We start from the raw sequence: 144179 nt of genomic DNA, 5'->3' as shown, positions 1-144179 counted from the left end.
CTCCTCTGGTTGTATAGAAGTCTATGCTTCATGTGTTAAGCTGCATTCTCTCTTCTGACCACCAGGGGGCGACTCCTCTGGTTGTATAGAAGTCTATGCTTCATGTGTTAAAGCTGCATTCTCTCTCCTGACCACCAGGGGGCGACTCCTCTGGTTGTATAGAAGTCTATGCTTCATGTGTTAAAGCTGCATTCTCTCTCCTGACCACCAGGGGGCGACTCCTCTGGTTGTATAGAAGTCTATGCTTCATGTGTTAAAGCTGCATTCTCTCTCCTGACCACCAGGGGGCGACTCCTCTGGTTGTATAGAAGTCTATGCTTCATGTGTTAAAGCTGCATTCTCTCTCCTGACCACCAGGGGGCGACTCCTCTGGTTGTATAGAAGTCTATGCTTCATGTGTTAAAGCTGCATTCTCTCTCCTGACCACCAGGGGGCGACTCCTCTGGTTGTATAGAAGTCTATGCTTCATGTGTTAAAGCTGCATTCTCTCTCCTGACCACCAGGGGGCGACTCCTCTGGTTGTATAGAAGTCTATGCTTCATGTGTTAAAGCTGCATTCTCTCTCCTGACCACCAGGGGGCGACTCCTCTGGTTGTATAGAAGTCTATGCTTCATGTGTTTAAGCTGCATTCTCTCTCCTGACCACCAGGGGGCGACTCCTCTGGTTGTATAGAAGTCTATGCTTCATGTGTTAAAGCTGCATTCTCTCTCCTGACCACCAGGGGGCGACTCCTCTGGTTGTATAGAAGTCTATGCTTCATGTGTTAAAGCTGCATTCTCTCTCCTGACCACCAGGGGGCGACTCCTCTGGTTTTATAGAAGTCTATGCTTCATGTGTTAAAGCTGCATTCTCTCTCCTGACCACCAGGGGGCGACTCCTCTGGTTGTATAGAAGTCTATGCTTCATGTGTTAAAGCTGCATTCTCTCTTCTGACCACCAGGGGGCGACTCCTCTGGTTGTATAGAAGTCTATGCTTCATGTGTTAAAGCTGCATTCTCTCTCCTGACCACCAGGGGGCGACTCCTCTGGTTGTATAGAAGTCTATGCTTCATGTGTTAAAGCTGCATTCTCTCTTCCTGACCACCAGGGGGCGACTCCTCTGGTTGTATAGAAGTCTATGCTTCATGTGTTAAAGCTGCATTCTCTCTCCTGACCACCAGGGGGCGACTCCTCTGGTTGTATAGAAGTCTATGCTTCATGTGTTAAAGCTGCATTCTCTCTCCTGACCACCAGGGGGCGACTCCTCTGGTTGTATAGAAGTCTATGCTTCATGTGTTAAAGCTGCATTCTCTCTCCTGACCACCAGGGGCGACTCCTCTGGTTGTATAGAAGTCTATGCTTCATGTGTTTAAAGCTGCATTCTCTCTCCTGACCACCAGGGGGCGACTCCTCTGGTTGTATAGAAGTCTATGCTTCATGTGTTAAAGCTGCATTCTCTCTCCTGACCACCAGGGGGCGACTCCTCTGGTTGTATAGAAGTCTATGCTTCATGTGTTAAAGCTGCATTCTCTCTCCTGACCACCAGGGGGCGACTCCTCTGGTTGTATAGAAGTCTATGCTTCATGTGTTAAAGCTGCATTCTCTCTCCTGACCACCAGGGGGCGACTCCTCTGGTTGTATAGAAGTCTATGCTTCATGTGTTAAAGCTGCATTCTCTCTCTTGACCACCAGGGGGCGACTCCTCTGGTTTTATAGAAGTCTATGCTTCATGTGTTAAAGCTGCATTCTCTCTCCTGACCACCAGGGGGCGACTCCTCTGGTTGTATAGAAGTCTATGCTTCATGTGTTAAAGCTGCATTCTCTCTCCTGACCACCAGGGGGCGACTCCTCTGGTTGTATAGAAGTCTATGCTTCATGTGTTAAAGCTGCATTCTCTCTCCTGACCACCAGGGGGCGACTCCTCTGGTTGTATAGAAGTCCTATGCTTCATGTGTTAAAGCTGCATTCTCTCTCCTGACCACCAGGGGGCGACTCCTCTGGTTGTATAGAAGTCTATGCTTCATGTGTTAAAGCTGCATTCTCTCTCCTGACCACCAGGGGGCGACTCCTCTGGTTGTATAGAAGTCTATGCTTCATGTGTTAAAGCTGCATTCTCTCTCCTGACCACCAGGGGGCGACTCCTCTGGTTGTATAGAAGTCTATGCTTCATGTGTTAAGCTGCATTCTCTCTCCTGACCACCAGGGGGCGACTCCTCTGGTTGTATAGAAGTCTATGCTTCATGTGTTAAAGCTGCATTCTCTCTCCTGACCACCAGGGGGCGACTCCTCTGGTTGTATAGAAGTCTATGCTTCATGTGTTAAAGCTGCATTCTCTCTCCTGACCACCAGGGGGCGACTCCTCTGGTTGTATAGAAGTCTATGCTTCATGTGTTAAAGCTGCATTCTCTCTCCTGACCACCAGGGGGCGACTCCTCTGGTTGTATAGAAGTCTATGCTTCATGTGTTAAAGCTGCATTCTCTCTCCTGACCACCAGGGGGCGACTCCTCTGGTTGTATAGAAGTCTATGCTTCATGTGTTAAAGCTGCATTCTCTCTCCTGACCACCAGGGGGCGACTCCTCTGGTTGTATAGAAGTCTATGCTTCATGTGTTAAAGCTGCATTCTCTCTCCTGACCACCAGGGGGCGACTCCTCTGGTTGTATAGAAGTCTATGCTTCATGTGTTAAAGCTGCATTCTCTCTCCTGACCACCAGGGGGCGACTCCTCTGGTTGTATAGAAGTCTATGCTTCATGTGTTAAAGCTGCATTCTCTCTCCTGACCACCAGGGGGCGACTCCTCTGGTTGTATAGAAGTCTATGCTTCATGTGTTAAAGCTGCATTCTCTCTCCTGACCACCAGGGGGCGACTCCTCTGGTTGTATAGAAGTCTATGCTTCATGTGTTAAAGCTGCATTCTCTCTCCTGACCACCAGGGGGCGACTCCTCTGGTTGTATAGAAGTCTATGCTTCATGTGTTAAAGCTGCATTCTCTCTCCTGACCACCAGGGGGCGACTCCTCTGGTTGTATAGAAGTCTATGCTTCATGTGTTAAAGCTGCATTCTCTCTCCTGACCACCAGGGGGCGACTCCTCTGGTTGTATAGAAGTCTATGCTTCATGTGTTAAAGCTGCATTCTCTCTCCTGACCACCAGGGGGCGACTCCTCTGGTTGTATAGAAGTCTATGCTTCATGTGTTAAAGCTGCATTCTCTCTCCTGACCACCAGGGGGCGACTCCTCTGGTTGTATAGAAGTCTATGCTTCATGTGTTAAAGCTGCATTCTCTCTCCTGACCACCAGGGGGCGACTCCTCTGGTTGTATAGAAGTCTATGCTTCATGTGTTAAAGCTGCATTCTCTCTCCTGACCACCAGGGGGCGACTCCTCTGGTTGTATAGAAGTCTATGCTTCATGTGTTAAAGCTGCATTCTCTCTCCTGACCACCAGGGGGCGACTCCTCTGGTTGTATAGAAGTCTATGCTTCATGTGTTAAAGCTGCATTCTCTCTCCTGACCACCAGGGGGCGACTCCTCTGGTTGTATAGAAGTCTATGCTTCATGTGTTAAAGCTGCATTCTCTCTCCTGACCACCAGGGGGCGACTCCTCTGGTTGTATAGAAGTCTATGCTTCATGTGTTAAAGCTGCATTCTCTCTCCTGACCACCAGGGGGCGACTCCTCTGGTTGTATAGAAGTCTATGCTTCATGTGTTAAAGCTGCATTCTCTCTCCTGACCACCAGGGGGCGACTCCTCTGGTTGTATAGAAGTCTATGCTTCATGTGTTAAAGCTGCATTCTCTCTCCTGACCACCAGGGGGCGACTCCTCTGGTTGTATAGAAGTCTATGCTTCATGTGTTAAAGCTGCATTCTCTCTCCTGACCACCAGGGGGCGACTCCTCTGGTTGTATAGAAGTCTATGCTTCATGTGTTAAAGCTGCATTCTCTCTCCTGACCACCAGGGGGCGACTCCTCTGGTTGTATAGAAGTCTATGCTTCATGTGTTAAAGCTGCATTCTCTCTCCTGACCACCAGGGGGCGACTCCTCTGGTTGTATAGAAGTCTATGCTTCATGTGTTAAAGCTGCATTCTCTCTCCTGACCACCAGGGGGCGACTCCTCTGGTTGTATAGAAGTCTATGCTTCATGTGTTAAAGCTGCATTCTCTCTCCTGACCACCAGGGGGCGACTCCTCTGGTTGTATAGAAGTCTATGCTTCATGTGTTAAAGCTGCATTCTCTCTCCTGACCACCAGGGGGCGACTCCTCTGGTTGTATAGAAGTCTATGCTTCATGTGTTAAAGCTGCATTCTCTCTCCTGACCACCAGGGGGCGACTCCTCTGGTTGTATAGAAGTCTATGCTTCATGTGTTAAAGCTGCATTCTCTCTCCTGACCACCAGGGGGCGACTCCTCTGGTTGTATAGAAGTCTATGCTTCATGTGTTAAAGCTGCATTCTCTCTCCTGACCACCAGGGGGCGACTCCTCTGGTTGTATAGAAGTCTATGCTTCATGTGTTAAAGCTGCATTCTCTCTCCTGACCACCAGGGGGCGACTCCTCTGGTTGTATAGAAGTCTATGCTTCATGTGTTAAAGCTGCATTCTCTCTCCTGACCACCAGGGGGCGACTCCTCTGGTTGTATAGAAGTCTATGCTTCATGTGTTAAAGCTGCATTCTCTCTCCTGACCACCAGGGGGCGACTCCTCTGGTTGTATAGAAGTCTATGCTTCATGTGTTAAAGCTGCATTCTCTCTCCTGACCACCAGGGGGCGACTCCTCTGGTTGTATAGAAGTCTATGCTTCATGTGTTAAAGCTGCATTCTCTCTCCTGACCACCAGGGGGCGACTCCTCTGGTTGTATAGAAGTCTATGCTTCATGTGTTAAAGCTGCATTCTCTCTCCTGACCACCAGGGGGCGACTCCTCTGGTTGTATAGAAGTCTATGCTTCATGTGTTAAAGCTGCATTCTCTCTCCTGACCACCAGGGGGCGACTCCTCTGGTTGTATAGAAGTCTATGCTTCATGTGTTTAAAGCTGCATTCTCTCTCCTGACCACCAGGGGGCGACTCCTCTGGTTGTATAGAAGTCTATGCTTCATGTGTTAAAGCTGCATTCTCTCTCCTGACCACCAGGGGGCGACTCCTCTGGTTGTATAGAAGTCTAATAATCATGTGTAAAAGCTGCATTCTCTCTCCTGACCACCAGGGGGCGACTCCTCTGTTGTATAGAAGTCTATGCTTCATGTGTTAAAGCTGCATTCTCTCTTCTGACCACCAGGGGGCGACTCCTCTGGTTGTATAGAAGTCTATGCTTCATGTGTTAAGCTGCATTCTCTCTCCTGACCACCAGGGGGCGACTCCTCTGGTTTTATAGAAGTCTATGCTGTCATGTGTTAAGCTGCATTCTCTCTCCTGACCACCAGGGGGCGACTCCTCTGGTTTATAGAAGTCTATGCTGTCAATGTGTTAAAGCTGCATTCTCTCTCTTGACCACCAGGGGGCGACTCCTCTTGGTTGTATATGAAGTCTAATGATTTCCATGTGTTAAAGCTGCATTCTCTCTCCTTGACCACCAGGGGGCGGACTCCTCGTGGTTGTATAGAAGTCTATGCTTTCATGTGTTAAAGCTGCATTCTCTCTCCTGACACCAGGGGCGACTCCTCTGGTTTTATAGAAGTCTATGCTTCATGTGTTAAAGCTGCATTCCTCTCTCCTGACCACCAGGGGGCGGACTCCTCTGGTTTTATAGAAGTCTATGCTTCATGTGTTAAAGCTGCATTCTCTCTCTTTGACCACCAGGGGGCGACTCCTCTGGTTGTATAGAAGTCTATGTTTCATGTGTTAAAGCTGCATTCTCTTTCCTGACCACCAGGGGGCGACTCCTCTGGTTGTATAGAAGTCTATGTTTAATGTGTTAAAGCTGCATTCTCTCTCCTGACCACCAGGGGGCGACTCCTCTGGTTGTATAGAAGTCTATGCTTCATGTCTTAAACCTGCATTCTCTCTCCTGACCACCAGGGGGCGACTCCTCTGGTTGTATAGAAGTATATGCTTCATGTCTTAAAGCTGCATTCTCTCTCCTGACCACCAGGGGGCGACTCCTCTGGTTGTATGGAAGTCTATGCTTCATGTGTTAAAGCTGCATTCTCTCTCCTGACCACGAGGGGGCGACTCCTCTGGTTGTATAGAAGTCTATGCTTCATGTGTTAAAGCTGCATTCTCTCTACTGACCACCAGGGGGCGACTCCTCTGGTTGTATAGAAGTCTATGCTTCATGTGTTAAAGCTGCATTCTCTCTCCTTACCACCAGGGGGCGACTCCTCTGGTTTTATAGAAGTCTATGCTTCATGTGTTAAAGCTGCATTCTCTCTTTTGACCACAAGGGGGCGACTCCTCTGGTTTTATAGAAGTCTATGCTTCATGTTTTATAGCTGCATTCTCTTTTTTGACCAGCAGGGGGCGACTCTTCTGGTTTTATTGAAGTCTATGCGTCATGTGTCTATAAGCTGCATTCTATCTTCCTGACCACCAGGGGGCGACTCCTTCTGGTTTTAAAGAAGTCTATGCTTTCATGTGTTAAGCTGCATTCTCTTCTCCTGACCACCAGGGGGCGAACTCCTCTGGTTTTATTAGAAGGTCTATGCTTCATGTGTTAAAGCTGCATTCTCTCTTTTGACCACCAGGGGGTGACAACTCTGGTTGTATAGAAGTCTATGCTTGATGTGTTAAAGCTGCATTCTCTCTTTTGACCACCAGGGGGCGACTCCTCTGGTTGTATAGAAGTCTATGTTTCATGTGTTAAAGCTGCATTCTCTCTCCTGACCACCAGGGGGCGACTCCTCTGGTTTTATAGAAGTCTATGCGTCATGTGTTAAAGCTGCATCATCTCTCCTGACCACCAGGGGGCGACTCCTCTGGTTTTATAGAAGTCCATGCGTCATGTGTTAAAGCTGCATTCTCTCTCCTGACCACCAGGGGGCGACTCCTCTGGTTTTATAGAAGTCTATGCTTCATGTGTTAAAGCTGCATTCTCTCTCCTGACCACCAGGGGGCGACTCCTCTGGTTGTATAGAAGTCTATGCTTCATGTGTTAAAGCTGCATTCTCTCTCTGACCACCAGGGGGCGACTCCTCTGGTTTTATAGAAGTCTATGCTTCATGTGTTAAAGCTGCATTCTCTCTCCTGACCACCAGGGGGCGACTCCTCTGGTTGTATAGAAGTCTATGCTTCATGTGTTAAAGCTGCATTCTCTCTCCTGACCACCAGGGGGCGACTCCTCTGGTTGTATAGAAGTCTATGCTTCATGTGTTAAAGCTGCATTCTCTCTCCTGACCACCAGGGGGCGACTCCTCTGGTTGTATAGAAGTCTATGCTTCATGTGTTAAAGCTGCATTCTCTCTACTGACCACCAGGGGGCGACTCCTCTGGTTGTATAGAAGTCTATGCTTCATGTGTTAAACGCTGCATTCTCTGTCTGACCACCAGGGGGGCGACTCCTCTGGTTGTATAGAAGTCTATGCTTCATGTGTTAAAGCTGCATTCTCTCTCCTGACCACCAGGGGGCGACTCCTCTGGTTGTATAGAAGTCTATGCTTCATGTGTTAAAGCTGCATTCTCTCTCCTGACCACCAGGGGGCGACTCCTCTGGTTGTATAGAAGTCTATGCTTCATGTGTTAAAAGCTGCATTCTCTCTCCTGACCACCAGGGGGCGACTCCTCTGGTTGTATAGAAGTCTATGCTTCATGTTGTTAAAGCTGCATTCTCTCTACTGACCACCAGGGGGCGACTCCTCTGTTGTATAGAAGTCTATGCTTCATGTGTTAAAGCTGCATTCTCTCTCCTGACCACCAGGGGGCGACTCCTCTGGTTGTATAGAAGTCTATGCTTCATGTGTTAAAGCTGCATTCTCTCTCCTGACCACCAGGGGGCGACTCCTCTGGTTGTATAGAAGTCTATGCTTCATGTGTTAAAGCTGCATTCTCTCTCCTGACCACCAGGGGGCGAACTCCTCTGGTTGTATAGAAGTCTAGGCGTCATGTGTTAAGCTGCATTCTCTCTCTGACCACCAGGGGGCGACTCCTCTGGTTGTATAGAAGTCTATGCTTCATGTGTTAAAGCTGCATTCTCTCTACTGACCACACAGGGGGCGACTCCTCTGGTTGTATAGAAGTCTAATGCTTCATGTGTTAAAGCTGCATTCTCTCTCCTGACCACCAGGGGGCGACCTCTCTGGTTGATAAAGAAGTCTATGCTTCATGTGTTAAAGCTGCATTCTCTCTTTTGACCACAAGGGGGCGACTCCTCTGGTTTTATAGAAGTCTATGCTTCATGTTTTATAGCTGCATTCTCTTTTTTGACCAGCAGGAGGCGACTCTTCTGGTTTTATTGAAGTCTATGCGTCATGTGTTAAAGCTGCATTCTCTCTTTTGACCACCAGGGGGCGACTCCTATGATTGTATTGAAGTCAATGCTCCATGTCTTAAAGCTGCATTCTCTCTTTTGACCACCAGGGGGCGACTCCTCTGGTTGTATAGAAGTCTATGCTTCATGTGTTAAAGCTGCATTCTCTCTTCTTGACCACCAGGGGGCTGACTCCTCTGGTTGTATAGAAGTCTATGCTTCATGTGTTTAAGCTGCATTCTCTCTCCTGACCACCAGGGGGCGACTCCTCTGGTTTTATAGAAGTCTATGCGTCATGTGTTAAGCTGCATTCTCTCTCTGACCACCAGGGGCGACTCCTCTCGGTTATATAGAAGTCTATGCGTCATGTGCTAAAGCTGCATTCTCTCTTTTGACCACCAGGGGGCGACTCCTCTGGTTGTATAGAAGTCTATGTTTCATGTGTTAAAGCTGCATTCTCTCTCCTGACCACCAGGGGGCGAATTCTCTGGTTTTATAGAAGTCTATGCTTCATGTGTTAAACCTGCATTCTCTCTCCTGACCACCAGGGGGCGACTCCTCTGGTTGTATAGAAGTCCATTGCGTCATGTGTTAAAGCTGCATTCTCTCTCTTGAACACCAGGGGGCGACTCCTCTGGTTTTATAGAAGTCTATGCTTTCATGTGTTAAAGCTGCATTCTCTCTCCTGACCACCAGGGGGCGACTCCTCTGGTTTTCTAGAAGTCTATGCTTCATGTGCTAAAGCTGCATTCTCTCTCCTGACCACCAGGGGGCGAATTCTCTGGTTTTATAGAAGTCCATGCGTCATGTTTTATAGCTGCATTCTCTCTCCTGACCACCAGGGGGCGACTCCTCTGGTTTTATAGAAGTCCATGTGTTAAGCTGCATTCTCTCTCTGACCACCAGGGGCGACTCCTTGGTTTATAGAAGTCTATGCTTCATGTGTTAAGCTGCATTCTCTCTCCTGACCACCAGGGGGCGACTCCTCTGGTTGTATAGAAGTCTATGTTCATGTGTTAAAGCTGCATTCTTCTCCTTGACCACCAGGGGGCGACTCCTCTGGTTTTATAGAAGTCTATGCTTCATGTGTTAAAGCTGCATTCTCTCTCCTTGACACCAGGGGCGACTCCTCTGGTTGTATAGAAGTCTATGCTTCATGTGTTAAAGCTGCATTCTCTCTCCTGACCACCAGGGGGCGACTCCTCTGGTTTTAATAGAAGTCTATGCTTCATGTGTTAAAGCTGCATTCTCTCTCCTGACCACCAGGGGGCGACTCCTCTGGTTTGTATAGAAGTCTATGCTTCATGTGTTAAAGCTGCATTCTCTCTTCCTGACCACCAGGGGGCGACTCTCTGGTTTTATAGAAGTCTATGCGTCATGTTGTTAAAGCTGCATTCTCTCTTCCTGACCACCAGGGGGCGACTCCTCTGGTTTAAAGAAGTCTATGCTTCATGTGTTAAAGCTGCATTCTCTCTACTGACCACCAAGGGGGCGACTCCTCTGGTTTTATAGAAGTCTATGCTTCATGTTTATAAGCTGCATTCTCTCTCTTCTGACCACCAGTGGAGGCGACCCTCTGGTTTTATAGAAGTCTATGCTTCATGTGTAAAGCTGCATCTCTCTCCTTTGACCACCAGGGGCGACTCCTCTGTTGTATTGAAGTCTATGCTTCATGTTTAAAGCTTGCATTCTCTTCTTTCTGACCACAGGGGGTTGACTCCTCATGATTGTACTTGGAAGTCAATTGGGCTCATGTCTTAAAGCTGCATTCTCTACTTTTGACCACCAGGGGTGGTGACTCCTCTGATTGTATTAGAAGTCCATGCTTCCATGTCGGTAAAGCTGCATTTCTCTCTTTTGCCACCAAGGGGGCTGACTCCTCTGTTTGTATAGAATTCTATGCTTCATGTGTTAAAGCTGCATTCTCTCTACTGACCACCAGGGGGCGACTCCTCTGGTTGTATAGAAGTCTATGCTTCATGTGTTAAAGCTGCATTCTTTCTCCTGACCAGCAGGGGACGACTCCTCTGGCTGTATAGAAGTCTATGCTTCATGTGTTAAAGCTGCATTCTGTCTCCTGACCACCAGGGGGCGACTCCTCTGGTTGTATAGAAGTCTATGCTTCATGTGTTAAAGCTGCATTCTCTCTCCTGACCACCAGGGGGCGACTCCTCTGTTTGTATAGAATTCTATGCTTCATGTGTTAAAGCTGCATTCTCTCTCCTGACCACGCAGGGGCGACTCCTCTGGTTGTATAGAAGTCTATGCTTCATGTGTTAAAGCTGCATTCTCTCTCCTGACCACCAGGGGGCGACTCCTCTGTTTGTATAGAAGTCTATGCTTCATGTGTTAAAGCTGCATTCTCTTTCCTGACCACCAGGGGGCGACTCCTCTGGCTGTATAGAAGTCTATGCTTCATGTTTTAAAGCTGCATTCTCCCTACTGTCCACCAGGGGGCGACTCCTCTGGTTGTATAGAAGTCTATGCTTCATGTGTTAAAGCTGCATTCTCTCTCCTGACCACGCAGGGGCGACTCCTCTGGTTGTATAGAAGTCAATGCTTCATGTGTTAAAGCTGCATTCTCTCCTGACCACCAGGGGGCGACTCCTCTGGTTGTATAGAAGTCTATGTTTCATGTGTTAAAGCTGCATTCTCTCTCCTGACCACCAGGGGGCGACTCCTCTGGTTGTATAGAAGTCTGTGCTTCATGTCTTAAAGCTGCATTCTCTCTCCTGACCACCAGGGGGCTACTCCTCTGGTTGTATAGAAGTCTATGTTTAATGTGTTATAGCTGCATTCTCTCTCCTGACCACCAGGGGGCGACTCCTCTGGTTGTATAGAAGTCTATGCTTCATGTGTTAAAGCTGCATTCTCTCTCCTGACCACCAGGGGGCGACTCCTCTGGTTGTATAGAAGTATATGCTTCATGTCTTAAAGCTGCATTCTCTCTCCTGACCACCAGGGGGCGACTCCTCTGGTTGTATAGAAGTCTATGCTTCATGTGTTAAAGCTGCATTCTCTCTCCTGACCACCAGGGGGCGACTCCTCTGGTTGTATAGAAGTCTATGCTTCATGTGTTAAAGCTGCATTCTCTCTACTGACCACCAGGGGGCGACTCCTCTGGTTGTATAGAAGTCTATGCTTCATGTGTTAAAGCTGCATTCTCTCTCCTTACCACCAGGGGGCGACTCCTTTGGTTGTATAGAAGTCTATGCTTCATGTGTTAAAGCTGCATTCTCTCTCCTGACCACCAGGGGGCGACTCCTCTGGTTGTATAGAAGTCTATGCTTCATGTGTTAAAGCTGCATTCTCTCTACTGACCACCAGGGGGCGACTCCTCTGGTTGTATAGAAGTCTATGCTTCATGTCTTAAAGCTGCATTCACTCTCCTGACCACCAGGGGGCGACTCCTCTGGTTGTATAGAAGTCTATGCTTCATGTGTTAAAGCTGCATTCTCTCTCCTGACCACGTGGGGTCGACTCCTCTGGTTGTATAGAAGTCTATGCTTCATGTGTTAAAGCTGCATTCTCTCTCCTGACCACCAGGGGGCGACTCCTCTGGTTGTATAGAAGTCTATGTTTCATGTGTTAAAGCTGCATTCTCTCTCCTGACCACCAGGGGGCGACTCCTCTGGTTGTATAGAAGTCTATGCTTCATGTCTTAAAGCTGCATTCTCTCTCCTGACCACCAGGGGGCGACTCCTCTGGTTGTATAGAAGTCTATGCTTCATGTGTTAAAGCTGCATTCTCTCTACTGACCACCAGGGGGCGACTCCTCTGGTTGTATAGAAGTCTATGCTTCATGTGTTAAAGCTGCATTCTCTCTCCTTACCACCAGGGGGCGACTCCTCTGGTTGTATAGAAGTCTATGCTTCATGTGTTAAAGCTGCATTCTCTCTCCTGACCACCAGGGGGCGACTCCTCTGGTTGTATAGAAGTCTATGCTTCATGTGTTAAAGCTGCATTCTCTCTACTGACCACCAGGGGGCGACTCCTCTGGTTGTATAGAAGTCTATGCTTCATGTGTTAAAGCTGCATTCTCTCTCCTGACCACCAGGGGGCGACTCCTCTGGTTGTATAGAAGTCTATGAGTTTATGGTCTCAATCTCTAATTTCAAGTTTTCTTCTATACAGCATGATGTGTATTTAGTACATTATGGTCCATTTAATTTTCAATTAAATTCAATTCAGTTTATTTTGTATAGCACAATATCACAAATTACAAATTTGCCTCAGAGGGCTTTACAATCTGTACACATACGACATCCCTGACCTTTGACCTCACATCGGATCAGGAAAAACTCCCCAAAAATAACCTTTGACAGGGAAAAAAGGGAAGAAACCTTCAGGAGAGCAACAGAGGAGGATCCCTCTCCCTGATGGACAGAAGCAATAGATGTCATGTGTACAGATGAACAGCATTTACAAAGTTACATAAACACATTACATGAATATGACAATGTATGAATGGAACTCCAATCATCTATTTAAAATAGACCACAAAGCAAGGTGTGCTTTAGGGCGGGGCTACTGTGATCAACTGGTTATTACCACAATGTTGTTGCCTAAAATTGTTTTATTAACATGTCCATTTACAATTTGTTGGTTGGACAACAAAGCGAATGGAAAGATCACAATGCTTGACTCGCCGTCAAGACTGTAAAGTTAGGGTGTGGAGTGTGTCGGCAAGCAAAGAATGGCTCTCAGAAAGGCGACTCCATGTATACCTCGTGAAAGAGTGGAATTAGTGGCACAGATTCAAGGAGGACAAAAAAAGAAACACAGGGACAGCCGACCCACACAAGGTCAATAGAAAAAGCCACAGTGACAGCTTCACTTTTTTATTTCTTACTTACTTACAGAAAACAAGAATATCCTTTAGAACCACGTACACAGTGGCAAAGGAAAGGCCATCAAATAAATAGCCTAAGCCGCTCATGTAAATGCAGGAGAAATATATACAAAATATACACAAATCAGACCATGTCTGCACAGTATTAACTGGCCAAAGTATCCCAAAGGATGAGAGCCCGGCTCACTGGTGTCCCTATCTAATTATGTATGCTATATGGGATGTAGATGTTTTCCTGGATATAGTGGAGCCTACTAATGGGGTTCAATGATGGATCTATTTATAGCTCTATGGAGGGGAATCTACATAATGCAGGAAGGGATGAAGGGCTCAAAAGCAGCGTCACCGATGGAGCTCACCAGGAAAACCAGTGGACTAATTGACTCACGACTTTTGGAACATGCAGTCTGTGCACTGGCAATCAGAGAGGTGTCTGGCTGTAATCACTTTGTCCTTTATTTCAAAGTTATACTCATTCCATCACCAGTCAACCAGAAATGAGCTTCAGGAAGCAGCGGCTGAGCTCAACGTGCAAATATTAAAAGATGTGATCATATTTTCACCATCAGATGGGACTCCAGTAGCTATGATAAGAAAGACGATGAATGGAGAGATTTCGCTGCTCTGATTTCAAGAGGCAAACATACAAAGGGCTTCGTAAACGCCAAACCAACTCAAGAGTTTTGGAAGATTTGGCTGTCAAGCAAAAAGACATCCTGTGTGAACTTCACGGTCCGTCTCTCAAGCTGCAGACACGAGACACGACACTCAGAATCAAGTCTCCACTTCCACCAAAGCATCGATGTTTTGACAGTCAAAAAGACAGCTGGTTGGAAATGTTTGGAGAAGGCTGAACCTTTTAAAGATGTGAAGCTGTCAGAAAGTAGGGGCAAAATAAACCTTGCTTGTACGACTTTTATAACCAAGCGTCCAACTTTCTACAAAAGCTGAAGGCTCGAGATAAGCGCTTTTTGCCAGGAGAGCCTTGACTTTGTATCACTCATTGATGTTAAGATGTTAAGAAGTACAGCCAAGCTAAACCGCTCAGGGAACCATCCATGGAGGCTGTGGGGAAGTTTAGAGACTGGAAACAGGGCACGTCACTGAGAAACACTGGCAAGACTGAGCTCCCGCATTAAAGCAGGACATTGTCTGTAGTCTTCTGGGACACCAGCACGGCTTAGGAAAGAAGCCTAGTGTGGTGGCAGGGCGTGGTTAGGCTCAGCTGCAGAGGGGAATGGGGGAGTGCACCTCGGTACCAGGTGGAGGCCTAATTGGCCTCAGCCGGGGCTAATGATGATTTGCTCTAACACGCACCTGTTCCACTTAGCCAAGACCATTGTGGTCCATTCTAATTCAAGGTGAGGTCAAAGTTGTCTAGCCAGTTCCCTGTGTGTTGGGTAAGATAGAGCAAGGCGGGTGGACCCGGCTTCGTATTGCATGGCATACTTGTTATGTAGTTATTGTGCGAGCGGCCTCACTGTTATGGCCGATGTGGGTGCTGTGCAGCGTGTGTTTAGCCTATTTGTGTCATCTTGAATTGCATCCTTGGCATCTGGTATTGCGTTTACAGTCTCTGTAGGTATTCAGCGTAACACTGGAGCAATATAGGGGACGCACCCCTCTTGGTTGTTTCAACCCGGCGCTCTCCAAGGTGCTGATCCAGCTGTTGAGAGCTGCTGCAGTGTGGGGAGCTGTCCAGAGTGCTGTCTTTCTTTCACAGTAGTGAGGAGATCAAGGTATTGTGGCCTACAGAAACAAAGAGAAAGCTAGGGGTAATATTGGACTCAGAAATGAACTTTAACAGCCACATTAAATCAATAACATCAACAGCTTTTTACCATCTAAAAACATTGCCAAAATGAAAGGAATAGTGTCCAAACCAGATTTGGAGAGACTAATCCATGTGTTTGTCTCCAGCAGGTTAGACTACTGTAGCGGCCTGCTCACTGGGCTCTAAACGAGCTGTAAGACAGCTGCAGAACATCCAGAACGCTGCTGCTCCAGTCCTGACTAGATCCAGGAAATACCACCATATTAGTCCAGTGCTCAGGTCTTTGCACTGGCTTCCTGTTGCTCAGAGAATAGACTTTAAAACAGCTCTGCTTGTGTACAAATGTCTTCATGGTCTAGCACCAAAGTACATGTGTGACATGTTAGAGCCATATGAACCATCTCGGTCTCTGAGAAGCTCAGGGAGTGGTTCACATGTTAGAGCCATAGGAACCATCTCAGGCTCTGAGAAGCTCATGGAGTGGTTCACATGTTAGAGCCATATGAACCATCTCAGGCTCTGAGAAGCTCAGGGAGTGGTTCACATGTTAGAGCCATATGAACCATCTCAGGCTCTGAGAAGCTCAGGGAGTGGTTCACATGTTAGAGCCATATGAACCATCTCAGGCTCTGAGAAGCTCAGGGAGTGGTCTCCTGCTGGTCCAGAGTCAGGACTCAACATGGTGAGGCTGCGTTTCACTTTTATGCTAAAATCTGGAACGTTCTTCCAGAAGATGTGAGACAGGCCTCAACTCTGACAATGTTTAAATCCAGGATGAAAACAGTTCCATTTGACAACTGAAAGTATTTTATATGCACTCTTCGCTTTTAATATAATTAATGAATGATTATTTTTATGTTTTTATGGAATGATTTTATTTGCCTTTTTGTAATTTGATGTAGCTGTAAAGCACTTTGAATTGCCTTGTGTACGAATTGTGCTCTATAAATAAACTTGCCTTGCCTAAATAAACCAGACTTGTTGAATAGCAGCAAAACAAGTGAGTGTTCATTAATGACATGAACCGTCATTAATGTCTGTCAGACACAAGGGGAGCTTGTGTCTAACAACACCTTTACTGCCCTCTGATTGGTTGATAAATGAGCTGAATGACAGATGATTCTGGATTCTTTGGGCCAGAGTAGTTCCAACACCCACAAAAAAATCATTGAAATCATCATCAATGCTTTTTAAATCGTCCACAGCTGTTTATAAAATAACATGGAAATTCAGATTTGTATCCTTTATTTCGGATAATATGTTATACTTTCCAGGTCTTTTGAATATTATGTTTTACTATCTTCTAGTATTTTATTTTAGTATTCCTTCTTCTGTGCAATGGAAGTCAGTTTATTTTTATAAATCTTATATCGTCCTTCACTTTCATTGGATCTCACTTGTAAATATTTATTGTAAAGTGCACTTTTCTTTTTCCATGCCATTTGCAGACTATTAGTCATCCATGGCTTTATATTTATCCTTTACCCTGCAGCGTCTAATATGCTTATCTTAATATCTTTATTTACAGATAATAAATAAACAATCCAACACATTATTATTGATATTATTATTATTATTATTATTATTAACACTCACATTGTTGCACTACGTGAGAGTAACAGCCAACAATCCCGCTTTAAGTATTAAAACTACACAGAAAATAAAGGATTTTTCTACAACACGTTGTGTTTGTTGTCAAATCTAAGAGCCAATCAGCTCACTTGTTGACTGGCGACAATTGTTTTTAATACAAAAGCACGAACCGCAGATCATGTAAAACCTTTGACCCAAGAGCGGCATCTGAACTACCACTGAGCTGTAGAGAGAATTTAGTATTATGTTAGTATTATTTTAGTGTAGTCATATTAACATTGACATTAGTAGATAAATCACTAACGCAGCATAATAGTCATCATCAATAACTACGTTTCCTTCTGTCACATCGACCTTAATGCAGGTAGCAGGTATTACATACCTAATTTACTCAAGTTCAGGTTTTATTGTTGTGAAGCATTTTCTCATGTAAATTAGAAATGCTTTGTATTCTTGATTGGCTATGACCCTCAATAGCTCAGTGGTAGTTCGGGAGAGATCACCAGGGCACGAGATCGAGATGGAGGTTCGAAACTTTGAGAAAACCGTAACTATTATTTTATTTTGTTGTCGTTCTATATTTTTTTTGTCGCCAGTCAACACGTGATATATTCATCATGACGATGGATCACGTTTCGTTAATGCTGATGAAATCCGAACTGAATGCTGCAGCAAGCCGCTCCACCGTCATGTTTCTAGACACACTAACTCCTGTGTGTAGTTATTCAATGTGGGTCATTATCGGAACACAATGACAGTGACCAGTCATGTTTAATCTGGACGAGTGCGTGCTGCACCGGTAGAATATCGTTACGACGATAGAGATGTTTGTCCGTAGAACATAAAACATAAGCGATGTGAGAAAGCACAGTGTTGTGTCACAAGTTCATCTGAGCGGATCAGTTTCCCACAGCGGCGGAGGAGCTGGGTGTAAACTACGGTCTGCGTGTTTCATTTACACACTGTATGAAGCGGAAAGTGGTCTCAAATCGACTTGACGTCAGATAACGAAGTATGACATACAAATAAGACTGACAACAAGAGCGTTCTGTCAAGTATGTATTGAAGTTGGTCGTATATTGAACAGGCATCAACAGAGCCACCTACTTTGTCCTTTACTCTCGTCCTCGCTCCGTGTCCTCGGCGTATGAACCAACCACAGCCTCCCGAACAGGTCGTGTATTTGACCGCAAAGTCATCCGTGTTTAGTCTTTAACAACATACCATACAAAGAACGTGACAGAGGCTAAACGATGGAAATGTGTATTTCCTAGTTAGTCACCGTGGGTCCTGAGAGGCCGCTCCTACAACACGTCGGCCTCACGGATGTAAACAAAAAAACAGTTAATTCAAAACCAGTTAATCTCGCACACCGACAGGGAGCAGACGGACCCGAGTTTGTCTCGAGGAAACGTTTCCGTGAGTTATTGAAAGTGTCTAAAGTCCAAAAGCTGAGATGTTTAGTCATCCAGCGACTGACTGAAGAGATGTTTGGTCTGTTTGAAGGAACGACAGCAGAGTACGAGGAGGAACCTTCTAGTTTAAAAGATGAGCACGAGCGACACCGGAAACTACTGGACGCTGTTTTCAAACCGGAAGTCCGGTTACAAAGAGCAGGGCCCTATTTCTCGTACCTGGCTAACGTAGTTAGCTGGATAATTTTCAGGATGAGATTACATAAATCAGGCTTTTCGGTTCCACGAAGCAAGTTTGGCAAAATCACCATAGCAACACCTCAAAAAATGTGAACCTGCTCCAGCGCAGGATCATTCGGTCTAGTTGGATAATCTGGCCACGCCCCCTGAAGAAAGTGACAGCTCACTTCCTCATTGATGAAGGAGCGATATTAGTTATATTAACGTTTTATAGGGAGAGAGTTCTTATGACGTGATGATGACTTCCTATACGAGCGCTATCCATTCTGTCATCAAGGAATCATTAAAGACCTTCTGGAGCCGTACATTGAACAGTTGTTTAGTTTGTGGTAAAACATTTAGACAAAAGCAAAATCTAGAACAACACTCAACTGTTCACACAGGGGAGAAACCATTCAGTTGTTTGTGGTTTTATTGTAGTTTTCCATGTTATTAGAGTTGTTGTTCATGATGTTATTATTCTAGTTCTCCATGTTATTAGAGTTGTTGTTCATGATGTTATTATTGTAGTTTTCCATGTTATTAGAGTTGTTGTTCATGATGTTATTATTGTAGTTTTCCATGTTATTAGAGTTGTTGTTCATGATGTTATTATTGTAATTGTCCATGTTATTAGAGTTGTTGTTCATGATGTTATTATTCTAGTTGTTCATGTTATTAGAGTTGTTGTTCATGATGTTATTATTGTAATTGTCCATGTTATTAGAGTTGTTGTTCATGATGTTATTATTCTAGTTGTTCATGTTATTAGAGTTGTTGTTCATGATGTTATTATTGTAATTGTCCATGTTATTAGAGTTGTTGTTCATGATGTTATTATTCTAGTTGTTCATGTTATTAGAGTTGTTGTTCATGATGTTATTATTGTAGTTCTCCATGTTATTAGAGTTGTTGTTCATGATGTTATTATTCTAGTTGTTGTTCATGATGTTATTATTCTAGTTGTTGTTCATGTTATTAAAGTTGTTGTTAATAGACGTTTCCTCACAAGAAAAGCTTCAGCTTGTGTTGCTGCCAGTCTTGAACCTATCTGAGTGAACACTGAGCTCACTTTATGAGGTCACAGTCTGTGACATCACAGTCGATGGTTACAGAGTGAATGAATTGAGAGTAAATGTACACGCATGCAGTGCATAAAGTACAACGTGTACAAGCATGCAATACTTCATACTGACTCTTTCTCAGTCACATGCCTGACTTTCCTACAAACTATATTAAAATGTCCTCAGGTTGTTTTTCATGAATTGTTCCCCTTGAAGCTCATCAGCAAACTTCACATTCAATAAATGAGCTATGAGCAATCAATGTTGTCGTTTTCCTGCTAACTCGTTAGCGTGTTTATTAAAATATGATTCCATTAATCGCCTTCCGAGGCACGTGATTGTACGTATTGACACAGGTCACGAGGAATGCAAAGCCATGTCTATAATGCATTATGAATATATTTCTTTGGTGAGACCTTGAAGGTGAAACAGTCACTCTCGATGTTCCAGTATATTCCCAATGCTCTCTCTAAGGCTGTGTCATTGAATCTGAGATCCTTTGCTTTGATGTCTGTGGCATGTTCTGTTGAGGGGATGCTCTGGAGAACAGCACAGTTGTTGGACACAAATTTGTGAAGCCGTAAACCTCCGTTTGCACACAGCTCACGTGCCTCCTTTGCTATTTGAATGGCCTTTTCATCAGACTCAACACTAATGATGCCGTTGTCTACATAAAAGTCTCTGGCAATGAACTGTGACCCTAATGGGTGTGTGTGACTGTGTTCCTTGGCGAGCTGCTTTAATCCATAATTTGCACACCCTGGTGATGATACGGCTCCAAAGAGATGGACCTTCATCCTGAATTCATGGGGAGGTGTGCTTAGGTCGCCGTTCTTCCACCCTAAGAAGCGTAGGTAGTCACGGTCATTCTCTGAGACATGGAACTGATGGAACATCTTTTCTATGTCACACATCAGAGCAATGTGATGCTGTCGGAAACGAATGAGAACACCTGTCAGGCTGTTTATCATGTCTGGGCCTGGGAGAAGGTGTTCATTGAGGCTACTTCCCTTGTACTTTGACGAGCAGTCGAAAACTACTCTCAGCTTTTCAGGCTTTTTGGGGTGATAAACACCATGGTCACCTCTTTCAATGATGTCCTTCATGTAGTTAATGTGTTTATGTAACTCTGTAACTCTGTTCATCTCTACACATGACATCTGTTCATCTGTCCATCCGGGGAGAGGGATCCTCCTCTGTTGCTCTCCTGAAGGTTTCTTCCCTTTTTTCCCTGTCAAAGGTTATTTTTGGGGAGTTTTTCCTGATCCGATGTGAGGTCAAAGGTCAGGGATGTCGTATGTGTACAGATTGTAAAGCCCTCTGAGGAAAATTTGTAATTTGTGATTTTGGGCTATACAAAATAAACTGAATTGAATTGAATTGAATTGTGTGATAATTTAACACAAAAGCCCATTCTGGATATCATTAGAGTATATGGATCAGATCGGTCCGTATTCATAGACGCATGGATAAAATAATAATAATCACCAGTTTTTCCCCACAAATCCAATACTTTGAAAGCATGAAGTATTTCGAGAGCAATAAGAAAACTCAAAACAGAAATTCAAGAGCTTGAATTGCTCATGTTAGTGAAATCGACTGCTGGTCTCTTGGCAGCAGCTCACACGCCACGATAAGATAATTAGCACAGTTTCAGCGTCAACAATATCAATATCAATATCAATATCTGTCTCAAAGCTGGACGGTGGCCCAGGCTTGAACCTCAGTGGGGCTTTGAGGAGTCGACTCAAAACGCTTGCAGACGTGACTGTGTGGTTCCTGCTCCTCCTCCTCCTCCTCCTCCTCCTGCTCCTCCTCCTCCTCCTGCTCCTCCTCCTGCTCCTCCTCCTCCTCCTGCTCCTCCTCCTCCTCCTCTCAGTCAGTGGAAAGATGAATAGGCAGCTGTTTCTTCTTGTGCTCCAATGAATCAACCGTAATAGAGAGGAGCTGACGGAGGGGCCGGGGAAATGAAACCAAGAACTGGAAGAGGGAGGAGGAGGAGGAGGAGGAGGCGACGACGGTGTAAGCTTAAGGAAGAGAGGGATGGGTGAAGACAGTGAGTGAGTAGAGAGGACTGAGGAGGAATGAAAGGGAATAGGAAATAATGTGAGGGGGTGGGACGACAGGGAGACGGGGGAGACATTAGGGGACTACAAGTGCAGCCAGCGCAGGAAGATGTAAATGTTGGTTACTCATTTACATTTATATTGTCTCCCCCCCACACACACACACCCTCCCTCACACAAACGGGCGTAATGCAAACCGCGTCCAGGGATCTCACGCACAACGATGGTGTCCGTCTTGGCTGAAAGGCTCCGGTTTCATTCACAGTTTAAACCCCAGTAAGGTTTTACACATCATAGTTAGACTGTGTAAAACCTTACAATAAACATGAGCAAATATATTGATGTTATACATCAAATTAAACAAGAGAACTTGGGCTACAATAATCAGTAAGCCATTTCCACACAACTCAAACACCAACTGAAAGAATTATGAAAATATCATAATCATCATTTTGTCAGGAGTCAGCCCACTAAGCGAACCTGGAAATTCAACTTGTGCTGTCTTTCATCTTTATTTACTCTTAACCAGTAACATATATACTAATATGTACAGATCTGAACAGAAGCCCACATGTGTTGCCTTTATTATAACACCAACATTATTCAAATAGCCTTTGTGGTTGCAGAGATACACCCTTTTTAGTTTGGGTATGATATTTCGAGCAGAAACCTAGAAAATAGCTTGGGGCTTAAAAGGTTAAGGATCATTATTGTGAACTGATCTGGTATGCGGTGATGTCATACAGAGGCACTGGCAGCTTCCGTCCAGCAGATGGCACCAGAGGAACAGTCCAGTCTCTCTGACCTCTGCAGCAAGTTAGGTGTGAAGACGTGGTTCCCAACCTTGTCTGTGACCTCACACATTGTGTCAAACTATACGAGGTAGTCATTTATTTCCCCTTTTGAAACCATTTTACTTGGATTCTTTTTCTTCTTAGAATATTAAACTACCATAAATGATCTAATAGTGGTCTTTAGAAATCGTTGTGGTATTTGGGACAGGCTTTTATTAGAGACAGTAAAAACGTTCTCATGTTCACTCTTCTTCTTACATGACACCACGTCTTTGTTCCTCTATCCCCACTTTTCTCCTCGTCTTGCTGCTTCACATGATGCCTCCTCTTGCATGATTATTACGCAAATAGAAAGTCCTGAAATACACCCAGTGGTTTAACTTTGGCTGTGTTGCATTTGTTAGAAAGGCAGATACATTTTTTATTTTTGTGATACAAGATATGATTTTTTAAACGATTCCACTACTCGACTATCATCATTCTCCCATAGACTTCTTAATTTGTCCAATTCCAAAGAAAGGTTATATTATACACAATGAATCGTGTTGTGCTACACACTACTGAGATACATATGGCTAATAATTCAATGCTTTATTGATGTATTTCTGACTATTCTGACTATTCACTGCTCATGTGGAATTAATACAACATAAACATTTTGAGATTTATTTATTTTTTGCTTTGTATGACTTTTGGTGAAGATGTGATACATGTTGTAAATAAAGTGAGTGCAAGAGCTACAGAAAAATAAAATGATTGGGAAACAATGTTGTCATGGTGTCTTTTGTAATATGAGCAAGGTTTTGTAATTCATTGAAACAGCCGAGGTATCATATTATTTATGAAGGAAAGACCCACAGTTTTCCATATTAAATATTAATTATGAGGAATGAATATAGGCCACAGAAAACACGTTGAAATAATACACACGTTGACACATTGACACCCACTACACGGTCATCAAGAATGACAGGGCCAAGCCGTCACGTGATTGGCTGTCGTCAACTGGCAATTAAAACACAGATTACCCGTTTGCGCCTGGAACTTGTTCCCCCTCGTAAAGCTTGTGTTTACCAAACTGAGGGTCAGTGATATCCGGCTCAGTCACCTCCTATGAACCGGAGTGTGTCCCCACGGCGGCCGCAGAGGGTCATGTGGACAATAACTGTGCCCGTTTTCCTCACCGCGTGCGCGTGAACATGTTTTTTGGGGGGGGGGGGCGCACGCGAGGAGAAAAGCGCGCTTTCTGATTGGATGCGAGGTATTGGTACCCAGCTCTCTCCGGCAAAATTATCTCGAGCCCGACCAGAAGAGGAGCCTTCAAAATAAAAGCCTATTTTAAGTCGCACTTGCCTCAATTGATTATGTTTTAGATGCGGCTCATTGTCACTGACGTATGGCACATGTTAGTCATAAGAAATGTGCTTTTAATTACAAAATACCCAACAAAAGAACCCTCAACCTCCTCCACAGCCCACGGCTTTGTAATGACCGGTGTTGTAAGGGACCGGAAACGCGTGTAGTATTGTCGCTAGCTTTCCTGTGGTCCAGAGGATGTGACTACAGCCTCTCTCGCGTGCCTCATCGGCCCCTCTCCTCGGTGCTCCGTTTGTTTTCTTCCTCCTGCTTTTGCCGTCGACATGGAGCTCGGTGGGGATTAGCAGGCGGCGCCGCTTCGAGTCCTCGTCACTACCTTTGGAGAATGATCCACCGGCAGCTTATTTTATCCCAGGTACGTGGTCTCCATTGTCGCCGTGTCCGTGAGGTGATGTCAGCGGCCCATCCATCGCTCCGGAGCCCGCTGTGTGTCGGTCCCTCCCGTGTGGAGCAGACGGCACGCGGACTGGCGTTGCAACACGGAGTGCGTGTCGCTCCGGGGGCCTGTCCGTACGGACAGCAGAGGAAACAGCCAGTGGGGCATTCGGCCGCGTGCACCCCCCCTTCAGCAGGGACCGTGTACCCACACTAACGGGGAGGTGGGTGCTTCCCCTCACGGCCGAACACGGGTCTCCCGGAGCTGCATGTCCTGTCGTTGCTCCTAAGTTGTCCTTACATTGAATAGAGAAGCAGCTGAATGGCGTCGCTGTGAGCCGCTGGCTGTGAGCCGAGTGAAAGCTCGGGCAGGGTTCTGAGGAGGTCTCGAGTCATCTTCCGTGTAAAGGTCCACATTTAGCCGCTAAGCAAAGCAACATTGGAGTCACGCGTCCTGTGACCGGTGCTCGGCGTGATGGATGGCCGCTGCAGATGTCAGGCCGTACAGCGTCGCCCTATCCATGCTCGGGATTCGGGATGTAGGCTACTACGAGCCCCCCCCCCCTCAGAGGGGATTCCCGTCCTCAAAATCCCGGATCATCACCCGACCTGCGTGTCTTCCCTTCAGCTCCCCTCTGCTCTGGTGCCATCAGTCACCGATGAAACATAACAGGGCACACACGAGATGGAGTAGAGAAGAATAAGGGCTAATATGAAATATGAAAACTACAATAAAAACAACAACGAGCAGCAGATGACTTGTTTATACAAGTGCCACCAGTGGTTGTGGTCAAGTTGTCAATGTGAGTCATTTGTCATGTCACAAACCTACATAGAACATCTTTTCATCCCACTTGCTATTATTGTTGCGGCGGTTTTATTATTTGCATTCTGTAGAGCTAAGCATAATTTCACCAATTCTGCAATCAGCACTTTTGGTGGTTTTCTGTTTAACTGATGCCAGTTATTTCACTAGCTATTTTGAACACTTTCATGAATATGCATATATCATAACTGGATGTAGAGTTGATCTTCTTGGTGAAGCCACTGGAGGAAATGCAGCTCTGCAGCGGTTGGCTGAGCTCCCAGAGTTGAACTCAGGTAGACTGTGAGGATCAATAGCCTTCTGAATACTAAAGGCCTGGAGCCAGATCCTCACGTTTCCCCCACGAGCAGGTGGCAGTTATCTCCCATTCGATTTTGCCTTTGTCTGTGCAGAGAGAAAATAAAATGAGTGTCAATTTGACATTTGCAAAAAAGGTTGCTGGGTGACGGACTGAGGGTACGGTAGAGACGTCTCAGTGATGTTCCTGCTCCACGATCAGACCGACAGCTGCACCGCTTCTCCCTTCATCACACACCTGTCTGGCGTCCACACAGAGAGAGAGCAATAAAGCAGCGCATATGTGAGGGACGCTTAGATTCTTAGAGACCACAGGCAGATTAATATCTCAATTCAATGACATAATGCTGAGTCCAACCACATGTTAGTGCAAAGCTGGTGATAACAACAGTGTTATGAAACAACAGTGGAGTTTGACAACTTTTCTCTGTGAGTAAAATCTATAAAAACTATTCATGTAAGGTGGTAACCTTTTGGTGGACAACGCCGCTCTTTGAATACATCACCCTGGGACCAGGTGGATGTATTCCACAGTTTGTTTATGTTGTATGCCCAACAATTAATCAGCGAATAGAGAAAAGGATGATGAAAACTAAGCGAGCACACAATGAAATGTATCGTTTCAGTAATTAAATAACTGAAACGTGGCAACAGAAGTCGGGCCAAAGCCTGCTTTGTTGGTGGTGAGGCGTCACACAGCGCTGTATATGGAACGTGTATTGATTATCAGAACAGTATGCTGCCCTGTGCACAGACGTACAGATGCTCTGAAGCGATTACGTATTATATCAGCGAAGACCTAACGTTGACATTGTAACGCTTGCTTCAGTGTGAATCCTCCAGTGGTGGACATCTGGACATCCACGTGTACGGAGCCCTATGAGCTGTTTAGAGATCATTTGGCGTACTTTTCACGGTGGCAGTTGCCCGACGTGTCAATAAATATATGGCGGCACATGCGTGGGACTGTTTCTTGGCTGAGTGCAGTGACTTCCTGTGGTCTTGTCGTCACAGTGCGTTGCCAGGCAACCAGTGGAGACTCCACAAAGAACTGCACACACTGGAGGCGTTACTTTTGTGTAATTAGTTTGCATTAATATATTACATTTTTCTGAGCGTTCACACCACCAATAAAGGCACATAGAGTATTCAACTTACAGAATGGACACAGTCACAGCTTATGCTATGGAGACGTATACACTGCGTAACCCTTTCCCTCACAGCATTTATTAATTATAAGTGTTGCAACTGTCACACATTGTAAATCGCTGCCGCTGTGAACAGTTCTGAGGGACTATTCCACATTTAGGTGTGTCCTTTATTCGCCACCTCCCTCCTCACATGGTATGTTTGTCGTGTTTTTCTATACAAACGCGCACGCCAGTATGACATCATCAATCACTACACAATAGTCACTATCTTCATGTGATACAATCATCTCAGCAGCATCAGTTCAAGTCATAGAATACTGACAATACAACATATACATCTATTGTGATTGCTTTATTTTGTACCTTTTTCATGAAACACACACACACACACACACCCACAGTGCACGTCAGCTTTCAGTTGGAGTGAAGAGGAGAGGCGCTCCAGAGTCGAGGCTTCATGTGGACAGCAGCGATGAGGTCATATAGCTGTGGTTCCCCATCTTTATGTGAACAATGAGCCGGAGGAGGTCTTCCTCAGAGGAATCATCAGGGAGATCATTACTGGTCATTTCCAGCAGAAGCTTCCCGGTCTCTCTTGTTCGGCCTGCTCTGAAAAAAATGTATGCACAATTAATAATTATGTAGTCTGGAACGCAATTATACTGGCTAATTGTGCAAGTGTCAGAACAAGTAGGAAGGACGGCTAGGGCTGTTTCGCAGGAGATTACTGTGTGTGTGTGTGTGTGTGTGTGTGTGTGTGTACCATACGAAAATAGTACTACATGACTAATGAGGACTAGGGATTTGAACAGGAGTTGGTGAGTTACAGTTACAATGGGGGGGGGGTCATAGGAAAGTATGGACATCAGGTAAAAGATGAGGGGAACTTTAAAACGCTATTCAGCAGCTGGCTCTCAACTCTAGGATGTCAGATTGTCCTTGAAAGCATCAACAACGAAGGAGTTTGTTGTATTCTCTTTGGAGGGATGGAGGGATGAAAAACCATCTCCATCTCTTCACTGGCTGATCGGCTGAAAAGAAAAGTACAGAAAATAACGTCTCCATATGGACCATCAGTCAGCATGCTAGCTAACCCCTATGACGTCACTTCCTGTTGCTTTATATGTGGAAGAATCGCCTTATTAGACAGCACACCGTCCGGGTCCTTGCCCTCTATGTTGTTGGTGAGCTGCGGTGAACACTGGGCTGAAGACGTTTTAATGGTTTAGTCAACAACATAAAACACAAAGTGCACCCCCCTGCCCCCGGGGCTTCTTCGTCATCTGAGAGCCAACTGATATAATGACCCTGCATTGAATGCACACATCCTTTTCCTGTCAATCTCTTGTACTTAGGCAATCCAGTGCAGGGACGGCGGACTCCGACACTCATTAACAACGGCTTCATAGAGAGATTCTTATTGATTGCAAGACAGAAAAACTATAAATAGTTTTTCAAAATGGTGTTTGATTTCTTGAAAATCTTAAAGGGACAGTTCCCCCCCAAACAAACATTAATATCTCTCGTGCTATGAAGGCTATCTATCAATCCAGATTGTTTTGTAAGTGGCTTTGAGCGTCACAAGCTGAGTGTCATAGTCTGTGATATTGAAGGCAGTCATATCTCTCCAGTGGAAACATAGTTTTGATTTTGGGATGGACTATCTATTTAAGGACTATATCTTTTTGATATTCTTTGTTTTTCGGCCACATGAGGACAGCAGACAGTTGTGAACACAGAATGATGCATGACATACCTGTAACACATGACACAGCTACAGAGTAACATCCTTCATTTGGAGCCAATCCCATGAATGGAGTCCCACATTCACTCTCTCAGCTTTGTTTTGGTCGCTTACTCTTTTATTGCCTAACGCTCCGTTAGGTTCACCAGCGTCCTTGTCTCAGACCTCAGTCCTGACCAGGCACTATCCTCTGGTTTGGAAAGGTGAAGCCAATGCTTCATGTCTCAAAGCTGCATTCCCTTTACTGGCCATCAGGGGGAGACTCCTCTGGTTGTCTATTGGAAATGACTCTACTTCTCTCTTAATTGATTCCCTCAGTAAACATTGTAAACAAGAGTTTATGGTCAAATGGACCATAACGCAGGGTATCCTTTAGGGCGGGGCTTACTGTGATTGACAGGTCTTTAGCAGAGACGTATACGGCGTCTGTACGTCACTCCTCAGTCCAGATCTGAACGTTTCCGTTTACTTGTTGCAAAAAGAAAAGAAAAAGATGCCGACGTCCAAAATCCAATATGGCAAACTCAAGGCTTCAAACCTGCAGTCCACGTACCAACGGGTGACGTTACCATGACTACGTTCACTTCTCACATACAGTCTGCGGTTCTGACGCTTGCATCATGCATGAAGCTTAAAAAAAACTAAACGGTGAAGTTGAACTGAAACTAGGATGAGGGGATCCTTCTGTCTAGGTTTGTCACACTACTCTCACATGGTTTATCCAACACCATCAACCACGTTGTGATGAAGACATTGATTATAGCAGCTTCAGATCAACCACGCTGAACGTCCTGTGATGAACACACAGGGGGGTAGTGGTGCTACAGTGAACAGTCTGCATTGGGAAGGAAAGCTCTTCTCCATATTCCTGCTAATACTTCCTTCCCTTGCAGGCTCGCCTCTCCACTGCGGCAATGCCACCCATGTGACTACCTATAGATACGCAAAGTGAGACATCGCTGTGAATGCACATGTTGAATATGTTTCCAGTGTAACATAATTAGCGTCTCCGATGTGCTGTCCTCCTGTTGCTGTTTGTCTCCGTGTGGAGGTCAGCGGCTTTGTCTGTGCTTCTGCTCCTTCTCAATTATTCAGATTTTGATCTGACAAAGATGGAAGTATGATAACGTCTGACAATGCTGTTGTTGTCTGTGTGTGTGTGTGTGTGTGTGTGTGTGTGTGTGTGTTTTCTTCATACTCGAGTCCCACCTGCTACATTCACAGCCTGTACTGGTTGGTTTCTGTGGTTTGTAACACGCCGCCCTTCTCCTCCCACTTCCCCTCAGGTTTTGGTCTGCTTTGGGTTGACTGGTCATTATGCTGATGCAGCTCTGTAGTATCAAGGTCAGTGCCCCCACCCCGATCACGACCACCATCTCCATTTGCCTGCTTACCACCACACAGTTTATCTTAGCATTATGGAATTTTATACCGTTATACCTGTATCAGGAATGCCTCTGAAACAGCTTCAAATGCTGGATCAGGTATCTAGACTCAATCGGTGATCATATCTGTGATCATATCTGTGATGACATCATTGATCAGATCAGTTATCATAGTACTGGACACCTGTAGTTAAACACACCTGTAGTTATACACATCTGTAGTTATTCACACCTGTAGTTATACACACCTGTAGTTATACACATCTGTAGTTATTCACACCTGTAGTTATACACACCTGTAGTTATACACACCTGTAGTTATTCACACCTGTAGTTATACACACCTGTATCCATTTCTCTCTCCATGACGCTCCATTGCGTCCATTTGGCAGTATTTGAGAAATCAATGAAAAGAAAAACACCACATTGGTGCAACCCTCGGCTGTATCGATGATTTTGCTGGCTTCGTCGTCTCATGGGGACACGAGCAGTCACGTGAACGCAGTCACGGGAACGCAGTCACGTGAACGCAGTCACGGGAACGCAGTCACGTGAACGCAGTCACGGGAACGCAGTCACGTGAACGCAGTCACGGGAACGCAGTCACGTGAACGCAGTCACGGGAACGCTGACGACCTTTCCTCGCCGCCAAGCGCACGCGCTGAGCGCCTCAGCATTCAGGACAACCCGTCAAGGCTGGCTGAGTCGCTGACTCGTGCCCCGGAGCGGCTTCCCAACTAGAGCGTTCCCTGATCTGATGGGAAAGCGCTCCCTCACATTCAGACGTAATGATGGCGCGCCACGCCGGGAACACGGCGTCCGTGCTGAACAGACACAGGGCTCTGACGTTCAGAACAAGGTCATTTATTTGCATGCCATTATACTTCACTTCATTACCTGTGAGAACAGGTGATGAAGTGAAGGAAGCATGAGTAATCAAACATGTTGTCTCTGGATTGTGTTATGTGAAGGCTGTTTCTGATATTTTGTCCACTCAAAACAACAGAAATACCTTGTTTCTGCTTGCTTTGAACCACATTATACTGTGAGGTGTTTCTGTTAATGCGGTCCTGATGTGTTTATGTTCATTTGTCCATCATTAAGACAACAGAAGGACTGCAGTCAGACACAATCCAGTGTGCAATGAAACGACTAATGACCGTGGACCTGAATGAGTACCTCTCAGACACAAGACCCGCCCTGTGTAGCATTCAAGACGCAGGTTACTGGCTTTTTGTGTGTGTGTGTGTGTATATATATATATATATGTATACACACACACACGTGTGTGTGCACTGGTCCAATAGATGTGTTGATGCAGCATACACACATTTTTTGTTGTGTTTGTACATTTCATGTCATATTCCAAATGATCCCTCTGCCAGTTGGTTTGAACAGTATGAATCATGGTCCCTGAAGGCAGCTTCAAAAAGCTATATGGCTATAAGACTGTGGTTAGTTCTTTAGCTGATGTTATCACACTTTTCATACCTCAAAATGACCCTCGGTGATCAAATATCAACAGCACCTGTCATTGTGAAGGACTGGAAGTGATACTGCGTTCTGATACTGGATGATTCAATGACGGGAGTTCCTGTCACGCAGCGAATGAGACGTCAAAGTCATGTTGACATATTTTGGGCTTAATATACATTTTAAAAAGCCCAACTCATCAGCAGTGAATGTGAGAGACAAGACGCCGACTCTCTCGAAGGGTTACCGTACTGTCAGCTCTGTCATCACCACGGTGTAAGAGAATTAAAGATAGAACCACTGGTGTGATGTGCTGGTCCACCGAACACTGAAGCAAAGAACACGTCATCAGTGACAAAGGTGGTCCCGGTTACCAGTACCATGAACCATGTGGCGGGTCGTTCTCCCTTTGCAGGCTTGTGTATCGCAAGAGAGACATGGAGGAGGCCAGACGCTGTGGATGTTGAAAGTGACCAAACAAAGAAGCAGACACGTCTATCGTCCGCTCTACGGCTGACTATTGAACAATATGCGTGCAGAAGTCGCGTTTGGCCTTACAGGCGAGGGAGCGAGCTCTAAACGCTGAATTATATTATCAGTGTCCCCAGCATCACAGTGTTGGGTTGTCACCAATGATCTCCCCACAGAGGACTCAAGTTCTACACAAGACAGGACCACGGCAGTTTCAGAGCAACAGGGGTTTCAGTTTAACTGGTGACCATGTTTACTGGCGACCTTTAGCAGAATGAGTTTGTGGTTGCTCGTAGTAACTCTGTAAAACACAGATGATTAATACATTTATGAGGACAGCTGCATGTTCTGTCCGTCTTTTCAACAGCCTTGAAAGTCACCTTCGTTGTTTGTTAATGTCCTTCTATTAGCTCGGCATGCCATTGCACAGTGCCGTACTTCCATCGTCCATGTCGCTCTAACTAGCATGTCGCTATCAACCAATCATCCTCAGCTACCATGCTAAGCTAACTAGCATGCTAAGCGCACCAGCCACCTAATGAAACAAACAATCCTCCTTCAGTCCAGCTAGCTCGTTGGCTGTAGCATTCGTATTAATTAATTAATTAAATATTGGTTATTGTAGTTCAGGGCTCAGGTGTCCTCAATAATCGGTGTTTTCGTATTAAATCAGTGGCACAAGATGACTTAGCAGCTTGCTCTTCAGCTGCTAAGTCATTTAGATTCACACACTGGCTCTGTGCTTCTGAGTAGCGTGAAATACAACATTGTCAAGTACTGCTTAACACAAGCTGCTGTGCTTTTAGCCGGGAAGTCAAGCCCAGGCGATGGGACGGGAATGTCAGAATGGAGTCTTATTGTCGACACTCACAGCCACTCAAACCGGTTCTTCCTCAACACTCTCACAGTATGACATCTTTGGCTCAGACCATGATCCTCTCCCCTTGTTGTGTTCTTAAGGAGCAACATAACACCTTGTTGTTCAGCGGGCCAAAAAGCTTCTTGCTGTGCGTCCTCTTGCAGAACTTGTACCAGAGTCGGTTCCTGGGCCTGGCGGCCATGGCTTCCCCGACCCGCAGCAGCCAGACCCGCCAGCGCTGCAAGGACGCGGCTCGCCACAGCTACGGCCCAGACAGCTACGCCGTCAACCAGGAGGACTTCATGCTGGGGCTGCCGCGGTCCACCAGTGACACCGACCTGGTCTCCCCGGACACTCGCTCCACCCTCGCCCTCAGCTCCTCCCACTACACCATAGGCCAGTCTGAAGACCTGGTGGTCACGTGGGACATCAAGGAGGAAGTGGATGCCGGGGACTGGATTGGCATGTATCTTGTTGGTAAGTGAGATATGACATGAAGACATTAAATGATTGAAGATGAATAATAATAATAATAATAATAATCTTTTAAGAATATTGAAAGTTAACACAACCTTTGGGGAGACTTGTTGTAATAGTTGATCATGTACTGTAAAGAAAGTGGGAACAATGGCTAGATGTCGTAAAGGTTCAAGAAGCGCTCTTGGCTCGTTGACTCCAGTGAAGAAGAGCTCAGTTGTGACGTTATCCAGAAGCCAAAGTGAACTGCAGTCAATGAGCCGCGTCCTATAAAGGTCCTCTGTGGACATGATGTTGGACTCATGATGCGGAAACATTAGTTCATGGTCTCAATCTCTAGTTTCAAGTCTTCTTCAATACAGAATGATGTTCATTTAGTAAATGATGGTCCATTTAGAGTCAAACAGACCATAAAGCAGGGGATGCTTTAGTTCTCGAGATGCACACATACACAGATTCCGTGCTTTACAGGGAGGTATGGTAATATATATAATATGATAAACCAGAAACTAACCTCAGATCAGTGCAGAACAGTAACACCTGTCCTCTACTCCTACCAACTCATTGTCACCGGAGCTGAATCAGATCCTGACGCGTCTCAAAGTCAGTACACTGACCAGAGGACAGAGTGTGTGGGAAGCTCTGCTCTCCCCCGCTGGAGGTTCCCGTCATCAAAGCGCCTCCCCAGAGGAGCCGGGAGCATCGCAACACCCCCCATCAGCCATGGTGTTTCTGCTGTGCGTCGTCACCACACCCTAAATACTGTGACACCTCACGTGTGATTAGTAGGCCTTTCTACATGAGAACACAGCACAGTGTAACGGGAAAGGGCTTCTTTAAAGAATTCTGGATGGTTGGCGTAGCAGTGTGGGTTCAGCTGTTTCACCTCCTTCCAGATGAGGCTTTGTCTGAGAACTTCCTGGACTACAAGAACCGAGGCATCAACGGATCTCACAGGGGACAGATCATCTGGAAAATCGACTCCAGCTCCAACTTCAGGGACTGTAAGTATCAAACACTCACTGTCTTTTTGAGCAGAAGAACACCGTTCTCATTCAAATCAGCTCACTAAACGTTGGGGCGTTAAATCAATTAAACCGCTTTAGCTGCGTTATGGTGAATGTTTTATTCAGTTCCTCGTCTCCAGTTTTAGCTGCAAGTCGTCTTGACTGGTGTTTTAGATTGTGTCTCGAAGAAGTGGAGTGGCTTGATCCTCTAAGCCCAGAGAGTGCTGCACTGTCAGAGGGAGACCGTCACATACGCTGCGTTTAGGGACCGGGTGGAACGGTGCGTCTTTAGACCCAAATGCAACACGCAAGTTTCCATCTACAACCTTTATTTTGAACTTCCCGAAACAGCAGGCGGAGTCAGACAGAGTCGGGACCAAAAGGCTGCTGGGTTTTTACCGGGGGCCAGGCAAGGCGGGTTGAAACGGGGCAGGCGGGGTCGATGACAGGAGATCAGTCTGTGAGAGAGTGCTGGAGAGTCTGGCATGGAAGACCGAGGAGAGAAAGTCTGGCAGGCAGGAGCCTAAATAGGGACTTGATTGGTGATCAGAGGCAGGTGAGTGAACAGGTGAAGGGAGTTAGACTCACGAGGTGGGTGTACTGAACAATAGAGTGAGGAGGGCTCGGAGCTGAACAGAGAGGCTGCCTGGACCAAGACTACAGCCGTCACTGTACCGTCGTCCAGGTGCTTCCCCTCCCTATTCACATACCTTGTGTTTTAGCAGATTATTATTATTATTATTATTATCTCTAAGAGCTGCATTCGAATAACCCTTTATGGATGGGATGTATGACCTGGCTTTGGTTAAACTCTTGATAAACATGAACACATGCATACAGTGAATAAAGGCCAGAGGGTACTTTAACTGAGAACTCAACTGACGACCGAAGAGGAGAGTTGTCAACTAGCAGTCTCTGTGTTTTATCCTCCCCGCCTGGGAGACACGCCTCACACAAGCTGGCGGGCAAACGTGTGCACGTTCAATCCCTGTGTGCTCCCCCTCTTCTCGTCCAATCATCTGAGTGTCGGCCCAAAGGAGCAGAACAACACGCAGCTTTGCTGTGACCTTAATCTCCTCGTGTCCCCCAGGCCTTTTTTAGGGGTTGGCTTTTTAGCTCCACTTCCCCTATGTTTCAGTCCCAAAGAATTATAGATATGACCCATAACTAAGAATTATAATAGATTAGGAGAAGGTTCATTTGTTCTCCTTTCCCCTAATTTCTTCATCACATTTTTGTTTTATTATTATTATTATTAAAGTATTATAAAAGCTGTTGAAAACATGAGGACTATGATTAATATTTCAAAGAAATTTCACCAATGCAATTAAAATGAACATGATTCCATGGGACATCACAAATAAACAATGTAAAATGTAAATGCTGGAAGATGAAGCCATCCCTATCCATTATAAAAGTTTTGGTTTCTGTTTTAATAATTCCAGGAGAAAGTTGTATTCAGTGTCTGTGAAAAGGAAACTAACCCTTGTTCCATTTCTCTCCATCATTGCCACCTCTCCTCTCCCATGTCATGTGTGTGTGTGCGTGTGTGTGTGTGTGTGTGCTCGTCCTCAGCGGAGACCCAGGTCTGCTTCAGGTACTACCACGGCGTCACCGGAGCACTGAGGGCCACCACACCCAGCATCACCATCAAGAAGGGCCCCGCTCATGTGAGTCTCCCCGCGCCACATACTTTTGTTTTGGCGGGGCTCCACTGGGCCACTCGGTATCTGTTGCATCGGGGCGCTGGCCTCTTTAGTTTGTGTCATCCATTGGATCATTTTACAGCCGGGTTTAGCAGAGAAAGGCTCTTGGAGCTAATCCTCCAGCAGCAGGTGAACACAGAGGTAGCCATGTTGCCCTCTCATCCTGCTCCGTGTCTGGAGGCAGATACCCGGCTGAGAGGGGAACCTGTGTGCGCTGCGGAGCCGAGCCCAACTCAACCAGTGCACGGCTTACAGCTCCAGTGGCCGTCAGTCTGATGGTATTTTGGGGTTTGAGTTTTTGATATATTATATATGGTTTAACTGATTTATTGCATTATTACCTGTTAACATCCTGACTGCGAGTTATGATGTGTTTGTAACAGGAAGTAGAATGTTAAACTATCAGGAAACAGCAGCATGCTGTATTTGATCTGATGAAAATACAACATCATTTCAACGTGATTATCATAATAATGATATTAATAAGTACTCTGTCAGTCAAGTCATGTTTGTACTCGGCATGGGAAAGTACTCAAAGTACTCGGTATCGGAGCATTCCTATTGCTGCCGCTACTTGTTATATTTTAAGTGTCTGCCAGCGATGGCAACCAAAGACCAATGCTGCCATATAGTGCCTGGCCATTGGCTAGTGAAGTGAAGAGTGGTCACATGATGGAGATCTTTTGTGCTGTAGTCCCACTCTTACTGACCAGCATGTCCATAGGGGCCCAGCCCTTCTAAAGCCTCCCTCAGCCAGACCCTGGGGTCAGGACGCTGTCCAGCCAGGCGATTGGGTTTCACTGTGTGCCTCCATGCTGCTGCTCTGGGCCCCTGGAAATGCTGATGGGCCCTGAACTTGATCTGCACTTGCTTCCTGAGGACAAATGAATAAAAATAACCGCCATAGGAAGGGAGACAGGGAGGGAGGGAGGAGCAGAGATAGTCGAAGATAGTCCACTCCAGGTGAGTCATTCAGGTTTTCATTCAGGCGAGGGTTGGAAAAGCACCGGGTGAAACAGCTGCAGGGCCGACACAACGAACAGCAGCAGCAGCAGCAGAAGAAGAAGAAGAAGAAGAAGAGAGGATGTGTCTGCTCTGCCTGTTGTTTGCTCTCGACAGAGAGGACACTTGACTTGTGACTTGTGTGATGGACGGCATGTGTCTCCAGCTGGGACTGCTGTCTCGCAGCCATCCTGAGAGGAGGAGCGGGAGGAGGACGAGGCTCAGCTGGATAGCCTGGGTAACCATAAATACTCACTCTTTCTCTTCCAGAGAGGCTGCAGCGTCTTGAGAGGCACAGAGTCCACTGTCTGGTTCTGTAGTAGAACTCCACACAGCTGGAAGCATTTTATTCTGCAGTGTGTGATTTAATGTTTGACCGGTCCGATACATCATTTTGCTGATGTACGCTGCCCTTCAAAGGTCTGGAATCAGCAGTTTTTATATTGACGTAAATCTTTTAACAGAGGTAAATACTGTGTCATTTGACACCAAAAGTATTATTTACATTGCTTTGTTGCCCTTAAATCTTTTTCATTTTAGGATGCCTGAGTTGCATCAAATCTTCACAAGGATTTCCTTTGCTGGAAGAGAACGTCCTTTCATTTCTGAGTGTTCACCGTCGCTACGTAAGCTGTGGGGCTATACGGTCCTCAGAACGGGGCTCACTGTACTTCAGGACTCTTTTTAAGCAACTCATCCTGTACTGGAGTATTTCTATCTTCTGGTAAATTATACTTCTAGTTGGCTATATTTATGTGACAGCTTTGGTTGCTTTGCAGATGTTAGTCAATACATATACATTATATGTTTATATGTATATATATATAAATGTAATGTATATGTAATATATGTATATATATATATATATATATGTAATATATGTATATATAAATATATATACATATATTACATATACATTATATTTATATATATACACATATAAACATATAAATATAATGTGTATGTAATATATGTATATATATACATATATTACATATACATTATATTTATATATATACACATATAAACATATATATATACATATATGTAATATATGTATATATATATACATATATTACATATACATTATATGTATATATATACACATATAAACATATAATGTATATGTATATATATATATATATATATATATATATTTGTATCCACATAAATACAATATATCTCCACTTTTACCAATTCATCAATACTTTTAATCCCATTATATAATATATATATATTATTTAGCAATAAAACTGATTTGTTTAAAACAAAACCTCAAAACACTTCAAAAGGCTTCATTTGTGTATAATCACACATCTGTTCTTGGACCGGCCGCGTGTCAGAGCGCGTCAGCTGTGTGGTGCTACTCCAGCGTAGCTGCAGGTGTGTGAATGTTTCGCTGTTCTTTTCCGTCCCCTCCTGTTCTTGTCATCCACCTTGATCTGGTGTCTGCTCCCTCCATCCTGTGGTGATGACTCAGAACGTTCACTCAATACAGCGGGGCATACACAGATGATAAACACGGGCACACTCAGGCTGTTCCCTCTTCCCCAAGCTCATTATGGCATTACAATCTACAGATGTATTTACATGACAACACGTCTCTGGTGAACAAGTAGGGATGGAACAACACAAATTCAACCGGCTGCTTTGGTTCACACACACACGTGTAGTATGCTCTGCCAACAAATTGACCCTTACACCCTGGAACTGTGATGAAGTCCACACGTTGTACAGCGTAGCTCAGCTCCAGATGGCTTGTTCAGGTACATCATGGTTATCTCCGTTGATGAGAGGCCCAGGACTGCTGCTGACTGATGGACGATAATGCTGACATCTGACTGAGAGGCCCACTAGACCCGCTGGGTCTCCGCTGCCCGTGTCTCTGGTGGCCACCTCTGACTGAGTTCGATGGCTCGGCCTCTCTGTCTTAAAGGGCACTGGGTCGTACTCACACGGGGCCAGAGGCCGGAGCCTTGGTGTATCAGACCCACTTTGTGAATGCAGCGGCCTCTTTTGTAACTCTCAAAGGACGTGCACTCGGGAGTTCTACATACGGTTCCTTTTATTGTCAAAGCGCCTGAGTATTTGGTCCTTCTCCAATTTGCTGCAGTCGGGTGGTAGATTATATAACGTGTGTTGCAGATGGGATGGAGTTGTCATGTGGTTTTGAGAGATTAGAATCATTGAGGAGACTCGCGCTGGCTGACTGTACTCAGAAAGGCAGATTAGCATCTCATTAAAACTAATTGGTCCCAACATCTGTCATCTCCTTTGTCCCTGGTTCTTTGTGTCTCCACTGCCAGTTGCATAAGCATCCAGAGCTCACACAGAATAGTTTGCTGTGTGTTGGAAGACTCAAGCTGTTTATAGATACTTCATGTACTGTTTCTACTCCCCCCCCTCCCCCCGCTTTGCATTGATGGTCAACTGAGTGGACAGTGTTTCTGAGATGACAATACATAGTCGCTATTAGATCAGACATATCTTCTTACTTCACCTCCAACTTGAGCCATATTTTTATTTATGAGAAAATTCTTGCAAAAACGAAAGACATTTTGAGTTGAGCGCTAATTAGCATTTTCTAGCATGCTAACCCGCTAAAGGAAGATGGTGAACACAACATGTGTGCTCAGCGTGTTAGCATCGTCATTGTGGGTATGTTAGCATGTTGACATTAGCGTTAGACTCACGAGGTCCATAAACCAATGAACGGCACGTTGATTAAATAATCCCAACCCATCTGTCTTCATGAGCCTTTCACACCGAATCCAAAACCTTTTAATCATGTAGCTGTCATAATCGCAAATGGCGGTTATACGACAAAAGAGATGGTCCGAGGGCATTAGCTGACGTTGCACTGTGACATAAATTACTCGTAGTTGTGTATTGATTGTGCAGGGCTGGACCCAAAAACAAGAACCCAGAGCTGGAGGTAAACACCAATAATCTTTATTTCGAGAGGCCGGGGCAGTCGTTCTGGGAAAGAGAACTGACGATCTGACGAGTTGTTGAGGGAGAACTGAGGCAGATATAGTGGGGAGCTTGATGAGGGAATGGGCTTCATGTGTGTGGGTTGATTGGCAGCAGGAGGGGGAAAAGAGGCCACGCCCAGGCAGACACAGATAAATAGGGGACCATGACAGGTTGTGAGAATACTGTAAAACCTGACCGTGTAAGATAACCATGTAAGGTTTGAACACGAAAAATCATCAAAGAATGCTCTGCATTTTCATTTTGTCTTTTCGGAAGAAAAATTATAAATTTCATTCAATGTTGTCTAAAACACGTGAATACTCAATAATACTAAATACCCACTGCTCCTTTAAGTCCTATCTTAATTACATCCTAAAATGTGTGTTTTCTAGAGGTTGAATTAATCCAGAGGGACGACCACAGGAAATGTGAAACTCAGGACCGTCCGGCCTGTGTCTTGTAGCTCACCCGGTAACCCCTAAGACAGCTTGGCCATTGTTTCACTTCATTTGCCTGCACACATTCGACTGGGTGTCACTATTGGAGGAACATCACGCAACACCTTTCCACTGCGCTGTAGAGCTGACGCATCACAGCGGTGCTCACGCTCTCCACCATTTCCTCCTCTCTCCATCAGCTCCTCGGCCTCCCTCCATCCCCCATGCTCCTCCTCTTCCTGGCCGTGGGATCAATGTCAGGATAATGAAGACAGAGTATTGATCGCAGGACGCTGTCAGCCTGCCTGTAAGCGGAGCTCTGCTGAAGGCAGTGCTGAGCTGAGATCGGACGTCCTGCCTCGGACTGAACACAAAGCTGTCAGACCTAACATGACTTCAGATGTATCGGACATCTGGAATGAAAACTCATGAATCCATCCTAAATGTATTTGTTTAAATGTATTCATTGCTGGTGGTTTCAGTTTGTAATCTTACTTTACTCGGATTCTGTTATTTATGACTCTTATCTGGCTGCAGTGACCCACTTTCCTCATGGGGCATCATTAAAGTTTCATCTTACGGCAAAAGGAGGAGAGACACAGGCCTAAAAGAGAAGGAAGGACCAAGTGTGTTTCATGTTCTGAAGTCCTCCTGTCTGTCTGTGTCCTCAGGTATTAAAGCCAGTGGTCAGTCCTGAAGTCAACCATGGACTGGGCAACAGGAGGCTCATTAACTTCTCCTTGTCAGGTAGGGTACCAAAGCGTCCGTCCTTTCATCATCTGACCCTGCTTTGACCTGCTGCTCTCTGTAGTCGCGTCTGTTGTCTCTCAAAAGCAAGTCAATGCCAGCCAAACGGACATGTGCTACTTAGACACTGTCAACTCTAAGCCTTAGAGTTGACAGTGTTCTTCTACTTAAGAGTAGAAGAACTCTTCATTCTACCACCAGGCTTGGCGCTGTGTAACAGGAGAGATGAAGCTGTGTAGTGTTAGACTGTGGACTAGAATGTAAGCCCAGTTTGGGATGGAAATGCACGTTTTTTTTAATGAACTGCCAAATTCATTCATTCATTGTCAACACTGTCATAATCATCAGGTTAACACCTTTCAGACGGTCCTTGAACACATCATGTGTGACAAACGCTTCCATCAGAAAACAAACTAAGCTTGAAATTGTGATATTTCATCAAAAACATTGTATTCTCCATGTCTCATTATTAGTATATTATCATATTTCGCCCCTAAACAGATCCAGTAATAAACCTTAAATTGCTCTCATGAAGCTGATGAGACAAACAGTCATGTGACAAAGAATCAGAGAGCATATAGCTCAATATACTGAATATCGCAAGTGGAGCTTCTTTTTTCTATCATTAGGAACACAATGTTGTGGATATTCCATTGTTTGCCATTTTTTGTTAAATAAATGATCAAAGAAATTCTACATTAAAATATGAATAATAAATGATTCAAGGCCTAAAGTGAGTTCTCTCTGCTTCTATTCATCGTTGTTCTGTTTCCATAGAGGAGCAGCTCTTTTATAGTGCTGTGAAAATCCAGAACAGAAAGAGAGAAGAATGTGACGGGAGCCAAAAAGCCCTGAAACTGTTTTGGGGTTAAACATCGACAGACTGGTTCATCTAACCGTGATACTAAATTATAGGAAGAAACGTCCCAAATCCCATGAGAGTGCTGCAGGAATGAGTCCATCAGGCTGTTAATCTGTTTCCTGTCTCCATCATGTAGCCTGACATCACAAATCACCTGAGGTTAGGTGAGAGGAACCCACTCTGGCTCTCTCCACTCCCCAAATGATGCTCAAACCACTTGGAAGTCAATTGAATTCCCAAACAGCCAAAGACAAAAGAACCTTGACACGGTTCAAAAACACATCACAGCGATTTCATCTTCCATTTAAACACTCCCCAACAATGCACTATATATTATACGTGCATATATATAATCTAATATACCGGTGTATATATATACATACATAATAGCAACGTGCCTGTAGTTTCAGGGCGTTGTTCACTCCGGTCACCTTTGACTCTACAGCAGAGACAGAAGTTATGTGTGATTCTGTAACCTCGTCCTCCTCTTCCAGACCTGCAGGCAGTCGGTTTGAAGAAGGGGATGTTCTTCAATCCCGACCCCTACCTGAAGCTTTCAATCCAGCCCGGAAAGCACAGCATCTTCCCCTCACTGCCGCACCACGGCCAGGAGAACCGCTCCGGGGTGGTGTGCAACACGATCAACCCACAGTGGAGCACAGAGGTACACACGCACACACGCACGCACGCACACACACACGCACGCACACACACACACACACACGCACACACACACACATATATACACACGCACGCCAAGAGGCTATTTTTCATCTGTAGTCAAGAGGCAGATGTTATGAAACAAACCTAAAAACATAAGATTACATATACAATGTACGAACAATAAAATAAAATGAGAAAACTATGTTAAAATGGACTGAATAAAAACATCCAGGTCAGAGACACAACATAAAAGCATACAGAGTAAATTAAATATATAACCACAAACAGGTAAACAACAACAAAAGACATACATACAGGTGCAGTGAATGGTTGACCAGCAAAGTCAAGACATACAGACCTAAAAACAGACAGTCAACAACTGACAGACAGACTGAGGACGGGTAGGAGCAGTTACAGTCTAGTGCTGACAGAGCTGCTACTAATGAACCATTTCTTTGTCTCGGCTTTAAAAGAATGATTGTAGATCTGTGATTGATCCTGGAATGGAGTTCCAGTGAACTGCTGCCTGTACGGAGAACGCAGCATGACTAGAAGAACTTTTCCTGAGAGGGACAATACATTATTAATAATAATAATAATAATAATACAATCCCCTCTTGCTGCACCACTTGTGAGACGATATCCAGGTTGTGTGGTGACAGATTGTTTGAGAGGAGGAGAGGTCAAGCCATGTATAATGTTGACCATGAGACAGACATGCACATATTTAATCATGTTATCGCAACTAAGCAAGATATATTTTTTTGTATAGGACAGTGATGAGAGAGAACTTTTTTTGTATCAAGAGTTTTGAGCGTACGCTTATATAATGACTGTAATGGTTTAAGATTAGTGGCACTAGCATGTGACCAGGTTGTTAAACAGTGGGTGATGTGGGAAATAACCATTGAATGCATGAATGTTGTAGCTGCCTCTGTTGACATGTAGTTGCGTGAGAACCGCAAGTTAGATTGAATTTGACCCGATTACAAACTTTTTTCACCTGGGATTTGAAAGACAAATTGGAATCAAAAAGTACTCCTAGATACTTGTATTCAGATACAACCTTTAGCCTTTCCCCAGATACAACAGCATCCGGTTCTACACTACCAGAGTTTATTTTGGTAAAAAACATACATACTGTTTTGGATACATTGAGTTGGAGACAACATTGCGTTAACCAACTAGTCACATTAGCCATGGATTTAGTGAGTTCTTTTGCCACATCTCCCAAATTGCTACCATGCAAGTAAATGACGGTGTCATCAGCATACATTTGAATATTGGTATGAGGACATACTGATGACAGATCATTAATATATAAAGAAAATAGTAATGGTCCCAGGACAGATCCTTGTGGGACGCCTGTGGACAAGTGGAGGGAAGTGGATTGATGGTTCTGAATTTGGACATACTGTGATCTATTTAGCAAATATGATGCAATAATTGGCACCAAATGGTATTCAAATGTCATATACTTTGTTCAGCTACCAACTTCTCTGCAACCTTCAGGATACTGATGGGTCTGTAACTAGAGGTAGAAAGGGAATACTGGAACAACAGCAGCTGACTTCCAAACACTGGGAAACGTGCTCTGAGAGATTGAGAGGTTGATAATATTGCTGATGGGATCTATTAGTGTTTTGGTACTTTGAGCATAACGGCATCCATACCAAATGTATCTATAGTTTTGGATGATTTAAGAGAACTGATTAATCTCGTGACTTCTGAATGAGTGACATTTCTTATGCTGAAAGTCGGCTCCAATGAATTTAGTGTACAGACATGTCTATTCTAAGGGGAGAAACATTTAGCAATGGTCGCTACAGAATCAATGAAATAGTCTCAGACACACACTCACACACACACACACACACACACACACACATGCAGTCACACACACCCACACATGCACTCACACACACTTACACACACACACTCACACACACTCACTCACACACTCACATGCACTCACACACCTACACACACACAACCATCCCAACATCCAGATTAATCACAATGAAAACATAGTTATGAATATTCTCGTCCATTTCTGCTCATAGATCCCCTGAGATGCTCCACACTGGCCCTTTAAAGGAACAGCGTGATAGAATGCTCACGTTTCTAATACAAAGGCAACACAACACAGAAAAAGGCTTCTTTGGTCTCAGCAGCAGCGAGAGGATCAATGTAATCCATGAAAATCATGTTAGCTTTGTGGAAAACAAGATCCGACAATTGATTTTCTCATTTCGAGACTATTTCTTGGAAACAACGCACGTTTCTGAAAAAGGTTCATCGGCGCTCAATCCTGTTGTGGACGGAGCAGTTTAATGGCGTGAGCAAAAAGGCTGAAGGTAATAATAATGTTTCATATACTATATGAGGAATGACTTATGTCTTTAATCCAGAATGTTTAGCAGCCTCGCTGTGTAACAAGCTAACAAGCTAGCAAACAACATAAACAAACACAAGATGCTGACTACACGAACCACTCTGACCAGTATGAATCAAACAGAAGAGTCAACCTCAGTTGTCTGTAACTTAAACTGAAACACTGTTCACGGACAAAGAATGAACATTTTGAGACATTTGGACTTGTTTGAACATGAATATTCAGAATATGTGAGCACTCATAACTAAAGTCATAACTCATTTGACTAACAGACATGGTCCGCCCTCCTGTGAACACTGACATGGTGATTAATCGTCTTGAATGTTCTGCACTCACGGGTCACCGACACTTCATTTCAATCATGTCCACCATTCCTTCAGGATATTTCTGCTTAGAGCTAATGGTTCATAGTTTGAGGCTCAACGTCATGATAATGGCTATCAAGGTGAGTAATATCACAAATAGCTCCTGTCATGTGACCTAATGAAGGGGTTCTCCAGACTTGGCAGAACATCATAGTCAGTGGGATCCAGGCCTTTGAGTTCTGCTTTATATATATTCTTTTTTTTATTTAGAAATGACCAAAACTGGATGGATTTGAGTACGACCAGTGCTCAAGCTGCGTTCTAAGAACTACAATCAATCCCACTTTTCTAAACAAAAAACGCACATTTAAACTTTGCCACGTAGATAATTGCGAATCAGACGGAAATGTTTGCGCTGTAAAATCCTTGACGTGATGTATATTTTGTGAAACAGATGTTGAGAGGGGCCAGATAGGCGGTCCGCATAGTGATGTGCAATTCCCTGATGCGCTCAGTGGTACTGCTCTCTGCCCCAACACCCAACAGCACCGTCTCTACCGGTCATGAGGTGCCCCAGGACACTCCACAGGGGGTGCAGGGTCCTCAGCTCAAAGCCCCTTTCCCTTCCCAAGCCGCTCTCATGTTGAGCAATGTAAATGTACTGTCTGACTCCAGTGGGTCTCCATCGGCAATTGAATTATTAATGGTCTATATTTATCGTAATTTACCTGTATACTAGATCAATGTTGTCGTTGGTGAATGCCAGGTACTATCTGAAATGGTTTGAGTAATTAACTGTTGATGATGACGATCAGTTTAACTCCTAGTCAAGATTTAAAAGAAGCTTTTAATTTTGATATGTAACAGTATGTTATACTAAAACATAATTATATTCCTTTACTAATACTGGGTTCAGCAGTTAATAAAAATAAAAAATGTTTTCCTAATTTGTATTTAGTGTTAGGTTGTAGTGGATTTTATATATTTGCACATGTAGATAAGAGAAGTTTATGTTTTAAATTAATACATAAAGAAAGATATGATAATTAATTTGGAATATTCTGGAGGAATGTATTGTGAAACATAAGAGAGGATCACTGTTTTATTATTCTGTTTTAATGACAATGTAATGATTAACTGTATGATGCATGAGAATGAATGAATGTTTTATTGTTTAGACAATAGGTTAAAATGGATGCCGATTGAAACCTAATGTGTTGCTTTATTCGGAAGGCAGGATAATAGGGTTTTAATTGTGAAGGGGAACTTCCTGTCCTTGACCGGAAGAGTGAGCTTTGACCTCGCCTGTTTACTAATTGGCGTAGCGAACAGAATGGCGGCATCCTTTGAACTGACCATGGAACTAACCTTTAAGGTGTGAATTCATTTGCATGACCAGACTAATAGCCGAGCATTTGTTCTGGGGAGACATGGTTTCTACTGGTCTGGAGACATGGTTCTACTGGTCTGGAGACATGGTTCTACTGGTCTGGAGACATGGGTTCTACTGGTCTGGAGACATGGTTCTACTGGTCTGGAGACTCGAGACAGCCCCGGTCTGTGGCTCCTTGGGAGCTGCACTCCGTCTGTGGAGAGTTCCTCCTTTCTGGCCCCACGATCGTGAACGCTACCTATGAGTATTATCTTTGCCATTAATATTGTTAAACTTTAACTCGAATCCTGAATTTCCTGCGGCCACGGGACCCGGAGCTTTGAACACGAATCTTACAATAGACATGCATGTCATGTGATCACAGGGGTCTATCTAAATGAAATAAGGAAGAAAAAAAAAAAATATATATATATATATATATATAGTGCATCCGGAAAGTATTCACAGCGCTTCACTTTTTCACATTTTGTTATGTTACAGGCCTTATTCCAAAATGGATTAAATTCATTATTTTCCTCAACATTCTACACACAACAACCCATAATGACAAAGTGAAAACTACATTGCTGCATTCATCTTTCCCTCAATCCTGACTAGTCTCCAGTTCCTCCTGCTGAAGAACATCCCACCACCATGCTTCCCTGTAGGGATGGTATTGGCCAGGTGATGAGCAGTGCCTGGTTTCCTCCAGACATGACGCTTGGCATTCAGGCCAAAGAGTTCAATCTTTGTTTCATCAGACCAGAGAATGTTGTTTCTCATGGTCTGAGAGTCCTTCAGGTGCCTTTTGCAAACTCCAGGCGAGCTGTCATGTGCTTTTACTGAGGAGTGGCTTCCGTCTGGCCACTCTACCAAACAGGCCTGATTGTGGAGTGCTGCAGAGATGGTTGTCCTTCTGGAAGGTTCTCCTCTCTTCATCGAACAACACTGGAGCTCTGTCAGAGTGACCATCCGGGTTCCTGGTACCTCCCTGACTAAGGCCCTTCTCCCCCAATCGCTCAGTTCTGGCTGGGCGTCCAACTCTAGGAAGAGTCCTGGTGGTTCCAAACTTCTTCCATTTCCAGATGATGGAGGCCACTGTGCTCATTGGGACTTTCAATGCTGCAGAAATGTTTCTGTACCCTTCCCCAGACCTGTGCCTGCAATACAATTCTGTCTCGGAGGTCTACAGATAATTCCTTGGACTTCATGGCTTGGTTTATGCTCTGATATGCTGTGGTACTTATATCGACAGGTGTGTGTCTTTCTAAATCATGTCCAATCAACTGAATTTAGCACAAGTGGACGCCAATCAAGTAGTAGAAACATCTCAAGGATGATCAGTGGAAACAGGATGCAACCTGAGCTACATGTTGAGTGTCATGGCAAAGCTGTGATACTTGTGTACATGTTATGTTTTCATTCTTTATTTTTAATAGATTTGCAAACATTTGCAAAAAACAGTTTTCACTTTGTCATTATGGGTAGAATGTTGATGAGAAATAATGAATTTAATCCATTTTGGAATAAGGCTGTAACATACAAAATGTGGAAAAAGTGAAGCGCTGTGAATACTTTCCGGATGCACTGTATATATATATATATATTTTGTACATTACCAAATATATATTTGGTAATGTCTGACAACTCCAGTGCATTCAGCGGTTAGGGCAAATACACAGAGCACATATTCACAGTATATGAGTATGTGCATGACCTACATCTTAATAGTATAATTGTAAATCCAGTGTAGCAGGCCCAATAAAAATGAATGACTGTGTGAGGATCAATAGCTTTTAATGGGGAGAGAGGCAGGACCACTGGTGCTGTAGCGTGTGGCGCTGACATGAAGGCCCATTATCTACCTCGTTCCATGTGAGACCAACAGTATCTTCTCTAGCTGCAGCAGTGCAGTGATGAGGTCGCCATTGGTGTACGTGCAGCCGATAATAAATCAGGAGCCAGCTGCCGGAACTGAAGTGGTTTCCTCGTCTCTCCTGGTCCTCTCCTCTACCGCCCTTCTATCTCTCCCTCAGCACTGACATGTTGAATGAAGCCATGTTTCCTGTAACGCCAGCTCAGGAAGGAATCTGGTGTTATTCAGAGCTCTGGTGGGACAGAGAAGAAAACAACAACCATATAGACTTCTTCTAGTTCCATGTCAGCTGCCATGCTAATGCAGTGTGCTCTACCTCCAAGCAGACTGTACAGTCAGAGCAGGCAAGTGACTTGAGCTCTCAGGTCGCTTTAGTGAGCAGTACTACTGCTCCTGTGGCTCTGGGAGGCTTTGTGTGAGAAGATAGCCCTGATGATGTCTAGTGATGCTGTTTGTGTCACTGACACCAGATCAGCCTCCGGTCTGTGCATTCCTGCTGATAACGGTCACCGCTTCACTGTGCTGCAAGTCGCTTCATACATTTGTCTTGTTCTTAATTAGCAAGAGCCTGACTCCTTGACTCCTAAATTGGGTCCTAACAGCATTCTTAAGGGTGAATCTCACGTCTTCCACACAGACTAAACCTCGACTTGTCCTATCCCCCTCTCCTCCCTCCTCTCCTCCCTCTCCTCCTCCCCTCTCCTCCTCCCCTCCTCTCCTCCCTCCTCTCCTCCCTCTCCTCCTCCCCTCTCCTCCTCTCCTCCCTCCTCTCCTCCCCCCTCTCCTCCTCCCTCCTCTTCCTCGAGATTAAACATGGTCCTCTGCTGCTTCCCCTCCCATTTCCTCTCTCTCTCTCCCTCTCACCCTCTTTATTGATTTGTTCCGCATCCTCCACTCACAAACACACACTTTTGCTCCTTCTGCTCCCTCCTGGTGCATCTTGTAAATTATTCACTCCGACTTCCCTTTTCATTGTTCTCCTTCATGCACCCTGCAAGCCTTCTCCTCCTCTTCTTATTTCTTTCTGCCTTTTCTTATTTTATTTCAGTGTGCTCATTTCCTCATCATATTCTCCGTTCTTGGCCTACTGTTTCATTGTTGGTTTTTTTCATCTATCTTTCGGCACTAGGATTTAAACTGAAATATCACAGGACATGGAGGAAACCTTATTTACAGCCAATATGATTGGCTGACTGTCATGCTGGCTGAGGTACAGCTCAAGGACAGCAGATGAAATCTCACACACACACCACACACACACACCACACACACACACACACACACACACACACACACACACACACACAGGTAACAAACTGGAATATACTGTAAGTAAAAACAGAAGCGCAGTGAAGGAGGAGGACCAGAACAAATCTATTGGGGGAATGATCCAATGTTTTTCCTCATTTTCGTGCAAACAAAAAAAATACAAATAAAATGTTGTATCTTAATAAATGCATGTAGAGAAGATATCTTTCAAGGAATCAGAACCTACACATGGTGAGCGATTCATATGTCTTCAGATACTTTTCATCAGGATCAATGATGACTCCAAAACACTTCTGTGGTCCTCTATGAACGTTAACCTCACAGAAGAGACCTCTGTTAAACAAAAGCGTTCTTTATTCTGAAGAAATAACAGATACAGCTTCTTTTTTCTGTGTCCCTGGTGAGTCTTAAAATGTGGCTGTGTGGAGCACCAAGTAGTTCTTTGATGAACGGTGCGAACAGAAGAACACAAGAGAACCCGAATGCGATCAATGGCCGACGAAAATCCCACCCGATGCAGAAAGTGAAGCCAAACACAGGCTGCCTGTCATGAAGTCCTTAGAGATACGTGTGCATAGTAGGTCAACATGGATGTCTCTTTGTTGTGTTGGTCTGCTTCAATGTGTGCACTTTGAAAACAAACTGGAAAAAGTAGTTAAAGTATCAGTTCCAGTGAAGTGCCTGAAAGTACTTTAGTTGTATCTTTCAGTTCATTATGGACACCTGAGCAACAGTCATGTAGTTTGATACCAGTGTTGGTACTTCCCTAAAGCACTGTGCTCTGATGTTTACACATTTATGATGCTGTGAAAATACCCTTTCATAAAGGTCTTTGCAGCGCTACACTCAGAATATCCTTTTCTCTGATCAGGCTAAGTGCTCGAATGTGAGTGTGCACCTCCGCGTCTGTCCACGGCTAATCTCTGCTGCAGCAATCTGCATCATATTTTTGGAGATGGCTTTATGCTCAAGCGCCTCTCGGGTTGCAGCAAAACAACTTTTGCCAGTTTCATACTCCCATTGACTTACAACTCTTCTCGCTCTACTCCTTTTTCCAATATCATAAGCATATCTATTTTGAATCTGACCTTGACATGGGACAGATTGCGGTTGCAAGTGATGCACAATTCAAGGGGCAATCAGCGGCTGTATTCCAATCTTTGTGAAGTCTCCTGACAGGGGCTTTACTGCTATGGTCTAGCTTAGGGTGTCTAATAGTGTATTACAATCTAAATATATATAATGTATCATCTCTATTTGTGCAACTGTAACTAAAGCCTAGTATTTCAGTGAAACACTTACTCAGCATCATCCAATATGTCATTTGTAGCCACAGTGGTCACTGTTCAGGAAAAGTAGCATCATTATTGCACAACAGGATTCAAAACAAACAAAACAGTCTCACACACATGATCTTCAATGATCTAGACAAGACGAACGGACAAAGGGGAATGACATGAACAGGACTTAAATACAGAGGGCTGGTGCAGGTGATTGGACACAGGAGGAAACAATCAGGGACAGGGCAGACAATCACAGGGACAGGAAGTGCAGAGAAACAGAGGACACGAGAGACAAGGACTTCAAAATAAAACAGGAAACACAACACTACAGATCCACTACAGATCCTGACAGAACATAACACACAGCACACCACACTTAGCACATAGCACATAACACATAACACTTAGCACATAACACATAACACATTAAACATAACACATAGCACAAAACACATAACACATAACACTTAGCACATAACACATAACACATAGAACATATCACATAACACATAGTACACCACACATAGTACATAGCACATAGCACATAACACAAAACACATAGAACATAAAACATAACACATGTTAGAACATAACACATAGAACATAGCACATAACACATAGTACACCACACATAGTACATAGCACATAGCACATAACACAAAACACATAGAACATAAAACATAACACATGTTAGAACATAACACATAGAACATAACACATAACACAAAGAACATAACCCATAACACATAGCACATAGAACATAACACATAACACATAGCACATAGAACATAACACAGAACATAACACATAACACATAGCACATAGAACATAACACATAGCACAAAACACATAACACATAACACTTAGCACATAACACATAACACATAGCACATAACACATAACACATAGCACATAACACATAGAACATAACACATAGCACAAAACACATTACACATAACACTTAGCACATAACACATAACACATAGCACATAACACATAACACATAGAACATAACACATAACACATAGAACATAACACATAACACAGAACATAACACATAGCACAAAACACATAACACATAACACTTAGCACATAACACATAACACATAGCACATAACACATAACACATAGCACATAACACATAACACATAGAACATAACACATAACACATAGAACATAACACATAACACAGATCATAACACATAGCACAAAACACATAACACATAACACATAGCACATATAACATAACACATAGCACAAAACACATAACACATAACACTTAGCACATAACACATAACACATAGAACATAGCACATAACACATAGTACACCACACATAGTACATAGCACATAGCACATAACACAAAACACATAGAACATAAAACATAACACATGTTAGAACATAACACATAGAACATAGCACATAACACATAGAACATAGCACATAACACATAACACATAGTACATAGCACATAGCACATAACACATAACACATAGAACATAACACATAACACATAGAACATAACACATAACACATAACCCATTACACATAGCACATAGAACATAACACATAACACATAGAACATAGAACATAACACATAACACATAACACATAACACTTAGCACATAACACATAACACATAGCACATAACACATAACACATAGCACATAACACATAACACATAGAACGTAACACATAGCACAAAACACATAACACATAACACTTAGCACATAACACATAACACATAGCACATAACACATAACACATAGAACATAACACATAACACATAGAACATAACACACAACACAGAACATAACACATAGCACAAAACACATAACACATAACACTTAGCACATAACACATAACACATAGCACATAACACATAACACATAGAACATAACACAGAACATAACACATAACACATAACACATAGCACAAAACACATAACACATAACACATAGCACATAACACATAACACATAGAACATAACACATAACACAGAACATAACACATAGCACAAAACACATAACACATAACACTTAGCACATAACACATAACACATATCACATAACACATAACACATAACACATAACACATAGCACATAACACATAACACTTAGCACACAACACATAACACATAGAACATAACACATAACACATAGAACATAACACATAGCACAAAACACATAACACTTAGCACATAACACATAACACATAGAACATAACACATAACACATAGAACATAACACATATCACAAAACACATAACACATAACACTTAGCACATAACACATAACACATAGAACATAACACATAACACATAGAACATAACACATAACACATAACACATAGCACATAACACATAGAACATAACACATAGCACAAAACACATAACACATAACACTTAACACATAACACATAGAACATAGCACATAACACATAGTACACCACACATAGTACATAGCACATAGCACATAACACAAAACACATAGAACATAAAACATAACACATGTTAGAACATAACACATAGAACATAGCACATAACACATAGTACACCACACATAGTACATAGCACATAGCACATAACACAAAACACATAGAACATAAAACATAACACATGTTAGAACATAACACATAACACATAGAACATAACACATAACACATAGAACATAGCACATAACACATAACACATAGTACATAGCACATAGCACATAACACATAACACATAGAACATAACACATAACACATAGAACATAACACATAACACATAGCACATAGAACATAACACATAACACATAGGACATAGAACATAACACATAACACATAGCACATAACACATAACACATAGAACATAACACATAACACATAACACATAGCACATAGAACATAACACATAACACATAACACATAGAACATAACACATAACACATAGAACATAACACATAACATAACACACAGCACATAACACCTAACACATAGAACATAACACATAACATATAACATAACACACAGCACATAACACCTAACACATAGAACATAACACATAGAACATAACACATAGAACATAACACACAGCACATAACACCTAACACATAGAACATAACACATAACACATAGAACATAACACATAACACAGAACATAACACATAGCACAAAACACATAACACATAACACATAGCACATATAACATAATACATAGCACAAAACACATAACACATAACACTTAGCACATAACACATAACACATAGAACATAGCACATAACACATAGTACACCACACATAGCACATAGCACATAACACATAGCACATAGCACATAACACAAAACACATAGAACATAACACATAACACATAGACCATAGCACATAACACATAACACAGTACATAGCACATAGCACATAACACATAACACATAGAACATAACACATAACACATAGAACATAACACATAGAACATAGAACATAACACATAACACATAGCACATAACACATAACACATAACATAACACATAGAACATAACACATAACACATAGCACATAGAACATAACACCTAACACATAACACATAACACATAACACATAGAACATAACACATACCACATAGAACATAACACATAGAACATAACACATAACACATAACATAACACACAGCACATAACACCTAACACATAGAACATAACACATAACACATAACATAACACACAGCACATAACACCTAACACATAACACATAACACACATAACATAACACATAACACATAACACATATAACATAACACATAGAACATAACACATAACACATAGAACATAACACATAGAACATAACACATAGAACATAACACACAGCACATAACACATAACACATAGAACATAACACATAGAACATAACACATAACACATAGAACATAACACATAGAACATAACACACAGCACATAACACCTAACACATAGAACATAACACATAACACATAGAACATAACACATAACACATAACACATAACCCATAGAACATAACACATAACACATAGAACATAACACACAGCACATAACACCTAACACATAACACATAACTCACATAACATAACACATAACACATAACACATATAACATAACACATAACACATAACATAACACACAGCACATAACACCTAACACATAGAACATAACACATAACACATAGAACATAACACATAAAACATAGCACATAACACATAACACATAGCACATAACACCTAACACATATAACATAACACATAACACATAACATAACACACAGCACACCTAGCCCTGCAGATACATATATATATTTTTCCTTGTCACATAGTCCCGGCTGCAGTATATTTCCTACAAAACTCTCTCCTCTGCTTCTTTCTCCAGAGGTTCAACTTCGTGTCTCTGCCCACTGACGTCCTGGAGATCGAGGTAAAGGACAAGTTTGCCAAGAGTCGGCCAATCATCAAGCGTTTCCTTGGGAAGCTCGCCGTCCCCGTCCAGAGGCTGCTGGAAAAACACGCCATTGGGTAAGCCCAAACACCACAGCACACACAGGAATGCAGCAAAGCTGTAAGAGTCTCGTAGGACCGTGTTCGTCATCAGTCCACATATGACTCCAGTACATGATTTAAGTGGAGCTGTGGAAGCTTTCCCACATCCACGAGCCCACACACACAGAGGATGAGATGGAGGATGCGGGGGCCAATTTCAAACTCACATGGCCATCTGATTTTAGCTCTCATTTCAGTGGCCATGTTTCACTTCTCTGCTCTTTCCGTTGGCACTCTATTCACCGTCCCTCTCTGTCTTCTGTCCACAGGGATCGGGTAGTGAGCTACTCTCTGGGTCGCAGGTTGCCAACGGATCACGTCTGCGGTCAGCTGCAGTTCCGCTTCGAGCTGATCTCCTCTATTCACCCAGGTACATCAGGCAAGAGACCATCCAGCAATCATTTATCTAAATATATATACATGTACACAAACATGCATGTATACATACATACCTGCATGTACACAAACAGATTATTAATAAGAGGGAGAACAATTATAATAATACATACATTATATATGTATATATATATATACAATATATAGACAAATAAAGTACAATTATTAAATAAATGATTAAATATTAAATAAATACAAATAAAATAAACAGACTTTGGCAAAAGTCTCAATTGTTTAAACTCTGAGGTACAATGTCACACAGGTCCTCCTTTGGATAAAAGAGTGCATTTTCAGTTGTACATTTTCAGTAAGATTTTAATAACCATGTCATTTAAAAAGGATAAGCGGTGAGGTGGCAGGTTTCTCATTGTTAGTTTGAAGTCATTGGCTAAAGAATGGTCCTCAGTGGATGACAACAGCTGTAGCTAAATCATATGAAGCATCCAGCATGCACAGATCTCAGATTCATCTTTGAGTTTCACGTACGTCTGACTTAGTTACCCCTTGTACATTGAAGCAGAACCCAGTTGCTGATTAACTTCATTCATTCGGGGGGTTTCTGCAATTAAGTGTGAGTAAATAATCCATGGTTATGAATTCAATTCAGTTAATGACACATGTACAGCCCATAATCACAAAGGGCTTGACAGAAGAGGTCATACAGCATACAACCTCCTCTGTCCCAGGACCCTCACTGGGCTGGAGGAGTTTCTACATATGTGATCGGCTGCTGTTCTCTGAAGATACTTGAGTCTAAAGACTTGAAGTATGAGATGAAAACAAATACGGAGCTCACCACACATCTATATTCCGCTGTGCACCGGAATCCCCGACCAAACTGTCAGCGGTTATGTTGCATTCTGGGTGATGTAGGCACCCGGCTTTGAAAAGTAATATTCCTCGCTCAGCTGCATTGTTTTTGTGTAACACTCAAACTAGTCCATGCTTCAAGTATCAAGAATATGATGGACACCAGCCAATTTAACGGCAACAACCTCTCCATGTGTTCTGTCCTCAGATGATGAGGAGATCTCCCTGGTCATGGAGGCAGCCGGTCCTGAGCGGGGCAATGACAGCCACGCCGCCGATGCACATGACGATGACACACTAAGCGTGGGACCTGACATGCCCGACCTCCCCCTGGACGCCCCCCACGACCCCGAGACCTCAGTGCCGCCAGCCTCCGCAGCGAAAGCCCCCCAACCGGAGGAGCCTCTTCCTGCCGAGACGGCGGAGCCTGAGGCGATGCCGGTGGAGCGAGAAGCTGCAGAGGAGGAGAGCACAGTGAGGGAGGAGCCCCCGTCTGCGGAGCCACAGGTGGAGCAGGAGGAGGCGGCCCTGGCTGAACAGCAGGAGGAGAGCAGTGGAGATTGGGGAGGAGGGGAGGAGGGGCCGCAGAAGGGAGAGGAGGAGGGGTGGGGGGAGCAAGGAGCAGAGTCTGCACCACAAGTTGAGGAGGAGACGACAGTAGAAGAAGAAGATGAGGCTGGGGAGGAAACACAGCCAAAGCCCGACTCTGACATTCCCGCAGTAGAATCAGCAAACAGTGGGGGTGCTTCTATGGAGGCCCCCACCGAGGGAAACGGCACATCCCAGGAGCCCTCTGCAGAGCAAGCTGAAGGGGCCCCACAGGAGGTAACAGAGGGAGAGGACAGAGGTGGCGTCCCCTGCGCCTGCCAATCCATCTTCGTAAACTACAACTCCCATGCTCCCGCCCGCCGCAAGAACCGCCCCTGCTCCCTCCCGGTGTCAGAACTGGAGACGGTGATCGCGTCGGCCTGCGGCGAGCCAGAGACGCCCCGGTCCCACTACATCCGGATCCACCACCTCCTCCACAGTCTCCCCTCGGCCCAGCACAGAACCCTGAGCCAGGAGGAGGAGGAGACCGGGGAGGGAGAGAATACGAGCAACCAAGACACCACCTCCACATCACCAACACTTAAAACCTCCAAAGAGGAGGAGGGGCAGGAGGAGGAGGAAGAGGATGACACAACCCACTCTCCCTCTCAGGTACGGCCAGTTTATGGACAGAGGTGGGTGGTGTCGCCAAACACTGTACTCAAGTTATTGTAGAATAACAAGAAGCTGTGACATGTTTTTAAGATGTAAACTAAATGATAGCACTGTACTGGGGTCACTAAATATTGGGTCTCTAAAAGCCCAATAGTTTATGTGGCATTACCTATCTTTGGTTGTTGAGGACATTGCATACCTTGACAAGCTATAACTTCTGTGTGCACACTTTCAAACGTTCGTTTCAATGCTGCGTCAATGCTGTCGTCAATGGGAAGTGGTGATGTCCTTTGTCCCTTTCAGCATATTTCAGATGGACTCAGACAATCAACCCCGGTGACTTTCCATGACGTCCAGTTGTGAGTTTAAAGGTTTGTGTTTCCTGCAGGTCCCAGAGTGTCCAGGCCCCTGCTGCCGCCGCTCCCTACCGCGCAGCCTCTCCATTGAACGTCTCTCTGAGCTCAACCAGCTCCTGGAGGGTGATGGAGGAGGAGGAGGAGGAGGACACACCGCCGTCAGGAGGATCTCTCCCTCCTGCCTGGAGAGCGAGGAGGGGGATTCCAGCAACGGAGGAGGGAGAAGAGTCGGCGGGAGCACCCACAGACACCCGGGCGAGAACGAGTGTGAGTTTTGCGACACCTCCTGCTACAGCACCTCCTGCTACAGCACCTCCTGCTACAGCACGTCGTGCTACAGCAACTCGGGCTACGAGGGGAGGAGCCGCTTCTGTAGCCACACCCGCCTCTCCTCCGTGGACAGCAACAGGCTCTCCGGCAGCACCGTGTTCTCCTCCCAGGACGAAGACGAGGACGAGGAGAGCGCCTTTGAGTCGGTACCGGACACCGGGCGCATGCCGGAGGGCCAGGAGGTGGGTGGGGCAGGAGGAGAGAGGAGGACGGGGCGGTTGAAGGAGGCCAGGAGACGAGAGGAGGGGGAGCCGGCTGTGGCCGGGCCCAGCGATGGAAACACCGGTGAGATGAAACACAACTTGTAATTGGTTGTCAGCTTCATTCTGGGTTCAGACTGTAACATGAGGGTCTTCATTACGACAGCGGGCCTCTGGGTTTGACTTCATTTCACTTCCTTAAATTAAAGAGCGCTTTCAATTACACACATCGGATCTTTACATTTTAAGGTCGAAACGACTTATTGTGAGATGGTGAGATCAGTGTCAACTATAAAAGTAAGGGAGAAGCATTTGGAAGTTATTAATAATAATTCACAATTTAAATTCTGAATAAGGAAGCATTATTAGCTAGTAAACTAAATAATATATTTGTATTTGTGTGATTAGTCAAGTGCTACACTCCAGGCTCCATAACCATAAAGCATGCAAATAGAAATCACCACTGTTAATATATTAAAGACAGGCTTTTATTCCTTATTTTCACATTATTTTAGTCAGAACACTTCCCATATGTTTACTTGTCGTCTTGATTATGTAATAGGTCCACTTTACTTTACATTTTAAATCTCTGTTAAGCTACATTAATGTCACTCAGCACTTGCTGCTCAGATGTTTCCTATTAAAAGCAATGTAGCAGCTCACGTTCCATCAGGGAGACCCAACGGACTGGTGACAACAGACTGGTGACAACAGACTGGTGACAACAGACTGGTGACAACACACTGGTGACAACGGACTGGTGACAACGGACTGGTGACAACACACTGGTGACAACGGACTGGTGACAACGGACTGGTGACAACACACTGGTGACAACGGACTGGTGACAACGGACTGGTGACAACGGACTGGTGACAACAGACTGGTGACAACAGACTGGTGACAACACACTGGTGACAACGGACTGGTGACAACGGACTGGTGACAACACACTGGTGACAACGGACTGGTGACAACGGACTGGTGACAACGGACTGGTGACAACGGACTGGTGACAACGGACTGGTGACAACGGACTGGTGACAACGGACTGGTGACAACGGACTGGTGACAACGGACTGGTGACAACGGACTGGTGACAACACACTGGTGACAACGGACTGGTGACAACGGACTGGTGACAACAGACTGGTGACAACAGACTGGTGACAACAGACTGGTGACAACAGACTGGTGACAACAGACTGGTGACAACACACTGGTGACAACGGACTGGTGACAACGGACTGGTGACAACGGACTGGTGACAACGGACTGGTGACAACGGACTGGTGACAACGGACTGGTGACAACAGACTGGTGACAACAGACTGGTGACAACAGACTGGTGACAACACACTGGTGACAACGGACTGGTGACAACGGACTGGTGACAACGGACTGGTGACAACAGACTGGTGACAACAGACTGGTGACAACACACTGGTGACAACAGACTGCTGCTGACCACAGCAGACATGAACGAGATGGTGGGGCTCGATGTCTGTAGAGAGATCCGTCGATCTCTCCGGCCCACAGGCCCCTTTTTACTGATGCAATACTAATAAACATACCATGTTGATTTCATTTACACCAGCTATTACCTGGGAAATGCCTATCATGCTTGTACAGATGCTCCATTTCAAACGTAACGATGAAATAGAATAAGTAATAATGGACTGTGAGCAGCTTTGGTCTGAGCAGTTCCGTGTGGTCTCCTCGTTTCACTGGATCGCTCCTCATATTTTTTACTGGATGTGTACATTTTATGACTGTGATAGAAAAGTAGTTCTCACACACCCACAAAGTGAAACCCCCTGCAGTCAGCAGACAGACAACTTTGTTCTTTCATATTTGTTTCCCCTTTCTCTCCCCATCAACACACAACATACTCCACCTGAACGTTTTCTTTCTCACACATTTATTTAGCTCATTTTGTCCGGGTGTCTGCATCCCACAGTTTGAATGAGCATATTGTGTCACACAGACGATAGCTCTGAAATAATGCCGTGTGAAAAACTGTCCCACCTGTGTAAATCCTAAATGCTGATTATTGATCAAAGTGCAGCAGATTAAGTAAGGACGTGAGTGAACTGCTGTGGTGAGTCGTAGCTATTTAAAGATCTGTGTGTGTCATTGTGTGAGTGCTGCTTTAGGGTCAATCTGTTGGATTGAGAGTCCGCTCTGTGGGAGTGAACTGAAAACACAAGTGATTTAAATCAAATGGTCAATGGACCTGTACTTGTGTTTCTCTTTTCTAGTCTTTTAACCACTCAAAGCTCTTCAACACTACATGACATCATTCACGCATTCACTCACTGATGGGAGGAGCTAAGGTTACACCTGCACATCAGCAGTATCTAACATAAACACACATTCACTCCCCGTGGGCACAGCTACAGGAGACATTTGGGGTTGTCTTGCTCAAGGACACATCGACATGGACCAGTGGCTCCAGGGATCGAACTGCCGATCCTCTGATTGAAGAACGACCCTGATCACCACTGAGCCACAGTCACCAATTATTATCAAGTCATTATCACTTTAGAAAGATAATAATCCACTCTTTACTAAGTTTTCACTTCATGTTTCCTTCCCAATACCTGAACTGGCGTATTGACTGATGAATGAATGTGAATGTTAGAATCTTCTTTTATTTTCTAGTTTGACAATATTGCCAGCTATGGTGCTAGCTATGGTGCTAGCTATGATGCTAGCTATGGTGCCAGCTATGATGCTAGCTATGATGCTAGCTATGGTGCCAGCTATGGTGCCAGCTATGATGCTAGCTATGGTGCTAGCTTTGGTGCTAGCTTTGGTGCTAGCTATGATGCTAGCTATGGTGCCAGCTATGATGCTAGCTATGATGCTAGCTATGGTGCCAGCTATGGTGCTAGCTATGATGCTAGCTATGCTATCTATGGCTAACATTACACTCTGCTGGCACCGACCAGCACTGCACATGTGTCACAACTATACATACAACTATGTTGAGTGTGTCCAACCCAAGGAGGTCCTCTTTTCCCAGCCTTGGAGAACAAGAGCTCATAGATAGATCTACAGAGCAGATCATATGTCATGGCTTTGCATTAACACCTGCTGTTATCGATGCATTCAAGGCATCTGTGTTCTTTCCACATACTGATGACTTCTTATTTGTGATATGCGTAGGTATGGATGGTGCTGGTGGTGTTATTGGGGGGGGGGTTGCCTTGCTCAAGGGCACCTCTTCCACTCCCAGTCCATTCACCATACCTGGTCCGTGTGGGGACTTGAACTGGTGACCCTCCAGCTGTATTTTAATTTGTCTTCGTTTTTAACCAGGCAATATCGTTTCAGTATGTTCTTCTTGAAATATATCGTTTTTATTTTCTCATTTGTTTTTACTGCTTATTTCTGTTTTTGGTTTTGGTTGACAATATAAACTGTATTTCCAGTTTCGGAACAGGACACAAATCATGCACTGTAAAACATTATGGCTTTCCCAATAAACAATTTTAGTTATCGGGTTAAATTCAAACCAGATAATATATATATTGATCCATAATATTGCATCCTCAGCATTTCCTAGCCTGCCGGGTGGTTGTGGTGCGCCCCCCCCCGGCCTCATGGTCATTTATCCCGTCCTGTCTCTCTGATGTCCTGTAGGCTCCTCCCCTCCTGTCGGCCACCCTCCAGTGCTGCGACCCAGCCATGACCTAAACCATTTTCCTGCTGCCACTGACCAAGCCTTACCTCCAAGTAAGAAGCAACGCCTCACAGTCTTACTCTGGAGCCACACCCCGACACCTTGGTCTGCCGTCACTGTGGCTGCATGTGCATGTTTCAGTCCAGTGCATGCTGCCACCTGAGTGTGTGTGTGTGTGTGTGTGTGTGAGAGCTGCCCAATCACATTCCATCTCCTGTGTGTTTGCCGCCACCATGTCCCCATGTCACCCCCCCTAGCACGCCTCCTTTAGGTGTATCTGTCCTGCTGATTGGCTCATGGTTGGACCTGTACGCGCTGGTCTACGCTGTCGGGAGGCCAGAGCTACTCTTGTTACATCGTCCAACGGAGAGTCCCCAGCCAGTGGGCTGGTTCCCTTTGTGCGCAACATCTCTCAATACATGAGACTGTTTTCAGTTTGTCCAGATTCATAACATAGATGTATAGTTCATAACCTTCATTATATCAACGCCTCTATTCGTCTGTGTAATCCATGCACGGATAAAAAGCAACCGTTTGTGGTTTTTGGGGAAGTTCGATACTGGAACGGCTGCTTGCCAAACAGCAGCCGTTGTCTTCTTGTTGTTTCACAGCTCAGAAGTGCTGAGTGGATGGATAATAATGGTCAAATAGCGGCAGCACTTAACTCATCTTGAAACAACACCATTACCGGTTTTTAATATCCATTGTTGGCTAGTTTCTGCCTGTGCTGCCGGTCCAAACACCAATATAGATCCTCTTATGTCAGTCTCAAAAATGAAACTATTGTGTTCCAAAAATGTCTGATTTCCCACGAGCCCGTTCACTTCTGTGTATATTAGAACTGTTATATTTGTGTCTTCAATGGGAAATGTTGTGGATCGTCTTCTTAGTGCCACCTCGGTCGAGCTCTGAAGCTGAGCCGGTCTGAATCCTAAAGAGCCAAGCTACCGTCATTAGCAAGTGCAACTTGTTTCATTCGCACAACCCAGATTTTTGTAAATGGCAGCCCACGAAACTGCCTGCAGTGGCAACAGGAACAGAGGAAAGGACCTGGGACCAAGAAGTGAGCCGGGTCAAGCAGAGCCGGGCCATGAAGGGCTCATATGCCTGCTCTTATCCACACCCTCATGCACATGACGGCCACCCCTCGTTTCCTGCTGTCTACTTTGGGTTGTGTGACAAAGAGCGGTGGAAGCAGTGGCTTCGCTTCATTGAGGCAATGACTGTGCTTTAAAACCCTCCTTAGTGGAGTCACAGCGTGACTCATGAAAAAGTCCATAAATCCCATTGGAAATCAAAGTAAAAACAATATGCCTTATAATGCAAGAACTTGAAATATGCATTTGTTTAAATTAGTGAAAACTAATATTACAGGCTACAAAACAACTCCTCTACTCTATGGCACCAATATACTTGCTGTGTACCTCCCCAAAGCATCATGGGAAATGCAGTTCCAGAACTTTGAGGATTGTTGACCCCAACATAAAAGTAAGACAAAGAAAGTGAGTGACATTAATGTTTTTGTTAATGTTAACCCATCAATGTTCATGTGGGGGTGCACATCTCTGTATTTTGTAAAATGGTGCAGGACTACATGTACACCACCCAGACCACCTGAAGGAGCAGGACTACATGTACACCACCCAGACCACCTGAAGGATCAGGACTACATGTACACCACCCAGACCACCTGAAGGATCAGGACTACATGTACACCACCCAGACCACCTGAAGGAGCAGGACTACATGTACACCACCCAGACCACCTGAAGGATCAGGACTACATGTACACCACCCAGACCACCTGAAGGATCAGGACTACATGTACACCACCCAGACCACCTGAAGGATCAGGACTACATGTACACCACCCAGACCACCTGAAGGATCAGGACTACATGTACACCACCCAGACCACCTGAAGGAGCAGGACTACATGTACACCACCCAGACCACCTGAAGGATCAGGACTACATGTACACCACCCAGACCACCTGAAGGATCAGGACTACATGTACACCACCCAGACCACCTGAAGGAGCAGGACTACATGTACACCACCCAGACCACCTGAAGGATCAGGACTACATGTACACCACCCAGACCACCTGAAGGAGCAGGACTACATGTACACCACCCAGACCACCTGAAGGATCAGGACTACATATACACCACCCAGACCACCTGAAGGATCAGGACTACATGTACACCACCCAGACCACCTGAAGGATCAGGACTATATGTACACCACCCAGACCACCTGAAGGAGCAGGACTACATGTACACCACCCAGACCACCTGAAGGATCAGGACTACATGTACACCACCCAGACCACCTGAAGGAGCAGGACTACATGTACACCACCCAGACCACCTGAAGGATCAGGACTACATGTACACCACCCAGACCACCTGAAGGATCAGGACTACATGTACACCACCCAGACCACCTGAAGGAGCAGGACTACATGTACACCACCCAGACCACCTGAAGGATCAGGACTACATGTACACCACCCAGACCACCTGAAGGATCAGGACTACATGTACACCACCCAGACCACCTGAAGGAGCAGGACTACATGTACACCACCCAGACCACCTGAAGGAGCAGGACTACATGTACACCACCCAGACCACCTGAAGGATCAGGACTACATGTACACCACCCAGACCACCTGAAGGATCAGGACTACATGTACACCACCCAGACCACCTGAAGGATCAGGACTACATGTACACCACCCAGACCACCTGAAGGATCAGGACTACATGTACACCACCCAGACCACCTGAAGGATCAGGACTACATGTACACCACCCAGACCACCTGAAGGAGCAGGACTACATGTACACCACCCAGACCACCTGAAGGATCAGGACTACATGTACACCACCCAGACCACCTGAAGGAGCAGGACTACATGTACACCACCCAGACCACCTGAAGGAGCAGGACTACATGTACACCACCCAGACCACCTGAAGGAGCAGGACTACATGTACACCACCCAGACCACCTGAAGGAGCAGAACTACATGTACACCACCCAGACCACCTGAAGGAGCAGGACTACATGTACACCACCCAGACCACCTGAAGGATCAGGACTACATGTACACACTTAAGTGCTGTAAAGACTTTTGTTTTGAGAATGGAAGGAAAGGGAGTGTAAGAGGGAGTTTGGATTTTTACTGGCCGCTGTCTAAACACTGTTTAATGCTGTTTAACGCTGTCTAAACACTGTTTAATGCTATTTAAACACTGTTTAACACTCTTTAACCACTGTCTAAACACTGTTTAAACACTGTCTAAACACTGTTTAAACACTGTTAACCGCTGTCTAAACACTGTTTAATGCTGTTTAATGCTGTCTAAACACTGTTTAATGCTGTTTAACCGCTGTCTAAACACTGTTTAAACACTGTTAACCGCTGTCTAAACACTGTTTAATGCTGTTTAATGCTGTCTAAACACTGTTTAATACTGTTTAACATTGTCTAAACACTGTTTAATACTGTTTAATGCTGTTTAAAGCTGTCTAAACACTGTTTAACACTCTTTAACCACTGTCTAAACACTGTTTAATGCAGTCTACTGTGGACACTGAGAGTTAGATTTTGAGCTTGAGATTTTGAGAAGAGCTTATTATTCTCTCTAACATTTGCTCCGTAGCCTTGGATCCTACCACCAATCAGCTGTTCAGAAAAGACCTGAGAGCCCTGGGGATGTTGGAGGGAGGCGGGCATCAGCCCATGCATGAAGGGATTAGTTATCCACTCAGTCTTGGTCTAATGATGTGCATACGGCATCAAAGTCGTGGGAAAGTGAAAGTAGAAAGTCAGTCCTTGTAAGTGGCTGGCGGTCAAAGCTAAAGAATATCCTTGAGGGATTTAGAGTGAGTGCATATGAAAGGGAGAATTTCGTGTGCTATTTCGCTATTTCGTGTAGTTTATTTCACTTCTAAATTAGCTATCCCTGTTTTCTAGTTGATCCAAATACTACAATGTGACTTATTGTAAAAGAAAAAAAGAAAAAAGCTTCAGATCTTGTTAATTTTCTCCATTTGTCTTCAGGGGTCATGACATTAAGACACGGTTTGTTTGCATCCGACTGACTTCCCCCTCCTGTGTGTTGCCGCAGACTGGGAAGCTCGCATCGACAGCCACGGCAGAGTCTTCTACGTGGACCATGTCAACCGGACCACGACCTGGCAGAGACCCGTCCACAGCAGCAAGTGTAACCACGGCATCCCCCGCTCCGGCTCCACGCAGCAGATGGAGCAGCTCAACAGGAGGTCAGACTGGGACCACGTGGTTGGAGGAGACACTGTGGCCCGACTGTAACACAGTCTCTACTCAGCATATTCGTTTCTCCTTTTCAATGTTTAAGTTGTTACAACATAGCTCTGTCATCATGTTGTAACTACATGCATCCTTGCTTTAATGAGATGCATTGCGTAATATCGAGAACTCAACAAGGAAGGGGAAAAGTGCAGGTCTGGTTTCTAGGTCTGTTCTAACTAGTTTTTTCTCCTGTGCTTGAGACTTAAGAGAAGGGGTCAAAAGGGTTTAGCCAGAATGTCGTCATGTTCTCAAGTTGTGTCAGGTGAGAGTGGTGCTGGTGCACCTCCGCCTCGTGTGGCTGTCACCAGTATTACAACAACAAACATTTAGGAAAATCCTCCTGGCACAGATGAGAACATATGTAGGGGGGAGCAGGACTTGCGTTATATCATGGAACATTTTTTTATATTAGTTATATTGTGACAATAATCTTTTAAAGAAAAACTAAACTGTATTACATTCGTCATATTACATATTTTACAAACATACATGCAATTTAGTCTGAGAGCGACTGGGTTCTGTGTCTAGCTCAAGGACAAGACACGTGAATCTTGTTGCTCATTAAATCATACGTATATTTTTAATATGAAAACACAGTGAAGTGCCTGATTGTATATATATTTTTATATGTATATCTATATACAACTAAATATATATCTATATACAGTAAATATATATATATATATATATATATATGGCGAGAGATATATATCTGTATATATAGATATAGATATATATATATATATATATATATATATATATATATATATATATATATATATATATATATATATATATATATATATATAAATATATATATATATATATATATATATATATATATATATATACACACGTTTGTTTTGTTAATGTCAACCAAACACTAATGTTGAGCTGAACCAGGCAATGAGAGAGGTGGAGTTAGGCATCTGGTGAAGTGATCCTTACCAACAGTGACGTGTCTCTTGGTGAACGCTGCAGACAGCCCTCATTATGAACCCAGTCATACTTCACAAGCAAAAGAGTCCCGTGTTCCTCCTCCTGTATTAGAGGACGACTTGTTGTCTGTGCAGGTACCAGAACATCCAGAGGACCATGGCCACAGAGGAGGACGGTGGGAGTCCCCGGTTGGAGCGGAGCGGCAGCACGGAGACTGACTGTGATGCGCCTCAGACAGGTACAGAGCCTCCTCACAGCTACACTGAGCTCACCTGTGCTTGGTCATGCCAGCTACACAACAGGCTACAGGGATACACCGGTTAGGGTTGTGTTCATGCATACCTGTGGGACCACTGTTTCCCTCTTTGAAGGCATAAATACACATGCTGTTTAGTGACAGTGTCATTTACAATCTTCTGATGCAGTACTTTTTGATGTTGAATTGCATTTTCATCTTTAGTACTTCTAATGACGCAGTGAAAACCGCTCACAGCTCTTCAGCGCTTAGGAATACAGAGAGAGGACTTCATCTATCTTCTGTCTGCAGGCCCCGCCTCCCCCGTCAATCACCAGAAGATCAGCCATCTCCTCCAATCACCTGCCGTCAAGTTCATCACACACCCAGAATTCTTCACTGTGTTGCACAGTAACTATGTGAGTCCACACACACACTCATACCTATTTACAGTGTAGTGTGCTCATTATGGTTATTATTTATTATTTATGTGTTAGACCAGTTTATCATTATATAATGCTTCCCATGCTGAATCTATATCTATATCTATATTCAGCCTCAAAATGGTGTCTTCTGTGTCAACAACTATGAACACAATGTTGCCCTCCTCACATGTTCCTTTGTCACCATGAACACACACTGTAGTTTATTTGGACTCGCACACCGCCCTGAGGCCACTGATACTCACCAGAGCGCCACCTTCAGACTCATCCACTGCAGAAAATAGTTCCCAACAAAGGCATAGTTCCTCCTTTTTTAATCACTTTGGATGAAAACTAAAAAGGCCAGCTATTAAAGCACATTTCTGAGCCTTATTTTTGAACAAGAATATGTATTTGCGAGTTGAGAAATCAATGAGCTTAGGCCTTTGAGCCTTTTTTAATGACATTTTGACAGTAAGAATAATATAGATTATTGACTATTCCTTTAATATGAATGAAATTATATCTTGATTTGAAACAATTGCTGTTCAGCAGCCAACGTTGCACTGTCAGATGTCACATGAGAAATACAAATGTATTTCTCAAACTACTGATAATTAAATGATGCAATGTGAGGAACACAGGAGGCACTCATTGCTGCTCATGTGAGTTGGCTGATATTGTGTATTGAACAGTCGCAGGCCCACCAGGAGAACCTTTTCCCTTGTATGAACGTCAAAGCGTCCCTGTCCTCTGTCCAGGCGGCCTACCGGATGTTCACCAGCAGCAGCTGTGTGAAGCACATGATCCTGAAGGTGCGTCGCGATGCCAGGAACTTTGAGCGTTACCAACACAACCGGGACCTGGTGGTTTTCCTCAACAGGTTCACAGACACTCAGCTGGAGCTGCCAAGAGGCTGGGAGATCAAGACCGACCCCCAGGGCAAGGTAGGTTCCGGATGCATACATGTGACCCTCCTCTGGGGGTTGGCTTCACGTCAGCACTGACGTCACACTATGCTAGCAAAGCTATTTCACCCAAGGGCAAACACTGGACTGTACTCATGTTCAGCTCTTTGTCGTGTTGGTTCCCAGAGAAGGTCAGAGTCCAGCATGTGTAGCGTACATGAAGTCACACACTGGAAGGTGAAAACCGCCCTAGCCCGTGCACACTCAATGCAATGTAGTCGAGAGGGCCTGTGATATTTACAGAACAATATGTACTTTCATTTGTCCTCCTTCTGGTGTAAGACAGCAAGTCTTTCTTTTTTTTTTACAATTAATTTAACACAAAATACATACACGGTAATACTTTATAAAAACTACACGCTATGAAGCATTAGTTCAGTATGAGTAAACACTTAATTCATCATTTGTAAAGCAAGTCTCACACTTTATATTATAAAGTCTTACCCTTTATAATGACTGCACGCTATGAAGCATTATATAATACTTCATTTACAAATGGTGAATCCATCATTTATAAAGTGTGGAACAAAGCTTCATAAATGATGAATTGAGTGTTTACTCATACTTAACTAATGCTTCATAGCATGCAGTCATTATAAAGTGTTACCAATAATAGTGATAGTAGTAGTAATTTTCAGTCCATTTTGTTCTGTCCCCCAGTCTTTCTTTGTGGACCACAACAGTCGAGCCACGACCTTCATCGACCCTCGCATCCCTCTGCAGAACGGCCGGCTGCCCGGCCACCTCGCTCACAGGCAGCATCTGCAGAGACTCCGCAGCTACAGCGCCGGGGAGGTGCTCGCCATTCACTTACTCACCACATACACTCCCTTCCTAGAAGTCAACTAGTTTGGATAAGGAACATGGCGACCATGTTGAGAACTGTTCAAGGACATTATCTAGCAATGACGGTAGAAAACAGCTTCCAGAGCCGCATCAGAGGCTAAAGTGTGTCCCGTTTGCTGTTTGTTCTCAGGCCTCGGACGTGTCCAGGAGTCGGGGGGCTTCTCTGATGACGAGGCCCGGCAACAGCCTGGTAGCCGCCATTCGAAGCCAGCACAACAACAGCTCACAGCTGAGCGCTCCATGTAGGCACCGTCACCACACGCACACCTTGTTCTAGCCTCACTGCTTCTGACTGCTTCTGACTGCTTCTCTCTCCTGTCTCTCACTAGCTTACAACGACAAGATAGTGGCGTTCCTTCGACAGCCCAACATATTCGACATGCTGCAGGAGCGACAGCCGAGCCTCAGCAGAAACCATGCCCTGAGGTTTGCTTCTTTCTTGTCTGACACAGCATTCCTCCCCTGACAAAAGTGTTAACTGGCCTGTATTCACTGTTCTTGTTTTCCTCTTTTATTGCTCTTGTCTTGCAATAAACAAAAAAAAGACATTTCAAAAAGAGATTCAGTCCGCAGGGCCCGGAAGCCCCGCCCACTCGCTTGTTCATTATATTGAACGAGTCTTTAAATCACTCCCACCCCGACACTGCACGCCCCTGGGTCCACAGCAATGCACCCACCAGGTGCATCGGATGAACTGCTCCCTGTAAAATGTCTTTGCCCTGTCGTTAGATGTGTGTTGGGGAGGGCGGGTGAGAGGGTCATCACAGTCCTGAACGGCCCAAATGTACAGAAGGCTTGTCCAGGCCCGGCTGTCCAGGGGGCTAATTGTTGGTAGGGTTGAATCACTTTAACCAAACCAAGTTTGCATGGATTATGCTGCATTCATATCCTCGAAGAACACTTCCAGGATAGAGGTCAGGAAGGACGCGTCTCAGTATCCCCCCCCTCCACTCACACACACACACACACACGCACACACACACACACGCAGACACACACGCACGCACGCACACACACGCACACACACACACACACGCAGACACACACGCACGCACGCACACACACGCACACACACACACACGCACGCAGACACACACGCACGCACGCACACACACACACACGCACGCACACACACACATGCACACACACGCACACACACACACACACACGCACACACACGCACACACACAGATATATAAGCTGTATAAGCCATTTAAATTCACCTCAATGAATCAAATAAATAACCTTTTTTGTTGGCTGTCCAGGGAGAAGATCCACTACCTCCGGACAGAAGGTACTCAGGGGGTGGAGAAGCTGTCATGTGATGCCGACCTAGTCATCCTGTTGAGGTAGAGCACACACTGAACCCTAGCAGCCTCTTTCTGCCCTGACTCATAAAAGACTGCATTCACACAGACACACACACACACACACACCAATGCTTGAAAATAATGAGTGAGTAATGCTGCTTGTTTCCTGCAGTCTGTTCGAAGAGGACATCATGTCTTATGTGCCTCCTCCCCCCGTCCACCCCAGCTTCAGCATCTCTCCTCGCTGCTCCCCCGCCTCCTCGCCACAGAACTCTCCGGGTAGGTCTTCAAGCATGACCATCACTGAATGTTGCTCTGCCTGGAGCATGAAACATTCCTGGACTTGTTGATGATGTCATAATCCTCGTTACTGTACAAATGGTTTCTTTCAATCTCCTTCCTGTTTCCGTCAAATGAAAGCACATCTCCATCCCAGAGCAGGGAAATAACAAAGGACCTTTCTATGGAAGACCTAACATCATTAAAGTCATTAAATGAAGTACATGGTCAAATGTATTTCCTGATCAAATCTAAACACAAAACCAAGTGAAAAGGTGAATTATGTATATATTCATATCTACCAGCAGAGAGCAGCACAGAGCTGCCAACACGAAAGCATTCTCATTTGTTTTCATGAAGAGGAAAAGTGGGCGGGACTATAGCCTGAGATGATAACGGCTGATTGATGGCTGCCGTGTTCACATTAAACATTTCCTGTGGGGTCTTCTTGGCACAAGGCTGCTGTAGTACAAGTTACTGTGAGGCATTTTAAACTGTTTATGAAACACTCATAGATCCCACTGCTCTGATTTTATTCATACTTTGGCCTGTTATTCTAAAACATGATCCCAATATATCGCCCTGCTTACAGCGTGGCATTATATTGCACCGTAACCCCAGCATGGAACCTCTCCTCCTCTACGAGAGGCTTTCTAAGACTTTTCTTTTGTGTTGTGCTTCTGAAGTCAATGTGAGTACCACAGAGTTACTCACGTGTGCAGGTTCAGATGTGAAGATGCACACTAATCTAGCACGCTATGTGAAGCACTCGCTCTCACACACACACACACACACACACACACACACACACAAACAGATCATTAATATGACGTTAGTGCACAGCAGTGATTACCGTACTGAGGGTTCACAGAGTGTGTGTGTTGGTGTGTGTGTTTCTTAGGTTATGCATGTTATTGATGGGAGGGTCTATAAAGGGAAAGTGGGTCACAGCAGGGGAGCCTGGCTTGTAATTGTGCTTCGTTCATTAGATTTGTACTTCCTTGGTGGAAAGCTCAAGCGGTAGAACCGATGTGAGTTTAGAGCAGTCTGTCTCACTGTAGGACGGATCCCACAGAGATCACCCCCTTCTTCAGCGAGATAGTCTAAATCTAAACCGGCCTCAATATGTGCGTTCCCTAGTAACGGATCGTCCTCTGTCATGGTGCCCCGTGTCGATGAGGCCTGAGTCACACTATTCTAAACATGCTGTGTGTGTGTGTGTGTGTGTGTGTGTGTGTGTGTGTGTGTGTGTGTGTGTGTGCAGGCCTGCAGAGGGCGAGGGCTCCAGCTCCTTACCGCAGAGACTTTGAAGCCAAACTGAGAAACTTCTACAGGAAGTTAGAAGCCAAGGGCTACGGGCAGGGCCCGGGCAAGATCAAGTAAGACTCAGAGGACTCATGTGAACTGGAGTGTAGCATCCAAATAAAGGCGACAGTTCAATCTCTATGGTCTCCCAGTGGGCTGTAGCGGTTACAGTGGATTCAGTAGATACCCTGATCCCTGCCCCACACACAGTATATATTCATTGAACTGCATCTTTATATTAATATCTGATACATTTTATCTATATAATAATATTTGAGTACCTGTGCTTTGTCCGTGGAGACAGGGCCATAGCTGCCATTGAAAACAATAAGGTAATGCCTTGTGAAAATTGTGTTCTGGGAATTAAATAACAAATACCATTATAAACAAAATAATTCCCCACCAGAGTTTTATTTTTTAGGGAAAACAGAATGTACAGAAAGTGAACGTAAAGTAAATATGATTTTGAATACAAAGCCAGTGCAACATGTGAGCCTTCTGGTGGTTGCAGGTTGCTGATCAGGAGAGAACACTTGCTGGAGGGAACCTTTAACCAGGTGATGGCATACTCCCGCAAAGAGCTGCAGAGGAACAAACTCTACGTTACCTTCCTGGGGGAGGAGGGGTGAGACACACACACACACACACACACACACACACACACACACACACACACAATGTGTTTTCGAGTGCAGGGTATGCTTTAATGTTAGCACAAGCTTTTGAAGCTCAACCATGTGTCTGGACTGTGTTCTCTAACTCAACCCCAGTATGAGTGCAGTGCAGAGCAGCAGTGGAGTTATTAGCCAGCATGGCACAAACATACACAGTTTGAGTTGCAATGGCAGACTGGTGCTGTTCCACTTCCTGCAGGCTATCCACTTGTTGACTTCAGGGAAGGGAAGTACAGTTTGGCACAGCATTCTGTGTACAGCCGGCTCTATGCAGCATCGAGCAGCCAAAGGAAACGGGGGTCAATGAGCCGCTGTCAGGCGGCACCCTCAGCTTCTGACAAGGGGAGACAATGATTTATGTGTTAAAGCTGCATTCTCTCTACTGACCACCAGGGGGAGACTCCTCTGGTTGTATAGAAGTCTATGCTTCATGTGTTAAAGCTGCATTCTCTCTACTGACCACCAGGGGGCGACTCCTCTGGTTGTATAGAAGTATATGCTTCATGTGTTAAAGCTGCATTCTCTCTCCTGACCACCAGGGGGGGACTCCTCTGGTTGTATAGAAGTCTATTCTTCATGTGTTAAAGCTGCATTCTCTCTCCTGACCACCAGGGGGCGACTCCTCTGGTTGTATAGAAGTCTATGCTTCATGTGTTGAAGCTGCATTCTCTCTCCTGACCACCAGGGGGCGACTCCTCTGGTTGTATAGAAGTCTATATAAATGACTCTACTTCTCTTGATTTATTCCCTCAGTAAACATTGTAAACATGAGTTTATGGTCTCAATCTCTAGTCTCAAGTCTTCTTCTATACAGCATGATGTTCATTTAGTAAATGATGGTCAATTTACATAGACCATAAAGAGGAGTATGATTTAGGGCGGGGCTACTTTGTGATTGACAGGTGGATACCAGAGACGTATGCGGCGTCTCTACGTCACTCCTCCACATTCCAAATATGGTCACTTCTGTTCACTGGTTGCAAAAAGCCAAGATGGCGACCGCCAAAATGCAGAACTCAAGGCTACAAAACAGCAGTCCACGAACCAATAGATGATATCACCATGACTACGCACACTTCTTATACACTCGAGGGTTTGCCAGCTGTGGACTGCATGCTGGACTCAGTCAGCAGAGCCCTGAAGCCCTTTGATAGAGCAAAATAAGGTTATTTGATCAGTTTGCCCAAATAAACCGTGAACCAAATGTCTTTTTGTCCCCTCAGATTGGACTACAGCGGCCCGTCCAGAGAGTTCTTCTTCCTCTTGTCTCAGGAGTTGTTTAATCCGTACTACGGTCTGTTTGAATACTCGGCTAACGATACCTACACCGTTCAAATCAGCCCCATGTCAGCATTCGTTGAGAACCACCTGGAGTGGTAAGCTGTGCAATGCAGTCACACACACCTAGTGAATACAAATTAAAATATAATAAAAACAATAAACATATTGCAATAATAAATAAATATGGTACACAACACACAGATAACAGTACTTAAGTAAAAATAATAAATAATTAAAGCTGCGAGTAGCGGTGAAAGGGTCCTCGCCCCCGAATGGGTTTAGATCATCTTTCTAAATTTCTTTTTTAGTTTTAATCTTGTGAAAACGTGTTTGTGGTTGTAATACTCAGTGTGGCCACAAGAGGCTGAAGTGCACCTCGTGTTCTAAATAGGACCTGAAGCATCGCACTGATTAAAATACATATCTTGAACAAAGGAACAAAAACATGAATGCCTTCAGTCCTTTTGAGAAACATGGGGTAAAAGTGCACTTCGCCCTCTTGTGGGGGAAGAGAGTATTTCAACAACAAACAATTCAAATGACAAAAAGAACTGACCACCTGGAAAACCTGTTTATAAGTCATGAACACAGGAGAGAAGTTTAGATCAGACTTAGAAAATGGATGTTGACCAATATTTAGCTCATTTCAGGGCTTAAATACATCTGTTCAGTTGGTCAATAATTTTCAGATTAATCTTGGGTCTTTGACACTCAAATGTCACGAAAAAACACATGTTCCTTATTGATTGGAGGCATATATGTATGTATACATGTATATATAGAATGACTAATGCTGTCACTTTATTAAAGAAAGAAAGATTTGACTAGTTGCAAGTTCTCCACAGATTCCTGACCGTGTGGTCATTATTGGCCCCATAGATTATGTGTTTAGCTAAAAATACTGATATGGACAGACACATGTTTGCATCAAAATGTGAGGGTTAAAATTGTTAGTTTCACTCCCGTTAGCAGCATGACGTTGACGTCAAGGAAGTACTGTCTTCAGTATCAGGCCGCTCATTGTTCATGTGTCAAAGTTGTGTTTCAGTTGCTTCTAATGTTCCGTCTGTGGGTGTGTGTGTGTGTGTGTGTGTGTGTTTGTGTGTGTGCGTTTGCATTTGCATATGCACGTGTGTGTGCGTTTGCGTGTTTTTCCATGTGCGCGCGTGTGTGTGCGTTTGCGTGTGTGTTTGCATGTGTGCGTCTGTGTGTGTGCGTTTATGTGTGTGTGCGTTTGTGTGTGTGTGTGTGTGTGTGTCCAGGTTCCGCTTCAGTGGGCGTATCCTGGGCCTGGCTCTGATCCATCAGTACCTGCTGGATGCGTTCTTCACCAGACCCTTCTACAAGGCCCTGCTCCGACTGTCAGTACACGTTCTCTATATGTTGGCTCTTCTGCAGACACACACACACTCAGAGAGCACAAGACTTGAAGACACAGGTGTATTTTCTGTGTCAGGTGATTCTCTTTAAGGACCGGTGGGCATGGTCCTCTCCCGGTTGACCAACCTGTACAATTAAGACAAAAAGAACCCACAAACGGTGAAATGCAGCCCAACTGCTCTGCCAAGCAAATAGCACATTGTGCTCCTGTGCTAATTGCACATATTTAAATGATGTAATAAGCATACATTTTGGATGAAGTTATTCTGTGTGAGCCTCCAGTTCACAAAGATCCCCACACACATCCAGGGAGTTGGTGGGAACTGAAGCTCATCTTTCCTCTTTTAGCGTGAACATTACACTTTTAGGAATTACGCCTCGGTTGACGTTCGTGCTTCTGAGCCATGAATCCACGTGAGCTCGTTGGGTTCAGAACTCCAACACTGTCCACTTCCTATGTCCTGCGCTCTCCACATACACACTGTGCAGTTAGCATGCTAGCAGCGCTCAGCCGCTTAGTGGGGTGCATGTGTGAGCTCCGTGTGTGCTTCAGGTCCACAGACCTGTCTGATCTGGAGTACCTGGACGAGGAGTTCCACCAGTCTCTGCAGTGGATGAAAGACAACGACATCACTGACATCCTGGACCTCACCTTCACCGTCAACGAGGAGGTCTTCGGCCAGGTCGGCGGGTGACATGCAGTGTTGTTTATCTATCTGTTATATGTTGTTTTTTCCACCATGACGAGCTTCGTGCCTGTTGCGTTGCCAGGTGACGGAGCGGGAGCTGAAGTCGGGCGGCTCCAACCTCCAGGTGACGGAGAAGAACAAGAAGGATTACATTGAGCGCATGGCCAAGTGGAGGGTGGAGAGAGGAGTGGTGCAGCAGACGGAGGCGCTGGTCAGAGGCTTCTACGAGGTAAACCATGCTCTTGGTTCATAGCACCATCCAATGCTTTCAACAACATCACTGTCAGATTAACACTGGCTCATATATACATAGACCAATGAGGTCACAGGCCTACTGTAACCACAATCCACACATGTCAACACCTCCAAATAATGCACAATCTAACTATCAGAATCAGAATCGGAAACTTTTTATTAGCCAAGTAGGTTTACACCTACAAGGAACTTAGCGTGGTGGGTGGTGCAACATAGGACGTTTACTATAACGTCCATAGTAGATATGCTCTAATAGTTCATGTAGAGTGGATACAGCTGAACAGAAGTGTGTCTCGTCGTGTCTCAGGTGGTGGACTCCAGGCTGGTGTCTGTGTTCGATGCCCGAGAGCTGGAGCTGGTGATCGCCGGAACGGTCGAGATCGACCTCATCGACTGGAGAAGCAACACCGAGTACAGAGGAGGTGTGTGTGTATGTGTGTGTGTGTGTGTATGTGTGTGTGCTTCCCAATCACATTCCATCCGCATGTTCTATTAGTTTGTCCCATCCACTAACATGGAGGGGGGCGGGCTTTGTGACCTGCCTGTCACCATGGAGCGATCAAGATGTCTGTGTTCACCTTTGGGGAGCTGTCACGTCGTCCGTCTTTGTATGCAGTCTCTGATCAAACCGTACCTGAAATCCTTCAAGACACTTTTACACCTCGCATGGGCATGAACATCTGTACATGGCTGTAATCTGGATCAGGGCGTAGTCTGTGTTTCAGTCTCAGACAGGTGTGGCAGCAGTCTGTAGAGTCTGCCCACATTATCCGTTTGACACTATTTAACCCACAGACTGAGATGTTAGAGCTAACCTTCACAATGCTGCCCCTGAATGCTACAGCAGATTTAAATTGAATATTTTCCGTTGACATATTGCTGGTCTAATGTGCGTGATTCCTTGAATAAGTGTGAAACGAGTACATGAACAAAACCTTTCCCTGTATTCCAGGATGTTTTCCATGATTAATCTTATCTTTAGTTCCATCTTACATGTCTTGTACATTGATAATAGAAGCAGTCAATACTAGAGTCTCAATGCAAAGCCCTTCCCCTGAGTTTATCCAGTCGTGATGTTAACTCCCTGACTCCCGACCACCAGGTTACCATGACGGCCACATAGTGATGCGCTGGTTCTGGGCTGCCGTGGAGCGGTTCAACAACGAGCAGCGTCTCCGGCTGCTGCAGTTCGTCACGGGGACGTCCAGCGTGCCCTACGAGGGCTTCGCCGCGCTGCGGGGCTCCAACGGCCTGCGGCGCTTCTGTATCGAGAAGTGGGGCAAAGTCACATCCCTGCCCAGGTACGTGAGCGGTGTCACGCGGCCCACGCCCTCTTCTCTTTGTCCCCTCAAGTCAAAGGAGCTGCTGCCCGCTTGGCGGAGGTCCTGCTTCCCCCCACACACCCGACAGAGGGCCCCAAAAGGGATTGGATGGGCTCATCGTGGTCCTGTGACAGCCACAGACAACAGGAATGAGTATTTGATTGGTTGATTGCTGCCGGGAGAATCTCAACAAATCGATTACAAAAAGATCTTTTTGACTTTTCAATAAAACCGAGGGCGATTGTTGCAGCTCCAGAATCAGCAAACACTGTTCACTCTTTTGTCCCGAGAGTCAACTTGTGAGTAAAATACAAAGCCAAATTATAATGGGGAAAGTATACTTCATACATATATTGTGAATTTTTGTTGGCTGAATTCTTTTGTAATGTACAGGAGGCGGAGAAGACATTTAAAATCACACCATTTAGCGTCACAGCCACTGGAATAGCGAACCATTCTCACAAGGGTCCTCTTAGCCTCTGAATAAGAGGCACCAGGCTTCAGCGAACACAAATGTAAACCCATACGCGTCAACAGAAGCTCTGATGGAGGGTAAAGTCACCAAGGAGTCTCACAGATTCTGGACTTTCTTTTTTAGGGGGTTAGGGGCGCTGTTCAAAAGAGTTTATCTTGAAAAAAGACACGATGTCCACGATGTCCCTGACTCGCCCAAAATTGACTCGAGGGTAACCGAAAGTGTCCAGCGAGCGTTTAACGAGTCGGAAAGTACAACTAAATTGGCTCAAAAAGTCACGTCTGTATTGTATAGGACTTCAGTCACTGGTCCTGGTCCTGTACCTACGTAGCACTTTGGACCAGTAGTATGAACGGAGAGGTTTGGACAACGTTAAGGTCGTCGCTTTGACTCAAAAGGTCGAGGTGGCTGGTGAAATAAATACATTGTGTTGAGGTGGTGTCATGTTAATTGATGTGACTTTAGAAAGAAGAAATCACATCAAAAACTCACAACAAAACGTGCTCCATTCTAAACATGCAGGGGTTTTGCTGCTCCAGCTTTCCTTTAACACTTAACCTGTTGTGGCTAAAGTGAGCTAGTGTTAGCAGTCAGCTAGTGTTAGCAGTCAGCTAGTGTTAGCAGTCAGCTAATGTTAGCAGTCAGCTAGTGTTAGCTAGCTAACTGGACATTACAAATGAAGTTTCCCACTCTTCTCTACTGCTGCTGCATTAGTTATTTGCGTGAACATTATCATGTAATTGTGACTTGGGGCCACAGGGGGCACTGTTTAGTAACTAATTTGTGGGCTCACTTAAGATGTGCCCTGTGCAGCAGAACACAGTGAGGTCGGTGAGGTCTGACTGTGCTGAATAATGTTGTTCCAGTACCTTAAATCCAGGATTGCTTACACTCTCTGCCTTTTTTTGCCGCCACCTGTGATTAGTAGAATATTGTGACATCATTGGTCGCACTGTGTTTCCTGATGTTTGTGTGTCCCCGTGCACAAGAAAAAAGAAAACGGCTCCATAGCGCTGCAAGAGGTCAAAAGCTCCACAGGGAACCTGTCATTTGATATCAGACAGGTCAAGTATGTACATCACTGTTGAGGTGTACAGAGATTTCAATTCTTATTTCTACTTTCTATATCTGGCTGTGTGGATCTGTGTGATGTAATAATTGGCATCTGCCCGTGTCCACAAGCAGCCCAAGATGTCTGACTAAGGAAATACTTCACCCACAAAATGACTGTTTGTTTATCAGTTGCTCGCCCCATGTTGATTACAGTGAATGATGAATCCAATGAACAGAGTAAATCCTGGATGAATTGGAGTAGATTTTGGACAGATTTAATGACAGCAACACCAAATCAGAAATCACTTGACACACACAACTGGTGCAGTGTGGTTCACGTCTCCTTTATCACACTCACTATACGTCCCAAACACAGGCATCGTCACCAGAACGGTGCTGTTCAACCTTCAGCCACTAGACCTTCACTCGCTGTTAGTCCTTGCAGGAGAGGAAGTGGAGGAAGGGTTTTAAACAGTTGGCTTTTTGGCAAACACATCAAGGGTTTACTCCTTTTTTGGATTCTCCTCAGAGGTATCTTCACTATTTCCAGGTAACAAGACACAAGGATGTCAGTGATGTCAAACAAATGTTTATTGTAAGGGAGAAGTATTCCTTTAAGAAGATTGATACCATTCTCGGGTATGTAAGGTATGTACTAGGCTGGAGCGAGGTGACGTTAAGCTCAGCTCAGCAAAAAGACTGGAAACAGGTTGAAACAATACGACTTTATGAAACAAAACTCAAGGAAGTCACTGTACACAGCCAAGAAAAGTAAAGTATGTTTCACGTAGAAGCACAACTTGTGGTTTTTCCAGTAACACTGTTTTTTTTTTGTTCAGATAAATCAATCGTGACATGAGCTTTAGAGCTTATAGAGGGATATTTTTAATTTTAGATAGAGCCACGTTAGCTGCTTCCACCTACAGTATATCCAGTCTTTATTCTCGCTAACCAGCCGCTGGGTGAAACTTAATATAGCATACAGACACAAGACTGATTTAAATCTTCTGATATAGCTCTCGGCAAAAAAGCAGGATGAAATATATATATTGTCTCTTTGTGAAGTGTCTGCTCTTTTTTTTTTAATAGATACTTTATTAGGTTCAGTTACAGTTAGTCAGACAGATAAGGACAGAGGACCAGGTACATACATACAGATTACCAGCTGCGTCTCATTCAGTAGGCAACACTGACAGATCTTGAAAATAAGAAATGAAAGGTTGCCATTTCTTAGTAAAGTTGTCATTACAGCCTCTAAGTGCATATTTAATTTTTTCATCAAGACTCAAGAAAAACATCACATCCTTAAGCCAGGCAGACTGAGATTGTGAACTTGGGGACTTCCAAGCAAGAAGTATTCTACGACGTGCCAGAAGAGTGGTAAAGGCAATAATATCCATGTCTTTGGTACTATAAAGAATGGGTTTAGCTGGGATTCCAAAGATTGCCATAAGGGGGCACGGTTGTACCTCAATCCCTAAAACTATAGTTAAAATATTAAACACATAGTACCAGAAATGTCCAAGTTTAGGACACGGCCAAAACGTGTGTAATAAATCTGCTTGAGGATAACCACAACGGTTACATCCCGCATCATGGCCTGGGAATATTCTAGCTAGTCTGCTGTTGCTAAAGTGCATCCTATGGACCACTTTGAACTGAATAAGACCAAGTCTGGCACAGGACGTAGAGGTGCTCACCCTCTACAGTGCACCCAACCACCAATTCTGTGTCAGGTTCATATTCAACTCACTTTCCCATTTGGTTTTGATTGTAGAAAAGGTATCCGTTGTGGTTATGATCTGGTTGTAATCTTTAGAGATCCAACCCTTCTGAGTTGGTTGCATGTCCAGTAGGCTTTCCCAAAGTGTTTGCATGGGAGGTCGGGGTATGACAGGAAGAGCTTCATTACCTGGTGGCGGACCTGAAAGTATCTGAAGAGATTTGAACGGTCCAGGTCACATCTCTTACAAAGAGAGTCAAAGCTAGAGAACTGGCCATCGTCATAAAGATCCCTGAAACACTTCAGTCCTCTTTTTTTCCACTGAGAGAAGGTGTTGTCCAATACAGATGGTGGGAATATATGGTTATTACTAATCGGACCCAGAGAAGAAGCGGCTTGAAATTGAATCCAAATTCTAAGTGTAGTGAGGACAACCGGGTTAGAAGAGTGGCTGGACAGTTTTATCGGAAGAGATGAGTGTACTAATGCAGGAAGAGAGGAAGAATGGCATGATTGGGCCTCCAAGAGGCACCAATCAGTCTCAGGGGAATTAATCCAAAAAGATATTTTTTGAATGTTAGTTGCCCAATAATAAAAAATGAATTTAGGAAGAGCCAGGCCACCCATGTCCCTCGGGCCTTCTAAACAAGTATAGAAATGTGGGAAATACATTAATTTTTATGGACTGCACCCTGCCAGGTTGCTCCATCTAAGAAGGTCATTTTTTATATTTTCAACCCTCCCACAGTCCAAAGACATGCTGCAGGTTAATTGATCTCTAAATGTCCCATAGGTGTGAATGTGAGAGTGAATGGTTGTATGTCCCTACATGTGCCCTCGATGGACTGGCGGCCTGTCCAGGGTGTCCCCTGCCTTCGCCCTATGTCAGCTGGGATAGGCTCCAGCGCCCCCGCGACCCTAATGAGGATAAGCGGTATTGAAAATGGATGGATGGGTTAAAGTTGGCTGTATGAAGAGAAGCAAGACTGCGGGTTATGTTCACACCAAGGTATCTGAAACCTGAACTGGCCAGACGAAAAGGTATTGAAGTTTGTTGAATTTGGCAAGCCAAATCATTTATTGGGTACAATTCACTCTTTTTTAAGTTTAATTTATATCCTGAAAATGAACCAAATTCCACCAGAATCGATTTAATTGTAGGAAAGGATGCCACTGGGTCATTTACATACAACAAAAGGTCATCTGCGTACAGTGATACACAATGTTCTATCCCAACCCTGCATACTCCTCGCAAAAGTGGAGATGTTTTCAATGCAATGGAGAGTGGTTCTATTAACATTGCAAAAAGCAAGGGGGAAAGTGGGCATCCTTAGCGTGTGCCTCTTGTTAGAGAAATATGGGGAACGTAGTGAGTTTGTGACACATGCTTGCGGAGATGAGTATAAGAGTTTAATCCAGGAGGCGAAAATATCACCAAACCCGAAGTTCTGTAGGACCGTGAATAAATACTCCCACTCAATCCGGTCAAAAGCCTTTTCAGCGTCTAATGAGAACTGCTTCCGGGACCAGTGTGGAGTGGGAAGTGGGAATTATGTTAAGCAACCTGCGGATGTTGGAAAATGAATGAAGATCTTTTACGAAACCAGTCTGGTCTTCAGAAATAATTAAAGGGGTAATATTTTCAAGTCGGCGAGACAGTACCTTTGCAACGATTTTTGCGTCTACATAAAGAAGTGAGATCGGCCGGTAGGATCCACAATCAGACAGGTCCTTGTCCTTTTTTAGTAAAAGTGTGATGGTTGCTTGTGAGAGAGTAGGTGCAAGAGTACCCTTAATCAGCGACTCCTGATACATTCCAAGAAGAATTGAAGAAAGCTTCTTATTACATTTTTTGTAAAACTCTGCCGTAAAGCCATCGGGGCCCGGAGTCTTGCCACTCTGCATGGTTGTAATTGCTGCTTGGACTTCTTCCAGTTCTATTGTTCTATCTAGCTCTGCGATCTTATCTGATTCAAGGCATGGGAAGTTGAGGCTGTCTAAAAAGGTTGTCATTGGTCCTTTTGTAGAGGTGGATTCAGAGGTATACAATTTAGTGTAATATGCCTCAAAAACGTTGTTAATTTCTTTTGGGCTTGTTTTCAAGTTTCCATGACTATCTTTAATCTCAGGGATGAGCCGTGAGGCTGCTTCCCGTTTGAGCTGATGAGCCAGCAGCCGACTGTTCTTGTCCCCATACTTATAGGCCACGAGAGGACAACAGTAGTTGTTTGGCTTTTTTGGTTGATAGAACATTAAATTCTAATTCTAATCTAAGTTTTCCCTTTTTTTGAAAAGCTCAGGTGATGGATTAGAAACACACTGCTTATCAAGGTTGTGAATGGATTCAGTTAAATGTTGTTGTTGTTGCCTCCCCATTTTGTTTGAGTACGATGTAAAGGAAATAATTTCCCCTCGTAGAACCGCTTTAAGTGTTTCCCACAGAAGGGAAAAGGAGACTGTATTGGACGTGTTAGTTTCGATGAAGGAATCTATGGATTTTTCGATTTTATTGCAAAAAATGTTATCAGAGAGCAGCAGGGGATTTAGCCTCCATAGTGGACGATCTTTCTGATTCAGGGTGAAGGAGTTGTCTAATTGTAGAGGAGCATGGTCCGAGATAATAATAGGTAAATATTCCACAGATTTAACGTAAGGTATGAAAGCTCTGTCTAAAAAGAAGTAGTCAATTCGTGAGAAGGAGGAATGAACATGTAAAAAGAAGGAAAACACCTTCAAGCTTGTGTTAGAAAGCCTCCAAGGATCTACACAACTGTTGTCATTCATAAACATTGAAAAGGATTTGGACATTTTGGTGGGAGGAACTCTTCTAGCAGATGAGCGGTCCAGGCTAGGGTCCATTATACAATTTAGATCACCTCCAAGCACCAGTTGATGTGTATTTAGACTTGGCAGGAAGGCCAAAAGCCTGTTAGCAAAGTCGACATCATCCCAGTTGGGAGCGTATAGATTAACCAACAAAACAGGTATATGGAATAGAGAGCCTGTGACTGTCACATATCGGCCGCAGGAGTCTGAAACAACATTCGTTGGAGTGAATTGTATATTTTTCCTGACTAATATTGCAACCCCACGTGCCCTGGTATCAAAATCTGAGTGAAAGACATGGCTAAACCAAGCCCTACGCAGTCTGAGCTCATCAGACTTTTTCAAATGCGTTTCCTGGAGGAAAACTCAGCTTTAAGGTTTTTTAGGTGTGCAAACGCTCTTGCACGTTTTACTGGTCCATTTACCCCTTTTACATTCCATGAGATAAATCTGACAGAGTTGTCTCCAACAGAAGAGCATATCTGGTTCTGCCCCTTAGTTCTGTCCTTGTGACTGCATTCATTAGTTTGTTTGCATTACAATGTATATTGTAGGCCAAACCCATATTACCACAAAACCCATATTACCACAAAACCCATATTACCACAAAACAATACTAGGTCTACTTCCCCAAACGAAGAGAACCGCAGGAGAAAACTAATCTTAAACTTCCAGTGCATCAAATCACTCACTAACCTAAACAAACGGGTGGCTCCCGTGCAACAGCTAATCAAAATGGATTAACAGGTTACATTTTATAATAAACAAGGTTGGTATTAAGCACATTGAGTACATATACTAACTGATAACATGAAGAGGTATGATGACATAATAGTAACAGAAACATAAAAGCTGAAATCTACCAGTGTAACAAAATGAAGCAGAACAAGATGTCAACAACCGTCCCACATGAGTTAAATCTGTTCCTCACAGTTTACCAGATGCTGGTCATAGAATGTTTGCGCATCCTCTGCGGTGCTGAAGGAGTGCGTGTCCCCCTTGTGGTCGACCTTTAACACAGCAGGAAAAAGCATGCGGAACCTCACTCCTTTCTGGTAAAGAAGGGCCTTCACGGGGTTAAATGCCGTTCGCTTCTTGTTGACTGCGGCGCTGTAATCCGGATAGAAGACGACTGGTCCCCCGCGGTAGTTGAGTTTGTCCCAGGTCACTCTCAGCGCGTGTTCCTTGTCCTGGTAATAGTGAGAGGTCACCATCATTGCTCTTGGTTTGGAGTTGGGTCCAGAGCACGGTGCCCCGAGGCGGTGCGCCCGGTCCAAGATCGGCGGAGTGGGAAATAAGTCGCTTCCCAAAGTCTCGGCAAAAAATCCCAACATAAATTTGACCGGATCAGTCCGTTCTATTAGATTGCACCGCCTCGATCTGTTTTCAAGATCATCCACTGTGTCAGCGAGAATACAGTTTCTATTGTTTAGCGAGGCGCACATTTCTTCGAGGCCGACAATTCTGTCACTGTGGTCCGACAGGGCTACTTCGATATCTGTAACCCGTCGGCCGTGTTCCTCCGTAGTTTCACGTAGCTTGTTGATCGAGTCTGCCAGTGGGGCCAAGGCCTCATCAATGGTGTTTTTGAGGTCACTAACCAGCGTGGTGCGCAACTTCTCCAAGTCCGCCGGTAGAGACGACGAGCCACCCGAGGTGTTAGCAGCCATCTTGACTTTAGCTGGAGCTGTGGCCGTCGTCGTCCCTCCCGGTGATGTAGTGGCTCGTTCGTCTTTCTTCGTCCGCAGATTATGGCTCATTGTCTCTCAGACGTAAGTAAGAAGCCGTACGGGCAGAAGAATTAATGTGTTTTTAAGATTTAATCATTTGAAAGTTGCGAAGCACGGAGCCTTCCATAGACACATCTATCCCCCTCGCATGCTAACCGTAAGTCGAAGTGTCTGCTTTTAATCATCAGGAGGAAATAAAGGGAAAAACTATATGCAGATAAAAGTTCTCATTCCATGTGCTTATAGCACATTATTAAAGGAACTTGTTTGCATAAATACATAATGTGTATATTCTGAAATGTGTTTGTGCTGTGTCCTTGATCCTCCCTAAATACATGTGAATTGTAAAGTGTGACGCGAGCTTCGCGTATCCTCCTGTAGCATTGACCCTCCATACTCTAAACAGTGTACCTGTCTCTCTCTCTCAGGGCTCACACCTGTTTCAACCGTCTGGACCTGCCTCCATACCCGTCATACACCATGCTGTATGAGAAACTGCTGATCGCGGTGGAGGAAACCAGCACGTTTGGCCTGGAATGAGCCGCAGCAGAAGGACAACATCAGCACTGCATCCCTCTATGTGGGACACCGGCTGGGCTACAGCACGAGGGATAAAAAAAACAGCTCTCGTGGGCTTGATGCGTCGTAAAGATACCTAGACAAATGCCGTACTCGACAAATGTCGTGTGGATATATGTCACTGTTATGGTACTGTGTGTTAGAGTCTCTCACTTAGCTACGAGGATCTTGATGACAGCACCCAGCACTTACAGTCAAGCTATAGCTACAAAATAGCACTGAAAATAATAACTTTACATACAATCTAATACAAGAACTATGGCCGCCACAGACTTGAAAACTTGATTAGATATATTGTTAGTTGAAAATCTGAATTCCCAGCAAGGATTTAAGTGATAAATGATTTTTTTAAAACTATAGTGTGCTCTTATACAGTGAAGGCCAGGAGAAATGGAACAAATACAGAACAAATGAAATCAGAAAGAAAGATATTAGAGATATAGACAGAGACAAAGACAAACATTAAATAGAAACAGAAATAATAATGGATGCACACTCTGGTAGCCCTGATGCCAAAGGAACAATTATGTCTGGTCTTTAATCTGGGGAGCCTACAAGGATCATTATATTTTTGGATCAGGACCTTGGTGGGCCAGTAGGAACCTGCCTGAGACTGGGATCTGGCACATGTAGAATTAAATAAATGTGATGTAGCTTTGTGCCAGACACCAGCATTGTCAAGGCCTCAGGGTGATCAGAAGAACCTTACAATCAAACCTAAAACTGTAACCAATGTAAAAAAGCTTATATATGGCTCCAGGCAGAGCTGCAGAAGGCTAAGCAACAGGAGATAGAAGGATGGATTACTTTTTCTAGTCCACTTAGCATTTGGGTTTGGGTTCAATAAATCATGGCAAACGATGGAAGTTAAAGAATCATGCACTTTGCAAGGTGATTAAGAAGATAGGCTCACGCTATCAGTATCACTATGTTTTATTGGCAGAAACATCTACACGTAAAAGCAAAACAATATACGTTTGAAGATAATTCAATGTCTTCAGGAAGAGTCTTGTTAATTAAAAAGAAAATAGGGACAAATCTGATCCCTGAGGAACATGGTAAATGATAAGTGGACCTGTAGCGCTTTTCTAGTCTTCCGACCACTCAAAGCGATTAAACACTACATGACATCATTCACCCATTCACACACTGATAGGAGGAGCTATGATTCCACCTGCACATCAGGAGTAACTAAACATTCACACGCCGTGGGCACAGCTATGGGAGCAATTTTGGGGTTAAGTGTCTTGCCCAAGGACACATCGACATGGGCTAGCGGAGCCGGGGATCAAACTGCCGATCCTCTGATTGAAGGACGACCCTGCTCATCACTGAGCCACAGTCACCCCATAAAGATTTCATGAAGAGGTTTCTAAGAGGTTTCTATTATGAAAATGATGTACTGGGGAAATAGGAGCTGGAGCACAGGAGGGATACATCAATGCCTATAATATTTAAGCCAACCATATATATTATCTTGTTATACTCTCATATAACTAAAGCAATTAATTGTTTTCTTCTTCTTTCAAGCAATGTCCAATGTGTTCACTAGTAGAGATACAAGAGAAGTGCTCAAAGTATTTATTTTGCTTGGATATGAGTGGTCTGGCACACTGGTACTGGGGAATGAATAATATAGGGAACTTCATTAATAATTAACCTTTGGTTTAATTTAGAACACCAACAGAAATTCCAGGTAGCGGGTGTAGTATATCCCTTTAAATAGGTGGTTCTAATGGCTCAGACTCAACGACCATTACAATATGTTGTCCAGTTTGAATAGTCAAGAAGTATTGGTATCGTCCAGAAAGGCCTAGAATTGGACCTGCACCATCCCCTTCTGTGTTTCCCTCTGGTTCAGTCCAGAGTGGGGCCAGCAGCTGAGCGCAGACCTTTTGCTGCACTGTTACTGACACAGAACTCCAAGTCTTTCCAAACTTCATGGCTCTGCTACGCTTTCAAAAAGCAGAGACAGCGGTGTCACGTCTCCTCTATCAAAGTAGCCATTGATTCCAACACAAGGGCTTCTGGGATTCCGTCCATGGAGACCGAGGGCGATCATGCCGGACCAGGCAAACCATGATTCCTTGACGACAAAGAATGGGTACTGTCTCCAGCTGGCAAAGGGGACTATCTATGAATCCTTTTGGCCTTAGCTACTCTGGTCCTCCACTCATGAACTCGTTCTCTCTGACTGTGTACCTTCACCATCTTTGCACAGAGCAGGACTCCAGTACCTCAAACAACGATGCAGCATGTAGGTCTCCAAGGACCTGGGATCAACGGCCCAGCTCCCTGCACCGATCCAGTCCTTCTGGTAGATACCTGTGATGTGCACAGGGGTCCTTGGACAAACCAGTGTAATATATGCAATAGTTAAGACCTTTACTCTGATGTGTTCCACAGTCTACCATGTTCTTTCAGACAATTCCCAGCCCCTCGTCTCCATCTCTGGTCCAGTAATGGAACGGTGCCTCACGTGTGGCCTGTGGGGTTGTGAGACTCGCTCGTTAGTACTCGAGTCTGACAAGAGGAAAGTCCTGACTCCAGATGTTTGCCTTGGTTCTTTTTCAAAACCCTCTGCATGTTCTCCCAGTGGTTGTGTTCGTCAAACACAAGTCAGGTTCATTGGAGACTCTGATGGCCCATTCACACGTAGCCACCTCATGCGTCTTGGGCCGATAGCCCTCTGATATCAAACAAGCCAAGTATACATGCAACCAAGGAGCATTCGAGCTGGATCAACATACCGATACATTCTAGCTAGATGTTGAAAAGGTATAAAAGCGTTAATCTCTAAAAGCCGTATTTATTATCTTTACTCTTACTTAGTGTGAATGTGAGGTTTGTGATTGCTACCGTTGGATGATCCGTATGATTGAGGGGTTCTTCACTGATTTTACACACCAACTTGTGTTTACAGGTTCGTGGAGCTCTGTTGCATTTGAAAAACAAACAGGCATTTTAATATCTGATATATATCCTCAAGTAAAGTCAATTGAGTCAGCGATGATGTTTGGAAGTGAAAAAAATCTAGGGGAGAGGAGTTAGAAAGAAGGCTTAGAAGCTCCAGGCTACATTAGCCACCACCACTAGCATTACACCCCCAACTCATTGGTGGCCTAACTGTAACCACATGTTAACTGCAGTTTATTTGCCATGACGACAATCTTTCCCCAATCTTAACCATACCGTAGTTGCCATGCGCTGATATTGTCCAAAAGTACTTTTTTATGTTGCCATTGGATGTAAAAACAAATACAAAAGAACATTGTCATTGAACTTATATGGTTTCACAGAATCATCCAATATGAACAAGATATGATGCACTTGAAATGCCAAGTGTATTTATGGCCTAAATCACAGAGGGTTAAAAGCATTTCTCTGTTCTCTGTTGAGAACCTATATTATTGGTCATTAACCCAAGGCATGCTGGGATAGGACCCAGCCCCTGAACCCTGAATAGGAGTTGTTGGGTGTAGGGGACAGATAAATGCAACCACTGAAGATTCTTACACACGGCCACATGTTTGACTGACCTGGTTCAAAGGTCACATTTTATTGTTTTCATTGTAATGACCCAAATGGTGCTTTATTTGCTCGTGAGCTACAGAACTGATGGGGTAATGGGGCACGATTTCAGCGACAGAAATGCAGGATTTTACCATTAAATTCTTGCAGAAGTCTATATATATATATATATATATATATATATATATATATATATATATATATATATATATATTTGTCAGATAAGTAGTACTACAGTCATCCTAGGCAATGACGAGGCCTTATCCCCGCATCTATTATTAAGAGGACAAGGCTGTAATCATGTTGCTTCTTCCCTCTCTTTTTTTTTTTTTACAATCTTTTGTACTGTTATTTATACTGTATTGTATTTATAAGTAAAGGGAAGTTCCGAAGCTTTCTTTGAATGTTTTGTTTGTTTGCAGGTTTTATGTTTGTTTTTCTGACGATATGATCAGAAGCATCAGTGGGAAGAGTTTGCCTTCACGTTTGAAGCCTTTGAGTTTTGATACGCGTGTCTTTTCTATTATCTACGAAGCTCGCTGGTCATCTGTCACTCAGTCTGTTTCTGTTTCCAGTCATACTTCTCTTTTCTTCTGTTAACCATGCTCTGTGGTCACATCGTCTGGTTCATTATTGAGGTTGTGTCAATGTTATCTGGGATTGATCTACCATGTCTCTATCTCATAGATGCCAGAGCTGCATGTATCCAGCAAATACTCTGTGTTTCAGACACTTATGACAGCAAGTGATGTCCTTCAAAATAGTCTGTTTTTATATGTACAGTAAGTTGTTGAAAATGTAAAGACTATGTATGGAAGTCTTGTTTTTACTGGGTTGATGATGTTAAATACATTATTCTGGAAAAGAAAGGGTTACCCACACTACCATAACACTTCTGTGTAAGTGCATTGATAGCAGCTATTGTAGAACTATTAAAATGAGCGTATGGATGGGTGACGAATTGTGTGGTGTCTACACAAAGGTACGGTGTTTGTGTCTTCTCAAGCTATTTATTTGTCTCATTTACTTTATAAAAGTAATTTAACAAAGAGACTATGTGAATGATCGGATGGATGGAAGGTGACACTGAAGCATGCGTATTGTTTTTTGTTTTCTGTGTTGTGAGTGTGGATTAAACACACCTGTACATAATGCTGAAAGGTACAGTTCTAAATCGGGTTGCTCAATACTCAGGCTCTGCTGTCGCTCCACCATACAATACAACTGTTTATGAATCTTAATAAAAAACGTCACTTTGTTACTCTGCTGCCGTTGTGTGGATGTGTTGTAATGAGTGAAACCAGGAAGGAGGGAGACGTTTGATTAGTAGGTGAAAGAACTAAATGAAATGTGAAAATAATACACAGGCTGTAAGAACACATAATCCTTTAGGTGTAATCTAAAGACTAAAATGTGAAATCCAGCTGCCTTTTACCTCGTACTTGCATGGATTAGGGACTTAAAACAGCCCACGTCACACTGAAGAGGTGTGTGGTGAAGAAAGATGCCGAGAACCCTATGATGTGTTGTACAGTTTAATGATAATAACACATTTATTTAATTATTGGATTGATAATTTGCAGTATGTAATCTGATTCTATAGTTTATATATTTTATATTCTATAACTAGTTTGTGAAGTTTTGAGGTCAACAAAATAACAACAAAAAAAAAGTCTTAATATAATTGTCATGTAAAATAGTGCAAGGCTGAATTCCAGTGGTCGAAGTTGGGAACTAAAATGACTATGTTAACGATAATAGCCCTTAAAGATAACCATCCAGTTTAAATAGTTAGTTATTAATGTGTGTTATCAATATTATTTAGAGGTTTCAATCAGAGCATGGTCATTATTTCAACTGTATCTGTATTGGATGCACTTTGTTATTAAACACTAAAAAGCGTAATGTAATGCAATACTTGTTAAAAATGGTGCAAATGTCTCTCCATACAGTCTTTATATTCCTTCCCATCTGCGGTTGATTATATTGTGCATCACTAGAGTGCGTGATGTGATCTATTTGAGTCCAGATTTTAAAATCATGATGATGATAAAAGTCATTAGAGCAGTCAATGAACATGTTGTGACTGCAGCCAAAGATCCAGCTTTGTGAAGACGGGTTTGTGTAACTAACAGCGAGGGAACAGTGGGTTGACAACATCGGCTACCTCGTCCTCCTGAGTGTCCTCCGCCGTGGAGGACGGCCGGCTGCGGGTCGTGCTCGGGGCGGCGCCCTGGTTCTTCCTCCGGATCGAGTTACGCGACTCGTCAGTGATACTCTGAATCCGAGCAGCGCGGCCCAGAGGCGAGGGCAGGTGAATAAGGAGATGGGGCCAATTGTCATGTAACGCAGTGGTAGGCCAGATTTACTACAACACTGTTTGGATTCAACTATGTAGTTATTTATGGAAATTGCATACTGTAGAATCTGACCTGTGTGATATCGAAGCAACTTAGATGCGATGATTACGCTTGCAAACAACATTCAGTAACAATAAATGCCATGTACTTGAAGATGTTCATAATCTAATATGATTAGTGTCTCATCTAATTTGCTTGTGTTTAACTGTTTAACAGTTGCAGAGACCGTGAGTGGAGGGCTGCGTTACCTCTCTCTCCCTCTCAGTCCTGGAGAGCTGCATCTGTTTCAGCATCTGAGACCTTTGCTCCATCACCAGGGTCTTCTCATAGGTGAAGGCTGAGATGTCGTTATCATGCTGCACGGGAGAGGACAGAAACAAAGTCGTCAAGTACAATCTGGAACACACACACACACACACACACACAGTGTAGTAGGCACATCTTATGGTCGGAATAATGAACCCTTTAAATAGCAGGAAAATACTCTGTCACTGACTTTAGACCAGGTTTTTGATGGTCGCCTCCTGCTGCCTAAAGATAGCAATGCACCACATATGTGCCTGACCACATCTCATTTTTAAGACCTACACACTCATGGGCGAACAGACTGCTGTGAGTACATTTGCCACTTTTGCAAACCAAGAGACGGCAACACAATTAACAACTGCAAAAAAAAATCCTTTATAAAGCATTCATGGATGGAACGTCCTGACCTTTAAGACAAAAAAAATTACCACATTAAGAGTACAAATGAGGTTCTGGCACTGTTCAGTACTATGTGAGAAACTAAATAATATTGATAACACACATTGACTTTAGTACTGAAACTAAACATAGCTGATAGAGAAACAAAGGTGTTCTTGTTTTTACCTCAGAACTTAATAAAGCTGTGACAGAGATTTGTGTTGCAAATATAAAAACATATTAAGCTGCTGTGTTACAGAACTTTGGGCCAATGTAGATGAATTGTGCTATTCTAACATGCAAAGTCTCACCATCTCCACCACTTCCACTTCTGCATTCAGTCGCAGGTGGTAAAGGAACATCTGGAGATCCTTCTCCATTTGGATGCTGTTGTCCATCTGGGCCACAGTGAAGATGCGCATCTTACACTTCCTCCACAGCTGGACGTCTGAAAAACACCATTGTTAAAAGCACGACGGTCAGTTAGGAGGGGGGGGAGTGATGGATGGATTAGTGGTTCACGTAGTGGTGACTGGTGGATTTTTATTTTGGTAGGGCCATCCAATAAATGTCAGCAAACATTCCAGTGATTCAATGCAAAAAATTTATCAAATACGCATTACTACTTTGCAGTTAAATATTTAACATTTATATATATATAAGATGCTCCTATGAACCTAGTTTGTTGGGGAAACCTCTCAATGACTTTCTTATTGAAGTCAGGAATGTCCCTGACAAGTTTCTTCGCCATGGAGAGCATAGCCAGAGCATTTAGGTGATCCTGTGTCATGGTGTTTCTCAGGAAGGTCTTGATCCTCTTCAAAGTGGAGAAACACCTCTCGGAAGACTGACAGTCTCTGTGAAGGTGCTCTGAATGTCGTTCTCCATGAAAAACTGGTACATGGGCAATGCACCACTGCAAGCCTTGAACTCAGTGTTGTCATAGATGAGGGTTCTGTTTTGAGCTTGGCCTGGTTCAACATGGGGTAAGCCTCTACTGTTGTTTGAAGTGCTGAATCAGGGAACATCACACTGTGTTGTGGGAACAACTCTCCATGCAACAGTGTTGCGCTGATGAGGTGCTTAGTGAAGGAGAACCGCTCCTTGGCATGCATCAGGATGGTATCACATACCTGTACAAGATATATCAGCTTGAATTAGCAATAAAGCTATTTTGATGAAAGTGATTCTGATTGAACGTAGGCTTATGTCCATGTCAAGTATATGACTACTAAGGTTTTCAAAATTAAAAAATACAATGTATGTGTAAGAGCCATTTTGTTTGTTTTTGTTTTGTTGGACCTCCCTCCACTAGGAGGCGTAAGTGCACTGTCAATTAGTACAGAGGACAATATTAATCAGGTGGAGCAGATGGCCAAGTTTTGTTAGACTGGCAGGAGCACACAGTTTTTGAACATGTAAGAAGGGACAATGTGTCACAACGAATGTTTTGATTTCTTTTTATTTGGAATAGACATGTTTTTTGACAGGGAACGTATCTGTTGGTTTGTGTTGGAAAACGTACAACTTTAGAAATATTCTTTGACGTTAAAAACTTTGTTGACATTGTATCTGTTTATTGCACGTGTCTAAACTAAGTCTTCGAGCAACCATACTGACCTCTTTTTGATAGGCAAACGGGGTCAGTACAGTATTCGAGAACCTTAGATAATGGGAAATTATAACTACATCATTAAAATGTATCAGGTGGTCAGTTTACCATGTTCAATTCAATTCAGTTTATTTCATATAGCCCAATATCACAAATTACAATCAGACACCGCCAGGTCCAATGGACCCTACGAGACATGAAGTCACAAAGACTCCGGGGAGGAAGCAGAGTTAATAGGGTGCAATGGAGAGATGTAAATTCATCCATAAGGAGAGAGAGAAGATGAGATAGGTGCTCAGTGTATCCTAAAACATCCCCCAGCAGCCTATAAGCCTATAGCAGCATATCAAGGGGCTGGACCAGGGCAAACCTGATTCAGCCCTAACTATAAGCACTATCAAACAGGAAAGTCTTAAGTCTACTCTTAAATGAGGTGACTGTGTCTGCCTCCTGGACTGAAAGTGGAAGCTGGTTCCATAAAAGAGGAGCTTGATAACTGAAGGCTCTGGCTCCCATCCTACTTTTTAGGACTCTAGGAACCACAAGTAGCCCCGCATTTAGTGAGCCCAGCTCTCTAGTGGGGCAATATGGTACTACAAGCTCCTTAAGATATGATGGTGCATCACCAATCAAGGCTTTGTAGGTGAGGAGAAGAATTTTAAATGTGATTCTTGATTTTACAGGGAGCCAGTGCGGAGCAGCTAATACAGGAGTAATGTGATCTCTTTTCTTAGTTTTTGGGAGTACACGAGCTGCAGCATTCTGGATTAACTGGAGGGACTTAAGAGACTTATTAGAGCAGCCTGATAATAAGGAGTTGCAGTAATCTATACTGGAAGTAACAAACGCATGAACCAGCTTTTCTGCATCTTTTTGAGACAAGATGTGCCTGATTTTTTAAATGTTACGGAGATGAAAAAATGCAGTCCTTGAGATTTGCTTCACGTGGAGTTAAAGGACAAGTCCCGGTCAAAGATAACTAGAGATTCTTTACAGTGGTGTTGGATGCCAGGGCAATGCCATCTACAGAAACCACATCACCAGATAATTGATCTCTGAGGTGTTCAGGGCCCAGTAAAATAACTTCAGTTTTGTCTGAGTTTAACATCAGGAAGTTGCAGGTCATCCATGTTTTTATGTCTTTAAGACATGCTTGAATTTTGGCGAGCTGGTTGGTCTCCTCTGGTTTGATCGATAGATATAATTGAGTATCATCTGCATAACAATGAAAGTTTATGGAGTGTTTCCTGATAATGTTGCCCAAAGGCAGCATATATAAGGTAAATAAAATTGGTCCAAGCACAGAACCTTGTGGAACTCCGAGATTAACGTTGGTGGTCATTGAGGCTTCATCGTTTACAAATACAAACTGAGATCGATCTGATAAATAGGATTTAAACCAACTTAGTGCGGTACCTGAAATGCCAATCGATTGATCCAGTCTCTGTAATAGGATGTCATGATCAATGGTGTTGAATGCAGCACTAAGGTCTAATTGCGGGCGACTATGGGTCAGTGGTTAGCATGCCCGTCTTTCAATCAAGGGGTTGGCAGTTCAATCCCCGCCCTAGTTGATGTGTCCTTGAGCAAGACACTTAACCCTGCATTGCTCCCCGTAGCTGTGTCTACGGTGTATAATGTAAAGTGTCTTTGAGTATCTAGAAAAGCACTATTTAAATTAAATGGATTATTATTATTATTATTATTATTAATACCAGTACGGAGATGAGTCCTTTATCAGCACTAAGGTCTAACAAAACAAGTACAGAGATGAGTCCTTTATCAGCACTAAGGTCTAACAAGACCAGTACAGAGATAAGTCCTTTATCAGCACTAAGGTCTAACAAGACCAGTACAGAGATAAGTCCTTTATCAGCACTAAGGTCTAACAAGACCAGTACCGAAATGAGTCCTTTATCTGATGCATTAGGAGGTCATTTGTAATTTTCACCAGTGCTGTCTCTGTGCTGTGGTGTTTTCTAAATCCTGACTGAAACTCCTCAAATAAACTATTCTGATGTAGGAAGTCGCACAACTGATTTGCGACTACTTTCTCAAGGATCTTAGAGAGGAAGGGAAGGTTAGTGATCGGTCTGTAGTTAGCCAACACCTTTGGATTAAGAGTGGGCTTTTTCAGGAGAGGTTTAATTACAGCTACTTTGAAGGAATGTGGTACATGGCCTCTTAGCAAAAAGTCACATTAACAATATCCAACAGAGAGGTGCCAATTAAAGGCAACACGTCTTTAAGCAGCCTCGTTGGGATGGGGTCTAAGAGACAGGCAGACGGTTTAGAAGTAGAAACCATTGAGGACAATTGGTCTAGTTAATGGGAGAAAAGCTATCCAAATATACACCAGGGCATACAGCCGTTTCCAAGGCCACTCCTCTTGATGACAGATCGGCACTGGATGAGGGCAAGAGATCATCAATCTTGCCTCTAATAGTTCAAATCTTTTCATTGAAGAAGTTCATGAAGTCATTACTACTGAGGTCTATAGGAATACACGGCTCCACAGAGCTGTGACTCTCTGTCAGCCTGGCTACAGTGCTAAAGAGAACCCTGGGGTTGTTATTTTTCTCTATTACTGATGAGTAATAGGCTGCTCTTGCATTACGGAGAGCCTTTTTATATGTATTAAGGCTATCTCGCCAAACTAAGCGTGATTCTTCCAGATTGGTGGAACGCCATATGCTTTCGAGCTTTCGTGAAGTTTGCTTTAGGTCGCGGGTCTGAGAGTTATACCAGGGAGCAAACCTCCTTTGCCTCACCGTCTTCTTCTTTAGAGGGGCTATCGAGTCCAGTGTCATTCTCAGTGAGCCTGTAGCACTATCGACAATATGATCAATCTGGGACGGACTAAAGTTAGCACAGGAGTCCTCCGTCACATTGAGACGTGGTATTGAATCAAATGCAGAAGGAATCGCTTCTTTAAATTTAGCTACAGCACTGTCAGTTAGACATCTGGTGTAGAAACCTTTGACTAACGGTGTACACTCCGGGAGTATGAACTTGAGGGGCAGAGGGTACTGATTCTTAAGGGTAATGTCATTTAATGGTGCATAGTCAATACAGGTTCTCAGGGAACCATCCTTTTTCCCCACAAAAAAGAACCTTGCTCCTGCTGGGGACGATGAGGGGCGTATGAGTCCTGTTTTTAAGGAAGCCTCGATGTACTTGGTCATAACAACCTTCTCAGGACCGGAAATGGAATAAAGTCTCCCCTTTGGAATTGGCGCTCCTGGGATAAGGTCAATGAGGCAGTCATAAGGTCGGTGGGGTGGCAGAGAAGTGGCCTTGCTTTTGCTAAAAACTTCCTCAAGATCACGGTAGCAACTGGGAATGGAGGTTAAGGCTGACCGGTCGACCTTTAAGTCTGTATCGGAGGAAACAGGAACAGAGTTAAGGTCAGCAACAACTCCAATCGCCACTATGTTGCTAAGGTCTACACCTGGCCCAACCCCAGCCCCTCCAACTCATAACTCTCCCTGTACACCAGTCAATGTGGGGGTTGTGTTTCTTGAGCCAGGGGAACCCTAGGATCAGGGGGTGTTGAACCGAGTGAAACAGGTGAAAAGTCATTAGTTCATGGTGATCCTCAATGCACACTGACACAGGTTCAATCACATGTGTTACCTCAAATAGGAAATAGGAAGCTGCCATCTAAAGCACTGGCTTTCAAGGGCTGAGGCGAAAGTTCAGTCTTAATACCCATCTCGTGGGCAAAACTCCAGTCCATAAGGCTTTCATTTCAGTAGATGTCCTTGTTCACCGCAGTAGAAACACCTCCCTTCCTGCAGGCGGCAGCGTCCTTCTTCTGCAGACAACCTGGCCCGTCCCAGCTGCATGGGTTCCTCCAAGTCGCCGGAAGAGGCTGTTCTCCGCAGGACTGGCGATGAAAGTCCCTCCAGCCATGTGAGGCAGGTGAAGGGCGACCTCTGGCATGATCATGAGGGACTGTAGCTTGTGACTTATTCTTTCTTCGCTCTTTCAAGCGATGGTCGGTTCTGAAAGCTAATGCGATCACAGCGTCAAGATCCTCAGGTAAATCAAGTGGGACCAACAAATCTTGAATAGTATCAGAGAGTCCTTTGATAAATGTGTCATGCAATGCTATGGTATTCCATCCGCTGTCAGTGGACAAAGTGCGGAAGCGGATGGCATAGTCTGAGACGGAGCCCACCCCTTGCCTGATGCTGCTCAGTTCCCGTCCCGATTCTCTGCCTGACATGGTGGGGTCGAAAACCCTCCTCAGAGTCTCTTTGAAATGGTCCAGTGACTGATAGATCGGTGACCCACAGGACCATTCTGCCGTTGTCCACGCCCTCGCTCTCCCAGTGAGATGGGAGATAATGAACGCCACCTTGGATCTTTCGGTGGGGAAGGCTGATGGCAATTGTTCATAATGAATCTCACAGTTCACTATGAATGAGCGGCATTCCCCAGACGCAAAGAAACTAAACTGGGCAAATAGCGAAAAAGCAAATAAGAACAAAGTACATGACCTGGTAACTGGTGAATTGCATGGAAATGGCTGGTTCTCTGGCACAAAAGACAAGACGAACTGGCACAGGACAAAGGGAGACGCAGACAATATATACACAGGGTGAGGGCACAGGTGGAAACAATCAGGAGCGAGGCAGATAATCTGACCAGAGGGGAAACACACAGGGGAAGGAACAAGTTGCCTGAAACAAGAGGAGTTGACTTTCAAAATAATACAGGAAATCACGAGACAACATGGACACAAGACAAACTGATTAACTCAACACCGTTTCTTGGACATGACAGGTTAGATTATTCGATGACATATGGGTGTGTTGTTTGATTGACTGGTTTTCAAGATGGCCGCTTGATGGCAGCTTCGATTTTTCTTGTGTTTTCACGTTTTTATTTTTTTTTCTTGTGTTATTCACTTCTTTTTTTGCCTGTTTGTTTAGGTTGCTAGCTCTGTGGTTACAAACACTAGAGTAGCACCTTGAATATATGTAAACACTCGACTAACCTCAACTGAACTCAGAACTCAGAAGAGTAATTAGCTCGCTAGCCCCAAGACTTCCGGGTTTAGTCCAATTGCTGTTTTTGTCCTGTAACTGGAACGGCTGGTCTTCTCACCTCTGGCTGCCACGTCGCTAGCCATCACGAGCCCACCTGTTTACTCTGCCGGGATCTTTAAATCTCGTTAAATCCTAACAATATTGCATCCAAAGTTGGGTCCCTCACGACACAAGTCATGCAAGACATGGAACAAGGACGGACATGACAATGAAACAAAGGGGGAGGCGGGCGCAGGGGGGGAAACATAGCCAAAAGGCTAACACTCAAAATAGGTCTGTGATCCAGAGTAGATATGGGGCAGTAAAAAGGAACACATAGCCCATATGTACCTGGTTTGCACATAACTGGTTCCACATTCTTCGCCAAAGGTAAAAAGCAGAAAATCGAAGGCGTAGTGGCCTAGTAGTTAACTTATGTTAGCCTAACAAGCCTAGCGAGTAGGCTAGGCTATAGAAAACAGTTCAATATGGCATTCTGTCTCTATAAAGCAGATAACAATGTAATAACACTAGAACTGGGATATTGAGACAAACCGAGGGACCATTCTCGTCAGGCAGATGGTTTAATCCTGCCCTTCTGCCAATGCGTTCTCGTTGTCCATATTAGCAGCCGACGCGTCGGTCATCTCTGTTGCAGCAGGTGGATGAGAGGGAGCTCGATTCACGTACGTCTCAGCATCTACAGCAGAGGTGAATGTCTATACTGGGAGCCTTCCTTGATCTTCAGGGTTGCCGGATAGAGCAGGAAAAAATCAAGAGCCTTGGCGCGAGCTGAATCCATAGCTTGATGAAAAGCTTGGCGGCGTTTGACTGTGTAGTTGCTGTAATCCGGGGAGAAGCGAATTTTCCGACCATCGATGATGGGAGGCGATTTCCGCGCAGGCTGAAGAATCACCTGCCTGGTTGTGTAGCGAAGCACGTTGAAAATCAATCGATTAGTAGTGACATTCTTCTTTGGCCCACGCCGATTACTGTAGATTCGGTGAGCTCTCATAATATCGATCTGGAGATCTGCCACCAGCTGTGGGAACCACTAAGACAGGGAGCGCGAAAGATATTGAGTAGCACTAGAGCTTTCTAGCCCCTCTTTCAAACCAATGACACGAATATTGCACAATCGGTTTCTGTCCTCCATATCTGCTAGCTTCACTTCCAGCTCTTCAAAAGTGTGGTCATGGCCATCAAGAACGCTTGAGTTACTTTCCACCGTAGTTTTTAGGCTGTCCACCTCCGAACTGATAGAGCCCAGGCTTGCAGTAAGAGATGCTAGTTGTGCATGGATAGCAGTTAGCTTCTCGTCGTTGTAGATCCCCACCTGTTGAATCCGAGCAAAGCGCGGCTCGAAGTAGCTTCGCTGTCTCTCCAGCACTGTCTCTGCAATTGCATCAGAATCGTTGCGTTGAGATCTGCCTTTGCGTGTCATTCTACTTTAACTGTCTTTATCAAACAAAAGTGTAAAATATCGAGGTTGGAACCAAATAAAACAACTATTTGACAAGGTTGGGCTAGAAGCTGAGCCTTATGCTGCCATCTCTGTCCAGCTGGTCACGTGACTCCGTAGTTTAACTTTATTGAAGAAATTGTACTTGCTTGATTCTTGTTGTTCTGAGTTTGGACTCATGGTTTAATGCAATTATTGTAAGTCGCTTTGGATAAAAGCGTCAGCTAAATGACATGTAATGTAATGAACCTGGAAGTTTTGCAAAGGAAACATTTTTTTCTCAGACCACACACAATAGTCTTGTCTGTAGATAAAGTGACAAAATATGTATCTTTCGGATTGAGGATAATGTGGGTGATGGGTTTGACGTGTATATGACTGTCTGCACAACATGGTATGGTGGGGATACCACTCCCGCACTAAGCCATCTGTACCACCAGTCACCAGATATCCACTTAAAGGGGAAAATTCAACACAGGTGAAAAACTCCTTATCTGCAGGGCTCTGTTGAGTTGTAGTGGATTTTATATACACTTGCACATGTAGATAAGAGGTTATGTTTTAAATTAATACATAAAGAAAGTTATGATAATTAATTTGAGGAATATTCTGAGGAATGGATTATAAAGCATAAGAGAGGATCACTGTTTTATTATTCTGTTTGTTAATGACAAATGTAATGATTAATTAATGAATGTTTTATTGTTTAGACAATAGTTAAAAGGGATGCCGATTGAAACCTGAGATGTTGCTTTTATTCTGAAGGCAGGATAATAGGGTTTTATTCTGAAGGGGAACTTCCTGTCCTTGACCAGAAGTGTGAGCTTTGACCTCGCTAGCTTATCAATTTGAGGCATTCTTTGAAGTGGCCAATGGAACTAACCTTTAGGTGTGAACCTTATGTCTTATTCGCTGCTCAGCAGCATGCTGTGTCTCTGAAAGGTATTTACATGAATACCTCCACTAACCAATGGGAGCTTAGCTCAGCGAATGGACTGCCAATAAAACTAATTGTAAGACGTGAATTTGGTCTCTTACGTGGTGACGCCAGACAGAAACTGTTGGCTAAGTCAGGAGACTGTGGAAGCGAAGCCATGTGAGCGCGTCCGGGCCGGGACCATGTATGTATACTGATGGCTCTTGTTTGTTATGATTAAATAATGATTATTATATATCTCTGGCTTCGGAGCTTCTTCTTCCAAGCACCAGGCAGCTCGAGATTCTCTGAACTTTTACAGCTCTCAAAGACAGTTTTCGTAAATTTAGTTTTTTGTGGAATGGGTAGGGTAACAAGGACCGTTGTCTTAGATGAACTACCGCAGATGGCCAATGAATCAATTGTTGGAAAGTATTGGATCTGAGTGCAGATGTTATTGAAGATGCGAATTTTAGTACATTGGAAGTCTTGAGAGGTTTGATTTAACAGGGTTGAAAGATAAATAGTTGGATAATCCTGCAGAGAGATTTTCTCGTACGCCTCTGCGCTGAAGAGGCCATTTTCCTTCACCTCTTTGGAGATCAACACATACAAATAACTGTTTACATCCCCAAAGGATAACTGCTTTAGTGCCATCTGACCCGTAGTTTATGGCACACACTGTGTTGTCCTCTACAATTAAAGTGTGACTAATTGTAAACAGCAGTGGGAATTCATTGAAGGAATAGAACCATTTTTGCCCCCACTGACTGAAATCCAGGGGCATTTATAAAAAAATTGGGGGCACTTTTTGAAATTTGTGAAATAACATTTAACCGTTGTTAAAAAAATAATAAATATACTTATTTAGGCTGACTCTTTTTTGCAAACTGTGTCTAAATATGGGCTGCACGGTGGTGTAGTGGCTAGCACTGTCGCCTCACAGCAAGAGGGCCGCGGGTTCAATTCCCGGTCGGAGCGGTCCTTCTGTGTGGAGTTTGCATGTTCTCCCCGTGGCAGCGTGGGTTCTCTCCGGGCTCTCCGGCTTCCTCCCACAGTCCAAAGACATGCTGCAGGTTAATTGATCTCTAAATGTCCCATAGGTGTGAATGTGAGAGTGAATGGTTGTATGTCCCTACATGTGCCCTCGATGGACTGGCGGCCTGTCCAGGGTGTCCCCTGCCTTTGCCCTATGTCAGCTGGGATAGGCTCCAGCGCCCCCGCGACCCTAATGAGGATAAGCGGTATTTTTTTTTTATTTATTTTTTTACAGACAAAACAAAAACAATAAAAGGGCTATACATAGATTTAATTCAATTCAATTTACAACCAATTTTTTTTTTTAATTAACAAAAATATTAAATTATATGTACAGTGTAGACACATAATAATTATGTACATATACATATGAGTGGATTATTTCTCAAAGAGCACCAGTTCATCATTGTCATCTGTGTCACTGTCAGCCATTGGAGAAGTTGCTGGTCTGACCTGCTGCCTTGCTCAGATGGTTTTATGTGAGGCCGCCTGGCTTTCTTCTCACAGCAGATTCTACACATGCTGCATCTTCTTCTTCTGGTCCCTCCAATGAGATTATCATGAGGTCTTCCACTGTGTTGAGATGGAACAAACAAAAACAACAATAGTATGTTACATGTGATAAGGGACTTAATCTAAACATTTAACCCTCGAAACCCCCAGTCAACTGCAGTCTCAACTAATTGTATTTGACCCACATAGAGGATTGGTTGTGAACCACAAGATGGCAGTAACTTATGAGGATGTGACTGCACTCTGGCTAATGTTAGCTAGCTAAAGCGAACTAAATAAGTTCAAAATAATTACCACTTATTATCACTCACCGGAGGCGATGGCCACGTATTTCTTGACGTTGTTGGTAGCCTTGATGAAGTCTGCAGAAGAATTCAACCTGTGCTGGATGGACGACGAATTTGGCAACTCTGTTCGACATGCCTTGCAAAATTTCTTAAAATGCGAGAATGGAAGTCCCTTTGCTTTTTTGTTCAAGAGAATCTGTGATTGTTTATCAAATCTGTCAGACCGACCGTCTGGTCTTAGTTGAGCTAATGGAAATGTATTGACCGCTCTGGTAAGTCCTGGGTTCTCCTGTTGGATCAGCAGATGCACATGTAACGGAGTTCGAAATACACTTTGTTATTTCTTATTTTCAATGTATTATATTTTATTTTTGTTTATTATTCAACAATCCAGTTGAATGTGTGTGAATTTTATTTTAATGAGTTCTTTTTATTTAGTGTTATTTTTGCCCCTTTTGTGCCTCATGAGTTTCCGTAGCACCGTCTTTCTCTCATAACGGTTTGATGTTGCTCAGAGTAAGTTGTGGGGGAAAGTGATGTTGCATTGTATTGTTATATTCTTTAGAAATATTACCGTTTATGTTGCATACGGTAATGGTCGATGATACGATCACGGTGTCCACCTGTTGTGTGTCATTCAGATGTTTGAAGTGTAGTTTTGAGTCTGTTTCATTTTGCCTCTTTGGCGCCCTTTGCGTTTGCTACTTCCGGCCCTGTTGTATGTTTTCCTCGTATAAATTCTGTTTTGCTGGTTTAGGAAAAGAGGACAATCAGATGTTTCATTGTCTTCTGCAGGTATGTGTTTTTCCTTTGTTTAATGTTATAATTTTCGCTGACTGCTGAGTCACTCTAACTCCATCCATCTATCTATCCATTATCACCCGCTTATCCGGGGTCGGGTCGCGGTGGCAGCAGGTTCAGCAGGCCGACCCAGGACAGAAACCGCCCTCATCAAGATCTCAAATGACCTCCTCATGGCAGCTGACTCTGGACTACTATCAATCCTCATCCTCCTCGATCTGAGCGCCGCCTTCGACACCATCTCCCACACCATCCTCCTCGACCGTCTAGCCTCCATTGGAATTTTAGATACACCCCTTTCATGGTTTCACTCATATCTCTCTGGCCGTACTCAGTTCATTCAGTTAAAAATCATTCACATCACATCCCTCCCTCCTCTCCTCCGGTGTTCCCCAGGGATCTGTCCTTGGTCCTATCCTGTTTATTATCTACCTCCTCCCACTTGGACTCATTTTCCGCAAACATAATATTCAATTCCACTGTTACGCGGACGACACCCAGCTCTATGTTTCCTCCAAACCCTCTTCCACTTCCCCGCCCCCCTCCCTCTGTGCCTGTTTACAGGAAATAAAAAACTGGTTCACCTCAAACTTCCTCAAATTGAACAGCAATAAAACCGAGGTTGTCCTCATCGGCTCCAAGTCCACTCTCACCAAGCATCCCAGTTTCGCCCTCACAATAGACAACTCCTCGGTCTCCCCCTCCCCTCAGGCTAAGAGTCTGGGTGTCGTCCTCGACAGCACACTATCATTCCACACTCACATCAACACCACCAGCCGGTCTGCCTACTTCCACCTCCGAAATATCAACCGCCTCCGCCCTTCACTCACACCCAACAGCGCCGCAATCCTGGTCCACTCTCTTGTCAGCTCCCGCTTGGATTATTGTAATTCCCTCCTCTTTGGTCTCCCCCACAAACTCCTCCATAAACTCCAACTGGTCCAGAACGCTGCTGCCCGCATCATCACCAAGACCCCTTCCATCTCTCACATCACCCCTGTTCTACGACAACTCCACTGGCTCCCCATAAAACACCGCATTGACTTTAAGATCCTCCTCCATGCATTCAAGGCCATCCACAACCTCGCCCCTCCATATCTGTCTCACCTCCTCCAAATCAACATCCCCACCCGGTCTCTCAGGTCTGCCTCCTCCATCAACTTGACTGTCCCCCCAGCTCGTCTGTCCACCATGGGGTCAAGAGCCTTCAGCCGCTCTGCCCCTCGCCTCTGGAACTCCCTCCCCCCTGACATCAGAAACATTGACTCTATCATTTTATTCAAAACCCACCTCAAAACCCACCTTTTCAGGCAGGCCTATGCCTGACGTGTTCCCCTCTGGGTTGCTCTGCTGCAGACTGTTCTGCTTTTAACTGTGCTGCTTTTTAAATTGTGTCCGATTTTTAAATATGTTGTACGGCGACCTTGAGTGCCTTGAAAGGCGCCTTATAAAACCAATGTATTATTATTATTATTATTCCCTCTCACCCGCAACACTTTCCAGCTCATTCTGGGGGATCCCGAGGCGTTCCAAGGCCAGCCGGGAGATATAATCCCTCCAGCGTGTCCTCGGTCTTCCCCGGGGCCTCCTACCAGTTGGACGTGCCCGGAAAACCTCTAATGGGAGGCGTCCAGGAGGCATCCTGACTAGATGCCCGAACCACCTCATCTGACTCCTTTCGACACGAAGGAGCAAGCTCCCCCCTGATGTCCGAGCTCCTTACCCTATCTCTAAGGCTGAGCCCGGCCACCCTACGGAGGAAGCTCATTTTGGCCGCTTGTATCCAAGATCTCGTTCTTTCGGTCACGACCCAGAGTTCGTGACCATAGGTGAGGGTTGGAACGTAGACCGACCAGTAAATGGAGAGCTTTGCCTTCCGGCTCAGCTCCCTCGTACAGCGCCTGTTTTACTGCTGCAGCCGCACCAATCCGCCTGTCGATCTCCCGCTCCACCTTACCCTCACTCGTGAACAAGACCCCGAGATACTTGAACTCCTTCGCTTGGGGTAGGCAGTTTGCCCTCACCTGGAGGGAGCAATCCGCCGGTTTCCGGCAGAGCACCATGGCCTCAGATTTGGAGGTGCTAACTCTCATCCCTGCCGCTTCGCACTCGGCTGCAAAACGCCCCAGTAAATGCTGGAGGTCACGGTCCGAGGAGGCAAACCCGAGACTCCCAAACCGGATCCTCTCCGCCCCCTGGCTGCGCCTATATATCCTGTCCATGAAGGTCACGAACAGGACCGGTGATAAAGGGCAGCCCTGGCGGAGGCCAACGCCCACCGGGAACGTATCTGACTTACTACCGAGGAGACGAACACAGCTCCTACTGCAGGCGGATGGCCCGTGCCAACGGGTCCGGCACCCCATACTCTCGCAGCACCCCCCACAAAAAACCCAGAGGGACCCGGTCGAAAGCCTTCTCCAGGCCTACAAAGCACATGTAAACTGGTTGGGCAAACTCCCAGGACCCCTCCAGTAATCTTGCGAGGGTAAAGAGCTGGTCCACTGTTCCACGACCGGGACGGAATCCGCACTGTTCGTCTTGAATCCGAGGTTCGACAAGCTAACACTCTAACTCACCCAGTTATTTATTTTGTCCACTAGGAGTCACTGTTTTCCACTTGTACCATGATTCATGTTTTTGATAATTGTTATTTACATTTAATGAAGTCCTGTCTTCGAGATAACGGTTTGATGTTGCTCAGAGAAAAGAGGACAATCTGATGTGTTATTGTCTTATACAGCAAATAAACACTGGAAAAGAGACCATCTGAGTGGACTTCTTCCCTGCCCTTTATACATCTGTTACACCGGCACTCCTTTGCGCTGTGACCGGGTTTTAGACATCCATAACACAGTCTGTTATCTTTGACGTACGTCCTCCTGTATTCCAGTTTTCTTTTCATGAAGTCTGGACATTTGCAAAGCTGATGACCGATATCCTGGCATAGCATGCAAGGGGCCTTGACATTTTCCTTTGTTGATGTCTGCTTATTCTTTTCCACCACTGTTTGTGTGTTGAAGGCGCTGGCTTTGTTTCTTTTGCTTTCCCTTGAGCTCCACTTGTCTTGACAGGATTCAGCTGAATGGAGAGGAGAGGAAAGAGGTGACTGGATCGCAGGCGGTTTCGGCCTCCACGGACATGAACTTGGCAAAGTCCTTGAAGCTAGGGAAATCCTTTCCCTCCGTGAGACGTAATGTCACTTGCCGGTTCCATCATGAGGCTAGCCACTCTGGCAGTTTCCGCATCAACTTCTGATTTTCCTCACAATCGTTTAGGATGTTTAAGCCTTTTACATGGGGCATGGCCTGCAGACAGGCATTTAAGAAATCTGAGAAATCTCTGTCCTTCAGCATCTTTAAACTGTATTTTTGAACCAGTTGGATAACTTTTCTCTAAAAGCCTTTTGAATGATAAACGGCTGGCCATACCTCTGATTGAGCTTGTTCCAAGCGTCACTGTAAGCTTCGCTGTCACTACGATAGAATGTAGATGATTCCTTTTCTAGCATTTCCTTGTATTCTTGAATGATCTTTCGCAGGATTTCGATCTGTTGCTCTTTATCCTTACTGCGCAGAGTAGCATTGTTTCCCTCCATTTTCGTTAGCCTTCCTCCGTCTTCTTGCTACTTTTACCACGTCACCATCTTCAATTCACCGCTGTCCTTATCCATTACCTCCGTAAAGGAGTTTCCTTCCACTGTAGAAATTGTCCTTTTAGTCCGTTGTAGTCTTCTACTTAGCTGGAGGTGACGCTCTTAATTCATGCAGCAGGTTAGCTGGTGAGGTGACACTCTTAATTCATGCAGCAGGTTAGCTGGAGAGGTGTAGCTCTTAATTCATGCAGCAGGTTAGCTAGAGAGGTGTAGCTCTTAATTCATGCAGCAGGTTAGCTGGAGAGGTGTAGCTCTTAATTCATGCAGCAGGTTAGCTGGAGAGGTGTAGCTCTTACTGTAACGGATCCCCGTATATGAAGTGGCATGAAATTACTCTTTTATTTTCTTCCTTTGGGTCACAATACATTATTTAAACGTGTAAATTATCACCAGAGAGCTTTAGCCTCATACGGGTCCATTAAAATATTAAACTTTCTTGCAAGTGTAAATGCGCAAGAAAGTAACAAGTTCTGTAGCCGTACAGTCAAGTTCGCATTCGAACGTAAAACAAAACTGCGTTTCTTTTTAACCTTTTCAAAATAAAAGTCTTATTTAACTATTAGAGAGGAAGTAGCATAAAGCCTCTATACCAGGGGTCTCAAACCTCGCGGCCCCGATATTTTGTGGCCCCCTACTTGACATCAAAGTTCCGCGAAACCCCCTCCGGAGAACAGACGGTGTTACGGTTTAAGAAGCGACCGTGTTAACTGGTGACTCTGAACAAACGCATCCGTTGTTGTCATTATTAGACAGCTGTTTAAAATTCGTGAATGCTGCATTGTTTGATTTGTATAGTATATATTATTATATATATATATATATGAGAGGGGTTGACACTTCATTACAAAATGAAACCAAGCGGCATTCACGAGGACCGCTATACGTGAAAAGTCTCCAGTTAACACGGTCGCCTGTTAAACCGTAACACCGGTCAACGCGCAAATACCGCATCTGAAAGTAGTTTACGGTTACGGTTTCTCAAGCCTAAGTGCGTGACGTCCAGCTGCCCATAATTCGGCGTGCATGGCGTAAATACAGCGTTAGATTTTCGGACACTTTCATGGGATTGAAGTCCGTGAAACCCCCTCCGGAGAACGGCCGGTCCTGTGCTGGGATCCCAAATGGCTCATGACGTCACACAGGAGCTGAAGTCACAAGGCCAGGAGCAGCTTGTCAGTGCTGCTATGACAACGTCAGAGCATTCTCCACACAACAGCTCTCTCAGACAAACCTCTGCCGTTTCCCAGCATGCAACGCACTAATAATAATAATATATCCTTTATTGACTGCAGTGAAGCGCCCCAGGAGCAACTGGGGGTTCAGTGTCTTGCTCAAGGACACTTCAACATGAAACTATGGGGAGAGCGGGGATCGAACCAGAGACCTCTCCCCACTGAACTACAGCCGACTGATGTATGCACACCATTCAGTGGTGAGAAGTATGCTGATGCCATTGTAAAGCTACGGGAGGAATTTGATCACAGGTTTGAGGACTTCAAGACACACAGAGACACTTTTCAGATGTTTGCTGACCTTCTCCTTCAAGATGCCCTCCTGGGCTTCATGTGGAGCTCATGGACCTGCAGTGCAACTCTGAACTCAAAGCCAAGTTCAGGGAGCCCCCACCTTCCCTAAACTTTCCAGGATGTTCAAGCGGACCATGAGCCTTTCTGGGAGCACATATCTGTGCGAAAAGCTCTTCTTCCAACATGAACTTTAATAAGTCAAAGTACAGGTCCAAACTCACTGATGAGCACCTTCAAGCCAGACTGAGGGTCTTCACTGCTTCATCCCTCAAGCCCAATGTGGCTCAGCTGTGTGAAAGGAAGCACTGCCAGGTCTGCGGCAGCAAGGAGTAGACAAGAGAAGCCTATGTTCTGAAGAACCATTCATGTCCTGAAGAACCCGTTCAAACATTCATGTCCTGAAGAACCGTTCATGTTCTGAAGAACCCGTTCAAACATTCATGTCCTGAAGAACCGTTCATATTCTGAAGAACCCGTTCAAACATTCATGTCCTGAAGAACCGTTCACGTTCTGAAGAAACTGTTCAAACGTTCATGTCCTGAAGAACCCGTTCAAACATTCATGTCCTGAAGAACCGTTCATGTTCTGAAGAACCTGTTCAAACATTCATGTCCTGAAGAACCTGTTCAAACGTTCATGTCCTGAAGAACCGTTCATGTTCTGAAGAACCGTTCATGTTCTGAAGAGCCCGTTCAAACATTCATGTCCTGAAGAACCCGTTCAAACATTCATGTCCTGAAGAACCATTCATGTTCTGAAGAACCCGTTCAAACATTCATGTCCTGAAGAACCGTTCACCGTTCAAACATTCATGTCCTGAAGAACCGTTCATGTTCTGAAGAACCCGTTCAAACATTCATGTCCTGAAGAACCGTTTATGTTCTGAAGAACCCGTTCAAACATTCATGTCCTGAAGAACCCGTTCAAACATTCATGTCCTGAAGAACCATTCATGTTCTGAAGAACCCGTTCAAACATTCATGTCCTAAAGAACCGTTCATGTTCTGAAGAACCTGTTCAAACATTCATGTCCTGAAGAACCGTTCATGTTCTGAAGAACCTGTTCAAACATTCATGTCCTGAAGAACCGTTCACGTTCTGAAGAACCTGTTCAAACGTTCATGTCCTGAAGAACCCGTTCAAACATTCATGTCCTGAAGAACCGTTCACGTTCTGAAGAACCTGTTCAAACGTTCATGTCCTGAAGAACCCGTTCAAACATTCATGTCCTGAAGAACCGTTCACGTTCTGAAGAACCTATTCAAATGTTCATGTCCTGAAGAACCGTTCATGTTCTGAAGAACCCGTTCAAACATTCATGTCCTGAAGAACCCGTTCAAACATTCATGTCCTGAAGAACCGTTCACGTTCTAAAGAACCTATTCAAACATTCATGTCCTGAAGAACCGTTCACGTTCTGAAGAAACTGTTCAAACGTTCATGTCCTGAAGAACCCGTTCAAACATTCATGTCCTGAAGAACCGTTCATGTTCTGAAGAACCCGTTCAAACATTCATGTCCTGAAGAACCGTTCATATTCTGAAGAACCCGTTCAAACATTCATGTCCTGAAGAACCGTTCACGTTCTGAAGAAACTGTTCAAACGTTCATGTCCTGAAGAACCCGTTCAAACATTCATGTCCTGAAGAACCGTTCATGTTCTGAAGAACCGTTCATGTTCTGAAGAGCCCGTTCAAACATTCATGTCCTGAAGAACCCGTTCAAACATTCATGTCCTGAAGAACCATTCATGTTCTGAAGAACCCGTTCAAACATTCATGTCCTGAAGAACCGTTCACCGTTCAAACATTCATGTCCTGAAGAACCGTTCATGTTCTGAAGAACCCGTTCAAACATTCATGTCCTGAAGAACCGTTTATGTTCTGAAGAACCCGTTCAAACATTCATGTCCTGAAGAACCCGTTCAAACATTCATGTCCTGAAGAACCATTCATGTTCTGAAGAACCCGTTCAAACATTCATGTCCTAAAGAACCGTTCATGTTCTGAAGAACCTGTTCAAACATTCATGTCCTGAAGAACCGTTCATGTTCTGAAGAACCTGTTCAAACATTCATGTTCTGAAGAACCGTTCACGTTCTGAAGAACCTGTTCAAACGTTCATGTCCTGAAGAACCCGTTCAAACATTCATGTCCTGAAGAACCGTTCACGTTCTGAAGAACCTATTCAAACGTTCATGTCCTGAAGAACCGTTCATGTTCTGAAGAACCCGTTCAAACATTCATGTCCTGAAGAACCTGTTCAAACGTTCATGTCCTGAAGAACCGTTCATGTTCTGAAGAACCGTTCATGTTCTGAAGAACCCGTTCAAACATTCATGTCCTGAAGAACCCGTTCAAACATTCATGTCCTGAAGAACCATTCATGTTCTGAAGAACCCGTTCAAACATTCATGTCCTGAAGAACCGTTCACCGTTCAAACATTCATGTCCTGAAGAACCGTTCATGTTCTGAAGAACCCGTTCAAACATTCATGTCCTGAAGAACCGTTCACGTTCTGAAGTACCTGTTCAAACGTTCATGTCCTGAAGAACCCGTTCAAACATTCATGTCCTGAAGAACCGTTCATGTTCTGAAGAACCTGTTCAAACATTCATGTCCTGAAGAACCTGTTCACGTTCTGAAGAACCCGTTCAAACATTCATGTCCTGAAGAACCGTTCATGTTCTGAAGAACCCGTTTAAACATTCATGTTCTGAAGAACCGTTCATGTTCTGAAGAACCCGTTCAAACATTCATGTCCTGAAGAACCGTTCACCGTTCAAACATTCATGTCCTGAAGAACCGTTCATGTTCTGAAGAACCCGTTCAAACATTCATGTCCTGAAGAACCGTTCATGTTCTGAAGAACCCGTTCAAACATTCATGTCCTGAAGAACCGTTCACCGTTCAAACATTCATGTCCTGAAGAACCGTTCATGTTCTGAAGAACCCGTTCAAACATTCATGTCCTGAAGAACCGTTCACCGTCCTGAAGAACCGTTCACCGTTCAAACATTCATGTCCTGAAGAACCCGTTCAAACATTCATGTCCTGAAGAACCCGTTCAAACATTCATGTCCTGAAGAACCGTTCACGTTCTGAAGAACCTATTCAAATGTTCATGTCCTGAAGAACCGTTCATGTTCTGAAGAACCCGTTCAAACATTCATGTCCTGAAGAACCCGTTCAAACATTCATGTCCTGAAGAACCGTTCACGTTCTAAAGAACCTATTCAAACATTCATGTCCTGAAGAACCGTTCACGTTCTGAAGAAACTGTTCAAACGTTCATGTCCTGAAGAACCCGTTCAAACATTCATGTCCTGAAGAACCGTTCATGTTCTGAAGAACCCGTTCAAACATTCATGTCCTGAAGAACCGTTCATATTCTGAAGAACCCGTTCAAACATTCATGTCCTGAAGAACCGTTCACGTTCTGAAGAAACTGTTCAAACGTTCATGTCCTGAAGAACCCGTTCAAACATTCATGTCCTGAAGAACCGTTCATGTTCTGAAGAACCTGTTCAAACATTCATGTCCTGAAGAACCTGTTCAAACGTTCATGTCCTGAAGAACCGTTCATGTTCTGAAGAACCGTTCATGTTCTGAAGAGCCCGTTCAAACATTCATGTCCTGAAGAACCCGTTCAAACATTCATGTCCTGATGAACCATTCATGTTCTGAAGAACCCGTTCAAACATTCATGTCCTGAAGAACCGTTCACCGTTCAAACATTCATGTCCTGAAGAACCGTTCATGTTCTGAAGAACCCGTTCAAACATTCATGTCCTGAAGAACCGTTTATGTTCTGAAGAACCCGTTCAAACATTCATGTCCTGAAGAACCCGTTCAAACATTCATGTCCTGAAGAACCATTCATGTTCTGAAGAACCCGTTCAAACATTCATGTCCTAAAGAACCGTTCATGTTCTGAAGAACCTGTTCAAACATTCATGTCCTGAAGAACCGTTCATGTTCTGAAGAACCTGTTCAAACATTCATGTCCTGAAGAACCGTTCACGTTCTGAAGAACCTGTTCAAACGTTCATGTCCTGAAGAACCCGTTCAAACATTCATGTCCTGAAGAACCGTTCACGTTCTGAAGAACCTGTTCAAACGTTCATGTCCTGAAGAACCCGTTCAAACATTCATGTCCTGAAGAACCGTTCACGTTCTGAAGAACCTATTCAAATGTTCATGTCCTGAAGAACCGTTCATGTTCTGAAGAACCCGTTCAAACATTCATGTCCTGAAGAACCCGTTCAAACATTCATGTCCTGAAGAACCGTTCACGTTCTAAAGAACCTATTCAAACATTCATGTCCTGAAGAACCGTTCATGTTCTGAAGAACCCGTTCAAACATTCATGTCCTGAAGAACCGTTTATGTTCTGAAGAACCCGTTCAAACATTCATGTCCTGAAGAACCCGTTCAAACATTCATGTCCTGAAGAACCATTCATGTTCTGAAGAACCCGTTCAAACATTCATGTCCTAAAGAACCGTTCATGTTCTGAAGAACCTGTTCAAACATTCATGTCCTGAAGAACCGTTCATGTTCTGAAGAACCTGTTCAAACATTCATGTTCTGAAGAACCGTTCACGTTCTGAAGAACCTGTTCAAACGTTCATGTCCTGAAGAACCCGTTCAAACATTCATGTCCTGAAGAACCGTTCACATTCTGAAGAACCTATTCAAACGTTCATGTCCTGAAGAACCGTTCATGTTCTGAAGAACCCGTTCAAACATTCATGTCCTGAAGAACCCGTTCAAACATTCATGTCCTGAAGAACCATTCATGTTCTGAAGAACCCGTTCAAACATTCATGTCCTGAAGAACCGTTCACCGTTCAAAAATTCATGTCCTGAAGAACCGTTCATGTTCTGAAGAACCCGTTCAAACATTCATGTCCTGAAGAACCGTTCACGTTCTGAAGAACCTGTTCAAACGTTCATGTCCTGAAGAACCCGTTCAAACATTCATGTCCTGAAGAACCGTTCATGTTCTGAAGAACCTGTTCAAACATTCATGTCCTGAAGAACCTGTTCACGTTCTGAAGAACCCGTTCAAACATTCATGTCCTGAAGAACCGTTCATGTTCTGAAGAACCCGTTTAAACATTCATGTTCTGAAGAACCGTTCATGTTCTGAAGAACCCGTTCAAACATTCATGTCCTGAAGAACCGTTCACCGTTCAAACATTCATGTCCTGAAGAACCGTTCATGTTCTGAAGAACCCGTTCAAACATTCATGTCCTGAAGAACCGTTCACCGTTCAAACATTCATGTCCTGAAGAACCGTTCATGTTCTGAAGAACCCGTTCAAACATTCATGTCCTGAAGAACCGTTCACCGTTCAAACATTCATGTCCTGAAGAACCGTTCATGTTCTGAAGAACCTGTTCAAACATTCATTTCCTGAAGAACCCGTTCAAACATTCATGTCCTGAAGAACCGTTCACGTTCTGAAGAACCTATTCAAATGTTCATGTCCTGAAGAACCGTTCATGTTCTGAAGAACCCGTTCAAACATTCATGTCCTGAAGAACCCGTTCAAACATTCATGTCCTGAAGAACCGTTCACGTTCTAAAGAACCTATTCAAACATTCATGTCCTGAAGAACCGTTCACGTTCTGAAGAAACTGTTCAAACGTTCATGTCCTGAAGAACCCGTTCAAACATTCATGTCCTGAAGAACCGTTCATGTTCTGAAGAACCCGTTCAAACATTCATGTCCTGAAGAACCGTTCATATTCTGAAGAACCCGTTCAAACATTCATGTCCTGAAGAACCGTTCACGTTCTGAAGAAACTGTTCAAACGTTCATGTCCTGAAGAACCCGTTCAAACATTCATGTCCTGAAGAACCGTTCATGTTCTGAAGAACCTGTTCAAACATTCATGTCCTGAAGAACCTGTTCAAACGTTCATGTCCTGAAGAACCGTTCATGTTCTGAAGAACCGTTCATGTTCTGAAGAGCCCGTTCAAACATTCATGTCCTGAAGAACCCGTTCAAACATTCATGTCCTGAAGAACCATTCATGTTCTGAAGAACCCGTTCAAACATTCATGTCCTGAAGAACCGTTCACCGTTCAAACATTCATGTCCTGAAGAACTGTTCATGTTCTGAAGAACCCGTTCAAACATTCATGTCCTGAAGAACCGTTTATGTTCTGAAGAACCCGTTCAAACATTCATGTCCTGAAGAACCCGTTCAAACATTCATGTCCTGAAGAACCATTCATGTTCTGAAGAACCCGTTCAAACATTCATGTCCTAAAGAACCGTTCATGTTCTGAAGAACCTGTTCAAACATTCATGTCCTGAAGAACCGTTCATGTTCTGAAGAACCTGTTCAAACATTCATGTCCTGAAGAACCGTTCACGTTCTGAAGAACCTGTTCAAACGTTCATGTCCTGAAGAACCCGTTCAAACATTCATGTCCTGAAGAACCGTTCACGTTCTGAAGAACCTGTTCAAACGTTCATGTCCTGAAGAACCCGTTCAAACATTCATGTCCTGAAGAACCGTTCACGTTCTGAAGAACCTATTCAAATGTTCATGTCCTGAAGAACCGTTCATGTTCTGAAGAACCCGTTCAAACATTCATGTCCTGAAGAACCCGTTCAAACATTCATGTCCTGAAGAACCGTTCACGTTCTAAAGAACCTATTCAAACATTCATGTCCTGAAGAACCTGTTCAAACGTTCATGTCCTGAAGAACCGTTCATGTTCTGAAGAACCGTTCATGTTCTGAAGAGCCCGTTCAAACATTCATGTCCTGAAGAACCCGTTCAAACATTCATGTCCTGATGAACCATTCATGTTCTGAAGAACCCGTTCAAACATTCATGTCCTGAAGAACCGTTCACCGTTCAAACATTCATGTCCTGAAGAACCGTTCATGTTCTGAAGAACCCGTTCAAACATTCATGTCCTGAAGAACCGTTTATGTTCTGAAGAACCCGTTCAAACATTCATGTCCTGAAGAACCCGTTCAAACATTCATGTCCTGAAGAACCATTCATGTTCTGAAGAACCCGTTCAAACATTCATGTCCTGAAGAACCTTTCATGTTCTGAAGAACCTGTTCAAACATTCATGTCCTGAAGAACCGTTCATGTTCTGAAGAACCTGTTCAAACATTCATGTCCTGAAGAACCGTTCACGTTCTGAAGAACCTGTTCAAACTTTCATGTCCTGAAGAACCCGTTCAAACATTCATGTCCTGAAGAACCGTTCACGTTCTGAAGAACCTGTTCAAACGTTCATGTCCTGAAGAACCCGTTCAAACATTCATGTCCTGAAGAACCGTTCACGTTCTGAAGAACCTATTCAAATGTTCATGTCCTGAAGAACCGTTCATGTTCTGAAGAACCCGTTCAAACATTCATGTCCTGAAGAACCCGTTCAAACATTCATGTCCTGAAGAACCGTTCACGTTCTAAAGAACCTATTCAAACATTCATGTCCTGAAGAACCGTTCATGTTCTGAAGAACCCGTTCAAACATTCATGTCCTGAAGAACCGTTTATGTTCTGAAGAACCCGTTCAAACATTCATGTCCTGAAGAACCCGTTCAAACATTCATGTCCTGAAGAACCATTCATGTTCTGAAGAACCCGTTCAAACATTCATGTCCTAAAGAACCGTTCATGTTCTGAAGAACCTGTTCAAACATTCATGTCCTGAAGAACCGTTCATGTTCTGAAGAACCTGTTCAAACATTCATGTTCTGAAGAACCGTTCACGTTCTGAAGAACCTGTTCAAACGTTCATGTCCTGAAGAACCCGTTCAAACATTCATGTCCTGAAGAACCGTTCACATTCTGAAGAACCTATTCAAACGTTCATGTCCTGAAGAACCGTTCATGTTCTGAAGAACCCGTTCAAACATTCATGTCCTGAAGAACCCGTTCAAACATTCATGTCCTGAAGAACCATTCATGTTCTGAAGAACCCGTTCAAACATTCATGTCCTGAAGAACCGTTCACCGTTCAAAAATTCATGTCCTGAAGAACCGTTCATGTTCTGAAGAACCCGTTCAAACATTCATGTCCTGAAGAACCGTTCACGTTCTGAAGAACCTGTTCAAACGTTCATGTCCTGAAGAACCCGTTCAAACATTCATGTCCTGAAGAACCGTTCATGTTCTGAAGAACCTATTCAAACATTCATGTCCTGAAGAACCTGTTCACGTTCTGAAGAACCCGTTCAAACATTCATGTCCTGAAGAACCGTTCATGTTCTGAAGAACCCGTTTAAACATTCATGTTCTGAAGAACCGTTCATGTTCTGAAGAACCCGTTCAAACATTCATGTCCTGAAGAACCGTTCACCGTTCAAACATTCATGTCCTGAAGAACCGTTCATGTTCTGAAGAACCCGTTCAAACATTCATGTCCTGAAGAACCGTTCACCGTTCAAACATTCATGTCCTGAAGAACCGTTCATGTTCTGAAGAACCCGTTCAAACATTCATGTCCTGAAGAACCGTTCACCGTTCAAACATTCATGTCCTGAAGAACCGTTCATGTTCTGAAGAACCTGTTCAAACATTCATGTCCTGAAGAACCCGTTCAAACATTCATGTCCTGAAGAACCGTTCACGTTCTGAAGAACCTATTCAAATGTTCATGTCCTGAAGAACCGTTCATGTTCTGAAGAACCCGTTCAAACATTCATGTCCTGAAGAACCCGTTCAAACATTCATGTCCTGAAGAACCGTTCACGTTCTAAAGAACCTATTCAAACATTCATGTCCTGAAGAACCGTTCACGTTCTGAAGAAACTGTTCAAACGTTCATGTCCTGAAGAACCCGTTCAAACATTCATGTCCTGAAGAACCGTTCATGTTCTGAAGAACCCGTTCAAACATTCATGTCCTGAAGAACCGTTCATATTCTGAAGAACCCGTTCAAACATTCATGTCCTGAAGAACCGTTCACGTTCTGAAGAAACTGTTCAAACGTTCATGTCCTGAAGAACCCGTTCAAACATTCATGTCCTGAAGAACCGTTCATGTTCTGAAGAACCTGTTCAAACATTCATGTCCTGAAGAACCTGTTCAAACGTTCATGTCCTGAAGAACCGTTCATGTTCTGAAGAACCGTTCATGTTCTGAAGAGCCCGTTCAAACATTCATGTCCTGAAGAACCCGTTCAAACATTCATGTCCTGAAGAACCATTCATGTTCTGAAGAACCCGTTCAAACATTCATGTCCTGAAGAACCGTTCACCGTTCAAACATTCATGTCCTGAAGAACTGTTCATGTTCTGAAGAACCCGTTCAAACATTCATGTCCTGAAGAACCGTTTATGTTCTGAAGAACCCGTTCAAACATTCATGTCCTGAAGAACCATTCATGTTCTGAAGAACCCGTTCAAACATTCATGTCCTAAAGAACCGTTCATGTTCTGAAGAACCTGTTCAAACATTCATGTCCTGAAGAACCGTTCATGTTCTGAAGAACCTGTTCAAACATTCATGTCCTGAAGAACCGTTCACGTTCTGAAGAACCTGTTCAAACGTTCATGTCCTGAAGAACCCGTTCAAACATTCATGTCCTGAAGAACCGTTCACGTTCTGAAGAACCTGTTCAAACGTTCATGTCCTGAAGAACCCGTTCAAACATTCATGTCCTGAAGAACCGTTCACGTTCTGAAGAACCTATTCAAATGTTCATGTCCTGAAGAACCGTTCATGTTCTGAAGAACCCGTTCAAACATTCATGTCCTGAAGAACCCGTTCAAACATTCATGTCCTGAAGAACCGTTCACGTTCTAAAGAACCTGTTCAAACGTTCATGTCCTGAAGAACCCGTTCAAACATTCATGTCCTGAAGAACCGTTCACGTTCTGAAGAACCTGTTCAAACGTTCATGTCCTGAAGAACCCGTTCAAACATTCATGTCCTGAAGAACCGTTCACGTTCTGAAGAACCTATTCAAATGTTCATGTCCTGAAGAACCGTTCATGTTCTGAAGAACCCGTTCAAACATTCATGTCCTGAAGAACCCGTTCAAACATTCATGTCCTGAAGAACCGTTCACGTTCTAAAGAACCTATTCAAACATTCATGTCCTGAAGAACCTGTTCAAACGTTCATGTCCTGAAGAACCGTTCATGTTCTGAAGAACCGTTCATGTTCTGAAGAGCCCGTTCAAACATTCATGTCCTGAAGAACCCGTTCAAACATTCATGTCCTGATGAACCATTCATGTTCTGAAGAACCCGTTCAAACATTCATGTCCTGAAGAACCGTTCACCGTTCAAACATTCATGTCCTGAAGAACCGTTCATGTTCTGAAGAACCCGTTCAAACATTCATGTCCTGAAGAACCGTTTATGTTCTGAAGAACCCGTTCAAACATTCATGTCCTGAAGAACCCGTTCAAACATTCATGTCCTGAAGAACCATTCATGTTCTGAAGAACCCGTTCAAACATTCATGTCCTAAAGAACCGTTCATGTTCTGAAGAACCTGTTCAAACATTCATGTCCTGAAGAACCGTTCATGTTCTGAAGAACCTGTTCAAACATTCATGTCCTGAAGAAACCGTTCACGTTCTGAAGAACCTGTTCAAACGTTCATGTCCTGAAGAACCCGTTCAAACATTCATGTCCTGAAGAACCGTTCACGTTCTGAAGAACCTGTTCAAACGTTCATGTCCTGAAGAACCCGTTCAAACATTCATGTCCTGAAGAACCGTTCACGTTCTGAAGAACCTATTCAAATGTTCATGTCCTGAAGAACCGGTCATGTTCTGAAGAACCCGTTCAAACATTCATGTCCTGAAGAACCCGTTCAAACATTCATGTCCTGAAGAACCGTTCACGTTCTAAAGAACCTATTCAAACATTCATGTCCTGAAGAACCGTTCATGTTCTGAAGAACCCGTTCAAACATTCATGTCCTGAAGAACCGTTTATGTTCTGAAGAACCCGTTCAAACATTCATGTCCTGAAGAACCCGTTCAAACATTCATGTCCTGAAGAACCATTCATGTTCTGAAGAACCCGTTCAAACATTCATGTCCTAAAGAACCGTTCATGTTCTGAAGAACCTGTTCAAACATTCATGTCCTGAAGAACCGTTCATGTTCTGAAGAACCTGTTCAAACATTCATGTTCTGAAGAACCGTTCACGTTCTGAAGAACCTGTTCAAACGTTCATGTCCTGAAGAACCCGTTCAAACATTCATGTCCTGAAGAACCGTTCACATTCTGAAGAACCTATTCAAACGTTCATGTCCTGAAGAACCGTTCATGTTCTGAAGAACCCGTTCAAACATTCATGTCCTGAAGAACCCGTTCAAACATTCATGTCCTGAAGAACCATTCATGTTCTGAAGAACCCGTTCAAACATTCATGTCCTGAAGAACCGTTCACCGTTCAAAAATTCATGTCCTGAAGAACCGTTCATGTTCTGAAGAACCCGTTCAAACATTCATGTCCTGAAGAACCGTTCACGTTCTGAAGAACCTGTTCAAACGTTCATGTCCTGAAGAACCCGTTCAAACATTCATGTCCTGAAGAACCGTTCATGTTCTGAAGAACCTGTTCAAACATTCATGTCCTGAAGAACCTGTTCACGTTCTGAAGAACCCGTTCAAACATTCATGTCCTGAAGAACCGTTCATGTTCTGAAGAACCCGTTTAAACATTCATGTTCTGAAGAACCGTTCATGTTCTGAAGAACCCGTTCAAACATTCATGTCCTGAAGAACCGTTCACCGTTCAAACATTCATGTCCTGAAGAACCGTTCATGTTCTGAAGAACCCGTTCAAACATTCATGTCCTGAAGAACCGTTCACCGTTCAAACATTCATGTCCTGAAGAACCGTTCATGTTCTGAAGAACCCGTTCAAACATTCATGTCCTGAAGAACCGTTCACCGTTCAAACATTCATGTCCTGAAGAACCGTTCATGTTCTGAAGAACCTGTTCAAACATTCATGTCCTGAAGAACCCGTTCAAACATTCATGTCCTGAAGAACCGTTCACGTTCTGAAGAACCTATTCAAATGTTCATGTCCTGAAGAACCGTTCATGTTCTGAAGAACCCGTTCAAACATTCATGTCCTGAAGAACCCGTTCAAACATTCATGTCCTGAAGAACCGTTCACGTTCTAAAGAACCTATTCAAACATTCATGTCCTGAAGAACCGTTCACGTTCTGAAGAAACTGTTCAAACGTTCATGTCCTGAAGAACCCGTTCAAACATTCATGTCCTGAAGAACCGTTCATGTTCTGAAGAACCCGTTCAAACATTCATGTCCTGAAGAACCGTTCATATTCTGAAGAACCCGTTCAAACATTCATGTCCTGAAGAACCGTTCACGTTCTGAAGAAACTGTTCAAACGTTCATGTCCTGAAGAACCCGTTCAAACATTCATGTCCTGAAGAACCGTTCATGTTCTGAAGAACCTGTTCAAACATTCATGTCCTGAAGAACCTGTTCAAACGTTCATGTCCTGAAGAACCGTTCATGTTCTGAAGAACCGTTCATGTTCTGAAGAGCCCGTTCAAACATTCATGTCCTGAAGAACCCGTTCAAACATTCATGTCCTGAAGAACCATTCATGTTCTGAAGAACCCGTTCAAACATTCATGTCCTGAAGAACCGTTCACCGTTCAAACATTCATGTCCTGAAGAACTGTTCATGTTCTGAAGAACCCGTTCAAACATTCATGTCCTGAAGAACCGTTTATGTTCTGAAGAACCCGTTCAAACATTCATGTCCTGAAGAACCATTCATGTTCTGAAGAACCCGTTCAAACATTCATGTCCTAAAGAACCGTTCATGTTCTGAAGAACCTGTTCAAACATTCATGTCCTGAAGAACCGTTCATGTTCTGAAGAACCTGTTCAAACATTCATGTCCTGAAGAACCGTTCACGTTCTGAAGAACCTGTTCAAACGTTCATGTCCTGAAGAACCCGTTCAAACATTCATGTCCTGAAGAACCGTTCACGTTCTGAAGAACCTGTTCAAACGTTCATGTCCTGAAGAACCCGTTCAAACATTCATGTCCTGAAGAACCGTTCACGTTCTGAAGAACCTATTCAAATGTTCATGTCCTGAAGAACCGTTCATGTTCTGAAGAACCCGTTCAAACATTCATGTCCTGAAGAACCCGTTCAAACATTCATGTCCTGAAGAACCGTTCACGTTCTAAAGAACCTGTTCAAACGTTCATGTCCTGAAGAACCCGTTCAAACATTCATGTCCTGAAGAACCGTTCACGTTCTGAAGAACCTGTTCAAACGTTCATGTCCTGAAGAACCCGTTCAAACATTCATGTCCTGAAGAACCGTTCACGTTCTGAAGAACCTATTCAAATGTTCATGTCCTGAAGAACCGTTCATGTTCTGAAGAACCCGTTCAAACATTCATGTCCTGAAGAACCCGTTCAAACATTCATGTCCTGAAGAACCGTTCACGTTCTAAAGAACCTATTCAAACATTCATGTCCTGAAGAACCTGTTCAAACGTTCATGTCCTGAAGAACCGTTCATGTTCTGAAGAACCGTTCATGTTCTGAAGAGCCCGTTCAAACATTCATGTCCTGAAGAACCCGTTCAAACATTCATGTCCTGATGAACCATTCATGTTCTGAAGAACCCGTTCAAACATTCATGTCCTGAAGAACCGTTCACCGTTCAAACATTCATGTCCTGAAGAACCGTTCATGTTCTGAAGAACCCGTTCAAACATTCATGTCCTGAAGAACCGTTTATGTTCTGAAGAACCCGTTCAAACATTCATGTCCTGAAGAACCCGTTCAAACATTCATGTCCTGAAGAACCATTCATGTTCTGAAGAACCCGTTCAAACATTCATGTCCTAAAGAACCGTTCATGTTCTGAAGAACCTGTTCAAACATTCATGTCCTGAAGAACCGTTCATGTTCTGAAGAACCTGTTCAAACATTCATGTCCTGAAGAACCGTTCACGTTCTGAAGAACCTGTTCAAACGTTCATGTCCTGAAGAACCCGTTCAAACATTCATGTCCTGAAGAACCGTTCACGTTCTGAAGAACCTGTTCAAACGTTCATGTCCTGAAGAACCCGTTCAAACATTCATGTCCTGAAGAACCGTTCACGTTCTGAAGAACCTATTCAAATGTTCATGTCCTGAAGAACCGTTCATGTTCTGAAGAACCCGTTCAAACATTCATGTCCTGAAGAACCCGTTCAAACATTCATGTCCTGAAGAACCGTTCACGTTCTAAAGAACCTATTCAAACATTCATGTCCTGAAGAACCGTTCATGTTCTGAAGAACCCGTTCAAACATTCATGTCCTGAAGAACCGTTTATGTTCTGAAGAACCCGTTCAAACATTCATGTCCTGAAGAACCCGTTCAAACATTCATGTCCTGAAGAACCATTCATGTTCTGAAGAACCCGTTCAAACATTCATGTCCTAAAGAACCGTTCATGTTCTGAAGAACCTGTTCAAACATTCATGTCCTGAAGAACCGTTCATGTTCTGAAGAACCTGTTCAAACATTCATGTTCTGAAGAACCGTTCACGTTCTGAAGAACCTGTTCAAACATTCATGTCCTGAAGAACCCGTTCAAACATTCATGTCCTGAAGAACCATTCATGTTCTGAAGAACCCGTTCAAACATTCATGTCCTGAAGAACCGTTCACCGTTCAAAAATTCATGTCCTGAAGAACCGTTCATGTTCTGAAGAACCCGTTCAAACATTCATGTCCTGAAGAACCGTTCACGTTCTGAAGAACCTGTTCAAACGTTCATGTCCTGAAGAACCCGTTCAAACATTCATGTCCTGAAGAACCGTTCATGTTCTGAAGAACCTGTTCAAACATTCATGTCCTGAAGAACCTGTTCACGTTCTGAAGAACCCGTTCAAACATTCATGTCCTGAAGAACCGTTCATGTTCTGAAGAACCCGTTTAAACATTCATGTTCTGAAGAACCGTTCATGTTCTGAAGAACCCGTTCAAACATTCATGTCCTGAAGAACCGTTCACCGTTCAAACATTCATGTCCTGAAGAACCGTTCATGTTCTGAAGAACCCGTTCAAACATTCATGTCCTGAAGAACCGTTCACCGTTCAAACATTCATGTCCTGAAGAACCGTTCATGTTCTGAAGAACCCGTTCAAACATTCATGTCCTGAAGAACCGTTCACCGTTCAAACATTCATGTCCTGAAGAACCGTTCATGTTCTGAAGAACCTGTTCAAACATTCATGTCCTGAAGAACCCGTTCAAACATTCATGTCCTGAAGAACCGTTCACGTTCTGAAGAACCTATTCAAATGTTCATGTCCTGAAGAACCGTTCATGTTCTGAAGAACCCGTTCAAACATTCATGTCCTGAAGAACCCGTTCAAACATTCATGTCCTGAAGAACCGTTCACGTTCTAAAGAACCTATTCAAACATTCATGTCCTGAAGAACCGTTCACGTTCTGAAGAAACTGTTCAAACGTTCATGTCCTGAAGAACCCGTTCAAACATTCATGTCCTGAAGAACCGTTCATGTTCTGAAGAACCCGTTCAAACATTCATGTCCTGAAGAACCGTTCATATTCTGAAGAACCCGTTCAAACATTCATGTCCTGAAGAACCGTTCACGTTCTGAAGAAACTGTTCAAACGTTCATGTCCTGAAGAACCCGTTCAAACATTCATGTCCTGAAGAACCGTTCATGTTCTGAAGAACCTGTTCAAACATTCATGTCCTGAAGAACCTGTTCAAACGTTCATGTCCTGAAGAACCGTTCATGTTCTGAAGAACCGTTCATGTTCTGAAGAGCCCGTTCAAACATTCATGTCCTGAAGAACCCGTTCAAACATTCATGTCCTGAAGAACCATTCATGTTCTGAAGAACCCGTTCAAACATTCATGTCCTGAAGAACCGTTCACCGTTCAAACATTCATGTCCTGAAGAACTGTTCATGTTCTGAAGAACCCGTTCAAACATTCATGTCCTGAAGAACCGTTTATGTTCTGAAGAACCCGTTCAAACATTCATGTCCTGAAGAACCCGTTCAAACATTCATGTCCTGAAGAACCATTCATGTTCTGAAGAACCCGTTCAAACATTCATGTCCTAAAGAACCGTTCATGTTCTGAAGAACCTGTTCAAACATTCATGTCCTGAAGAACCGTTCATGTTCTGAAGAACCTGTTCAAACATTCATGTCCTGAAGAACCGTTCACGTTCTGAAGAAACTGTTCAAACGTTCATGTCCTGAAGAACCCGTTCAAACATTCATGTCCTGAAGAACCGTTCACGTTCTGAAGAACCTGTTCAAACGTTCATGTCCTGAAGAACCCGTTCAAACATTCATGTCCTGAAGAACCGTTCACGTTCTGAAGAACCTATTCAAATGTTCATGTCCTGAAGAACCGTTCATGTTCTGAAGAACCCGTTCAAACATTCATGTCCTGAAGAACCCGTTCAAACATTCATGTCCTGAAGAACCGTTCACGTTCTAAAGAACCTATTCAAACATTCATGTCCTGAAGAACCGTTCATGTTCTGAAGAACCCGTTCAAACATTCATGTCCTGAAGAACCGTTTATGTTCTGAAGAACCCGTTCAAACATTCATGTCCTGAAGAACCCGTTCAAACATTCATGTCCTGAAGAACCATTCATGTTCTGAAGAACCCGTTCAAACATTCATGTCCTAAAGAACCGTTCATGTTCTGAAGAACCTGTTCAAACATTCATGTCCTGAAGAACCGTTCATGTTCTGAAGAACCTGTTCAAACATTCATGTTCTGAAGAACCGTTCACGTTCTGAAGAACCTGTTCAAACGTTCATGTCCTGAAGAACCCGTTCAAACATTCATGTCCTGAAGAACCGTTCACGTTCTGAAGAACCTATTCAAACGTTCATGTCCTGAAGAACCGTTCATGTTCTGAAGAACCCGTTCAAACATTCATGTCCTGAAGAACCTGTTCAAACGTTCATGTCCTGAAGAACCGTTGATGTTCTGAAGAACCGTTCATGTTCTGAAGAACCCGTTCAAACATTCATGTCCTGAAGAACCCGTTCAAACATTCATGTCCTGAAGAACCCGTTCAAACATTCATGTCCTGAAGAACCATTCATGTTCTGAAGAACCCGTTCAAACATTCATGTCCTGAAGAACCGTTCACCGTTCAAACATTCATGTCCTGAAGAACCGTTCATGTTCTGAAGAACCCGTTCAAACATTCATGTCCTGAAGAACCGTTCACGTTCTGAAGAACCTGTTCAAACGTTCATGTCCTGAAGAACCCGTTCAAACATTTATGTCCTGAAGAACCGTTCATGTTCTGAAGAACCTGTTCAAACATTCATGTCCTGAAGAACCTGTTCACGTTCTGAACAACCCGTTCAAACATTCATGTCCTGAAGAACCGTTCATGTTCTGAAGAACCCGTTTAAACATTCATGTTCTGAAGAACCGTTCATGTTCTGAAGAACCCGTTCAAACATTCATGTCCTGAAGAACCGTTCACCGTTCAAACATTCATGTCCTGAAGAACCGTTCATGTTCTGAAGAACCCGTTCAAACATTCATGTCCTGAAGAACCGTTCACCGTTCAAACATTCATGTCCTGAAGAACCGTTCATGTTCTGAAGAACCCGTTCAAACATTCATGTCCTGAAGAACCGTTCACCGTTCAAACATTCATGTCCTGAAGAACCGTTCATGTTCTGAAGAACCCGTTCAAACATTCATGTCCTGAAGAACCGTTCACCGTTCAAACATTCATGTCCTGAAGAACCGTTCATGTTCTGAAGAACCCGTTCAAACATTCATGTCCTGAAGAACCGTTCACGTTCTGAAGAACCTGTTCAAACGTTCATGTCCTGAAGAACCCGTTCAAACATTCATGTCCTGAAGAACCGTTCATGTTCTGAAGAACCCGTTCAAACATTCATGTCCTGAAGAACCGTTCATGTTCTGAAGAACCTGTTCAAACATTCATGTCCTGAAGAACCGTTCATGTTCTGAAGAACCTGTTCAAACATTCATGTCCTGAAGAACCTGTTCACGTTCTGAAGAACCCGTTCAAACATTCATGTCCTGAAGAACCGTTCACGTTCTGAAGAACCTGTTCAAACGTCCATGTCCTGAAGAACCCGTTCAAACATTCATGTCCTGAAGAACCGTTCATGTTCTGAAGAACCCGTTCAAACATTCATGTCCTGAAGAACCGTTCACCGTTCAAACATTCATGTCCTGAAGAACCGTTCATGTTCTGAAGAACCCGTTCAAACATTCATGTCCTGAAGAACCGTTCACGTTCTGAAGAACCTGTTCAAACGTTCATGTCCTGAAGAACCCGTTCAAACATTCATGTCCTGAAGAACCGTTCATGTTCTGAAGAACCCGTTCAAACATTCATGTCCTGAAGAACCGTTCATGTTCTGAAGAACCTGTTCAAACATTCATGTCCTGAAGAACCGTTCATGTTCTGAAGAACCTGTTCAAACATTCATGTCCTGAAGAACCTGTTCACGTTCTGAAGAACCCGTTCAAACATTCATGTCCTGAAGAACCGTTCACGTTCTGAAGAACCTGTTCAAACGTCCATGTCCTGAAGAACCCGTTCAAACATTCATGTCCTGAAGAACCGTTCACGTTCTGAAGAACCTATTCAAATGTTCATGTCCTGAAGAACCGTTCATGTTCTGAAGAACCCGTTCAAACATTCATGTCCTGAAGAACCCGTTCAAACATTCATGTCCTGAAGAACCGTTCACGTTCTAAAGAACCTATTCAAACATTCATGTCCTGAAGAACCGTTCATGTTCTGAAGAACCCGTTCAAACATTCATGTCCTGAAGAACCGTTTATGTTCTGAAGAACCCGTTCAAACATTCATGTCCTGAAGAACCCGTTCAAACATTCATGTCCTGAAGAACCATTCATGTTCTGAAGAACCCGTTCAAACATTCATGTCCTAAAGAACCGTTCATGTTCTGAAGAACCTGTTCAAACATTCATGTCCTGAAGAACCGTTCATGTTCTGAAGAACCTGTTCAAACATTCATGTCCTGAAGAACCGTTCACGTTCTGAAGAACCTGTTCAAACGTTCATGTCCTGAAGAACCCGTTCAAACATTCATGTCCTGAAGAACCGTTCACGTTCTGAAGAACCTATTCAAACGTTCATGTCCTGAAGAACCGTTCATGTTCTGAAGAACCCGTTCAAACATTCATGTCCTGAAGAACCTGTTCAAACGTTCATGTCCTGAAGAACCGTTCATGTTCTGAAGAACCGTTCATGTTCTGAAGAACCCGTTCAAACATTCATGTCCTGAAGAACCCGTTCAAACATTCATGTCCTGAAGAACCATTCATGTTCTGAAGAACCCGTTCAAACATTCATGTCCTGAAGAACCGTTCACCGTTCAAACATTCATGTCCTGAAGAACCGTTCATGTTCTGAAGAACCCGTTCAAACATTCATGTCCTGAAGAACCGTTCACGTTCTGAAGAACCTGTTCAAACGTTCATGTCCTGAAGAACCCGTTCAAACATTCATGTCCTGAAGAACCGTTCATGTTCTGAAGAACCTGTTCAAACATTCATGTCCTGAAGAACCTGTTCACGTTCTGAAGAACCCGTTCAAACATTCATGTCCTGAAGAACCGTTCATGTTCTGAAGAACCCGTTTAAACATTCATGTTCTGAAGAACCGTTCATGTTCTGAAGAACCCGTTCAAACATTCATGTCCTGAAGAACCGTTCATGTTCTGAAGAACCCGTTTAAACATTCATGTCCTGAAGAACCGCTCATGTTCTGAAGAACCGTTCATGTTCTGAAGAACCCGTTCAAACATTCATGTCCTGAAGAACCGTTCATGTTCTGAAGAACCCGTTTAAACATTCATGTCCTGAAGAACCGCTCATGTTCTGAAGAACCCGTTCAAACATTCATGTCCTGAAGAACCGTTCATGTTCTGAAGAACCCGTTCAAACATTCATATCCTGAAAGAACCGTTCATGTTCTGAAGAACCCGTTCAAACATTCATGTCCTGAAGAACCCGTTCAAACATTCATCTCCTGAAGAACCATTCATGTTCTGAAAAACCCGTTCAAACATTCATGTCCTGAAGAACCGTTCATGTTCTGAAGAACCCGTTCAAACATTCATGTCCTGAAGAACCGTTCATGTTCTGAAGAACCCGTTTAAACATTCATGTCCTGAAGAACCCGTTCAAACATTCATCTCCTGAAGAACCGTTCACGTTCTGAAGAACCTGTTCAAACGTTCATGTCCTGAAGAACCGTTCATGTTCTGAAGAACCCGTTTAAACATTCATGTCCTGAAGAACCGTTCATGTTCTGAAGAACCCGTTCAAACATTCATATCCTGAAGAACCGTTCATGTTCTGAAGAACCCGTTCAAACATTCATGTTCTGAAGAACCGTTCATGTTCTGAAGAACCCGTTCAAACATTCATGTCCTGAAGAACCGTTCATGTTCTGAAGAACCCGTTTAAACATTCATGTCCTGAAGAACCGTTCATGTTCTGAAGAACCCGTTCAAACATTCATATCCTGAAGAACCGTTCATGTTCTGAAGAACCCGTTCAAACATTCATGTTCTGAAGAACCGTTCATGTTCTGAAGAACCCGTTCAAACATTCATGTCCTGAAGAACCGTTCATGTTCTGAAGAACCCGTTCAAACATTCATGTCCTGAAGAACCATTCATGTTCTGAAGAAACCAGCCCCAGGTAAATTCAGTTTGAGACCCCTGCTCTATACATTGTTCAAACAATACAATAACTATGCATATGTCTAAGGCAAATACAATAAAGGCAATAAAAACAAAACAATAAACCTTCCATGGGGTTATTTACATTATATTTGGCATTGTGTCGTTTTGCATCTCTTTATGATATATTTTGCATCTTGTGGTCTTTTTAAATCTCATCACGATGATTAATGATTTCTTAAATATTTAAAGACAATATCAGTTGATTGTAGATTTAATCATTGTATATATATTTGTTGTAATTGACTGTTTCATAATTCAACTCACCATTAAACATTGCTCCATCACTCTTTTCCATATAAACGCTCCACCTCATTGGCCAACCCGTCTGTCAATCAGGCTCAGCAGCGGAGCGCCGTGTCAGTGAGCAGCGGGCAGAGCACCGCTGAGTACCGGGCAGCCAGCAGCGGACGTGGCCGCGTCACAATGAGCTCGTCACTGGCGTTATTTGATATGAAGTTGAACTGTGCGGAAGCTTTGAAGAGTTGCCGCCACACAGTGACGACTTTCTGTTGTTGAAGCTCGGCTTGCGGTCGGTTGTGTCCCGTTACGCTGCTGGTTGTGAAACTTCTCTGCTGGACGTTTACTAACCAACTCACTAACGTGAGCTAGCTAACTAACTAACGTGTGAACTACGCCATGATCCCCGAATGTCCACGCGCCGGGGACTCGAGGAGCCGGAGCCGCGTCCAGCACCGCCCGGCAGCAGAAGCGAGCCGTGGCCGCGGCGCCAGCGGCTTGTTGTCCGATATCCAAACCACCATCAGCAGCGACGCTTTCACCGACCACTACACCCTCATCCCGGGGAAGGAGCTCGGAAGGTAGGACCGACTGGTTCTAATCACTTCATGCCCTTTGGCTTCAAGTTATACCAAGAACATGTACTGAAGCCCCGTGCTTCTATTCTATTAACCTGGAGAACATGTACTGAAGCCCCGTGCTTCTATTCTATTAACCTGGAGAACATGTACTGAAGCCCCGTGCTTCTATTCTATTAACCTGGAGAACATGTACTGAAGCCCCGTGCTTCTATTCTATTAACCTGGAGAACATGTACTGAAGCCCCGTGCTTCTATTCTATTAACCTGGAGAACATGTACTGAAGCCCCGTGCTTCTATTCTATTAACCTGGAGAACATGTACTGAAGCCCCGTGCTTCTATTCTATTAACCTGGAGAACATGTACTGAAGCCCCGTGCTTCTATTCTATTAACCTGGAGAACATGTACTGAAGCCCCGTGCTTCTATTCTATTAACCTGGAGAACATGTACTGAAGCCCCGTGCTTCTATTCTATTAACCTGGAGAACATGTACTGAAGCCCCGTGCTTCTATTCTATTAACCTGGAGAACATGTACTGAAGCCCTGCTCCTTATGCCTCACTGCGCGTGTTTTAACCCCGTAGGTTACCGAGTTAATTACGGATGTTGTTAGGTTGTCAGGTTTTCTGAAAAATATGATATCTCTTTGTATCACCTTCATAATATAATACTCTCAACAGCCATACATATGAAAAGCTTCTCCAAGTTGTTTACTAAAATGTATAAATCAGGCTTTGAATGAAATCTGAACAAACCACCAGAACTGCATGCAATCTATTTTAGTGTCCATTAATTAATAAGTCGATCATCAGCTGTTAAAAATATCAGTCAATTATTATTTAAAACATTTGCTTCTTAAATGTAACCTGCTGCAAGGTTGCCAATGGCAACCATTTTGAGAATTTGGCAACCAAGTCTTACGCTATGAAAATGTTGTGTTTTTAAACATGCAAATTAGGTATTTTCTATTTGTAACTTTTGGGGAATTTAGGAGAAATCTACAGACGAAAACAGACAAAGTAGTAACATATATTTTCTTTACACTAGTCTGTAAGAAGACGTGTTATAGGAGCAAAATAATAATATGTTATTGTTGTTTACTTGTAGCCCGGTCGCTGAGCACAGCTGGCTACTAAAGGCATAGAATCGCCGTTGAAACAGCATTTTCTTCATTAAAAAGGGATCGAGCCAAGGAGCGCCACAAGGGGACGAACAGTTAGCCAATCGGTGCTTGCCGCTGCCAGCCGTGCGAGGGGAACCAAAGAGTAATAATAAGAAAAGTGTCTGCTCTAAACCGATTACAGGTGTAATTTATGGACACTTATTATCGAGCGCTGCTGTGCGGCCACAAGATGTCGTGCTGACATTCTTCACGACTTGTTGTCCGTCTCTGTTGGCGTGTCCCTCTTTTCCTCTCCAGCCATCCTCAGCTGTGTCCCTACGTCTTAGGACACTCACACAAATCACTCTTTAGCAAGTCACTAATCTAAAACATTCTACTCAAATCCCCCGACACCTGTGGACCACTCAACGGCCCCTTGTCAGCGATTGGGCTGCTGAATAATAGTTTTACATTTGATACGACCTCCTCGATTGAAACATATCTGTAAATATTGTCTCTTTGAACTCGCTCCGCTCTACTCCAAAAACACCGGCTCAAAAGGTCGCAGTGCTAACTTCAGTTTTGATTCAAAGGCATCATCAGTATGACGGGATATTACTTTGATGTCCAGCTGTTTGTGGGATGAGCATTTTGTGATTGTTTTCCAGCTGTGTCATTGAACACAACTTTAAGAATAAACACATTGTCTCCAGATCAGAAAAACACATTAGCTGATTTGTCCTTGACACTTGACTCGAGTCAAATCCAGCCCATAGTATGAGAGCACTGGACTCTTTGGAACAGCTAACATTTCACAGGATTTCTTCAAAGTTAATGAGCAGAGGGAATGCCCTCCATCCTGCTGGCTAAACTGATCTGGGATCTAGAGTCACAAGGCCAATCCCCGTTGATTAGAACAAGCTTTTACCTCCACTAACAACCCGCAGAGTGACTAGAGTCACATTGAATAGTTTTAAAAAAATAAAGCTAAGTGTGTGTGTGGGGGGGGGGCATTGCATTGCATGACCTGACATTGTGACTGAGATTAGCTGCCACAGGACAACATGAAAGGTTACATTAATCTGCAGTACCAGTCTGATTGCAGTGGGCAGATCAGCTGACACAAGTTCTTGTGCAATAAGGTTACCTTGGATCAAGCGTGGTATCTTTCTCCCTCTTGCATAATATTTCTATATGATATGAATGAAGGTGTGTTTATCACTGGTGCTGTCCAGACTCTGGCTGCATAGATGGCCAGTTATTGACAGCGTTCTGGTTTCATGTCTGGCTGGCGTCATGTCTGACAGTGCTCTTGATGGTGCTGGTTTGACTGTATCTTCCATCAAAACTGTTGAGAGCTCTGCACTGCGGCTTGAGACATCAGTCTACCATCAGTCTACCATCGGTTTAACATCAGTCTACCATCAGTCTACCAACAGTTTACCATCAGTCTACCATCGGTTTAACATCAGTCTACCATCAGTCTACCAACAGTTTACCATCAGTCTACCATCGGTTTAACATCAGTCTACCAACAGTTTACCATCAGTCTACCATCGGTTTAACATCAGTCTACCAACAGTTTACCATCAGTCTACCATCAGTCTACCAACAGTTTAACATCAGTCTACCATCAATCTACCATCAGTTTAACATCAGTCTACCATCAGTCTAACATCAGTCTACCAACAGTTTACCATCAGTCTACCATCAGTTTAACATCAGTCTACCATCAGTCTACCAACAGTTTAACATCAGTCTACCATCAGTTTACCAACAGTCTACCAACAGTCTACCATCAGTTTAACATCAGTCTACCATCAGTCTAACATCAGTCTACCAACAGTTTACCATCAGTCTACCATCAGTTTAACATCAGTCTACCATCAGTCTACCAACAGTTTAACATCAGTCTACCATCAGTTTACCAACAGTCTACCATCAGTTTAACATCAGTCTACCATCAGTCTACCATCAGTTTAACATCAGTCTACCATCAGTCTACCATCAGTTTAACACCAGTCTACCATCAGTCTACCATCAGTCTACCATCAGTTTAACATCAGTCTACCATCAGTCTACCATCAGTTTACCATCAGTCTACCATCAGTTTAACATCAGTCTACCATCAGTTTAACATCAGTCTACCATCAGTTTACCAACAGTCTACCAACAGTCTACCATCAGTTTAACATCAGTCTACCATCAGTCTACCAACAGTTTAACATCAGTCTACCATCAGTTTACCAACAGTCTACCAACAGTCTACCATCAGTTTAACATCAGTCTACCATCAGTCTACCATCAGTTTAACATCAGTCTACCATCAGTCTACCATCAGTTTAACATCAGTCTACCATCAGTCTACCATCAGTTTAACATCAGTCTACCATCAGTTTACCATCAGTCTACCATCAGTTTAACATCAGTCTACCATCAGTTTAACATCAGTCTACCAACAGTTTACCATCAGTCTACCATCAGTCTACCAACAGTTTAACATCAGTCTACCATCAGTTTAACATCAGTCTACCATCAGTCTACCATCAGTTTACCATCAGTCTACCATCAGTTTAACATCAGTCTACCATCAGTTTAACATCAGTCTACCATCAGTTTAACATCAGTCTACCAACAGTTTACCATCAGTCTACCATCAGTCTACCAACAGTTTAACATCAGTCTACCATCAGTCTAACATCAGTCTACCATCAATCTACCATCAGTTTACCATCAGTCTACCATCAGTTTAACATCAGTCTACCATCAGTCTACCATCAGTCTACCATCAGTCTACCATCAGTTTACCATCAGTCTACCAACAGTTTAATATCAGTCTACCATCAGTCTACCATCAGTCTACCATCAGTCTACCATCAGTCTACCATCAGTTTAACATCAGTCTACCATCAGTTTACCATCAGTCTACCAACATTTTACTCTTCCAAATTGTGATATTTTTTTATATGAACCCGATTCATTTTCAGCCCTAATAAAGGCTCATGAGGCTGTCTACAATAGGTTAAAGGAATACAGCTAATGATTATTTTCATTATAAATTTGATCCGTCAGTATATTTTTGACTACAAGGTGGAAAAAACATCCAGCAGTTTCCAAGAGACCATGTCAGTGGAAAACTCAAAGACTCTAAATTAATGACGTTTAACAAGGCTCAACACTCACTTTGAAAATCCTGTCAACCAGACTCCAGCTTTTGGTTGCTGAAACTGAAAATATGGTTGCCATGTTTGGTCACTCTATATATATATATATATATATATATATATATATATATATATATATATATATTATAATAATAATAATAATAATAATAATTATTATTATTATTATTATTATTATTATTTTTTTTTTTTACATTTTTGTATTCGCTTTACAGAATTTGTTGTTATTCAGACTAAGATTTCCACCTTCAATGCTCTGCAAAACACCAGGAGAGCCACCACAGATCAGTTGGCCCTTCTCGGACTGTGGGTCCCTCAAGAGACACCAGCATCAGCTGGTACTCTACAGCTAACCCTTTAATGTACAGCTTAAGAGGGGGAGCCAACACCAAGGACAGTCTCGGTCAGTCCCCCGGTTGAGCCTTGAACTCCGCGGTGTAATTCCATTCATTCTTACGGATTACCCCGCCCCCTCACATAGTTTGTTGTTTTTACCTGGATTATAAATATCATTAGCGTATGGAAATTATTGTTTTTATTTTTCTGCATTCAGCTGAGATGTAATCTGCTCAGGTTGTGTGGGAGGTCTGGTCCAGTTGGGCCTTCGGGCTGTATCCTGAAACAAGCGCAGAACATTCTGTCTGTAGCGGCGGCGTTCTGGCAGCGCGTGTGTGCACAAAGTGTGTGAGGTGTGATGTGCTGGTTGGCTAAAAGCCGTCAAGAACGGCTCCACGACCACTTTACTCAGGAAAAGTTTAATCAAACTGAGTCAGTGCTGAGCTGAAGTCGGTTAGCTGAAGTACTCTGCCTCACCTGGAAACGGTCACTCTTTAGGAACATCCAGTACCGGGAGCGTTATTCTGAGGAACAGCTTCTAAATGTGAGAGGCTGTTCAGGTCTCTCTCTCTTTCTCTTGCATTTATTCCATCCATTTTTCAAAATGTTTCATCCTTACTTAACAAAAAAGTCCAGTATTTAGCTCCCATGCTGTCAAGCAGAGATGAGCAGGACGTCCTCACATTGGAGAGATGTTTATGCATTTTTTTTCATATTTGTCAAAGAAAAGGTGTTTGCAGACTATTTTCAGTTAACTAAAAAGGATGACAAGTTGGTGCTTTAAAACGGTTGCTGTTTGACCCCCACTAGCTGGACACTTTTCACATTTAGGAGTTGAAGTAGGCTGAGGATGGTGGGAGGTTTAAGGTAATACCCTCCAATAGGTCTCTGCAGTGGGAGTCCCAGATGGCCCACAGCCAAGCTCCTTTAGAGACTACGACAATGGAGAAGCAGTCATTGAATTCCATATGGTTAAGACCCAAAGCTTTTTGCATGAGGGGTCTTAGTGACATAAATGGCCACTCTCTTGTTAGCCCATATGGTGCTGGCAGAGCTCTTTAGTGATTGCTACTGACATGTCACACTAGCAGCCAACCTCATACCTATGGAAATTTGCTCATTGCTTTCATTTTAGTTTGATTTTTACATTTGACAGTAAAAATCAAATCAACTCTCGACTATGAAAAACAAAATGGTTAATAACATTGTTTGTTTTTTAACCGCATACCCTGCTTTATGGTCTATTTGACTCTAAATGGACCATAATGTACTAAATGAACATCACGCTGACGCACCATCACGCAGGCTTGAAACTAGAGATTGAGACAATAAACTCATGTTTACAATGTTTACTGAAGGAATAAATCAAGAGAAGTAGAGTCATTTATATAGACTTCTATACAACCAGAGGAGTCACCCCCTGGTGGTCAGGAGAGAGAATGCAGCTTTAAGACTCTTCAGCATCTGCTCCACTCTGCAGTAACAGAGGTTGCCGCCTGGTGAAGACCTACAGTACTTGCGTCTCCCTGTGGAAGCCAATAGGGATAGAGAACAGATCAGTGTCTTCCTCTCAGGACTCAGTTGGGCTTACCCTGCCCACAGTATGTGTCACTGTCTCTGACATCAGTGGCAGGTTTAACAACAGGAGGATGCCCTGGTGTGCCCAGCACATGGGGGGATCTGTTGATGTCCAGTGGGAGGGTTTGGCCCCGAGCCAGTGGAGATCTTTATTTCATTAAATGGCAACCTGCCTCAGAGCCCAGATAGGAGACCACAAACCGCCCCCACAGCCTGCTTCAGAACACTGATGCACTGAGACCACTGACAGCTCATACTTTGTTGTGGGAAGAAGCACATTGCGAGAGCATGGGACACATGGATTGTCCATCAAAGATGAAGACAAGGAATGGCATCCCTAGGCCAACCACAGCATATCAGCTAGACTTTAATTGCATCACAAAAACCCTCAGTGTCAGCTGGTTAGGAGGTATTATTCATGTTTCTATAAAAACACATCACCACTCTAATACAGCCTAGCCTCGCTCCTTTGCTTTGTGTTATCTATTTGGGCTACTTCATATTAGTTTCATGAACAGACCAAATGGAGGACACCTGTTACTTGGTCCAGATGAGCTTGTCACCTCTCAGTCTGACAGTCGTATCGTCGAGGCCCAAAGCACAACGCCCAACTCATCTGTTACCAAAAACAGGCTCTTCGGTCATGATGGTGTGTGTCTGAAATATGAAGTTCAGGACAGAAAGCTTCTCCTCTGGTTACTGCACACACACACACACACACACACACAGCCGTCTCTTTCAGGGTGTAGTCTGTGAATGGGGCTGCTGGCTTTGGAAATGTGCTGAGGCTGCTTTAGAAAAGGCTGTGGTGGCCCAGTATGGTTTCTAAAGAGCTGGCCCAGACCCCCCAAACTAAACATGGCCACGCCCACACACACACACACACACACACCGCTGTCAGGGGTCTTTGAGCCAACGTGACCTAGAAAAGGATACTGAAATATGACAAGTGAAACATTGAAATGCATTAACGACCTTGTGAGAGAAAGAGCACTCAACCCGCCACAGCACCATGGGTCAAACAGGCTTCAATACATGTTCCACTAGCTGTCCCAGCACATCAGTAGACACATTGATTTGTGGGACAATGTTGAAAGGAAAAATCTATTCTCATTATGATCATCAGTATTCTGTGAAAAGTCCTCTCCACTTTTACCAGCATTGGTGGAATTTCATGAAATTTAAAAAGATGTATATTCCAGAAAGTCAAAGTCAAGAAATTTGATCTGCTGTCCCAAACAGTGTCACTTTAGTTTGTGTCCAGAAACCATCTCTTGATCTGATTGGATTGACAAGGCAGTGAAAAAAATGAGGACATGTTTTAATATAGTTATACACTCATTGTAAATAATTCAAAATACGCAGTATTGTACCAAATGTCCCCGTGTATGCTTTTATATTTCAAACATGTCATACCTACATTTAAAAGCTGTGAAAGTTGAGTTTAATGTGTTGTGTCATATTTTTTCGAAGTTATGTTATTTGACTGATATTGCCAGTGATGGGATGTGATAGGATGTTATCTTTACCGATTCCATTGTTGATTCTGCTCATTGTTTCCTGATGCATTGTCAGGTGGAAGAAGAGGCCAGGTGAATCTTTACTTGTAGTCTTTACTGTATGCCAACTGTATCCAAAATAATAAAGACATAAAAAAGTGCCATCATTTACTAAATGAACATCACGCTGTATTGAAGAAGACTTTAAACTAGAGATTGAGACCATAAACTCATGTTTACAATGTTTACTGAGGGAATAAATCAAGAGAAGTAGAGTCATTTATATAGACTTCTATACAACCAGAGGAGTCGCCCCCTGGTGGTCAGGAGAGAGAATGCAGCATTAACACATGAAGCATAGACTTCTATACAACCAGAGGAGTCGCCCCCTGGTGGTCAGTAGAGAGAATGCAGCTTTAACACATGAAGCATAGACTTCTATACAACTAGAGGAGTCGCCCCCTGGTGGTCAGGAGAGAGAATGCAGCTTTAACACATGATGCTTAGACTTCTATACAACCAGAGGAGTCGCCCCCTGGTGGACAGTAGAGAGAATGCAGGTTTTGAAACCCTTCTTGGTCCAGTTCCAGTCCCAGACCTGCCTACAGAACCCCCATTCATCTTGAATTTCTTCTTCATGGAGTCGGTCGCGGTGAAACTCACATTAAATGATATCATTATAACATTAATGCAGTTATATTTGCTCCACATTCCAGTTCAACTTGACACATTTCTAGGCTGAATCTAGTTACATTATGTATTGTTTTCATATACACCCACACTGAGCCATAAAGATGGTGGTAAACCTTGTCATTAGTCCACGGTCCACACGAGTACCGAACCCTGAGGAGATCCGTACAGATCACAGAGCGACGTGGTCCATTACACCACTAGTGTCGACAGATGAACGCTGTAATCTTTCCGTTTCATGTTTCATGTTTTATTTTATTATTCGGCACCATCTCGTGGTGAAGTTGCAGATTGCAACCGACTGAAACTTCTGCCGTGTGCTGAGCGTGTAGGAGAACTGTGGAAACCGGCCCCAATTGGTGAACGTTCCTATATAGAGACAGTTTTTGGTTTTATCCATTGTCCACCTTTTTAATATGATTTAAGTATGAAGCAATTTCAACTTGTAAAATGAATCAAGGATTAGTCATTTTTGTGGGAACAAATCTTTGCTTTTGCAATGCACTTGTTCTCATTAATTTTGAAGCTGGAGAAAGCAGTCGCACCACCTCTGCTATCAGAAGACATGTCTCAATGTTGTAATCTAGCTCCCAGCTGCATCGGCCCCATGACTCTCACATGAGGCCCGCTGAGCATGAAGCTGCTCGTCATGCGGCGTACCCTGATACATGTCCTTAGTGGCAACCACAAAGTCTTCTTCATTGAGATCCAAACTCATGGTTTATTAAAGAATGATGGGAATTATTCTCATTCTTAGATAAGACAGCTAGTCCCAAATAGAACTAATGTTTGAACTATCCCAGGAGCCAGGAGTTGAATTGGGATTCATCACGTAGATTTTTTCTTTGATACACAAGCTCTATTTTGATGCTTTTGTACTGTGGCAATTTATATCTGACAACTTATTTGCATTTAAAGTACACACCTTAATGTGGACCACCAACAACTTTCAGGATTAAAATGAGCTCCACCTCCCACATCTGCAACATTAAGGATATAAACATCTTCATGCATCAAAGGTTATAATCCCGTAACATTGAATATATAATTCTACGGAATGAACTTTTACTTTTGGTACTTTAAGTACACTTTGATGCTAATACTTTTGTAGTAACATTTTGAATGCTGGACTTTTATTGGAATTTTTACACTGTGGTATTAATCTACTTTTACTCAAGTTATTCCACCACTGTATGTTATCCCGATTTTATTACAATAATAAAAGGGTTTTCATTCACACACTTTTCAGACACAGTTCAAGCCGTGTAGACTATTTACCTCTTCATCACCTGCTGCTACCTGTCTCTTTCCACCGGCATTATATGAAACCCATTATGTTTTCTGTTGAGCTTCACAGCATTTCATTTTATATTTGGTTCTCCACTCGAAACAGTCCTGACTTTAGCCACCGACAAAAGGACCCGGCGACGCTGGCCTTGAAGAGCTAAGACATGTAAAAGCTTTCATGAGTGGGATATTTACTGACATATTGAATGTGGGAGAGCAAAACTGTTCAATATTTTAAGCCTTGGACCTCATTTCAGGCATCTAACCCAAAAACTAATAAAATGAAACACTGACTCCGAGACGAGGGAGCCTGAAATGCGGACTCTTTTTCCAGAAGCTAGGACTCATTCTTGTACCACTATGTTTCCAAGGTTGTGTAGCCCCCCCCCTCAGTTGCTGTTCTAGTCAGGGGCCTCATACCCTACTCCTGTTGCATGGGAGGTGCACTGAAAAGGGGTCTACTCAAATTCTCACTATACTGTTGGTGTGGACTCAACTCCCATGCATTTATATGAATATATATATCCCTGGTTAAACCCCTCGTGTACTTTATAAATATAGCAGGTTGCTAACACTGGAATTACACCAAGACACAGGGGATTAACACACATGAACATTTATTCCAACACAAAACAATACTTCAAGGGTAACAGGAAACCCACAATAATACCCCGGCGTTAACAGTCCGTTCTAGGGTACCCTATACTGGCGCGCTTGTTGGAGCTCATGTAAATCCTCCTCATCTGCGGGGTCAGTACTCACGGTCCCCCAGGTGAGTGATGGATGCAGTCCTAGTAGAAACCCTGGTGTCCAGCTGGAAGCGCGATGATCACAGGAAACTCCGTCCTGCCTCCCTTCTTCTCGCCGGCTGCGCTGTCCTCTGCGAACGACTCGCGAGTTAGCCGCTAGCTGGTCCGCTGCACTCCGACCGTGCTTTCCACCCGGCTCACTGTCCTCCATGTAGCTGCTCCTCGACGCCAATCACAAACCCTCCGCTCGCACTCACCCTCACCATAACACACCTGTTCTCCCACTCCGAACCCCCTGGAACTCTAGCTCCACCTCTCCCTTTATCTTCACTCACCTCCCTCCTTCTTCTGATTCTGATTCCCCATCCTGTGAACACCTGAACCAGCCCACAAAAGTCTGAACACAACATAACTGATAACAGGAAGGACCACAACACACATGTTACAAAATTAGCAGGGCTCTACAGTTGGATTAACGATGACATGGCAACCATATCGTAAGGGTATTTATAAATCCTCAGTTGCCCTTTTCTGCCCTGATGACGTCTCTTTTTCATCTGAGCTTCATCCTTCCAGTTTTTTTTGACTCATTTTCACAGCTTGGCTACAATGTTAAAAATACTGTATCATCCTGAATGTAAAAGGGTTCCCACTAGCTAAAAGTCTGCTCAGATCCGTAGAGGATAACCGGAGCTTAGAGTCAGGGTGATGTCGTTGACCCTTTGGGAAAGGGTTGTGATCTGGTTCTCTCAAACATCAAATCAACATGGAACAATGGCGTTGTGTCCAGCAGACAGCAGACTGGCCAAACATTTGTTGGAACTTAACGCTATTTACCTTTGGTTCCCCTTATACCGAGAAAAATATCCATACCAGATCGATGTAGTTTCTATGTTTTCTATTTCTTAGATCTACTCTTTCTGCATCTGGAGAAACCAGAATCGTTGCTTCTGACAACTTGTAAGACATCTTTTTTTTAATTTCTTTTTTTACTAATAGTTTATTTTCCACCTACATTCATGTCAGGTCACACAATTAATCCCAGCCACCTTTTTAAAAGAAGAAGGGGAAGCCTTGCCTGTGGATTGGTAAGGTCAGCCAGGGTGCTGCTGCTGATTATTGGAGCATTGGCTGCCAACGGTAGCCAGAGGGGAAGTCACAATGTGGGCTTGTCATCTCAATCACCGGCTACATTTCAGAGGATTTCCCCTGGGCAGCCTGCACATGTGCACGCATTGAACACCTTCCAGCCAGAAATAAAACTGGGTCAGGCCAGGCAGTAGTGGTGGAGAGAGAAAAGAGAAACGGTGCCAACAACATCCACTCAATGTTCTGAACTCAGAAATAACCCCAAATACACTTTGTATCTGTGAAGCTGTGTTTCAGAACAAACTCAGTCTTCCAGCAATAACCCTACCAGTGTTATCCAGTGCAACAGATTCAGTTATAATAATAATAATCTACTTATTATACCACTCACGGTTTGGATCGCACCACGGGTCAGATGTACTAAGTGTAAAATGCAGTGTTGCATTGTGGGATTTATAAATGAGTGCATAAACCATTGGTATAAGGATATTTGTCATGGACTCAATGTACGTCTTGATAGGGGATTTACTGTATTACTGAAAGTCTCTTTTCCGTAGTTCCATTTCAGTGTGGATCAAAGCGTAATTTCCTAATTATAAAAGTCACATAAACTCATTTGACCAACCAGAGTCCAAATTCAGAAGACAAATCTGTGGTGGCTCCATCAGAAGATGGTAAACGTCTGGCCAGGATGTTGGAGCTCGGTTTACATCCCGACCTAAACATGGCCTCACAGTACTGATGCTCCTCTTCTCTTCCAGGGGGAAGTTTGCTGTGGTCAGAAAGTGTGTGGAGAAATGCACGGGCCACGAGTACGCCGCAAAGTTCATGAGGAAAAGACGGAAAGGCCAAGACTGCCGGATGGAGATCATCCACGAGATCGCAGTGCTGGAGCTGGCCACAGCCAGCCATCGGGTGGTCAACCTCCACCAGGTCTACGAGATGGCTTCTGAGATGGTGCTGGTCCTGGAGTTGTGAGTATCCAACCTGCAC

General features: G+C 43.9%; 3 protein-coding genes and 1 long non-coding RNA gene across 4 annotated transcripts in view; 2 read left to right on the top strand and 2 right to left on the bottom strand.

Moving 5' to 3' along the window:
• Nucleotides 1-13173: 13173 nt before the first annotated feature.
• On the bottom strand, nt 13174-18279 carry LOC117749809. Its single transcript, XR_004611738.1, has 2 exons — nt 17699-18279; nt 13174-14973 (listed from the first exon to the last, which is right to left on the bottom strand). It is a non-coding gene; the product is annotated as an uncharacterized LOC117749809 (long non-coding RNA).
• A 5526-nt stretch (nt 18280-23805) lies between these two features.
• LOC117749537 (E3 ubiquitin-protein ligase HECW1) lies at nt 23806-86604 on the top strand. Its single transcript, XM_034560151.1, has 29 exons — nt 23806-23881; nt 32272-32584; nt 33481-33588; nt 35167-35261; nt 40384-40459; nt 41816-41985; nt 54857-54999; nt 55293-55393; nt 56438-57429; nt 57821-58403; nt 61967-62059; nt 66150-66303; nt 67426-67529; nt 67839-67945; nt 68710-68895; nt 69577-69711; nt 69893-70004; nt 70092-70188; nt 71028-71111; nt 71245-71351; nt 72616-72730; nt 73168-73281; nt 74554-74706; nt 75874-75972; nt 76545-76674; nt 76763-76909; nt 77243-77357; nt 78038-78236; nt 86493-86604. The coding sequence occupies exons 1-29, from the start codon at nt 23852-23854 to the stop codon at nt 86602-86604; spliced, it is 4974 nt and encodes a 1657-aa protein (XP_034416042.1). The 5' UTR covers nt 23806-23851.
• Nucleotides 86605-92267: 5663 nt separating this feature from the next.
• On the bottom strand, nt 92268-94121 carry LOC117749941 (solute carrier family 12 member 5-like). The gene is made up of 4 exons (XM_034560759.1): nt 94055-94121; nt 93530-93666; nt 92783-92890; nt 92268-92458 (listed from the first exon to the last, which is right to left on the bottom strand). Exons 1-4 carry the CDS (start codon nt 94119-94121, stop codon nt 92303-92305), a joined length of 468 nt encoding a protein of 155 aa, XP_034416650.1. The 3' UTR covers nt 92268-92302.
• Nucleotides 94122-131492: 37371 nt separating this feature from the next.
• Nucleotides 131493-144179, top strand: part of stk17a (serine/threonine kinase 17a) — a 26168-nt gene continuing 13481 nt past the window's right edge. Inside the window, exons 1-2 of the mRNA XM_034560384.1 lie at nt 131493-131674; nt 143948-144160. Of these exons, the coding sequence (XP_034416275.1) occupies nt 131493-131674; nt 143948-144160 (395 nt within the window). The remainder of the gene's footprint in view (nt 131675-143947; nt 144161-144179) is intronic.

This window comes from Cyclopterus lumpus, chromosome 20, assembly GCF_009769545.1.
Source record: "Cyclopterus lumpus isolate fCycLum1 chromosome 20, fCycLum1.pri, whole genome shotgun sequence".
NCBI classification, from domain to species: domain Eukaryota; kingdom Metazoa; phylum Chordata; class Actinopteri; order Perciformes; family Cyclopteridae; genus Cyclopterus; species Cyclopterus lumpus.
Note: the sequence above shows the minus strand (reverse complement) of the source record. Positions and strands in the feature narration are given on the sequence as shown.

Excerpts from the sequence above, each read along its gene's own strand:
- LOC117749941 (XM_034560759.1), bottom strand. The coding sequence starts at position 94,121 with ATGTACCAGTTTTTCATGGAGAACGACATTCAGAGCACCTTCACAGAG. Across the intron at positions 92,891-93,529 it reads AAGTGGAAGTGGTGGAGATG|CATGATAACGACATCTCAGC; the intron begins GTGAGACTTTGC and ends TCTCCCGTGCAG. Across the intron at positions 92,459-92,782 it reads GGACTGAGAGGGAGAGAGAG|ATTCAGAGTATCACTGACGA; the intron begins GTAACGCAGCCC and ends CGCGCTGCTCGG.
- LOC117749537 (XM_034560151.1), top strand. The coding sequence starts at position 23,852 with ATGATCCACCGGCAGCTTATTTTATCCCAG. Across the intron at positions 68,896-69,576 it reads AGACCGACCCCCAGGGCAAG|TCTTTCTTTGTGGACCACAA; the intron begins GTAGGTTCCGGA and ends TCTGTCCCCCAG. Across the intron at positions 71,352-72,615 it reads CTCGCCACAGAACTCTCCGG|GCCTGCAGAGGGCGAGGGCT; the intron begins GTAGGTCTTCAA and ends GTGTGTGTGCAG.